Raw genomic sequence first — 143106 nt, forward strand, 5'->3', positions numbered from 1 at the left:
ATATAAATTATATATTAATAGTTTACTATTTACAGCCCATGCCTGGTGGCTCATGCCTATAATCCTAGCACTCTGGGAAGCTGAGGTGGGAGGACTGCTTGAGGTCAGGAGTTTGAGACCAGCCTGAGCAAGAACAGGACCCCATCTCTACTAAAAATAGAAAGAAACTAGCCAAACAACTAAAAATATATAGAAAAAATTAGCCAGGCATGGTGGCGCATGCCTGTAGTCCCAGCTCCTCAGGAGTCTGAGGCAAAAGGATCACTTGAGGCAAAAGGATCGCTTGAGCACAGGAGTTTGAGGTTGCTGTGAGCTAGGCTGACACCCCGGCACTCTAGCCTGGGCAACAGAGAGAGCCTCTGTCTCAAAAAAAAAAAAAAAAAAAAAAAAAAAAAGGACAAAAATTAGCCAAGCAACTAATAATAGAAAAAATTAGCCAGGCATGGTGGCACGCACCTAAAGTCCCTGCTGCTCTGGAGACTGAGACAGGAGGATGGCCTGAGGGATCCCTGTGAGCTAGGCTGATGCCAGCGGCACTCTAGCCCGGGCAAAATAGCTAGACTTTGTCTCAAAAAAAAAAAAATCGTTTACTATTTATACTTCTGAAAGTACAATGTGCTATACACATTGTCTTCACTTTTTAAAAGTTAAGGTTTTTTTTTTTTTTTTCCTTTGAAACAGTCTATCTCTATACTTTAGCAAGAGTTCAGTGGTATGAACATTGCTCACTGCAACTTCAAACTCCTGGGCTCAAGTAATCCTCCTGCCTCAGCCTCCTGAGTAGCTGGGACTATAGGCACATGCCACCAGGCCTGGCTTATTTTTCTATTTTTTATAGAGACAGGGTTTCCTTACATTGCCCAGGCTGGTCTCAAACTTTTGGCCTCAAGTGATTCTCTTGTTTCAGTCTCCCAAACTTCTGGGATTATAAGCATGAGCCACCCTGCCTGGCCTGGAACATTACTTTTATTTTATTTTTATTTTTATTTTTATTTTTTTGAGACAGAGTCTCGCTTTGTTGCCCTGGCTAGAGTGAGTGCCGTGGTGTCAGCCTAGCTCACAGCAACCTCAGACTCCTGGGCTCAAGCAATCCTCCTGCCTCAGCCTCCCAAGTAGCTGGGACTACAGGCATGAGCCACCATGCCTGGCTAATTTTTTCTATATATATTAGTTGGCCAATTAATATCTTTCTATTTATAGTAGAGATGGGGTCTCACTCTTGGTCAGGCTGGTTTCGAACTCCTGACCTTGAGTAATCCGCCCGCCTCAGCCTCCCAGAGTGCGAGAATTATAGGCGTGAGCCACCGCACCCGGCCTGGAACATTACTTTTAACTAGACTACACACACTATTCAGTTCTCTGCCATTTTTTATCCTACATTTGAGTACGGATATGTTTGTAAATAGTTCTATATAATCTTATCTCATGGATTGGATTTGTGTAACCATCATCGAAATATACTTAATATATTTAATGTTGTTTTTTTTGAGACAGAGTCTCAGTCTCTTGCGTGGGCTAGAGTGCTGTGTCATCAGCCTTGCTCAGAGCAACCTCAAACTCCTGGGCTCAAGTGATCCTCCTGCCTCAGCCTCCTGAGTAGCTGGGACTACAGGCATGCGCCACCATGCCTAGCTAATTTTTTCTAAATATTTTTAGTTGACCAATTACTTTCTTTCTATTTTTTAGTAGAGACTGGGGGTCTCACTCTTGTTCAGGCTGGTTTTGAACTCCTGACCTTTAGAGATTCACTCACCTTGGTCTCCCAGAGTGCTAGGATTACAGGTGGTGAGCCACTGCACCCGGCCCAGAGATTTTATCTAAATAGAAGATACAGGGCTGGGTAAGGTGGCTCACCACCTGTAATCCTAGCACTTATGTTTTTTGTTGTTATTGTTGTTGTTTTTAAGACAGAGGCTCACTCTGTTGCCTGGGCTAGAGTGCCATGGCATCAGCCTAGCTCACAGCAACCTCAAACTCCTGGGCTCAAGCAATCCTACTGCCTCAGCCTCCCAAGTAGCTACAACTACAGGCACATACCATTGCACCCAGATAATTTTTTATATTTTTAGTTGTTTGGCTAATTTCTTTGTATTTATAGTAGAGACAGGGTCTTGCTCTTGCTCAGACTGGTCTCGAACTCCTGAGCTCAAGCAATCCTCCTGCCCCGGCCTCCCAAAGTGCTAGGATTACAGGCGTGAGCCACCGCACCTGGCCAACTTATTTATTTATTTTTTTTTGGTTATTCAAAATGTAATGAGTCAACCTAATTGTTCATCAATAGAGTATCCTAAATGAAATATGGTAGCTTATACTATGGAAATATTGTGCAAAGGTTGAAAACAATCAGGCAGATTTTTATGTGCTGATATGGAAAGATGCCTACGACTTATTACTAAATGAAAAAAAAGTAGTTGCTGAAAGGTAGTCTTATTAATAACCTATCTAACAAAGGAAGATAAACTATCAAACAGAAAGAAAGGGAAAAAACAATACAACTACCCTTTGTTTAATTAAACACCTGTGGCCTAGCTTGTTATCTCTAAGAGTTATTTCTCAGTCTTGAAGAGCCCTACGAGAACAGTAGGGGTGGATCTCCCTGCTCCAGCTGTCTCAGTTCCTGCCAGAAGAACAGATTTCAAGGACTCAGGTAACCCAATTTCACAGAGAAAGGAAAAGAAATAAAGAACTCCCTGACATCTCGCAGTCGCTTCCGTTACCAGTGTGCTGAAGCAGAGAAAAAAAAAGCCATTCATTCGTTCATTTATTTATTTTGAGACAGAGTCTCACTCTGTTGCCTGGGCTAGAGGGCAGTGGCTTCAGCCTAGCTCACAGCAACCTCAAACTCCTGGGCTCAAGTGATCCTCCTGCCTCAGCCTCCTGAGTAGCTGGGACTACAGGCATGCACCACCATGACCGGCTAATTTATATATAAATATATATCTCTATATATCTATACAGAGATATATTTTTTACTTGTCCAGCTAATTTCTTTCTATTTTTTTTAGTAGAGACAGGGTCTCGCTCTTGCTCAGGCTGGTCTCAAACTCCTGAGCTCAAACGAACCGCCCGCCTCAGCATCCCAGAGTGCTAAGATTAGGGCGTGAGCCACCATGCCTGGCCAAAAAAGCCATTTTTACTGCTCAAAAGAACCAAGTGAGTTTCCTCAGCTGTCTGGCACTTCTTCCTACCTTTTCTTCAGTGTCGTGGCCTCTCTCTCTTCCTCTTTCTTGAGAAAGTACAATAAAGTTTCTTTCCTAAAACTATTTTACTCCTGCTGTGAGAATTCTTTCTCCAACCCACCGTGAGCACCTAGTAAGTTCCACCCGAACAGTTGCACAACATAGAATAGTATATAAAATGTGATCCTGTTTGATAAATCCGCACACACACCAACTGACACACACACACACACACACACACACACACCCTACACACAATCTGAACAGATATCTACCAAGTTGACAAGAGTGGCTTCCTCTAGGTGGAACTGGATGGGAATCCAGAGGAGCCTGTGACTTACTTATATCGTGTATGTTTTTTTAAGAATAAGAATGAATTCCTATATTACTTGGTTGATTGAAAGTAAATTTCAGAAAACAAATGAGTGGACTAAAAATGGCTTAAGTTAGCCTTTAGCACTGAATGTTTGAAATGTCTGTCTGGTGTTTGAATTTGAACCATGGCATAGTATAACAGCTTACCTTTGTGTTTTGCTTTAAGCTTTGGTCTGTATCCTTTGGTTTTTATCTTCATGACTGGATGGGATGGATAGGGTTGGTAACATTGTTGTTTACAGTTAGTGTTTTTTAATGGTAAAATGATGAATTCTCTGCTGTAATTTTATTTTATTTTATTTTATTTTATTTTATTTTTTGAGACGGAGTCTCGCTTTGTTGCCTAGGCTAGAGTGAGTGCCGTGGCATCAGCCTAGCTCACAGCAACCTCAAACTCCTGGCTCAAGCGATCCTCCTGCCTCAGCCTCCCAAGTAGCTGGGACTACAGGCATTCGCCACCATGCCCGGCTAATTTTTTGTATATATATTAGTTGGCCAATTAATTTCCTTCTATTTTATAGTAGAGACGGGGTCTCGCTCTTGCTCAGGCTGGTTTCGAACTCCTGACCTCGAGCAATCCTCCCGCCTCGGCCTCCCAGAGAGCTAGGTGTAATTTTATTTTATTACTTTACTTTTTATTATTTATTTATTTATTTTTTGAGACAGAGTCTCACTTTGTTGCCTAGGCTAGAGTGAGTGCCATGGCGTCAGCCTAGCTCACAACAACCTCAAACTCCTGGGCTCAAGCGATCCTCCTGCCTCAGCCTCCCAAGTAGCTGGGACTACAGACATGTGCCACCATGCCCGGCTAATTTTTGCTATATATATTAGTTGGCTAATTAATTTATTTCTATTTATAGTAGAGACGGGGTCTCGCTCTTGCTCAGGCTGGTTTCGAACTCCTGACCAGGAGCAATCCACCAGCCTCAGCCTCCCAGAGTGCTAGGATTACAGGCGTGAGCCACCACACCTGGCCTATTTTACTTTTTAGAGACAAGGTCTTGGTCTGTCACCCAGGCTAGAGTATGGTGTTGTGATCATAGCTCACTGCAGCCTCCTACTCCTGGGCTCAAGTGATCCTCCCACCTTAGCCTCCCAAGTAACTGGGAATACAGACATCAGCCACCATGCCCAGCTAATTAAAAAATTTTTTTTTGTAGAGACTATGTTGCCAAGGCTGGTATCGAACTCTTGGTCTCAAGCAATCCTCCTGCCTCAGCCTCCCAAAGTGCTGGGATTACAGGCATAAGCCACCATGCCCCACCTATATTGGTTTCTATTTATGTTATTGCTATATTTACTTATCACCTTGTTTACAATTTGACTGTTTCATATTAGACACTAATGTTTGCACAGGCTGTGAATTTCCACAGTCACATGTGTACTACCATTTCAAAGTATTTTCTCTTCTGTATTCCTGCTTATATTAAAAAAAAAAAAAAACAAAAAAAAAACAAAGTATTTTCTCTCCTAAACTGTGTGCCAAATAGATAAAGTCATCTTATAGTTGAAGTCCTTGTTTTTTCCCTTTCATCTTGTTCTTCCTCTTCCTAATCTTTCTTTCCTTCTGGATATGCCATTTTTCTTTCTGGTATAGTCTGCTCTCATTTACCTGTCACATTTCTTTCCTAAATATAGATAAATAATAACTTAAAATATTATTTTTCTCAGGGGCATGTACATTTTAATTAGGATCTCTTGAGAATAGCCTCCAAATTCAAAGAGTAAGGGTGTTGGCCTAGATGATCTCTGAGACTCTGAGCTCTAATCATTCATGAAAAAACAAAACAAGCTGGGCGTGGTGTTGTGTTCTATAGTACCAGCTCCTCTGGAGGCTGAGGTGGGAGGATCATCTTGAGTTCAGGTGTTTGAGGCTGCAGTGCACTATAATCGTGCTTGTGAATATCCATTGCACTCCAGCCCAGGCAACATAGAGAGAGCCATCCTTTAAAAAATAAAAACCAAAACATTTATTACATTTTAGGCAGTATGCCCAGTGGTGAATAAAATGGGGTTCTCTGCCCTCAGGGAGTATTATTTTTTGATTTTGAGTAAATTTTCACCATTCAGTTAACATCTGTGATTCAACATGTCTATAACCAGCCTGAGTGAGAGCGAGACCCCATCTCTACTAAAAATAGAAATAAATTAGCCAAGCCACTAAAAATAGAAAAAATAAATTAGCCAGGCGTGGTGTTGCATGCCTGTAGTCCCAGCTACTTGGGAGTCTGAGGCAGGAGGATCACTTGAGTCCAGGAGTCTGAGGTTGCTGTGAGCTAGGCTGACGCCACGACACTCTAGCCAGGGCAACAGAGCAGGACTCTGTCTCAAAAAAAAAAAAAAAAAGTTCTGAGTTTTGTCTCTGCTCTGAGATTCTGAGGCAGTGCAGTTTATTGGAGAGTATGGAGTTGGGAGTCTGAAGAACTGAGCTCTAATTGAGGTCTAGCATGAATTTTGTAACTGTGGACCAGTGATTTCATATTCCTCTCTGTTAGAGAAGGCTGAGAGGCTTGAGTGTTGTAGTGGAAAGAAAAGGTCTTTGGACAGCGTTCACTGTTTATTCATCTTATTCATTTAAAAAACAAGAAACAAATGTTTATTACATTCTAGGCAGTATGCCAGGATACTGTCAGTGATACAGTGGAGTTCTCTGCCCTCAAGGAGTACTATTTATGGATTTTGAGCAAATTTTCACCTCTTGACTTTACTCTCCCATATGTGAAAGGTAGTGAGAATAATACCTATTCCATATTCTGCAAGAATCACTGTTGAAATGACCCATTGTAGCAGGAGTGTTGAATTCCTTGTGTGTGCTGAATGGAAAAAAACATTGAAAACTGCTTATTTTAGCCAGGTATGGTGGCACACACCTGTAGTTCCCACAACTTGGGAGGCTGAGGCAGTAGGATCCTTTGAGCCCAGGAGTTCCAGGCTGCAGTGTCCTATGATAGGGTCACTGCCCTCTAGTCTGGGTGACAGAGTGAGATCCCATGTTTTTAAAAACAACAAAACAAACACCCATCCCCCCATCTAGTTAAAGTTCTTCATTTGCAGGTGACAGAATAGGAGCTCAGAATGGTTGACCATCCCAGTTCTCTTTTCACTCACTATATATAATGCTGTTTCCTCAAGATCTTTTTGCAACTCTGGGGGCCTTTCCTTACCCTCCTCCCTGGTCTGTGTACTCTAGCCCCTTCACACTTGGTATTCCAGAGCCCACTGTGAACTTATTCCTTTTGCTCAGGCTGGGTTCTTTCTTAGCAGTCCATGAATGCCATCTCTCATCTTGAAACCCAGCCATCGAATAACTCCCAAATGTCACCTCCTCCATAAGGTCATGGCCCCTCAATTTGAGGAGGCCACTTTCTCTTGGATTCTCATAGCACTTTGTACCTTAGCTTATTAAGATCCTTAAGCTGGAAGGGAGGGGGGCAAGGGTAATATGCATAACCTTAACATTTGTACCCCCATAATATACTGAAAAAAAAATCCTTAAGCTGTGGGAGTTTCCCTTCACCCTAGATGGTAAATTGTATGTATACTCTTGCTTTTTTTTTATCCCCCTGGTGCTGTGGGCAATGCATTGTAACAGAGCTAATAAATAACTTTTTTTTTTTGAGACAGAATCTCATTCTGTTGCCCAGGCTAGAGTGCCATGGCTTCAGCCTAGCTCATAGCAACCTCAAACTCCTGGGCTCAAGCAATCCTCCTGCCTCAGCCTCCCAAGTAGCTGGGACTACAGGCATGCGCCACCATGCCCGGCTAATTTTTTCTATATAGTTTTAGTTGGCCAATTAATTTCTATCTATTTTTAGTAGAGATGGGCATCTCACTCTTGCTCAGGCTAGTCTCGAACTCCCGAGCTTAAATGATCCGCCCACCTTTGTCTCCCAGAGTGCTAGGATTACAGGAATGAGCCACTGCACCTGGCTGACTTTTAATTGAATTCTTCAATCAGTTGAATGGGCACATGATAGCAATAACACCTGACCAGCCTACCAGAGAATACGATGTAGTAATAAAATGAGGCAATAAATATGAAGCAAATTCTGACAATTTTTAAAGGGGACACGTTAGAGAAAGCAGTCTGGGAGCTGATTCACATTTGAAATATTTGGGAAATATTTGATTATTAATACTTTTTTCCCTGGAGACTCCCAGTGTTAGAGGAAATAATCTTTGTTTTCAGTTTTGTGAAGAGCTATCAGGTGGAAAACATTCTGTATTGCTCCATGCAGCAAAAGTACTACCAATGGAAGGAAGTGAATTTCTGCTCAGCAGGAGGCAGAACTTTCTAATATTTAGAGCTGTCCAACAGTGGAGCAGGCCGCAATACTGTAGGTATTGAGCTCCCTGAAATTTAAACTGTTGAAATAAAAGATGACCATCTGGCTGAATGTACAAGAGGGAATTCCTGCCTGGGAGGGAGTTGCAATAATGACCTTTAAGATATCTTTCAAATTTAAGGTTGCTATGACTGTTCATCTCAGCTAACTGGACCTCTGAATATATGAGTTATTTTGTAAAAACAACAAAACAAAACAAAAACCCCAAAAGATAAATTGTTAATTTATTTAAAATAACTGTATGGTCAATCAAATTTACAATAAGTAAAATAAGAATTTACAATGGTAAAATAAGAAGTGGGAAACTAGGTTTAATACTGAAAATCCAGCTACATCCAAATCAATTAACAGAAAGGGCCGGGCGCAGTGGCTCACGCCTGTAATCCTAGCACTCTGGGAGGCCAAGGCAGCCGGATTGCTCGAGGTCAGGATTTCGAAACCAGCCTGAGTAAGAGCGAGACCCGTCTCTACTATAAATAGAAAGAAATTAATTCTACATATATATGTAGAAAAAATTAGCCGGGCATGGTGGCGCATGCCTATAGTCCCAGCTACTTTGGGAGGCTGAGGCAGGAGGATTGCTGGAGCCCAGGAGTTTGAGGTTACTGTGAGCTAGGCTGACGCCAAGGCACTCACTCTAGCCTGGGCAACAAAGTGAGACTCTGTCTCAAAAAAAAAAAAAAAAAAAAAACTCAGAAAGGGAGGGGAGGTTTGTGAGGCATGTGTTTGTGTGAGGCATTCGAATAACGTGTCCCAAGCAAGGGAGAATTTTTATAGAAAACCTAAGATGCTCTAAATTTTTACTTTACACATACTTGTTCAGGCGGACTTTCACATTCACCAGCACCTCTGTATGCAGAAGCGAGGGCCCAGGTTCCGTGGACAATTTCCGGGAAGGCAGTTCCGGATCCAGACACCGGCGACTGCTGCAGACAGCAGCTGACCCGGCCGCCCGCGGCGGAAGAGGGAGCCTCGGGCCGCCCAGACCGAACTACCGGTCCCAGGGTCCCCCGCGGCGCCGCGCACGCGCGCTGGAGTGGCGGCAGCGCCGCTGCAGGACGCAGGGAAGCCAACTAGCGAGTGGCGAAGGTGGCTGTGGCGGCGGCGGCGGCGGCGGCGGTGGTAGTTTGCGGCGAGGGCGAGGGCGACGGCTTGGAGGCCGAGTGGCAGTCTGGAGAAATCCTTCGTGTCGTCGCCCGCATGAGCCCCTTGGTGAGTGTGCTTCCCAGGTTAACCCGCGCGGAGCGCGCGGCTGCCTGCCTAGGGGCCCGACTGCTCTGGCCTAGGGCCGCAGCCTGCGCCTGACGGCCGGGTCGCCGGGTCCAACTGACCCCTGGGCCTTGGGCCCATCCCATGAGTGTCGGGCGAGCGGGGGTGGGAGGACACACGGTTAGGCCCAGGGGAGAGACGTGGCGGTGCGCTGGAGCTAGGGCGGCCTGGGGCTGACAAGAGGGAGGGACGCGTGGGGGATGGGGTGGGAAGAGACTGGAGGACCGTGGGGCGGCTTCGCGTTGAAGCTAGAGGCCAGCACCCAGCAGGTAGGGAACTAAGTATAGGAGGTGAGAGGAGATGGAATGTCTTCTGAATGCCGCTGGTGAAGATGTCGTGCTTCCGGGAAGCTCGGCAAGCTGGACACGGGTCTGGGGGCAGCCCACCTACTGTAAACACACACACTGTACTTGGCATCCTTCCACTTGCTGTTGGAGGTCTGGAAGTGAGGGACTGTTGGTTGTTTCCATCCCTTTTCCTTCAACTTCAGCTTTTACTGCCTGGCACAATTGTGATTGCTGTTAGCTAGACAAACCACAGAAATACACACTAGGTTCAGTGTGTATATGTCTGCATGAAAACGGAGACAGGGTGGTATATTCAGATGAGAGCTAGATCAAAGGAGGAATCAGTGTTGTTATTTTTAAATTTATCACGCACAAAAAAGTTTGAGCAGGGCTTTGAACTAGAGAGGATTTTTAACCTGGAGTTCACCGTTGGACAGAATGTGTATAGAATTCAAGGGGTCCTTTAACTAGAATGGGGATAAAATGACATTATTTTTATTAAACATGAACTGAAATTATTTCCTTAATTATGAACGTAGGCATCAAACAACAGTAGAGTTTTAGAAGTAGAAATCTGTGACTTCGTCATCTATAAAAATTACGGATTTTGTGTGTGTGTGTGTGTGAGAGAGAGAGACAAGGTCTCACTGTGTCACCCAGGCTGATGCACAGTGGCATCATCATTGCTCACTGCAGCCTCCAACTCCTGGGCTCAAGTGATCCTCCTGCCTCAGCCTCCTAAGTAGCTGGGACTACAGCTGGTGCCACCACACCCAGCTAATATTTAAAATTTTTTAGAGATGGGGGGTCTTACTATTGCCCAGGCTGGTCTTGAATTCCTGGCCTCAAGCAATCCTCCTGCCTTGGCTTCCCAAAGTGCCAGGATTACAGGTGTGAGACACTCATCTGACCAGAAATTATGGATGTTTTTGTGTCAGGTTTATAGTTTATAGTTGTTTCAGATAGCTCAAAATATCACATATGCTTATCACTTCTTTGAATTTATGGTGTTACTAGATATGCTGTTAGATCTTGTTATTTAATAATAAAGCTGCACATATATTACCATATCAGCTTTTTTTATTGTTTGCTAGAATTTCAGTGTAATGGGTTTCTTTTGTAATCTCATATATTTAATTATGCCTTTAGAAGCAATCTGAGAAGGAGACCATAGGCTTCACTAGACTGCCAAAGAGGTATATGACACAAAAAGATTAAGAACTCCTACAATAGAAATGTCTTTTTGGATCTATAAGTCTGTTGGAAGACTATGTGAATCATTAGGTAAGAAAGAAGACAAGGCAGACAGGATGATGGTATAGATGAAAGGGAATTTTATAATCAGAAAGGTAAAAGATTTGGATGGGATCAGAGTTGTAGGTTTGAAAGATAGAATAGACCACAAATATTTAATTCAGCATACAGGAATCAACAAAATTTGATAATCTGAGGAAGAAAAGAAAAGGAAGTCAGTATGTTGGCCTTTAGATTTATGTATTAAGGCACCTCCCTAGTTCCAAGTGATTGAAGCTCTTTGTAAGTTTGTGAAAGGAAATTTTAGTGTTTGCTGATTTTCTTTAAATGGTTTGGTTTTAAACAGAGCTATCCTAATTTTCCTCTTTAAGTGAAGAACACCAGGCTCTCTCTTTAAATATATTTTCCTATTATCCTTTTACATATGATAGAAAGTAAACATACAGATTATAGAGTTGGAGAGTTAGGTCATTTTCTTGAAACTCCATTTCAAATTCTTATAGTTCAGTTTCATTCTGGCATTAGTCTTCTCACTGACAAATCAGTTAACTTTTGTTTCAGAATATGTGTAGCTTGAAATTTGCACCTGTTTGTAAAGGACCTGTCAACATCTTGTGTGAGATGTTTTCCCTGCCTCTGAAAGAATAGCAATAGGCTGGGTGCTGTGGCTCACACTCCCCTGTCCCTTTATTTTCTTTATAGCATGTTTCTATCTGGTGTTATGTTACTTGTATGTATATTTATTGTTTTAGTCTTTTTGTTTCCTACTTGAATGTCAGGTCCATGACAATAGGGACTGTCTTTACCACTGTGCCAGAATAGGGGCTGGCACATAATGGGTGCTCAGTAAATGCTTGCTGAATTAATAAATGAGTGAGTTAATTTATAGGAGCTAGGTTTTTTATTTCTAGCAACAAAGTATACCCATTTATTTTATTTTACTTTTTTATGTTCTAGAGGAAGTGGAATGGGATATTACCCATGAGTGGAGAAAGAATAAGCATACCCATTTTTTAAAATCTTGCAAATAGTATTATGTACTCTGAGTTGAATTTCATCTTACCTTTATTTTATTTTTTTGTGACATGGTCTCGCTCTGTTGCCCAGCCTGGAGTGCAGTGGTGTGATCATAGCTAACTGCAACCTCAAACTTCTGGGCTCAAGCAATCTTCCTGCCTCAGCCTCCTGAGTAGGTGGGACTGCACCACACCCAGCTAATTGCCACTGTGCCTGGCCTTTTTTTTTTTTTAACAGGCAGGGTCTCGCTCTGTTGCCCAGGCTGGAGTGCAGTGATGTGATCATAGCTCACTGTAGCCTTGAGCTCTTGGGCTCATCATCTTATATTTTTTAAAAGATAGGAAGTTATTTCCCAAACATTCTGTAGTGCTTTTGTGGGCATTTGGTTTCATATGGGGACTAATTATAGTACATGCTGCCATGTAGGTTTTGATTATACTTAACTTTTTTTTTTTTGAGACAGAGTCTTGCTCTGTCATGTAGGCTAAAGTGTCTTGGTGTCAGCCTCAACAGCAACCTCAAACTCCTGGGCTCAAGTGATCCTCTTGCCTCAGTCTCCTAAGTAGCTGGGACTACAGGCACGAACCACTGTGCCTGACTAATTTTTCAATTTTTAGTAGAGGATCTTGCTCAGGCTGGTCTCAACCTCCTGACCTCAAGCAGTGCTTCTGTCTCAGCCTTCCAGAGTGCGAGGATTTAGGCATGAGCCAACGTGCCCGGCCTATACTTAACTTTCCATAATGATGTAATAAAGGGGAAAGGTCTGTAGGTGAAGTTCTTCTTTTGCTGGAGTTCTTTAACTATGTGATCCTAGGTTGATTGTTTTATTTCTTAGTTACTCTCTTATTCAGTATGTTGAGGGCCACAGATTTGCTTCTGTCAAAAAGAAAAACAAATAGCTCTAGAAGGGACACTTATGCTAGTATTAGTATTGATTTATAATCAATGTAATTGATTAGTAATCAAGGAAATACAAGTTAAAATAAGTTGATACAGCATTTTTCACATCAGATTGATAACAAATTTTGATGTCACAATATCAAATATTTGGTGAAGGTATGGCAAAAATGGTAATTGTAGAAACTGCTGGTGGAGTGTAAATTTGTACAGCTATTTTTGGAGAAAGTATTTGCAATACTTAGTAAAGTTGAAAATAGGTATAACCTACCCCATAATTTTACATCTGTAAGGGAATAAGAATAGGGGGTGGTAGCAGAGGTGATTTTGTTTTTTAAAGGCTAGATGCAGTTATAACAGTGTGAACTGTTAATTCTGGGAGGCAGAATACAAGTGCTAAATTATCTCTTGTGCCTTTCCCTTTCCCTGTTTTCTGCTGTGGTTTTGTTTTGTTCTTTTTTTCAATCTATAACTTTTAAATGGTTTGTTTTAACTTAAAAAAGGGTTGTTTCCCAACCCTTTGAAAAATTGTAAGCCTACAGAAGTCCTGTTCAATAAACACCCATTTATCCTTTACCTAGATTCGGTAATTGTTAACATTTTGCCATGTTTACACATAGAAGACACACATTTTTTACTGAACCATTTGCGAGTTAGGTATGGATACTGTCAGGGCTCTTTAACCCCAAAATTTTTAGCATGCATTTCCCAAGAACAAAAACATGGACTTACAGCTCCGTTGTTACACTCAAGATATTTAAAATGGATATATTATCATTATTTAATGCATGGTCCATTTCCTTACTTGTCCCAATGCTGTCCTTAGTTTTGTTTTTAATTACTGTTTTCATCCAGGATCCTGTTAAGGATCTTGCATTAAATTTAGTTGTCTCCTTGATTCTGGAACTTTTTCCAGCCTTAAGTGGTTTTCTTATGACAGTAACATTTGTAAAGCATTTAGACCAATTGTTTTGTAGAATGCCCCTGTATTTGATTTGTTTGAACATTCCTTCTTGGTTAGATTCAGATTAAGCATTTTGGCTGGAATGCTACATAGGGTGATTTTAGGCCCTCTCAAGATATCAGGTATCACATCAGAGGGACATGATGCCAGTTTTATGATCAATGTAAATTTGATCATTTGGTAATATCCACTAGATTTCTACTGTAAAGTTTCCTTTTTCCTTTTTAATTAATACATAATATGTGGAGTGATAATCTATTTTCTTAAAAGTCATGATTTCTTAATAGAGGTACCTGTATAAAGAGTCAAGAAAATATAGATTGGCTATATTGCTTCTAAACAGGAGTGTGGAGGGGAGTGTCAAGGAATGCTATGTGGAGGAGATGGCATTTGAACTGGGCCTTGAATCACAGATGTATTTTGGTTATAGGGATATTGGAAGGCTCCAAGTGGTGAGAACAAGTTGAACAAAGACAAGGACAGAGGAATTTGTAAATAGAATGGGAGAACATCCAGGTCTTTTGGGGGCGCTAATATGTTACATCTGTGAAAAGGGAAAATGGGAGAAAAGATTGTAAAGGTACTTTGGAATGAAAAAAGCCTGAATGGTCATGGTGGCATGTGCCTGTAGTCCCAGCTACTCAGGAGGCTGAGGCAGAAGGATTGCTTTGAGCCCAGGAATTCAAAAGAAAAAAAGGTTGAAAAATGTGGGCTACTCAGCTGCTTTCTCCATTATAACCAGCAGTTCATTGTGGAACGATGTAAGATGGCTTATTTGCCTCATTTTTGGATCATCACTCTTCCATTACAGTAAGTTGCCCACATGGAACCTAAAGTCAGTATCCTTCAGAAGACCCAGAGAAGCAGAGTATGGGCTCTGGAATCAAACAAATCTAAGTTTGAATCCCTTCTCTGCTGCATAATAGCTGAATAATCAGGCAGTAAGTTATTTGGCTTTTCTGAACCTTTCCCTTCATCTGTAAAATGGAGGTGATAACTAGGCACAGTGGGATGTGGCTATTATTCCCAGCTACTTGGGAGGCTGAGGCAGGAAGATGGCTTGAGCTCTGAGAGTTTAAGTCTAGCCTGCGTGACAGAGTGAAACCTTTGTTTCTTAAAAAAAAAAAAAAAAAAAAAGGAAGTGATAAATATCTATCATTTTCATTTTTATTAAAAACTTTTTTTTTTACATACTCGGTCTCACTCTCTTGCCCAGGCTGGCGTGCAGAGACATGATCATAGCTTATTGCATCCTTGAACTCCTGGGTTCAAGCAATCCTTCTGCCCCAGCTGCCTGAGTAGCTGAGACTACAGGTGGGCTACCATGCCTGGGTAGTTTTTAAAAATTTTTTGAGGCTGGTCTCAAACTCCTGGCCTCAAGCATTTCTCCTCCCTCACCCTCACAAGTAGCTGGGATTACAGGTGTGAACCACTTTGTCTGGCCCTGTCATCTGGGATTAACCCTAATGATAACATAGGGAAAGCATCAGGAACATGGCTTCCACTCATTAATTGATAGTCATCTTTTGGTGCCCCACCTCTCAATCTTTCACTCTTTCCCACCTTGGTACCACATCCCAGACTTTAAAATAAGCTCTATTCTTCTGGTGCCTTTTTGGCGTCTCACAATGCTGTTACCTCCCACTTCATGCAGCTGGCTCCATTGCAGGTTTCTGAGCTGCTCCCCAGTGATGGCACATAGCACTTACCACTTTACAAGGTGATACTGCCTGATAATGGCATTCTGGAAATTGTGACATTATGTAATAACTTTTTGTTGGTACAACTAACAGTACAAAATTTACTATTCTTTAAATGTGATGTGCTTCAGATTAATTAATTTGGAAAAATTACCCCTAATGTTTGCAGAAAGTTTAAAAGGAAAAGTAGATACATTCTACTGGTAAGACATTTACTTTATTCTTTTTCTTTTCTCTTTTTTTTCCCTTAGGAGTGAGTGTATCGGGGAGAGCTGGTTACACATTGTAGGAATTTCAAAGGTAAAGTATAATTTTTTTTTCCCCAAAGCCTGAGATAAGTGGTGGAATCCCTCCTACTTGCTTTGGAAAGACATTGGTACTTAGAAAAAAATTCTCAAATGGTTAACTAAATATTTTTTTCCCTTCAACTTTGTGGAGCCTTTCTCTTTTTACTACACATATTTCATTTTTTGGAATTAATTTTTACTTAGGCAAGAAGGATTTGAGTTACATATTTTTTACATTTGAATTGCCTAAACTTGTGTTTGCATAGAATTGTTTGTAACTTTAGCTCCTTAAGTAATCCTTTTCAAGATGTTTTAATTCGTAAAAAAACTAGGTTAGGACCGGTAATTTCTGTATTGTATACACATTTTAGAAGTTTTAGGCATCGAGCTGTTTGATTTCTATTTCATAAGATTATAGGTAATTAAAATTTCCTTCTTTATTCTTACCTATATTTTGTAATCTTTCTGGATATGTTTCAATATGTATTGTGAATTTGTAAAAGTATCTTCGGAAAGGCAGTTCTTTTTTGTTACTAAGCTGAAACTCTGCAATGTAATGGTCAGAGGAAGTGGTAAATATCTGTTGATCCTTTAATTTCTCATATTTAATGTATATAAATAAATGGTTGAGTGAATATTTGAAGGAAGAAAGACTTTATAGGAATCTCTAATTTTTTTTAGTTTGAAGATGAACTAGATATCTGATAAGTACTTATATTTGAAAGAAAAGTATAATTTAATATGGCAAATTGTTTTTATATACCTTTTTTGTAAGTCATTTAAAAAATACAAGGCTTTAAGCTTATTCTTGTAGGAGTGAACACAGGCACGCTGTATGTCTGCAGGTTAATCTAAGATGTCTGTCCGAAAAGGTGCTTGCTGGGTCTTGCTCCCAAATAATGCCAGCCCACCCACACTGGAGACTAGTGGAAAGCATGTTGTCAAACGTGTTCAGTTCTTTTTCTTTCTTGCTAATTTATAGTTTGTTAGTTATTTTCTGTGAATCTTTGAAAGGGTTAAACCATAGTTTTTCGATTGGAAAATTTAAAAAACAAAAATATTACTCAAAGTATTTCAGCCTTTTTCCTTTTTCAGGAGTAGAATCAAATATTGCCCTCCAAAGCAATCTTAATTTTGACCAAATACTTGTATTTTTTTGTTTTTAGAACTTAGGCTAAATTCATCTATTTTCAACCTACTCTGAAGTGTCTCCTTTCACTTTCTAATGCTGAACTCTGGTCAATTCCTTGATTTTACTTCCTTTGTAAAACTTGACTACCTTATAAAACTACAGTAGGTCTAAAAGTCATAGCACTTAAGGCTGAATTGCCAAATGTTTACAAATATAGGTTTCTGTACCAGGAAAACTTAAGAAAGAATAGATGAATCCTTTCTGCAGAAATTATTACCTCTTTGGTACCTCCTTTATAATCCAAGGAATCTACATTTGAGTCCTCTAAAACAGAGTGCCTTTTATTATTTATTTATTTATTGAGATAGAGTCTCACTCTGTTGCCCTGACTAGAGCGCCATGGTGTCAGCCTAGCTCACAGCAACCTCAAACTCCTGGGTTTGATCCTCCTGCCTCAGCCTCCTGGGGAGCTGGGACTACAGGCATGGGCCACCATGCCTGGCTAATTTTTTCTATATATTTTTAGTTGACCAATTAATTTCTTTCTATTTTTAGTAGAGACCGGGTCTCGCTCTTGCTCAGGCTGGTTTTGAACTCCTGACCTTGAGCGATCCTCCCGCCTTGGCCTCCCAGAGTGCTAGGATTACAGGCTGAGCCACCACGCCCAGCCCAGAGTGCCTTTTAATATCTAACTCTTCAAGGTTGTGATGGGCCAACTTGGATTCTGACAGAGAGTGACTTATTAAGCCTCTGTGTGAATAAGTTTCTGTTCTATCATTTCAGAACATTATCATAATAATAGGAATGGTAATAGCTAACATTTATTGGCTTCTTTCTCTTTTTCTTAGACACTATATAAACTATTTGAAATTACAAATTTCATAATTCTATTGAGACATCTTAATGGTTGATTTCTTTTTGAAAAACTACTTTAGCTAGATGATATTTTATTGTGGTCTAGGAGGTTTCTTTGGGGTAGAGCAAAGTTAATGGTAGTAATGTTCAAAGTTTGATAATGAATATTTATAATTTTTATGAAATACCATTCTGGTTAATGTGATGAAATATACATCCCAGTCTGCTGTTTATGTGCTTTCTTTAATTTTGAGGGTGGACTCTTGGATCTTAAAACAGGCTTTACCAGTATTACAGCTCAGCAAAAATGCAGCTGAAGCTCAGAGTTCTCTTTTTGCTCCTTCATTTGGTTGTTTTGCACACCCACTGTTTTTATGGAAGAAGCTAAATTTATCTAGGGGACCAGAGCTTCCTCAAAACATGTGGGTGGTGAAATCTTCCTCTCAAGTTTGCAGAAGGTTCTAAGGATTTTAGATTGTTCTTAGTTACTTGATTTATCTTCATCTTGAGATTTATACGAGGTATATATCTAATAGAGTTGTCATTAGAGATTGCTGAATTGGAGGAAATTAGATTTTATTTCAGACTAATAAAATTAATGGAGGTTTATTTGATACCTATTTCTAGATTGGGTGGATATTTTTGTGTCATTTGTTTCCTCTAGGAAATAAAGGGATATCATTTTAATGCCATTGTAGTTTGCTTATTGGTGTATAGCCTGTTATTGTTGAACTGTGTCTTATTTAGAAATTAAGTATGTCCTTTTGCTGCTTGAAAATTTTCACATTTTTATTATTTGTCTGGTCCTGAGTGTTTCAGTAATTGTACTAGCAGATCTTCAGCAGGAAAGATCTTAGTGCCAAATTTTTGTTATTTTTTCTTTCTTTTTTAAATTATTAAAGTAATACATGTTCTTTGTTTAAAAAAACCAAAAATAATGACAAAAATGAAAGTTTTTCTTCTCCACATATACATGCACAAACTGTTTGATTTGAATGTTTACCCTAAATTATAGTTAACATTATGTGTGCTTGCTAATGCTTTGTACATTTTCACTCATTTAACTATTATAATCCTGTGAACATACCCTATGAAGTAAGTTCTTTTATATCCATTTGCAGATGAAGAAACTGAGACATAGAGCAGTAAAGTAGCCGAAGATTGCACAGCTAGTGAATGGCAAAGTTGAGACTTGAGCCCAGGTAGTCTTGCTGCAAAGTTTGTGTTTTAACCCCAGTACTGCCTCCAGGATCTTACTATGCGTGTTGTTCTACAGTTTGCTTTTTTCACTTAATGATGTGTAATGGACATCTTTCTATGTAATTCTGTCTCCTTAATAACTATGGAGTATAACGTGGTTTGGATATACCATAACTTGTTTAACTTAATGCCTTTCTTTTTTTTTTGAGACAGAGTCTCATTCTTGTTGCCCCGGGTAGAGTGCCGTGGCATCAGCCTAGCTCACAGCAACCTCAAACTCCTGGGCTCAAGTGATCCTCCTGCCTCAACCTCCTGAGTAGCTGGGACTACAGGCATGTGCCACCATGCCTGGCTAATTTTTTCTATATATTTTTAGTTGGCCAATTAATTTCTTTCTATTTTTAGTAAAGATGGGGTCTTGCTCTTGCTCAGGCTGGTCTTAAACTTCTGAGCTCAAACGATCCACCTGCCTTGGCCTCCCAGAGTGATAGGATTACAGGAGTGAGCCATTGCGTCTGGCCAAACTTAATGCCTTTCAAACTTAATCTTTTATTTTTATTTATTTATTTTTTGTTTGTTTTTAAATCTTTAGCCAAACAAGTTACAGAATATATTTTTAGTTTTGAGCAGAATCTCTCTCTGTTGCCCCAGGTAGAGTCCAGTGATGTGATCATAGCTCACTGCAACCTCAAACTCCTGGGCTCAAGTGATCCTTCCGCCTCAGCCTCCCAAGTAGCTGGGGCTACAGGTGCATGCCACACCGCCCAGCTAAATTTTCTATTTTTAGTAGAGACGGAGTCTCACTCTTGCTTAGGCTGGTCTCAAACTCCTGAGCTCAAGGAATCATCCTACCTTGGCTTCCCAGAGTGCTAAGACTACAGGTGTGAGCCACCACACCCAGCCCCCTTATTCTTGTTTAATATTACCAATCCCAGTAGTAATGATTTCAAATAATATAAAAAGTCAAGATTTTTGAATTGGAATAGTGAGGAAACATTTGTATTTTCTAAGTAACTAAGTAATGCGTATTAGCTGTTCACATGTTTTGATATTGTCTCAGTTCAGCTGTTTGATAAAATCTGAGCTTAACCCACAAACTATTATGAATGAGTTTCTTTTTCTTTTTTATTGAGACAGAGTCTTGCTCTGTTGCTCCGGGTAGAGTGCATTGATGTCATCATAGCTCACTGCAACCTCTAACCTCTGAACTCAAGAAATCCTTCTGTCTCAGTGTCCCAACTAGCTGGGACTATAGGCACATGCCATGACATCCAGCTAATTTTTCCATTTTTAGTAGAGATGGGTCTGGCTCTTTATTCAGGCTGGTCTTGAACTCCTGAGCTCAAGCAGTCCGCCTCCCTTGGCCTCGCAGAGTGCTAGGATCACAGGTGTGAGCCACTGCGCCTGGCTCAAGTTCCATTATTTTTGTGGTTAGTCTGTCTTCTTTAGCTCTGGAAAATTAATGTAATGGGGGTAAAATCAGTGATCTGTTTGGAAATTGTTTTCTTCTAGTATGGTCTGGATTTCCTGTGTCATCACAAGCAGTGTGTTGTAGTATTAATTTGAATTCTAAATACTATCTGGCATTATGTTACTTGTATCTGCAAAGTAATGTGCCTTTCAATTCCTTGTACTTGTGCCAGGTGGGAATAGTTGGTACTAAGTTCATTCTTTTTACCGCAGTGTTTTACTGTTATATTTGTTATATTTCAAATATACCAATTAAAGAAAGAAATTAAAGTATCACGTGCTTCAATTTTTTTCCTCAGTAATGTTCATTTCTCAATTGTGAAGAACTGTCTTTTCTGGCACATTAATAATTCTTTCAGATATGCTCGTTAGAAAGTTAGAAGTTATTTTCAATTTAAAGTTAGTTACTGTTTTTTAATCATTTTGGAACTGAGCAGCAGCTTGGCTGATTCCTAACTGGAGCATTGCTCTTCATCATTCAGTCACTTTTGGTTAATTTTTTACAAATTAAAATATTTATTCAGCATCTGCTAAGTACCAGTCACTATGCTAAGTAATGGGGATGCTAAGATGGCTATGTCCCTGCTGCAGGGAACTTGGAGTTTTGTTGCAAAAACAGCATTTTGTTGCATACAATATAAGATGCTATGAGAGAGATGAGCCCGAATGAGGAAGTATCTGAATCAAGGGACTGGTCTGTAAAGGCTTGTTGGTTTGCGCCTGATGCTGAATTGTGATTAACTGGCCAATGAAAGGAATGGGGGAAGGATTCTAAATAAAGAGTGGGCTGGGCACAGTGGCTCACACCTGTAATCCTAGTACTCTGGGAGGCTGAGACAGGAGGTTGATTCAGGCCAAGAGTTTGAGACCAGCCTGAGCAATAAGTGAGACCCCTGTCTCCACAAAAACTATAAAAATACTAGCCAGGCATGGTGGTGCATGCCTGTAGTCCCAGATACTCGGGAGGCTGAGGCAGAAGGATTGCTTGAGCCCAGGAGTTGGAGGCTGCAGTGAGCTATGATGATAATACTGCACTTTAGACCCAGCCACAGAGAGAGACTCTGTCTCCAAATAAATAAATAAACATACCTAGAAATACATGTAAGGAGGTGAAAAAAAAAATAAACCAGAGAGTATTTAGAAGTCTGGTGTATGAAAACTAGTAGAAATTGTCATCAAAATGTCATGTTTCCCTAAGTCCTAAGGGAATGTGGGCCTCTCAAGAGCAGACTAGGATAATAGGTATTTAATAATATATTAAATAATCGTTAAAATATTAAATAATCGTTGAATGAATGAAGGAATTATGATAAATACAGCTTACTGTGCTTTTCTGTCCATGTTTTGGAAGGAGAATGAACTCATTATATTTCATTATATTAATATCTAGCAATTTTTAGATCATGTAATTAGCAAAACAATATAAAATGAGTAAGAAACTGTTCTTGCACTGAGGAGATAAGTCTTGTAAGGGGAAACAAATGGAGACAAATCATTGTACTTCAGCATATATTTATAACAAATATTTGTAAGGGACATCATCTCTTATATTGATTGGTTAGATCCCTGAAAAGTGGTGGGAATTAGAATGCTCACATTGAAATTATTTGATTGACAGCATATAAGAGAAAACATAGTAGGTCATTAAGAAATGGCAGTCATGTCCTTTTTGCTCTATCACATGGATATTATATAAATACTGTGAAGAAAAGTGTGTGCTTAATAAACAAAAAAGTAAATGGCAGTTCTGTCAAGGTGTAGGCATCAGTATATAAAAATCTTTCGTACATGTAATCTTTGAATAACATCATGATTTTCCCCAAATCTCTATACTACTTGAAATTGTTATTTATTTAAGGGTTTTTTTAGGGAACAGGCTTTTATATATATGTGTGTGTGTGTGTGTGTGTATATATATATATATATTTTTTTTTTTTTTTTGAGACAGAGTCTCACTCTGTTGCCCAGGCTAGAGTGTGTGTGTGTGTGTGTGTGTATATATATATATATTTTTTTTTTTTGAGACAGAGTCTCACTCTGTTGCCCAGGCTAGAGAGTGCCATGGTGTCAGCCTAGTTCACAGCAACCTTAAACTCTTGGGCTCAGGTGATCCTCCTGCCTCAGCCTCCCAAGTAGCTGGTACTACAGGCATGTGCCACCATGCCCGGCTAATTTTCTTTCTATATATTTTTAGTTAGCCAATTAATTTCTTTCTATTTTTAACAGAGGCAGGGGTCTCGCTCTTGCTCAGGCTGGTTTTGAACTCCTGACCTTGAGGGATCCTCCTGCCTCGGCCTTCCAGAGTGCTAGGATTACAGGTGTGAGCCACCATGCCGGGCCCTAAAAAATATTATTAAAGAAGCTTTATGTTATTAATGTAATGGAAGGCTAGCATCACATACCCTTAAATAGAAGGCAATTTAAATATCAAAACAAAGCAATGTTATTGAAACCTAGCTAGCTATTGTTTGCAGAAGGTGCTGAGTTTGAGGACTATTATCCTTTATTAAAAAGAGACCTTAGCAAATGTTAGAGAAGTGCTGTAAACAAATAAGTGCCTTACATGGATTTCCTCCATGATATGAGTAGGACTGAAAGAGACTTGAAAATGGAGTAACTTTCCCACTAAGTGTTGTTTAGTGTCATAAGGAAGGAGGGGATGTACTCTGTTGGCAGGAGTAGTCTCCCAAGAGCTTCACACAGGGAAGAGATTTGGGAGCTGGGCCTTAAAAGATAAGTCTGAGTTCACTGGAAGATATGGACCTTCCAGGCATATATAGTAGCATTTGCAAATGTTGGAGACTTTAGGATATAGTATGGCAGTGACACCTGATTTAGAGAAATGGAGAAACAGTGGGAGATAAGGTAGGAGATGTAAAAGAGGGACCTCACAGTTGAAGGCTTGATGCTGTGTAGTAGATCACAGGTGTTATCTTGTAGGCAGTGGAGAACAGTGTGGCAAGATTTGTGCCTTGGGAAAATTGTTCAGCAACAGCAAGGAGAGACCAGAAAGGAGACTATTGCGGTGGTAAGGACCTTAACTAAATAGTGTGGGACTGACTGGGAGGAAGATGATAATCCTGAGTATTCCCTAACCTTTCCAATAGAGAACTATTTTAATCCTTTGCTCTCAAATTGGAAGAAGGCATATGATATACTACTGACAATGATGATACTGGTTACTATTTTACTATCGGGGCTCACCTGCCCACAGAAAATCCCAATTAGCTGCAGAGAGAAAAAGGTGACCAAGATATTCTGGAACCATTTGGGGAGTCTGGGTCTATATAGAGAATCATGGAATGTTCGTGGTTTTTTTTTTTTTTTTTTTTTTTTTTTTGAGACAGTCTCACTCTGTTGCCTGGGATATAGTGCAGTGGCATGAATAAAGCTCACTGCAACCAGCAATTCCTGGCCTCACGAGACCCTCCTGCCTCAGCCTCCTGAGTACCTGGGACTACAGGCACACCCAGCTAATTTTTAAATGTTTTGTAGAGATGGAGTCTCCCTGTGTTGCCTAGGCTGCTCTTGAGCTCCTGTCCTTAAGTGTTGCTCCTGCCTTGACCTCCCAAAGTGCTGGGATTACAGACATGAGCCACCACTCCCAGCCTAGACTTTTTTAGAACAGTTTTAGATTTACAGAAAAACTGAGACAATAGTACAGAGTTCCTATAGACCCAGCACCAAATTCCCCTATTAACATTTGTTGCAATGAGTGAACCGATATTGATACGTTATTATTAACTACATTTCATACTTTAATCAGATTTCCTCAGTTTTTACCAATTTTTTTCGACTCAGGATTCTATTCAGCATACTACATTATATTTACTTGTAATTGTGTAATTTTTAATTGGATTATCTTAGCCACATCAATATATTAGCAAATGATACTTTATTTTCAAATTTCAAAGCTATACTGTGTGTGTGGTGAGGCATATTATGATACTAATAATATTCTTAGATTAAAGATAGTTGGCCTTTAATTTTATTTTTAGTAAATCTTTTGGGAGTATAGGTTCCATAATGTTAGAAAGTACTCTGTCTTACCTCTTTAGTTATGACTCTGATATTTCCCACTTACTTTTATGAAAAGGTTCATTTTGGCCAATGCTGTCATGTGGTAGACATGGAGTCTGTCACATTGTTATCATTTTACCTAGTGAAATGATAAAAAATTATAATTGATAAGAATAATGATGTCCTACATCGTGCAGTCATTTCCACTTTGCAGTCATCACACCACTTACCATGTGAGGTTGATAAGGATATTATCCCAATTTTGAAGATGAAGAAACAGAAACTTGGGTGAAATAACAAGGCACAGGTTGTGTTGCCAGTAGGTGTCAGAGCTCAGTCTTAGACCCCTCAGATCTCCTGGCTCCAGTTTTATTATCCTTTCCACTATGTTAATTAAAGTAGTCCCTGTATAAAATAAGAAAGTGGGAAGTGGTTTTCTCTTACTGACTTTTACGATGTTATTTCTGAGTTTATTAGGTTAATAAAAAGATTAGTTTGTTTATTTGAACTCTAGCTGTTAACTTAGAGTTTAGGACTGTTGGATACATATCATTAACTCAGGATGCCTTTAATAAGAAATTCTTAACAGTGAGAACTTGGACAGTGATGTTTATCCCATAAAAAATTTGAAATAGGCCGGGCGCGGTGGCTCACGCCTGTAATCCTAGCACTCTGGGAGGCCGAGATGGGAGGATTGCTTGAGCTCAGGAGTTCAAGACCAGCCTGAGCAAGAACAAGACCCCATCTCTACTATAAATAGAAAGAAATTAGCCAAACAACTAAAAATAGAAAAACTTAGCCAGGCATGGTGGCATACCTGTAGTCCCAGATACCTGGGAGGCTGAGGCAGAAGGATCACTTGAGCCCAGGAGTTTGAGGTGGTTGCTGTGAGCTAGGCTGATGCCATGGTACTCTAGTCCAGGCAAGAGAGTGAGACTGTGTCTCAGGGAAAAAAAAAAGTTTGAAATAATTTTTTCCTACTTTAGAGACCTTCTCTTGAGTCATAGGTGTTCATTAGGTTTAGTTATTAACATTTGTAATATGTGTCTCTTCTTTTGTACTTTTAATGTGTAGTCATGCATTGTTTAATGACAGGAATATGGTCTGAGAAATGTGTCATTAGGTGATTGCATCATTGCGCAAACATTATAGAGTGTACTTAACCTAAATGATATAGCCTCCTATACTCCTAGGCTATGTGGGATAGCCTGTTGCTCCTAGGCGACAAACCTGTACAGCATGTTACTGTATTGAACACTGTAGGTAATTGTAACCCAATGGTGAGTATTTGTGTATCTAAACATAGTTAAACATAAAAAAGGTACAGTCAAAATATAGTATAAAAGCTTCCTTATAATCTTATGGGATCACCAGTAGTTGCACTGTAATTGGCTGAAATGTTGTTATGTGGCACATGACTGTATGTTATAATTCACAAATTTTATGTTATCAGGCTGTGCTTCCTCTGCATGCTCTGTGTTAGGGTAGATGTGCTTGCTTATCAGGGGTTGGCAGACTTTTTCTGTAAAGGGCCAGATAGTAAACATTTCAGGCTTGTGGGCCATGTGAACTATGAAAGACTGTGGCAATTATTCAGCTCTGCCAATTGTGGCATGAAAGTAGCCATAGATAATGTATAAACAAATGAGCATGGCTGTGTTCCAATAAAACTTTATTTATACAAACAGTAGGCTAAATTTGTCCTAAAAGCCATATTTTGCTAGCCCCTACTCTGTACCACTGGAAAGATATAGAAATCCAGTGTGCTTCACCCCTGCCACCTAAAATCTCCTTATTGGGCTCTTAGTGATCAGTGTTAATAACACGAGTTGAAAAGCTGAAACTTATTCCTCAAAATCTGATTTAATATGCATGGGCATAACCTATTTTATTTTTATAGAAATGTGGTAAGCAGTACAGAGCTTAGTATTATAGATTTTCAAAGTCTAGTTTTTGATCACTTCAAAAAGAAATTATCGGCTGGGCGTGGTGGCTTACACCTGTAATCCTAGCACTCTGGGAGGCCGAGGTTGAGGTTGAGGTTGCTGTTGCCCAGGTTGGTCTCGAACTCCTGTCCTTAAGTGATACTGCCTTGGCCTCCCAAAATGTTAGGATTACAGGTGTGAGCCACCTCGCCAGGCTCTAATATTTCATTTCTAAATACATACTTGAACACACATCTCTTAAAAGTAAGATATTCTCCCATGTTAACCACAATGCCAGTATCATACCTAATAAAAATTTCAAAACTTTTCTAATAGCATCTGATGTCCAGTCCATATTTCAGTTTCTCTAGTTGTCTCTAAAGTGGCTTTTGTCTATCCCCCTCCCACGCTAGTCAGGAGTCAGTCAAGACGCATGCATTGCCTTTGGGTATATTGCTTTAGTCACATTTAATCTAGAACAGTCTCTCTTATGTTTTTCTTCCATTATAGCAATATAACTACAACACTGCTTGTCTTGTAGAAAAATCCACATTAGAATTTGTCAGGTTACTTTAAAAATTCACTAACACCTGTAATCCTAGGACTCTGGGAGGCTGAGGAGGATCGCTCAAGGTCAGGAGTTCGAGATCAGCCTGAACAAGAGTGAGATTCCCATCTCTACTAAAAATAGAAAGAAATTAATTAGCCAACTAAAAATACATAGAAAAAATTAGCTGGGCATGATGGTACATGCCTGTAGTCCCAGCTACTCAGGAGGCTGAGGCACAAGGATTGCTTGAGGCCAGGAGTTTGAGGTTGCTGTGAGCTAGGCTGACACCATGCCACTCTAGCCGGGGAACAGAATGAGACTCTGCCTCAAAAAAAAAAAAAAAAAAAAAATTAATAATTTTGTGCAAAAAATACATACATTTTAGCAATTTTTTTTTTTTTTTGAGACAGAGTCTTGCTTTGTTGCCCAGGCTAGAGTGAGTGCCGTGGCGTCAGCCTAGCTCACAGCAACCTTAAACTCTTGGGCTCAAGCCATCCTACTGCCTCAGCCTCCCAAGTAGCTGGGACTACAGGCATGTGCCACCATGCCCGGCTAAATTTTTTTTCTATATATATTAGTTGGCCAATTAATTTCTTCCTATTTATAGTAGAGACGGGGTCTCACTCTTGCTCAGGTTAGTTTCGAACTCCTGGACTCAAACAATCCGCCCGCCTCGGCCTCCCAGAGAGATAGGATTACAGGCATGAGCCACCGTGCCCGGCCCATTTTAGCAATTATTTGTTGATTTTCTACATTAAAAAAAATCTTTGTAGCAATGAGGATTGTTATGAAAATACATGTAAACATGTGTGTAAAACTCGAAAGCAGAGACTCTGACTTTTTTGAGATGTAACAAATTTCCTTAATATGTTATGACAATGTAAATCAATTTAAACTTATTTGGAGCATTTTACTTTGTAAAGAATATTGTAGCCGAGTGTAGTGGCTCATGCCTGTAATCCCAGCAGTTTGGGAGGCTGAGGCAGGAGGATCTCTTGAGGTCCAGAGTTTGAGACCATCTTGGACAACATAATGAGACCCTGTCTCTTAAAATAAATGCAAAAAAAGTAGGCTGCTTGGGAGATTGAGGTGGAAGGACTGCCTGAGCCCAGGAGTTTAAGGCTACAGTGAGCTTTGATCGCCATTGCTCTCTAGCCTGGGCCGCAGAGCAAAACCCTGTCCCTTTAAAGAAAAAAATACAGGGGTGGGTGGTGCAGTGCACAGTGGTTCACACTTATAATCCTAGCACTTTGGGAGCCTTCAGCAAGAGGATTTCTTGAGGTGAGGAGTTTGAGACCAGTCTGGGCAACACAGCAAGACAAGACCTCATCTCTAAAAAATACAAAAAGTCTTGCTCCTTTGCACAGGCTGTAGTGCAGTGGCATCATCATAGCTTGCTGCAACCTCAAACTCCTGGATTCAGGTGATCCTCCTGCCTCAGCTTCCCAAGTAGTTGGGACTACAGGCATACACAACCACACCTGGCTAATTTTTCTATTTTTTGTAGAGATGAGGTCTTGCTTTTGCTCAGGCTGGTCTCAAACTTCTGGCCTCAAGTGATTCTCTTGCTTTGGCCTCCCAAAATGCTCGGATTACAGGCATGACCCACCATGCCTGGCCCCAAGTTTCTTAATTCTTTTTTTGTTTTTTGAGACAGAGTCTCACCCTATTGCCCAGGCTAGAATGCCGTGGCATCAGCCTAGCTCACAGCAACCTCAAACTCCTGGGCTCAAGCGATCCTCCTGCCTCAGCCTCCCGAGTAGCTGGGACTAGAGGCATGCGCCACCATGCCCGGCTTATTTTTTTTTCTATATATTTTTAGTTGACTAATTAATTTCTATCTATTTTTAGTAGAGATGGGGTCTTGTTCTTGCTCAGGCTGGTTTTGAACTTCTGAGCTCAAACGATCCACCCGCCTCAGCCTCCCAGAGTGCTAGGATTACAGGCGTGAGCCACTGCTCGGCCCAAGTTTCTTAATTCTGACCTCTGTGTACCTTCTGTCTCTGTAGCCTTATCTCTCATATTGCACTTTCTCCTCTCCCCCCATCATCACTCTTAACACATAGAAACATACATGTCCCTAAACTGTAGCAAGCCTTGTATTGGTGTCTAAATATACTTTTCCCCCTTCTCTCTTTTTTCTTTTTGTTTTCCTTCCCAATAATTGCATTATCTAAATATACTTTATATGCCTTTGGTTGGTTGATTTCTTCTATCTGGAATTCTGCCCCTACCTGTGTGGCAAATACTGGTCTTTTTTTTCTTTTTCTTCTTTTTTTTTTTATTTTTATTTTATTTTATTTTTTTTTACAGGAACAAGAGCTGTATCTTTTTCTTCTTTTCTTTCTTGGAAATACTTGTTTTTAAGTCTAGGTTTCGGAATTTACCTCCCAACATTCCTCCTCTTCTATTTTATGTTGTACAGACTGCTAGCATGATACCTGTAAGATTTTTGGGCAACCATTTGTTTGCATGCCTGCCTCATTCTACTAGTTAAGAAAATTCTTGATGGCCGAGACTAGGTTTTCTCCTTTTTTGTTTTCCTAGTACCTAATATGCTTGTACGAGGCAGAAAATAAATGCAGAAGTTTTGTCCATATTTTATGTATAAAAAAACTGAGATCCAGAGAATATAATTATATGCACAGGGTAACAGAACTAGTTAATGAAGCATATAGTTTTTGTTTTATTTGGTCTTTGAGACAGGGTCTTGCTCTGTCATCCAGGCTGGAGTGCAATGGCCTGATCATAGCTCACTGCAGCCTCAGACTCCTGGGTTTAAGTGATCCTCATGCCTCAGCCTCCTGCCCAGTTAATTTTTAATTTTTTTGTAGGGACAGGGTCTCACTGTGTTGCCCAAGCTGGCCTCAAACTCCTAGCCTCAAGTGATCCTCCCACCTCAGATTCCTGAAGTGCTAGGATTACAGATGTGAGCCACTGTGCCTGGCTGAACAGTTTTTTCACAGCTGATTTCAGTACTGTTTTCATTAACTGTGATACTTCTCTTAAACCATAGTTAACCTGTCACTGTTATGAGATACTTCTTTATGGTTATAACCATTAGAACAATGATTCTGTTCTTAGCCTGTGGGCTTAGAGCCCCCTAGAGTTTCTACATGGAATCTACAAAGTCATATGTTCATTTTTCCGTAGACTCAGTTAATAAGAATATTATATGTATATATGCCACTAATTTTTTTAAGGTTCACGAATGCTTTTGTGACTAATTGAACAGAGAATTATCTTGATGAAGTAGAGTTACTGATATCTTTTCAGAGGAAAGCCATGTGAGGACTTAGTGCTGGAGATTTAGAATAGTAGCTTTGCATAGTTTGCTGGGGAATCGATAAAGTACAGGAATGCGTTTTGAAAGCAATTAAATTCAGACTATGTGGTGATATCTGAAATTTTCCTAGTTATCAGTAGGTCATTACCATAAGAAAATATAAAAATTGCTGAAATTGAAGTTTAAAATTGATAAATTTATTTCTTTAAATAAAGATGGCTTTAAGTATATTTCCACCTGCTGCCATAATATTTAATTCTTTTTTGTGGGGGTGGGGGGGCAGTCTCACTCTGTTGCCTGGGCTAGAGTGCCGTGGCATCAGCCTAGCTCACAGCAACCTCAAACTCCTGGGCTCAAGCAATCCTCCTGCCTCAGCCTTCTGAGTAGCTGGGAGTACAGGCAAGCATCACCATGGGCAGCTAATTTTTTCTATTTTTAGTAGACACGGGGTCTTCCTATTGCTCAGCCTGGTCTCACATTCCTGACCTAAAACAATTCTCTTGCCTCAGCCTCCAGAGTAGCTGGGACTGCAGGCATGTACCACCACACCCAGGTAATATTTCTATTTTTTGCAGAGACAAAGTCTCATTATGTTGATCAGGCTGGTTTCCAACTCCTGGCCTCTTGTAGTCCTCCTGCCTCAGCCTCCCAAAGTGCTATGATTACGGATGTGAGCTGCTGCACCTGGCCTGAGAAATCTTTTTTTTTTTTTTTTTTGAGACTAAGTCTGTTGCCCGGGCTAGAGTGTGGTGGCATCATTAGGCGTGAGCCACTGTGACCAGCCAAGAAATCTTGTTCTGGTTAACTTAATGACTGTTTGCTGTCTGGACACACAGTATTGTGTTCTGTTATCTGTGTGACAGGTGTTTCTATTATTTGTATTTCATTTGTGGTCTGGCAGGCATTCTAGGTTCAAGGGTATTGCTTAAATAATAATGCTTTAAAATATGTATGCTAGTTGTAGGCCGGGTGCGCGGTGGCTCACCCTGCCTGTAATCCCAGCTCTCTGGGAGGCCGAGGTGGGCGGATTGCCCCAGCTCAGGAGTTCAAAACCAGCCTGAGCAAGAGCGAGACCCCGTCTCTACTATAAATAGAAAGAAATTAATTGGCCAACTAATATATATAGAAAAAATTAGCCGGGCATGGTGGCACATGCCTGTAGTCCCAGCTACTCGGGAGGCTGAGGCAGTAGGATGGCTTGAGCCCAGGAGTTTGAGGTTGCTGTGAGCTAGGCTGACGCCACGGCACTCACTCTAGCCTGGACAACAAAGCAAGACTCTGTCTCAAAAAAAATAAATAAATGAATAAAAATAAAATAAAATATGTATGCTAGTTGTATCTGTCTATTTAGCTACTAGATAAACAAGAATAGTGTGAGTTCATTCATTTCTTTTGCAAATATTTATTCAGTTCCTGCTTTGAACTAGGCCCTCTCCTAGCCCCTGAGATTACAGTTCTGAGTAAACAGAACAGACAAGGCTTGGCTCTGGTGGCATTTACCTTTTAGTGGGGAAGGCATACAGTAAGTATGATTATCATGGAAGTAGATATTTGTAATGTAATGCTAGATAGGGGCAAGTGCTTTTTAAAAAGTCTGAAAGAGGGAGTAAGAAGTGATATTTTCTATTTTAGAAAGAGGTGTCTGAGAAGGCCTTTCTAAATAGACATTTAAGTGGAGAGACCTGAATGGAGTGAGAGCACTAGCCTTGCAGCTAGCCTGTCTGGAGGAATAGCCTTCCAGACAGAGGGATCCCCAAATGCAGAAGCTCTGAGAAAGGAATGTACTTGCCTGTTTGTTTAAGTGATAGCAAGGAGGAGGCATGTGTGTCTGGAGCTTTTGAACTAGGGTAGGATGGTAGGAAATGATATTGGAGAAGTAGCCAGGGGTAGATCATGTAGAACCTTCAGATTTCATTCTATTATAAAATAAAGCCTTTGAGTGGTTTCTAGAGGGTAATAAAGTGATCTGACTTAAGTGTAAAGATTTCCTCTACGCTGTGTAGAGAACAGACTCTGGAAGTACAAGAAAAGAAGCAGAAAGATCAGCTAGGAGGTGGTGGTTATAGACCTCCTGGTGAGAGATGATGGTTAGTTAGTGATGGAGGTAGAGAGAAGCAGTTAGATTTGAGATTTATTGTTTTATTTATTTATTTAGAGACCAAAGTCTTGCTCTGTTGCCTTGGCTGGAGTGCAGTAGCGTCATCATAGCTCACAGCAACCTCAAACTCCAGGGCTCAAGAGATTTTCCTGCCTCAGCCTCCCAAGTAGCTGGGACTACAGGCATGTGTCATCATGCCTGTCTAATTTTTTTTTTTTTTCCTATAGAAATGGAATCTCACTCTTGCTCAGGCTGGTTTTGAACTCCTGGCCTCAATCCTCACACCTTCACCTCTCAGAGTGCTAGGATTACAGATGTGAGCCACTATGCATGGCCCAAGATTTATTTTGAGGGTAGAATCAACAATAAATGAGCGCATTGGCTCATGCCTATAATCTACTCACTTTTTGGGGAGTCAGGGTGGGAGGATCGCTTGAGGCCAGGAGTTCGAGACCAGCCCGGGCAACATCGTCAGACCCCATCTCTTAAAAAAACAAAAAACTTTTTTAATAAAGCAGGCGTGGTAATGCATACCTGTAGTCCTAGCTACTTGGAAGGCTGAAACGGGAGGCTCACTTGAGCCCTGGAGTTTGAGGTGATAATGAGCTATGATTGGGACAGTGTGTTCCAGCCCAGGTGACAGAGCAAGATACTGTCTCTATAAAAAGCAGAAATTAAAAATAAATAGACACTGAACTTGAAGGACATATACTGTTTTTACAGTGGCTATCTCTTAGCAGTGGCCTTATTAGAACTAAAGTTTTTTTATATGTTTTGCTTATCTGTATTTACCAATTTTCTATACTAAACCTGTAATGTTCTGCAATAAAAAACATACAGATTAATTTAAAATTAGCGTTAACAGTAGTACTCAATGTAACCTAATTCTTAATGTGTTCTCCTACCCATTTTGATTTTAGAAAACAATTTAAGTTTCAGATGTCTTGAAGGATTGAAAAGAAAATAATTTAAGTGACACAAACTTTTAAATTTTGTCTTTTTACTCTTAGTGATCAGCCTTTGTTCCTTTTCCACATTTGAAGATGGTGAAGCTGGATATTCATACTCTGGCTCATCACCTGAAGCAGGAACGCTTGTACGTAAACTCTGAGAAGCAGCTCATTCAGAGGCTCAATGCAGATGTACTCAAGACAGCTGAGAAGTTGTATCGTACAGCATGGATTGCAAAGCAGCAGAGAATAAATTTGGATCGGCTTATCATAACCAGGTAAAGAAAAGATTTTCAGATCTTAAAGTTTGTGAACCACTGTGATTCTGGGCTAAGTGTAAATAAAATCTATTTCAGTACCACGCACGGTTTAAGATGGTTTAAGTCAATATTAAGGTGAGTCTTTGCTTATAAAACATACATAATTTATTTTGTTTATTAATTAACTTAGGCACTAATATAGAAAATTATAACTTAAGTGTTAATATTTTATACCACACCAATTAGTTTTATGTCTTTGTATATATAAAATTTTATTGTTATAGAGAATAAATTATCCTGTGTTCTATTTCCTCCTAGTATTATTTAATATGTACATTTCCATGTTTTGTTATTGTCTGGCTACATTTCAGGTTTAGAAACCACATATTTTGTTAATTCCTCATTGTTCTATTATTCTGAGAGGAACAATTTTTAGCTGTAAGAATAGTGCTGAGGAATAATGTTGAGAAAAGAAGCCAGACACAAAAGAATACATACTGTATGGTTCTGTCTGTAAGAATTTCAGAAAGAGGCAGGGCTGATCTTTGATGATAGAAATCAAAGTAATGGTTACTTTGGGGCTTTGGAGGGTGGGATTGATTGGGAAAGGGCGTCCGGAAATGTCCTTTTGTGGTAGTTAAAATGTCCTACATCTTCATCTGAGTCGTGGTTACATGGTTCCAGAGCTGTGTAAAAAATGATCAGACTGAACACTTGGGATTTGTACACTTTGCTGTGTCTTACCTCAGTAAAAGTAAGTTGAACAAAAAAAGAATAGTGCTGCTGTCAACATTGTTATAGTTTTTTTCTGCCATCTTTTGGTATTATTTTATTTTTATTTATTTATTTATTTATTTTCAGATAGTCTTGCTCTGTCGCCTGGGCTAGAGTGCAGTGGTATCATCATGGCTCACTGCAACCACAAATTTCTGGACTCAAGTGGTCCTCCTGCCTCAGCTTCCCAAGTAGCTGGTACTACAGGCCTGTGCTACCAGGCCTGGCTAAGTTTTTCTATTTTTAGTAGAGACAGGGTCTTGCCTGTTGCTCAGGCTGGTCTCAGATTCCTGAGAACAAGCAGGTCCTCCCACCTCAGCCTCAGAGTGCTAGGATCATCAGCATGAGTCACCACCTAGCCTTTGGGGGCTTATTTTATTAGAATTTGTTTCCAGAAGTAGAAATCCTGGTTGAAGGATGTGATTCTACATCTCATTACATACCGGCATGTTGCTGTTATGAAAGGTTCGACAATATACCTGATGTGAACTTAGTTTTGATTAGTTTTTAGTACTGAATATTCGTAGACTTTCTTGTGTCCATAAATAAGTTTAACTGTAGCTAATTTTTTTTTTTTTTTTTTTTTTTTTGAGGCAGAGTCTCACTTTGTTGCCTGGGCTAGAGTGCCGTGGTGTCAGCCTAGCTCACAGCAACCTCAAACTCCTGGGCTAAAGCAATCCTCCTGCCGAGGCCTCCTGAGTAGCTGGGACTACAGGCATGTGCCACCATGCCCGACTAATTTTTTTTTTTTTTTTTTGAGACAGAGTCTCGCTTTGTTGCCCAGGCTAGAGTGAGTGCCGTGGCATCAGCCTAGCTCACAACAACCTCAAATTCCTGGGCTCAGGCAATCCTCCTGCCTCAGCCTCCCGAGTAGCTGGGACTACAGGCATGCACCACCATGCCCGGCTAATTTTTTCTATATATATTAGTTGGCCAATTAATTTCCTTCTATTTATATAGTAGAGACAGGGTCTCGCTCTTGCTCAGACTGGTTTCGAACTCCTGACCTCGAGCAATCCGCCCGCCTCGACCTCCCAGAGTGCTAGGATTACAGGCGTGAACCATAATTTGTTTTTTATATATATATTTTTAGTTGACTGATTAATTTCTTTCTATTTTTAGTAGAGATGGGGTCTCGCTCTTGCTCAGGCTGGTTTTGAACTCCTGACCTTGAGCAATCCGCCCGCCTCGGCCTCCCAAAGTGCTAGGATTACAGGCTGGAGCCACCGTGTCGGCCTGCATCTAATTTTTAATTTAATCAATGAGAGTGCAGCTCTGAGCAATAGCTCCCAGAACCTACAAATTAACACTTTACATTGAACCTGATTTACTATGAAGAAATTGTCCTCCTTTGTATCCTTTATCTTTGTCTTCCTTTACTCATTCAGATACTGTTAGTCTAAAAGGCTTTAGCAATGTAGAGTAGAGTGATCTCATTATTGGGACTAAATCAACTCACATTCCATGTTTCAATGTAGTATATGTGTTATATTATTATTACCATTAATGTTATTTTGCTTGTTTGCTCATTTTTTTAGTGCTGAAGCTTCCCCTGCTGAATGTTGCCAACATGCCAAGGTTTTGGAAGATACACAGTTCGTTGATGGATATAAGCAGTTGGGATTTCAGGAGACTGCTTATGGAGAATTCTTGAGTCGATTAAGGGAAAATCCTCGTCTTATTGCCTCTTCTTTGGTTGCTGGAGAGAAACTTAATCAGGAGAACACACAAAGTGTTATTTATACAGTTTTTACCTCCCTGTATGGCAACTGCATTATGCAAGAAGATGAAAGCTACCTCCTTCAGGTTTTGCGATACTTGATTGAATTTGAACTTAAAGAAAGTGACAACCCCAGGCGACTTTTGAGGAGAGGAACTTGTGCCTTCAGTATCTTATTTAAACTTTTTTCTGAAGGACTGTTTTCTGCCAAACTTTTCCTCACAGCTACTTTACATGAGCCAATCATGCAACTGCTTGTTGAAGATGAAGATCACTTGGAAACAGATCCAAACAAGCTAATTGAGAGATTTTCCCCATCTCAACAGGAAAAACTCTTTGGGGAGAAAGGCTCAGATAGATTTAAGCAAAAGGTTCAAGAGATGGTAGAGTCCAATGAAGCCAAACTAGTGGCTTTGGTGAACAAATTTATTGGTTATCTCAAGCAGAACACATATTGCTTTCCACATAGTTTGAGGTGGATCGTGTCACAGATGTACAAAACCCTGTCCTGTGTAGATAGACTGGAAGTTGGGGAGGTCAGGGCAATGTGTACTGATCTCCTGTTGGCCTGCTTCATTTGTCCCGCAGTGGTCAATCCAGAGCAGTATGGAATAATTTCTGATGCTCCTATTAATGAAGTGGCACGATTTAATCTGATGCAGGTATGTTTTGCTATTATTATTAATGTGACATTCACTTTAAAATCAATTGATTGGGCTCTTGGGGTGGGAAAAATATATGGTGACAGTATTCATATATTGTTACCATTCTTTTTCTTTTTCTCACACTTACAACTCTGACTCTATCTTAACCATTTTTTTTTCTCAAACTGTCCTAAATATTTGCTGCTTATGAAATAAAAGCATTCATATTGGGATTTTAAATTATTGTAGTCATAAAACATTTTCTGTTAGTTTTTACATGGAATTATCACTCATTTGAATGTATAGTTGATTAGATTGTCTAGAACAAGTCCACCATCCCTTTTCTATAATTTCAACATCCAAAATGATTAAAAATTGAATGTGTCTTCTGTGTTTCATTTGGTAGCAAAACCTAAGCCGAACTAACATGAAGCTATTTATTCATTGTTATTCCATTTAGTGTTAGTGAATATTCATGTTTTGTTGCAGAAATGTTAATGCACCACTCTATGTACTAGACATGTTGCATATATGCACTAAATTACCTTAATTACTTAATATTAACTTGAAGTAGTTTAATGAGTCAGCTTTTACAATTAATTTAAACATTTCTAAATACATGAAAAGTACAATATCAGAAACAAATGTATTATACTTTATTTCCTAATCTTAATATCATATGTGTTAAAGAGAAATCAAAGTAAAACTTTCTACCTCCACTCTATAATACTTAACTTAAAAATAACAAAAGGTGACATAAACAAGATTCACATTTTATCAGGCACCCACTTTTGTATGCTCAGTCAAGTGGTGTGAATATGAATATGAAACAGATTTTTAGGATAGAATGTAAGTGCTTTCATAGAAAGGAATTTGTGAGTCTCTATAGCCCATGTCTCCCTACCACTACTTTGGGTTGCAGGTTGGCCGCCTTTTGCAGCAGTTAGCAATGACTGGATCTGAAGAGGGAGACCCTCGAACAAAGAGCAGCCTTGGAAAATTTGACAAAGTAAGAATGAATACAATACTATGTGAAATACTGTTTATAGAAAATTCTGCCATAGTATTAGTGAACATAACTATTGGCTATAAATCTTGTCCTTAGATGATTAAATTTAGTGTTCTTTTAATTAGTTAGAATGTTGGATCAGCACAATTTAAAGAAAGGTGTCACTAAAGATTATTAATCCTCACAGAAGTATTAAGGAGATGCTATTATAATGAGAATCAAAGAGCTATTAAGATTTTTATTTTATTTTTTGAGACAGTTTTGCTCTGTTACCCTGGGTGGAGTGCAGTGGCATCATCATAGCTCGCTGCAACCTCAAATTCCTGGGCTAAAGTGATCCACTTGCCTCAGCCTCCTGAGTAGCTGGGACTACAGGCACACGCCAAGACTCCTGGCTAATTTTGGCTAATTTTTCTATTTTTAGTAGAGGTGGGGTCTCACTCTTGCTCAGGCTGGTCTTGAACTCCTGAGATCAAGCAGTCTTCCTGCCTCTACATCCCAGAGTGGTGCTAGGATTACAGTCCTGAGTCACCTGGCCAAGATTATTTTATTTTAAAAACTTTGCTCTTAAAAGATTGTCACTAAATCAAATCTACAGATATGTGAATCAGCAATAATTGTATAATTTTAAGTGTATTCCATAAGCTAACATTTATAACATTATTCAGTTAATTTAAATAAAATTTTAATCTGTCATATTTTGAATAGGCTTTACATTCAATCTGGTTTAAAATTCAAGGATTATACTGTGAAATTTCCCTTTCACCTCTCATCTCTAGCCTTTATTTCCTCTCCAAAAGGGTCTTGATGTTATGTCTTTTGTGTTTCCTTCTAGAGGTCTTGTATGTACACAAGAAATTCCTAAATGTCATGTTCTACCACCCACCCAACCCCTCCCTTTTCAGAATGGGAACATAGTGTATATACTGTTCTGTGTCATGTTTGTTTTGCTTACCAGAATATCTTGGAGATTATTTTGTATCATTATGTAAAGAGTTTACTTTTTAACAATGTTTGATAAAATACAATTTTTGAGACATTAAATTTTTTGTGTGCTAGTCCACCTTAATCAGAAATTTTGTAGCACTCTGGGAAGCCAAGGTGGGAGGATCACTTAAGGGCAGGAGTTTGAAACCAGCCTGAGTAAGAGCAAGACCCTGTCTCTACTAAAAATAGAAATAAATTAATTGGCCAATTAAAAATATATAGAAAATATTAGCCAGGCATGGTGGTGCATGCCTGTAGTCCCAGCTACTCGGGATGCTGAGGCAGGAGGATCACTTGAGCCCAAGAGTTTGAGGTTGCTGTGAGCTAGGCTGACGCCACAGCACTCTAGCCCAGGCAGCAGAGTGAGACTCTGTCTCAAAAAAAATAAAATAAAAAGAAAGAAATTTTGTTCTGGTATTTTAAAGGGGATGTATTTCACTGTGATCGTTTCCTGTTTTAACAGAGCTGTGTTGCTGCTTTCCTTGATGTTGTGATTGGGGGCCGGGCAGTGGAGACCCCTCCAATGTCGTCTGTTAATCTCCTGGAAGGGTTGAGCAGAACTGTGGTTTATATAACCTACAGTCAGCTTATTACTCTGGTAATGCCTTTATTGTTTAATAGGATTTTCTCAAAAGCCTTGTAGCTAAGCATAAGCAGAGACATAGATGAGTATATTGTGTGAGAAATATAGATTGTGTTTGAAATATTGATTTCACTAGCTAATGTCCTGTATTTTTGTCAGGTGAATTTTATGAAGAGTGTGATGTCTGGAGATCAACTGAGAGAAGATAGAATGGCTCTTGACAATTTATTGGCAAATCTACCCCAGGCCAAGCCAGGAAAAAGCAGCAGTTTAGAAATGACTCCCTACAATACTCCTCAGCTATCTCCAGCAACCACTCCAGCAAATAAAAAGAACCGATTACCTATAGGTAAAGAGAATTTCTCATATTGGAGCTTTCCCTTAAATTTAACATTTCTTTGTTAACCTTTGTTATTGCTTAGTGTTTTGGAGTATAGTTTTAAATACCACGGAAAAGTGTTTCTTTTCATGTTTACTGATGGAATTTCAATTTCTAAAAATCATACCTAGTTAGTTAAGGTTTATCAGTAGGTTTTTAGCTTATCTAGATTTACTTTTCATAAGTAATTGAAATCATGTCACTCACAGTATACTTTGTTTAAATTTTCGTGTCTTGGCTGGGTGTGGTGGCTCATGCCTATAATCCCAGCACTTTGGAAGACCACGGTGGGAGGGTCGCCAGAGGCCAGCTGTTTGAGACCAGCCCAAGCAACCTAGCAAGACACTGTCTCTACCAAGAAAAAAAAAAGGATTATTTGGGTTGGTGGCATGCCTAAAGTCCAGCTACACAGGATGCTGAGTCAGGAGGATCTCTTGAACCCAGAAATTCGAAGTTACAGTAAACTATGATCGTGCCACTGCACTCTAGTCTGGGTGACAGAATGAGACCCTGTGTCTAAAAAAATAATTTCGTATCTTGGGAAAATTTTGAAAATGTTGTAGTCATTTTTTGAGTTATGTAGCCATCTCCTTTCTATAAAGTTTTAAATAATATAATAATATTATTTTAGAAGTTTCCATCAATAAAGTGGAAAATAATAGTTACCATTTTTTCATTATTTATTAATAATCAGTCTTTGTCAATTGAGCTAAGATATCTCAATGTTGTTATAAAGTAGAAGTTTCATTTATTTTGTTAAGTTTATTCATTTATTTAATAATTATGTTTAAGCAAGCTTTATTCACTTAGTAAACGTGTATTATCTATATATCTACCAAAAAATTAATTGAGCATATACTGTGTACCAGACATTGGATAAGCACTTTATAAATGTTTCATTTCATCCACATCAAAATCCTATGAGAGGCTGGGCGTGGTGGCTCACGCTTGTAATCCTAGCACTTTGGGAGGCCGAGGCAGGCGGATTGCTCAAGGTCAGGAGTTCGAAACCAGCCTGAGCGAGACCCCGTCTCTACCAAAAATAGAAATAAATTAATTGACCAACTAAAAATATATATACAAAAAATTAGCCGGGCATGGTGGCGCATGCCTGTAGTCCCAGCTACTCGGGAGGCTGAGGCAGTAGGATTGCTTGAGCCCAGGAGATTGAGGTTGCTGTGAGCCAGCCTGACGCCATGGCACTCACTCTAGCCTGAGCAACAAAGTGAGACTCTGTCTCAAAAAAAAAAAAAAATCCTATGAGAGTAGGTATAATCACCATCTTGCACACGAAGCACTGTGTTACACTGGCTATATAAAAAGCATTAGGATGTGCCCTTACTCTCAAGTGAGCTGCTCATAGTTTAGTTGAGGCAAACAAGAAAAGACCAGTACCTGTCAGCATACTAAGTGTTTGGATGGAGATGAGCTGCGCCCCTCCCCCTCAGTGGATCAGGGGACACTTAACTTAGGCACTTGATGGTGTTATCAGAAGATCTTATAGTGAAGCCTATACTTTCTTTTGAAGGATAAATGGGAGTTGGACAAAGTAAACAAAACAGGTCTATAGTCTTTAAGCCAGGGGAGCAGCAGTATTTTAGTGCCTGCCTAATTATAATGAGGAGCTCAGCCACACTTAGCGATGAATAGTTTTTTGTTTTTTTTTTAATACAGATAAGGTCTCACTCTGTCACCCAGGCTGGAGTGCAGTGGCATGATCATAGCTCAGTGCAACCTCAAACTCCTGGCTCAACCTCTTAAATAGCTGGGACTAAAGGCCTGTGCCACCACGTGCAGCTAATTTTTAAAAATTTTTTGTAGAAATGGGTCTGTTGGTCAGGCTGGTCTTTTTTTTTTTTTTTTTTTTTTTTGAGACAGAGTCTCACTTTGTCGCCCAGGCTAGAGTGAGTGCTGTGGCGTCAGCCTGGCTCACAGCAACCTCAAACTCCTGGGCTCAAGTGATCCTCCTGCCTCAGCCTCCCAAGTAGCTGGGACTACAGGCATGCGCCACCATGCCCGGCCAATTTCTTCTATGTATATTAGTTGGCCAATTAATTTCTTTCTATTTATAGTAGAGATGGGGTCTCGCTCTTGCTCAGGCTGGTTTCAAACTCCTGACCTTGAGCAATCCGCCTGCCTTGGCCTCCCAGAGTGCTAGGATTACAGGCGTGAGCCACCGCGCCCGGCCTATTTCATATTTTTAAAAATGTGTCTGTTGTTCAAAGGGTCAATTTTCTTTCTATTTAATGCTTTTGCAACCTAGGACAACAGTTAGTAGCCATCACTGCCTGGGATTCCTCAGCTACCAATCTTACTGCTCATATTATACTAGTAACCCTGTGTGTTGGGTAATAGGCTGTTCTTCCTCTTCTTATATAATTTTATTTAAGAAATCATTTATCAAAATGTGCTTCATGTGCATGTTGCTTTTGCTTTATGTAAATTGCTACATGAAATTTGATTATTTGCATTTTTATAAATTATAAAGTTTGTTACTTAAGATTCATAGCCCTGCTCTGAAATTGAATTTAAGTTCACAATTCAATAGGATAATGAGGGCTGGCAAATAAAGATGTGAGTGAACCTGTTTTAGTCTTTTGGAAATTGGTATATGCTCTGAATTTTCAGACTAAAAGTGTTTAATGAGCAGATCTATAGCATTGTGAAGAAACGGGATTGTTTATCTTTCTGCCTCTTTCTGTCAAGTAGGTTACCTTTCACTGAAAGTGAAATTGAAAGACTTTTGTTACTATAGAATGTTTTTGCTTTATGTCTGTACTTTTGATGATTTTTGCATTGAAGAGAATTTCTATTTAGTATTCCAGTTGTATTAAGAGTTGTTGCCCTCTGAAAGAAAATGGAAAATGTAGGCCGGGCGTGGTGGCTCACGCCTGTAATCCTAGCTCTCTGGGAGGCCGAGGCGGGTGGATTGCTCAAGGTCAGGAGTTCGAAACCAGCCTGAGCAAGAGCGAGACCCGTCTCTACTATAAATAGAAAGAAATCAATTGGCTAACTAATATATATAAAATTAGCCGGGCATGGTGGCGCATGCCTGTAGTCCCAGCTACTTGGGAGGCTGAGGCAGAAGGATTGCTTGAGCCAGGAGATTGAGGTTGCTGTGAGCTAGGCTGACGCCATGGCACTCACTCTAGCCTAGGCAACAAAGCGAGACTCTGTCTCAAAAAAAAAAAAAAGAAGGAAAATGGAAAACTCAGAGAAATTGTCACAAACTGGCTAAATCTTTCAATGTCCAAACGTTTTTAAAGATTTATAAGATAAATTATTTTAGAAAAAAGTATTACTTTTTTACTTTGGACAAAGGTATTACTTTAAATTGTTTCCATAAAACAGATAGGACCTTGTATTCAAACATAAGGAGATCTTCTCTCTTACATCTTTTGAAAGAGGTTAATACATTTCTGTGGAGAAAAATGTGCTTTGAAAAACTGATTCTTGTTTTGTCAAAGGTTGCCTAATTAAATTATATTACTTTAAATGGCTATCAAGTTTCCATTGGAAATGTTCTAATGCTTATTAAGTTCAATTATTAGTATGGGAGATCTGTGTCAGTTAAATCATTTTACAGAAAAAATAATAAAGATATCTTTAAAAAATAAGAAATAAGGTAATGCTTTTCTTATGACCCAAATCTGAAATTGATTGAGACATGTTTGCCGTTCTGCATGTGTGATTATATGTGGACTTAAATCAAATCACTGTCCTGGTTATCAGTTTGAAGGATAACCTGTACTAGTCGTTAATAGAGTAAGTAACTGGGAGGATCTAGTTCTTGATTTTGTTTTATTTTTTTCTTTCTTTTCTTTTTTTTTTTTTTTTGAGACAGAGTCTCACTTTGTTGTCCAGGCTAGAGTGAGTGCCGTGGCGTCAGCCTAGCTCACAGCAACCTCAAACTCCTGGGCTTGAGCGATCCTTCTGCCTCAGCCTCCCGGGTAGCTGGGACTACAGGCATGCGCCACCATGCCCGGCTAATTTTATATATATATATCAGTTGGCCAATTAATTTCTTTCTATTTATAGTAGAGACGGGGTCTCGCTCTTGCTCAGGCTGGTTTTGAACTCCTGACCTTGAGCAATCCGCCCGCCTCGGCCTCCCAAGAGCTAGGATTACAGGCGTGAGCCACAGCGCCCGGCCTATTTTTTTCTTATTTATATTTTCACTACTCTTTTTTTGTGCATGCGCAACTATTCTGCACTAATAGAATATATAGTTTCATATTTAGTGTGCCATTTTCTTAGTTTTGTGTTCCTCTAAATTGTTTTATTTGAAAATTTTTATTAGCATCTCGGAGCAGAAGCCGCACCAATATGCTAATGGACCTACATATGGACCATGAAGGATCATCTCAGGAAACCATCCCGGAGGTGCAACCAGAAGAGGTGCTGGTCATTTCCTTAGGGACAGGTCCCCAGCTTACTCCAGGGATGATGTCAGAAAATGAGGTATGAATGTACATGGTTGCTTGCCTCTATAAATCAGTATTGATGTCTTAGTCCATTTTGGCTGCTAAAATAAAATGCCAAAGGCTGATTGTCTTATCATAATGGAAATTTACTTCTTATAATTCAGAAGGCTGGGAAGTCCAAGATCAAGGCAGATATAGTGTCTACTGAGGTCCATTTCCTGGTTCATAGATGGTGCCTTCTTGCTGTGTCCTTGGGCCTATTTTATAAGGGCACTAATTCCACTCAGGAGGGCTCTGCCCTCATGACCTAATCACCTCCCCAAAGGCCTAGTCTCCATAAACCATCATCGCCTTGAGGGTTAGGATTTCAACATGCAAATTTTAGGGCAGTACAAACATTCAGACCATAGCAGTGAATTTAATTTGTGTTCTTCTTTATCTTCAGTGGGCCTACCATGACACACTATCATGTTATGCATTTGATGAGCATTTGTGGAGGCCCTTAACATTAATACATCTGTGGCACTGAAGTTGGTGAATAGGTCCAAGTTATCTTAAAAATACAAAATGAAAAATTTTTATGTCTATTTCATTTCAAGCAAATAGGAAAAATGTCTTGTTTTTAATTGACTTTTCTTAAAAGAGATGGGGTCTTGCTATGTTGCCCAGGCTGGCCTCGAACTCCTGGGCTCAAGTGATCTTCCCACTTCAGCCTTCTGAGTAGCTGGGAGTATAGGTGCCCACCACTGTGCTGGGCTTTAAATGACTTTTTAAAAGCATCATGTGTATAAATTTATAAAACCATTAAAAAACATTTATTCTTTTAAATTCAGGGTCAAAACAGCAACCTAGAGGATGTTTTTTTCTTTTTAAAAATTATTACATATATTTATTTATAGTGTACAACATGATATTTTAATATAGATATACATTGTGGAATGGCTAAGTCAAACTAATATATGCAGTATCTCACATACTTATTCTTTTGTTGTGGTGAGAACTGCTTTTTCTTTTGAAGTGAGGACACTGTTCTCTCCTTCATATTCCAGCAACAGCCAAGCGAGCCACTGAGTGTGAGTTCAAGTTCTGGATTCTTTTTTTTTTTTTTTTTTTTTTGAGACAGAGTTTTACTCTGTTGCCTGGGCTATAGTGAGTACCATGGCATCAGCCTAGCTCACAGCAACCTCAAACTCTTGGGCTCAAGTGAATCTCCTGCCTCAGCCTCTGTAGTAGCTGGGACTACAGGCACTTGCCACCATGTCTGCCTAATTTTTTTTTGTTTCTATTTTTAGTTGCCCAGCTAATTTTTTCTGTTTTTAGTAGAGATAGGGTCTTGCTCAGGCTGGTCTCAAACTCCTGACTTCAAGCAATCCTCCCGCTTCGGTCTCCCAGAATGCTAGGATTACAGGGGTGAGCCACTGTGCCCAGCCAGTTCTGGGTTCTTTTTTTTTTGAGACAGAGTCTCGCTTGTTGCCCAGGCTAGAGTGAGTGCCGTGGTATCAGTCTAGCTCACAACAACCTCAAACTCCTGGGCTCAAGCAATCCTTCTGCCTCAGCCTCCCGAGTAGCTGGAGCTACAGGCATGCGCCACCATGCCCGGCTAATTATATATATATATATATTAGTTGGCCAATTAATTTCTTTTTTTTTTTTTTTTTTTGGAGACAGAGTCTCGCTTTGTTGCCCAGGCTAGAGTGAGTGCCGTGGCGTCAGCCTAGCTCACAGCAACCTCAAACTCCTGGGCTCAAGCGATCCTTCTGTCTCAGCCTCCCAAGTAGCTGGGACTACAGGCATGTGCCACCATGCCCGGCTAATTTTTTCTATATATATTAGTTGGCCAATTAGTTTCTTCCTATTTATAGTAGAGACGGGGTCTCGCTCTTGCTCAGGCTGGTTTCGAACTCCCGACCTCGAGCAATCCGCCCGCCTCGGCCTCCCAGAGAGCTAGGATTACAGGCGTGAGCCACCGCGCCCAGCCCAGTTCTGGGTCTTAAACTATGCTATGTGACTTGCAATGTAGTACTCAATTCTTCATTAAGGTGGAGATACACCTTATGAGTTGAATTATGAGGCTTATACGGAGTTGTGAGAAGTAATTATGTTATTTGGAAATCATCCAGTAAATAGAAAGCATTATTAAAGGCCATCACCTCTAAGCTGGAGATGGCTGTGAAGTTATACTTTAGCTTCTGGCATGGACTTTTGTGGCCCTGTATGTGGTAATCAAGTAGCATTTAAACTAGTTTAAATTAAATTCTGGTGCCTGCAAGATATTAATAACATGATTACATCATCTTTTCTTCTGCTTGAATTCATTTATTAACTTTAAAAAATATATATACTGCAAATTCAATAGGTTATGTGCTGCACCAAATGCTTTATGCATATCTTTTTATTTAATCCTCAGCAATTCCATGGATATATGCTCTTAGTATCATTTTATAGATGAAGAAACTAAGGATTAGAGGGCTTAAATAACTTATCCAAAGTTATCATAGTTGACACATGGCAGCACAGGAAGGACCAGCCTGCTAACACCACAGCCCTCTGACTCCTCTACTCCTAATTCCTGCTCATCCGATGTCTGATTGCCTGTTCCGTCTCTGACACTGGTAGGGTAGTGGAGAGACATAGCTTCAGTTGTTTTAACTGATATACTTTTATTCCACAAGTATTTAAAAGTTAGACCTTATAAATGGGGTTTTAGTTAAAAATGATAATTTTATTTTATTTTTTTTTTTTTTTTTAATTTTAAAGAGATTTATTCTGAGCCAAATTTGAGGACCATGACCCGGAGCCACTGCCAAGAGGCCTTGGGCAAGTGGACTCCAAAAATGATAATTTTAGATTAAGAAAGGCTCAAATATGCATTTGTTGTGGTTTGTTTCCTTTTTTCTTTTTTTCTTTTTTTTTGAGACAGAGTCTCACTTTTTTGCTAAGGCTAGAATGAGTACTGTGGCGTCAGCCTAGCTTACAGCAACCTCAAACTCCTGGGCTCAAGCGATCCTCTTGCCTCAGCCTCCCGAGTAGCTGGGACTACAGGCATGTTTCACCATGCCTGGCTAATTTTTTCCATATATATTAGTTGGCCAATTAATTTCTTTCTATTTATAGTAGAGACAGGGCCTTGCTCTTGCTCAGGCTGGTTTCAAACTCCTGACCTCGAGCAATCTGCCTGCCTTGGCCTCCCAGAGTGTTAGGATTACAGGCGCGAGCCACCTCGCCTGGCCTGTTTTCTTATCAATATTCTTTCAGTTGTTAAACCAGAATTGGCATTTTATTTTTCAGGTCCTAAACATGCAGCTCTCGGATGGAGGACAAGGAGATGTCCCTGTTGATGAAAACAAACTCCACGGTAAACCTGATAAAACCTTGCGCTTTTCCCTCTGCAGTGATAATCTGGAAGGAATATCTGAAGGTGAAGGGTTACTTCATTCAAGGAGTTGTGTGATTCAAGTAATATTTTGTTTTGTGTTCTTTAAAGGAGCCTTATAAATTCTAATTATACCATCTGTGCTTCTCACTGAGGAGAGTAATGAAGATTTTCTCTAATGAGCTTGAGCAGTTGGCTGTAAAGATTGTTTCTTGAATAAAATTAAGATTATAAGATGCCTTCGGTCATACAGAATGGAGAAGATATAACTCTTCATTCAGACTTAAATAGGATAATAGCATGTTTTGTTTCTCCTGTGTAAATATATACCAAAGCTTATAGAGCTCCTTTAGAAGGATATGACGCATGTCTTAATGGGAAAAATGGACTTACTTGTATTTCAAGATGTTGTGTATACTCTTAGAGTTCTCTATTCCTTTATTCTGACACTTACATACACCTTTATGAAACAGGATACAGTGGAAATAGGAATGAAAAAGAAAATTAATAGCCAAGCCTGTGAAGTAAGAATGTCATTCCACATACTAGGACAAATTTTTAAATGAAAATAGTTCTAGTTTACTGACATTTAAAAAGAAACATAAAGTGTAGTAACTTTTCCTTTTTATCTAACTTTTCAAAAAATTTTATAAGTAATGTGTATTCATTTCAGAAAATGGAGGAAATAGAATCATCTGTAAGCTCACCATTCTGTTAATAGCAGTTAACATTTTGGTTTATATATAGCAAAATTAGGTTTATGCTGTTTTGTAACTTTTTTTGGTTTATAATATAGCATTACCATTTCCGTTTGTAATTTAACATTCTTAAATAAGAATTTTAATGGCTCTTTAACTTCAGATGAGCATATCATAATTTATTTCAACATTCTTCTATGATTAAATATATAGATTGCTTCCACTTTTCAGACATTGTAAGAAGCTCACAGCAAACAATCTTAGAATAATTTTTGATTGGTTTCTTAAATTCCTAGAAGCAGAATTGCTAGCTCAAAGGGCATGTATTTTTTTTAAGGTATAAATGCAGTATTAAAAGCACTTTAATCAGTCTTTTGTCTCTTACAAGGCATGAAAAATTGCATGGTGGTTCATAACTGTTTTAAAAGGATTGCTGACAAGATGAACATTTCTCTAGGTCCTTCAAATCGCTCCAATTCAGTGTCCTCTCTAGACTTGGAAGGGGAGTCTGTATCAGAACTTGGAGCAGGACCTTCTGGGAGTAATGGAGTTGAAGCTCTACAGCTCTTAGAACATGAGCAAGGTAAAATAAAGTTGAACACAGTTGTTTAAGTATCAAAGAATTTACCTGATTATAAGATAAACAATGTGTTTGTATGTAAGCTGGCAGTGTTCGGAAAGATAATAAATTTGTTGATTATATAAGTGACCATTAAACTTGCTTTTATTCATAGTATCTTCAGTTATTAAAAATGTGTTTAGTTGGTAAGTGGGTTGTTTAGGCTTAAATTACATATAATGATTAATATGAATTACCTTAAATTCTATAATATTTGTTATTTTAATTCTGTAATATTTAAGAGATATAGTGGTAAATACTCAGGGCTGAAGGAACTTAGAACAGGGAGAAAGGCTGGGCATGGTGGCTCACGCCTGTAATCCTAGCACTCTGGGAGGCTGAGACAGGCACATCATTTTAGCTCATGAGTTCGAGACCAGCCTGAGCAAGAGTGAGACCCCATCTCTATTAAAAATAGAAAGAAATTAATTGGCCAACTAAAAATATATAGAAAAAATTATCCGGGCATGGTGATGCATGCCTGTAGTCCCACCTACTCGGGAGGCTGAGGCAGGAGGATTGCCTGAGCCCAGGAGTTTGAGGTTGCTGTGAGCTAGGCTGACGCCATAGCACTCTAACCAGGGCAACAGAGTGAGACACTGTTTCAAAAAAAATAAAAAATAAAAAATAAATAAAAAAAGAACAGGGAGAGAATGATATACAGATGATTAAAAGTATCATCAAAGTCCTTTGACAGTTCTGAGTGAGAGATACCATGTGGTTGAAAGTATAGGGAAAAGAGGCCTGGCACAGTGGCTCATACCTGTAATCCTAGCACTCTGGGAGGCTGAGGTGGGAGGATCGACTGAAGTCAGGAGTTTAAGACCAGCCTGAGCAAGAGCAGGCCCCATCTCTACAGAAAATAGAAAACTTAGCTGGGCATGGTGGCATGCATCTGTCATCCTAGCTACATGGGAGGCTGAGGCAGGAGGATCACTTGAGCCCCGGAATTTGAGGTTACGGTGAGCTATGGTGACACCACTGCACTCAAGCCTGGCCAACAGAGTGAGACTCTGTCTCAAAAAAAAAAAAAAAAGTATGGGGAAAAGCTTATTGGAAGGAAATACTAGCTTTAAAGGCTGGCTGGCATTGCTTTGGCAGAAGTTGGAGATAAATCATTCTAAGTGAAGGATGAGTGTAAGCAAGTCAGAGAGGTGGGAAGCCATAGTATATACTCAGGTATCAATTAGGGAAATAGGATGAGGTAGGGATTGAAAAGTGGGTGGATCCCTATTGTGGAGAGAAAGAAGTCTATATTTTAGTAGTGAGCTGAAAGCCATTGAAAGCTTTTGATTAGATGAGGATAAGGGGGTGAGGAGCTTTAGGAAAAGATAAATTTGAAATGTTTTTTGGATGTGTTCATTTAAAGATAATGCCCTCAACTAGGTTTGAGACAGTGATTCTTAGACTTCACTGTGCATAAGAATTACCTGGAAACTTTTTAAAAGTTCAATTTCCCAAGTCTCACTTCTAGAATTTTTGCTTCTGTCCATTTTAGAAAGAAAAAGAGTATTGCCATTGGTGCGTGTATGGCTTGAAAAAAGTAATGCTCTATTTTTATTGATTTGGTTTATTAGTGTATCAATTAGGTCTAAATTTGCTTCAAATAACAGTGAAACCTAAAATAATACAGTAGTCCCTTTTTTTTTTTTTTTTTTTGAGACAGAGTCTCGCTTTGTTGCCCAGGCTAGAGTGAGTGCCGTGGCGTCAGCCTCGCTCACAGCAACCTCAAACTCCTGGCTCAAGCAATCCTACTGCCTCAGCCTCCCAAGTAGCTGGGACTACAGGCATTCGCCACCATGCCCGGCTAATTTTTTTTTTTGTATATATTAGTTGGCCAATTAATTTCTTTCTATTTATAGTAGAGACGGGGTCTCGCTCTTGCTCAGGCTGGTCTCAAACTCCTGACCTTGAGCAATCCGCCCGCCTCGGCCTCCCAGAGAGCTAGGATTACAGGCGTGAGCCACCGCGCCCGGCCTAGTAGTCCCTTTTTAATGTATGTTTTTGCCTTCTACAGTTTCAGTTACCCATGGCCCAAAAATATTTAATGGAAAATTCTAGAAATAAACAATTCATAAGTTTTAAATTGTGGGCCATCCCATCCAGGTCATGAATCATTCCTCTGTCCAGCATATCCACACTGTATACACTACCTTCTTATTAGTCACTTAGTAGCTGTCGTGGTAATCAGATTGAAGAAAACATAGAATATGTAGGGTTCAGTATTATTTGCAGTTTCAGTCATCCACTGGAGGTCTTGGAATGTATCCCCCTTGGATAAGGGGGCACTGCTGTATTAGAATATCACCTATATAATAAGCCTTCTGGGTGATTCTGATATAGGTGGCTTGGCAGTCTACATTTTGTGAAATGTAACGTTAAGAAGTGAATTGAGGGAAATTGGTCTAGGAAGGAGAGAAAACTGTATAAGGCAGAGGGTAGTTACCCAAGTCATGTGAAAAACATTTTTAGTAGTTAATTATTGCCACAATAATACCATACAACCACCCCAAAACATCAGTTTTGATCTCAAGTATGTAGGTCAGCATGTTCTTCTGATTTGGATGGGGCTTATTCATGCATCTATGGTCACTGGTGGTTGGGTAGGAAGCATTGCTCATCTTAGCTGGAGGTCGCTTGGTTAGCTGGCTGGTGTAGCTAGGTCTAGGATGATACTATATGCTTAGTAATGATAAATTATGTAATTTGAAGTTCAAAGACGTAAAAGTTCTTTAAAGTTGATTTAAAATTCATAGCTGTGCTACCATTTTTAAAGTGCTTAATTTTGTTTTTGATAGCTACAACACAAGATAATCTTGATGATAAGCTAAGAAAGTTTGAAATTCGTGACATGATGGGACTAACAGATGATAGGGACATATCGGAAACAGTGAGTGAGACTTGGAGTACAGATGTCTTGGGAAGTGACTTTGACCCTAACATTGATGAAGATCGCTTGCAAGAAATTGCAGGTAACTGCTGTTTAATGTCTCTGGAAGATTGCTGTTATTCATATCCACTGACCTTTCATGGGAAGGAACGATAGTGCTCTGGCAAACACTATGTGTGTTAGCACCAACTGGGAAACTGATACCTGTGGGGAACAAGTCACATGGATACGTTTTTCTTTACCTAATGTTTTACCTTTCTACATTAATCCCACCTCCCCACCCTCCAAACAATAGAACATCTAGTCTTTTGAATTACCTTCTGGTCAAAACTTGTTTGCAGGGCATAATATATGTTCTTTGTCTGTTCCTGATGATTATATTCTCCTTTTGAGACTAAACACCTTACCTTAAGATGAAAATTCTTATAGTTATAGCCATAAAATTTTCAGATTAATATGATACTGATGTTGCCTCAAAAAATGAGTTCACCTCTGGAAAGACTCAGTTCCAAAGGGTAGCCAGGTTTTTTTTTTTTTTTTTAATTTGAGATTTATTGAGGTGCAATTTACATACATTAAAACCCTTTTTTGGATACTATTTTAGGAGTTCTGAAAGATTCATATAATCTTGGCCAGGCGCGGTGGCTCACGCCTGTAATCCTAGCACTCTGGGAGGCCGAGGTGGGCGGATTGTTTGAGTTCAGGAGTTTGAGACCAGCCTGAGCAAGAGCAAGACCCCATCTCTACTATAAATAGAAATTAATTGGCCAACTAATATATATAGAAAAAATTAGCTGGGCATGGTGGCGTGTGCCTGTAGTCCCAGCTACTCGGGAGGCTGAGGCAGGAGCTTGAGCCCAGGAGTTTGAGGTTGCTGTGAGCGAGGCTGATGCCACAGCACTCACTGTAGTCTGGGCAACAAAGTGAGACTCTGTCTCAAAAAAAAAAAAAAAATATATATATATATATATAAATATATATAATAGATTCATACAGTCTTGTAACAGCCATCCTCATTTTCTTTTTAAATCATGGAAAATTTCAAACAAATAATCAAGTGAGAATGGTATCCAGTGTAGCCATCACTCAGCTTCAACAGTTAGACACACATGGCCAGTTTTGTTTCACCTGTTCTCCCACCCACTACCTTCTACTCCCTTCACCCCAGTATGTTTAGGTGAGTTCCAGATATTATTTTATTTGTAAATATTTTATGATATATCTTTAAAACATAACTTTTAGTGGTAATTTTTTCCAATTTTTTTTCGTGCACGGAAGTAAAATTTTTCTTTTATTAGACTTAAAAGTAGTGGAGCATTCTGAACTTAAGTATTAACACAGGCATACGATAATATTTAAAACTTTGTATTTTTAATCAGGGTAAATAGATTTATTAATTGGTTTTACATTACTTTGTTCCAAACTCCAAACTAGTATTGTTCCTGGCAATAAGTTGTATTTGAGCAATAAACTGTATTTGTGGTTGAATGAGTGCTATGAAGGAGGTATGTACTTTCCTGCAAATATGTTTTATTGCTCTGAATATGTGGCTAATGTGCTAGGAGAAAGCATATTTGGCCAGTATAACTTTCTGTTTTTAAACCTCTCGGAGTGTTTTTAATCCTTGTAAGACTATAAATTTTAGATATTAAGGATACATGTAAAATTTGCTGAAAAACCAAAGTAAAAACTAGTTGAAATGACTTGATCTAATTTGCTGAAAAACCAAAGTAAAAACTAGTTGAAATGACTTGACCTAATGATGTGTATTTTCTCTATAGAGTGTCAAAGGTGGATAGGAGGAAACTGATAAATAGGAGGTTGTGTTGTTGTCAAGTGGGAACTTTGTGCTCTAGTGCTGTGCTTGATTAAACTCTTTCTTACCTTGACTTCTTTCTTGTGGTTGGAGAGATTTTGTTAGCTTAGTGTTTGGCTTTTCTCCACTATGACTGTTCTTTCCATCAGGATCTTTGTTAACCCTTTGTTCCCCACCGGTTATACAGGTGCAGCAGCAGAGAACATGTTAGGCAGTTTGCTGTGCCTCCCAGGTTCGGGATCAGTGCTTCTTGAGCCCTGTACTGGTTCTACAATATCGGAGACAACAAGCGAAGCTTGGAGTGTAGAGGTGTTGCCAAGTGACTCAGGTTAGTACTCTGTCATCATTTGTTTTTCATTTACACGGAAGTTTTAAATATAAGGTATCCTAATTTCTGTATTATGTATATTTTGCCAAATAGACATTTCACAAGTTTAAGGTAATCACATTTTTTTTTTTTTTTTTTTTTTTGAGACAGAGTCTCACTTTGTTGCCCAGGCTAGAGTGAGTGCCGTGGCGTCAGCCTAGCTCACAGCAACCTCAAACTCCTGGGCTCAAGCGATCCTCCTGCCTCAGCCTCCCGAGTAGCTGGGACTACAGGCATGCGCCACCATGCCCGGCTAATTTTTTATATATATATCAGTTGGCCAATTAATTTCTTTCTATTTATAGTAGAGACGGGGTCTCGCTCTTGCTCAGGCTGGTTTTGAACTCCTGACCTTGAGCAATCCGCCCGCCTCGGCCTCCCAAGAGCTAGGATTACAGGCGTGAGCCACAGCGCCCGGCCAGGTAATCACATTTGCTAAGAATTTCAAATGGAAAATTAGTGTAGGGCATATTCTGTCCATTAAGAAAAAATGGAAGGCCAGTCGCGGTGGCTCATGCCTATAATCCTAGCACTGGGAGGCTGAGGCGGGCAGATAGCTTAAGATCAGGAGTCTGAGACCAGCCTGAACAAGAGCAAGACCCCATCTCTACTAAAAATAGAAAGAAATTAGCTGAATAACTAAAAATATACATAGAAAAAATTAGCTGGGCATGGTTGGGCATGCCTGTAGTCCCAGCTACTCAGGAGGCTGAGACAAGGAGGATCACTTGAGTCCACGAGTTTGAGGTTGCTGTGAGCTAGGCTGATGCCACGACACTCTAGCCTGGGCAACAGAGTGAGACTCTGTCTCAAAAAAAAGAAAAAATTCAGTGTTAGATAGCATAGGTTAAGATGACAGGTGCTTTCTAACTCTGTGCTCAGTTATTTTGGAAGCAATTATCAATATTTGTAACTTATCAGGGTTCTTTGTGGGTCATTGGGTTCAGTATCTTCTACTATTAATAACTCATCACAGGCCGGGCACGGTGGCTCATGCCTGTAATCCTAGCACTCTGGGAGGCCGAAGAGGGTGGATTGCTCAAGGTCAGGAGTTCAAAATCAGCCTGAGCAAGAGCAAGACCCGGTCTCTACTATAAATAAAAAGAAATTAATTGGCCAACTAACATATGTATATATATATATATACACATATATATATACATATATATACACACATATATATACATATATGTATGTATATATATATATATATATATATATATATAATTAGCTGGGCATGGTGGCACATGCCTGTAGTCCCAGCTACTTGGGAGGCTGAGGCAGCAGGATTGCTTGAACCCAGGAGTTTGAGGTTGCTGTGAGCTAGGCTGACGCCACAGCACTCACTCTAGCCTGGGCAACAAAGCAAGACTCTGTCTCAAATAAAAAAAACTCATCACAGAATGAGAGTAACAACACAGATCAAACCCTGAGTGGTTGATGCTTGGTAAGCATATTTAGATTTATCACAAGGAAGAACTTGACCCTTTAAAAGATATGTAATGTGTTTTTGAAATACGTTAAAATTGAGGCTCTGTAGTCCTGAGAATACTTTCGTGCAGGGTTATTATAAATATTAATATATATATATAAAGCGTTTTGTATGTACTCTATTTCTTTTTCGCATCATTAAGACATGTCTTTGCCTTCAACTAAATGTCAACTACCAGAATGCAAATATAAGTAACTATATCTGTATTACATTTTATCTGATTTATTTGGCTCAAGACTAATTCAGTAATTCTGACATGTATTTTATTTATGTTAAAGCATTCAGACATGTTAGCCTGGAGACAAGCTATTCCATACTCTCTTGTCAAGTTTACATGTTAATAAACAGCATAGTCAATGAGATTAGTGATCTAGAAACCAGAGTTTTCATGTGTGGACAGTGAACTGGCCTATGTTGGGATGAAAATCACAATCTTGACTACTTCATCTAACTTTGCTTACTGGCCCAGACTTAGTAATCTGTTTCTACTGATTTCATATATGGCCCTGGTAGCTTTGTTTCTCTGAGTCACAAAAGCTAAAATTATATCTGCTAACAGGATCACTAATATAATGCCCCTTGTCTTCTATTCAGAGGCCCCAGACCTAAAGCAGGAGGAGCGCCTACAAGAGTTGGAGAGCTGTTCTGGACTGGGTAGCACATCTGATGATACAGATGTCAGGGAGGTCAGTTCCCGCCCCAGCACACCAGGCCTCAGTGTTGTGTCGGGTATGTCTGTCTTGTTTTAAGGAATAGGAATTTGAAAGTGTTCCTCTCATCTACCCTCATTCATGAAGTTGATACAAAGATATGTTTTATTTAAGAGATTGAGTGTTTTCCAGGAAACAAAAATATTTCTGTGGCACTTTAAATCTTTGAAAACTTAATGTATGGCTCTATAGAGCCTGTTGAAGTAATAGGCAAATAGTCCCTTTACAATTCTTTTTAGTCTTAGTAGCGTCTGCTACTTTATTCAGATATCACATAATAATTCCATGTTGTATAAAGCAAGGTAAGTATATTTAAGCAATAGTGTGATAAAGAATGTAATACTAAACAACTCATATGTATAGAAGTGGGACACAAACAATTTGTTAATGTTTTCCAAATTTCATATACTTTTTGTGTGGTTATTTTGTTCTTCTTGCTGTTTATTTTATTATTTTTTATTTAGGTAAATTTTTTCTTTTTTAATTTTTTTTCTTTTTTTCACATCACAAGAGCAATTAAAGGCTAAATTGCTGTTTATTTTTTACTATTTTTTTTAAAGGCATAAGTGCAACCTCTGAGGATATTCCCAATAAGATCGAAGACCTGAGATCTGAGTGCAGCTCTGATTTTGGGGGTAAAGATTCTGTTACTAGTCCAGACATGGATGAAATAACTCATGGTAAGAAAAGGAATTGAGAATGACTTAAAAGTAATCATGTTCGTAGTTGAAACTGGCATTTTTACCCATTGTTTTTGATGATATCAGTTGGTATAGCACTTTGGGGCATAATTTATCAATACATATTTAAGGCCTTAAATGTTCACATTCTAAATTTGGTCCAGTTAGTTCCACTTCTAGAAATCAGTCATAAAGAAATAATTCCATGTATAGAGAAAAGTCTTATGCACAAAGATATTCTTTAGTAACATTTATGCTGGCAGAAAATTGGAAACAAGAGTTGAAAGTGGAATAGCTAAATAAATTTTGATGTAACCATTTATTAGAATTTATGAAGCTATTTTTTTTTTTTGAGACAGTCTCACTTTTGTTGCCCAGGCTAGAGTGAATGCCATGGCATCAGTGTAGCTCACAGCAACCTCAAACTCCTGGACTCAAGCAATCTTCCTGCCTCAGCCTCCCAAGTAGCTGGGACTACAGGTGTGCACCACCATGCCCGGCTAATTTTTTGTATATATATTTTTAGTTGGTCAATTAATTTCTTTCTATTTTTAGTAGAGACGGGGTCTTGCTCAGGCTGGTTTTTTTTTTTTTTTTTTTTGAGACAGAGTCTCACTTTGTTGCCCAGGCTAGAGTGAGTGCCGTGGCGTCAGCCTAGCTCACAGCAACCTCAAACTCCTGGGCTCAAGTGATCCTTCTGCCTCAGCCTCCCGGGTAGCTGGGACTACAGGCATGCGCCACCATGCCCGGCTAATTTTTTATATATATATCAGTTGGCCAATTAATTTCTTTCTATTTATAGTAGAGACGGGGTCTCGCTCTTGCTCAGGCTGGTTTCGAACTCCTGACCTTGAGCAATCCGCCCGCCTCAGCCTCCCAAGAGCTAGGATTACAGGCGTGAGCCACAGCGCCCGGCCTCAGGCTGGTTTTGAACTCCTGACCTCCAGCAATCTGCCCGCCTCGGCCTCCCAGAGTGCTAGGATTACAGGCGTGAGCCACCATGCCTGGCTGATGTAGCTATTTTTTATTTACTTTTTATTTTTTTTTTTGAGACAGAGTCTCACTCTGTTGCCCCGGGTCTGTTGCCCCGGCTAGAGTGCCGTGGTGTCATCCTAGCTCATAGCAACCTCAAGCTCCTGGGCTCAAGCGATCCTTCTGCCTCAGCCTCCCAAGTAGCTGGGACTACAGGCATGTACCATCATGCCTGGCTAATTTTTCTATATATTTTTAGTTGGCCAATTAATTTCTTTCTATTTTTAGTAGAGATGGGGTCTTGCTCAGGCTGGTTTCGAACTCCTGACCTTTAGCAATCCTCCCACCTCGGCCTCTCAGAGTGCTAGGATTACAGGCTTGAGCCACTGCGCCGGGCCTGTAGCTATTTTTTAAATGCTTTAAAGAGTATGAAATAACTTGTAGAAATACCTAGAACACAATATTGCATGGAAAATCTATTTGATAGAATTTTACATGCAAGATAAAACATTAAAAAACTTATGCATTGACAAAGAACAGGAAAGAAATACCAAAAGGCCAGCAGTGGTTTTATATGTTGGGCAGTGGGTTTTGAGGTATCTTTTCTTTTTAACAGTTTTTGTTGTTGATGTTCTAAACCAGGGTTTGTTAACCTCAATAATATTGACATTTTGGGCTGGGTAATTCTTTGTTGCCAGAGTCTGTCCTATGAGATGTAGAATGTTTAGTGGTATCCCTGGCCTCTACCAGTAGCATATACTTACCTGCTGGGCTTGTGACAACCAAAAATGTTCCAGACATTGCCAAATGATCCTTTGGGGGACCAAATAGCTGCCATTTGAGAACCACTGTTCTAAACCAGCAGTCTCAGTGTAGTCTCCATGGACCACTGACAGTCCTTAACAGCCTTTTGGCAGGCCGGGGGTGGTAGTGGTGGAATATGAGGTCAAGACTATTTTCATAATAAACGTTATTATCCATTTTCGTTGTGTTGACATTGAAAGTGTACCAATGATGTGTACTAATGATGCACTAGCAAAGGTGGATAAAATTTACCAGAGCCTTAGCTTGGTCAAGGGTACTAAACCATACAAGTAGTCACTGTATTCTTTACTCACAGTTTAAAAAAAAACTTTTACTTATGAATGCTTTTGATGAAGTAGTAAAAATTATTTAATTACATCTCAACCCTTGATTATACATCTTTTTATTATTCTGTGTGAAGAAATAGGAAGTTCCTCAGTGCATTTCTGCTGCATTCTGAGATACAGTCAGATGTCTCAAGAAAAAGTGCTCATATGTTTACTTGAGCTGTTAGCGTAACTAGCTAGGTTTTTTTTTGTTTTTTTTTACTTGTTAATTTGTTTTTCATGAAATACCATTTTTACTTGAAAAAAATGACAAACTAGTGTGTGTGAATACATACTTTGGTATTTGGCAGACATTTTCTTAAAAATGAACAAAGTGAGCCTGTTACTTAAGAAAAACAACTGACAGAGTAGAGTTTGTTGCCAATAATCAAAATTTCAGTCTGGGCATGGTGGCTCATGCCTGTAATCCTGACGCTCTGGAGGAGGCCAAGGCAAGAGGATTGCTTCAGGCCAGGAGTTTGAGACCAGCCCGAGCAAGAGCCAGACCTGGTCTCTACTAAATACAAGAAATCATGAGCCAGGCCTGTTGGCGTTAGCCTGTGGTGCTAGCTACTTGGGAGCCTGACACAAGAGGATTGCTTGAGCCCATGAGTTGGAGGCCACAGTGAGCTATGATGATGCCACTGCGCTCCAGCCTGGTTGACAGAATGAGACCCCATCTCTTAAAAAATAAATAAATAAAAATTAGAATTTTAAAAACTTGTATTCACCTCCATGAGCTTGACAGCTTCCTATTAGTTAAAGACTTTTCTGGTGAGACTGGTGTTTATATCAAGAATGTGATTTTTTATATTATATGATGAAATGTATCAGCATTTGGAAGATCTGCATATCTGATTGAAACAGTATTTTCTAAATGATTAATACACAGTGTTACAAAATCATGCATGAGTAAAAGATCCTTTCAAAGTGCAAGATATACCAATTAATTTTAATGTAACAGAGTACAAAATTTCATTGATTTGGTTTCAAATTCTACCTTGTAGCTAATCTGTAAAAAACTACTACTTGTCAGGATTTGGTAGAGTATCAAAGAAGAATATACACAATTTTCTGAAAAGGTTATTAAAATATTGTTCCTTTTTGCCTGGGCGAGGTGGCTCACGCCTATAATCCTACCACTCTGGGAGGCCAAGGCGGGCGTATTGCTCGAGGTCAGGAGTTCGAAATCTCAACTTCTAATAGATCAAACAAGGAAAACTATCAGAGAGCACTTAGAACCCTTTGCACTGTTTGGTAATTCTGTCTGGCTCAGTCTCACAATTTGCCCTCTTGTTTCAGGCGCCCACCAGCTGACCTCTCCTCCTTCTCAGTCAGAGTCTCTGCTGGCCATGTTTGATCCACTATCTTCACATGAAGGTAAACTAATGAAAGGAACTTTTTGACCTTTGTTATAGACAGAGCAAAGAAACCAAAACCCTTTGTTAATGCTTTGTTGGATTAGTTATTTTTGTTGGATTTGTTAATGCCTTTGTTGTATCTCAGTTACAAAACCTTTTTTTTTTTCCTGTTTTGCAGGAGCTTCTGCTGTGGTTAGGCCAAAGGTTCACTATGCTAGGCCATCACATCCACCACCAGATCCCCCAATCCTGGAAGGAGCTGTGGGAGGAAATGAGGCCAGGTTGCCAAACTTTGGTTCCCATGTTTTAACTCCAGCCGAAATGGAGGCATTCAAGCAAAGGCATTCTTACCCTGAGAGATTAGTTCGAAGCAGGAGCTCTGATATAGTATCTTCTGTCCGGCGACCCATGAGTGATCCCAGCTGGAACCGACGTCCTGGGAATGAAGAGCGAGAACTCCCTCCGGCTGCAGCCATTGGTGCTACTTCTTTAGTGGCTGCACCTCACTCATCATCTTCATCCCCGAGTAAGGACTCCTCAAGAGGAGAGGTATGGGACACAGGCCATGTAAAAAAATTTGCTAATTGTGGTTAGCTTTAGTGTTCTATCTGCCTGATTCTGTTGATATCTTGAATTAACATGGAATGTATAGATATAAGATTACGGATGCACAGTAGTCATGATTAAAGATGATTTGTTGGCTGGGCACAGTGGCTCATACCTGTAATCCCAGCACTTTTGGGAGATGGAGGTGGGAGGACCACTTGAGGCCAGGAGTTCAAGATCAGCCTGGGCAATAGTGAGACCTGGTCTCTACAAAAAATAAAAAAATAAATTAGCCAGGCATGGTCATGCACATTGGTGGTCCTAGATACTCAGGAGGCTGAGGCAGGAGGATTGCTTGAGCCCAGGAGTTGGAGGCTATAGTAAGCTATGATGATGCCACTGTACTCTAGCCCAGGCAACAGGGCGAGACCCCGTCTCTAAGGGGAGAGAAAGAGAGAGAGACAGACAGACAGACAGACAGACAGTCTAATATGCCCACAACCATAGGAAATCTATACAACTTTGGTTTTGTATTAATACTAATACTGTCTTGCATTTTATGACACTTTTAACTTTTCTCCAAGCAATTTTGTATCTGATGATTTTGTAACCATCTGAGATGGTTAGATGAGGTATCATTTTTTATCTTGAAACAATCATGAAGTTACAAAAAATTTGGAAGTATAGTAAAAGAATACTTCCTCCCTACTTGAGAGCAAGTTGCCAACCTGATACTCCATCACCTCTGAATATGAATACTTTAGTGTAAGTTTCCCACAGACAGGCACATTCTCCTGCACATCATAGTACAACCATCAGCATCAACAAACGAACACTGATATATCACTACCATCTAATTTTCACACCCCATGCACTTGTGTTGCAGTTGTTCCCATAGCATTCTTTATAGTAAAGGATCCCATCCAGAAGCACAGGCTGCTTTTAGTTGTCATGTCTTTTTAGATTCTTTCAGTCTGGGACAGTTCCTCAGTTTATATGACCTTGACACTCTTGAAATTTACAGACCAGTAATTTTCTAGAATGTCCCTCAATTTTGGTTTGTTTGATGTTTTCTCTTGATTAAATTCAGGTTATTCATCTTTGGCAGAGTATAACTGAAACGACACTGTTCTTTTCATTGCATCCTGTCAGGTAGCACACAATTTTAATTTGTCCCATTACTCTATGGTCTTCATCTGGATGAAGGTGGTGTCTTCTAGGCTTTACCACTATAAAGTTACTTTTTTCCCCCTCTATAATTTATAGGTATTTTGTGGGGGGGATAATTTGAAAATATGTAACTATCCTGTTCTTCATCATATTTTAAACTTATCTACTTATTAATTATATCTGTTGTCTCATGGTTTTCTCTTTTAGTCAATGGGCTTATCACTCGATCATTTATTTTGAAGCCCAGTTATCCCTAATTTGGCCAATGGGATCCCCTTCAAGCTGCTTCTGAGTTCATTTGACATATCGCTATTATTCTTTGAGAATTTCTTTGCTTTCTGGCACAAGATGTTACAAGCTTACGTTGTACTTTGTCTGCCCTAGTCCTAGAATTAGCCATTTCTCTAAGGAGCCCTTGTTCCTTTTAGTGAAAAATGGTTTTTAGAAATTGAGATCTGGATACAGTGTTCATTGCTGTAGGGCTGTTGCTATTTCCAGGACTTGTCAGTGGACAGAGCTAGGGAGTATGTGTGTGTGTTTATACACACACATTTACCAGTGTATTATTTCTATATCTGTCTTTTTCTATAAATAGAAACGTGAGCTCATACTGACACTTTCAATTCTAGTCCAGAAACAACAGAATTTGTTTCATTTTTCTTCCTTTCCATATTTGTAACTCCCTTCTCCAACAGTGAGAAACCTGCTTTCATTATGTTTTGTGTATGTACTTATTTGATCAGTCCCCCTGTATGTAATCAAGTTCTCATCCCCACTGCCAACTCCTCCCTAGCATAGATGCCAGGCCTCATCTCTCTGCTAGGGTTCTGATACCTCATTCACATGGATGCCCTTAAAGAGGGTGTTTTTAATCTGGTATTTTTAATGGTTTTGTAAATGAAAAAAATGTAAATTAAGTGATTTGTTCATGATCATTTGATAGGCTAGTAAAGGAATTACTGTCTTTGCCCTTTGACATTTCTTAGTGATAATTCAGTATAATTGGTGATCAAGAAATGATCTAAGTTTAAGTCTCAGCTGTGTCACATACAGGCTGTGTAACTTTGAGGAAAATGGGAGATTACTTTTTTTAGTCTCATATTTCTCATCTATAAAAAGGGCTTAACAATAGGACCTATCTCCTAAGGCTTCTGTGATGATGAAATGAGATAATATTATGTATATTCTTATGCTTAGTATTTGGCATATAGTACATACTTGCTTTGTTATTATTAAATACTACTATTACCATCTCTACTACTCCTCTGGAGTTTATTTGCACTGCATTTATTTATTCCATAAGTATTTATTGAGTGCCTACTGTACACCAGTCTCTGTATTAAGCTTTTGGTTTACTAACATAATGAGATAGTGCCTGCTCTCAAGCAGATGATAGTCTGGTGCTTAAAATGTATACTTTCATGTTCCAGAAGTCGCCTACATGGCAATAAGAACAGCTTTGTTTTAAGGCAGACAAGACTGGTTTTTGTATTTCGCAGACTTCTGAAATCCTTTTCATAGTAATTCATCCTGCTGCCAAACTCCAAATAAAGCATCCAACTTTTTCTACAGACTGAAGAACGCAAAGATAGCGATGATGAGAAATCAGACAGGAACAGACCTTGGTGGAGAAAACGTTTTGTTTCAGCCATGCCTAAAGGTAATTTTATAAAATACTAGAATGCTGTAATTATTAGCAACAAGAAGCAAAGCCATAAAATCTCTTTCAGAGAGCCAGTATATCAGCTCCTCTTTGAGACTTGCTGGGCCTAAGTTTCTAGCTGTTTTGAAGATATAGAAAATGGTTTCACTCATGAATGTTAAGCCAGAGCTTTAGAAATGTTCTTGTTCTTTGCAGGAAGTGGTAGTGATTTCATAAATGGAAGTCATGCTGGTCAACTATTGTTTAAGTATCATCATATACTATTGAAGTTAAACCTGGGACTTTTGACATATGTATTGCTATTAATTACTACATGAAAATGGGATACCATTGGTAATTAAACATTCCCCTGGATTGTTAATGTCCTGGAATAAATTTAAGCTTTCTATGTCTATATTCGTTGAGAATGTTTATGTTCTAAATATTAGTGAGTGTTTATTTTGGAAGGTAGTTGTATAAAATTGTTTGCTTTTTTGGTGAATAGCCTGGCATCATTTGAATTGGCAGAAGCCTCTCTTCCTGAAAGGAGAGATCATCCAGGAGTAAAGCTGGGGACTTGGTCCAAAGGCCTCTTCTCAGCCCTGTGGCGCTTAGGAACTGAGGAGAGCTGCTTTCATGCCATACTCAGGCCCACTTGAGGAGGAGAGAATGAGCCGAGGAGTTTTCACTGTGTTGTCTTTGAGCAGAGGTGAAGAGGCAGTGGTTTTGATTTAGTCCCAATGGATTCCTGTGAAATCATTCTTCCTATAGCAGATGACTCCAAAGCAGATTCTGAAAGCTCCTTTTAAGAAACTTCAATGCTATTTTAAGAACGATTATCAGCTGACACTTGGGATTTCTTAGCTTTTAAACTTTTCAACTTCCTTTCACTTGGAAATGTTGGCACACCAGTTAACTTCCAAGTAGTGCAGTATGTTATATGTCACACTACTGACTTTATTTAATTTCCAGCTCCTATACCATTTAGAAAGAAAGAAAAACAAGAAAAAGACAAAGATGATCTGGGGCCTGACAGATTCTCAACACTCACAGGTTTGTAGACCCATGGACTTCCTGGCTCCTTCATTCCCAGAGCACATATTTCATAACACTTTTTCTTGGGTGCCATAAGCGTTGCCTTTTTAGAAGAGTGTGTCTGTGTGTGTATAGTGGGGAGTATGTTCTTCATAGCTCTGTGGTTTCCAGTTGGCAGCCACAGTGAATCTCAGTGTGCTCTTCCTGCAGACTGCCACCACCATCATCATCCTCATTATCATAACTTCTGTTTATGATGAGGCCCTGATGCTGAGCCTCTAGGCATACCCTACAACTTGACATCTAGTGGGATGATGACACACAGTGCCTTTTAGGAGAGTGTGGTGACGGTTTTAGTGCTATGCATGCCATATCTTTGGATCGTTGATTGAATAGTTTTCTCTAACATTAATTGTAGACTTCTAAATTTATTTTCATCTAGAGTTCTTGATTATTCAGGATCACAATGAAATTGTTTTACCTAATCATTTCCTTTTTTGTGTCTGTTCAAACAGTATCATAAATGCCAACCATTATAATAAAAGTTTTAAAAACTTTACTAATTTTTTACAGCTTGAACCATTTTAACATTGCTGTCTAACTCATGGAAAATAAAACTAGGGGTTGAGTTCTTCCCTTATTCAGTATTTGTATTTCTGCAGCTTCTTTCTGGCACATTATGAAGGAGCACCCTAACAGGAGAGTTTAAGAGGTAGTGTTAATGACACAACCTTGGGTTTGATAGCTGTGTATTGCTTCCAGTGGCTATAGAGTATCTAGAGGGAAGTCCATTTCTTACCTTTCCTCTTTTTTTCTTATCTTGATTTTAAATTATGTTATCCTACTAAGTGAAAATAAAGATTTTGTTATTAAAAAGTGAGGTAGGTTTCGAAAACATCCTCCTCAAAGAATTCAGCATAGTAGACTGGGCGTGGTGGCTCACGCCTGTAATCCTAGCACTCTGGGAGGCTGAGGCGGGCTGATCGCTCAAGGTCAGGAGTTCAAAACCAGCCTGAGCAAGAGTGAGACCTGTCTCTACTATAAATAGAAAGAAATTAATTGGCCAACTAAAATATGTAGAAAAAATTAGCTGGGCATGTTGGTGCATGCCTGTAGTCCCAGCTACTCGAGAGGCTGAGGCAGCAGGATTGCTTGAGCCCAGGAGTTTGAGGTTGCTGTGAGCGAGGCTGACACCATGGCACTCTAGCCTGGGCAACAGAGTGAGACTCTGTCTCAAAAAAAAAAAAGAATTCAGCATAGTATAGGTAGAATCCCATTTTAATGCATATCATTTTAATGTCTAGTTAAATATATATATTATCTTTATACACATAAATATATATTTAGGTATATTTCTATGTCCTAGCATATACTTCCTTGACTTATTTGATATTGTGACTTCCCTGGTATAAAGGGTTTTGAATAACAGTGCTTACAGGCTATGGTTTCCTGCTGAGAGCAGCCAGGCCTGTCCTGTTTAATCGGCAAATATTTGTTGACCATCTGACTCATGCCAGGCACAGTGCTAAGTGTTGTGGATATTAAGTCAAATCACACATGGCCTCTGTCTTATTGGGAAGAGTTGGAATGACATTGTCCTTTTGGCAAGGTATTTATGTATCCTTCCCACATGTTTCTAATGTTAGAAGAACACTAAAGTTTTACTTGCACCTTTGGACAATACATTTCTCTTGGTTCTTGGTGCTGGGATGAGAAGCTAAATAGAGTAGAATAAGTTTTTTTCTTAAAATAATTCATTTTCTTTGGGTATGATTTAAGCAGGTTAGCTTCCCTACTGGTCCAGAAATTTCTACTAAGTCCTAATTAATGACCTGTTGAAAAGTTATCATGAGATCAATTTTAAAATGATATAAAAGGAAATTTCTTAACAGTCCATAATCCTGCCACCTTATTTTTTTCATGTTCTCTTCCAGTCTTTTTCCATATTTATATGTGTTTTTTCTTGATTAGATTAGATTATGCATTTGCCTTTGTATTCTTTTACCGCATGTGATTTTATAGACCCTCTCCCAGTTTCCATTAGACATAGTTGGGTTTTTAATAATTTTTATTGGCTATAAAAGAATATATCATATGATTCTACTACAGTGTAAATGTACTCTTACTAGTGGATATTTAAATAGTTTACCAATTTTTTATTATGAAAACAGTGCTCATAGCTTTGTAACGTATATAGCACTTTTTGTTTAATTATTTTCCTGAGGTAAAATTTTTAAGAATGATGTTAACAGACAGAAATAAAGGTTATAAACATTATGGCTCTCATTATTTTTAGCCAGCACTCAAAAGCATTAACCAAAAAGTACTCCCCTCCTGCAAAATAAGATTCTGTAATGATAAAGGTTTTACCAGTTTACATTTGGAAAAGAACAGATTAGATTAGGAATGTCTTATCATGAATTCAAATGCCATTGTAGCAGAAATACTAAATTTACTTTGGAAACGCTCTTTTTATATAGTCGTTGCTTGGTATACATGGGGGATTGGTTCTAGGACACCCCTCCCCTGTCCTCCAGGTATACCCAGATTTCTGCATACTCAAGTCCTACAGTTGGCCCTGTGGAACTCAGAAAAAGTCAGCCCCCTGCATACTCAGGTTTTGCATGTCAGGAATACAGTATTTTTGATCTGCTTTGGGTTGAAAAAAATCGATGTATAAGCAGAGCTGTGCAGCTCAAACCCATGCTGTTCGTGGGTCACCTGTAGTTTCCTACAGTTTTATAGAAACATAAATACCAAATATTTATCTCATGGAAACAGCAGAAGAGCTTGTGAGCCTGCTGCCTAACTTCTGTGTGCCTTGATTTCCTCTTCTGTAAGTTGGGGTGATGTCATTGATGATTAATTGAGAGAGTTCATATAAGGTCCTTAGCACAGTTCCTGGCATGTGGTAAGTGCTCAATAAATGTTAGCTGTTGTTAATATTAGCTGCTATGGACACACACACCCACCCATGATCTAATGATTTTGATGTGTTTTTAGATTTTTTTTAAAAATGGGATTTTACCAGACTGTGAACATTTATGGTTACCTACTTGGCCTAGATCTATCCCAGCTATTTGTGTTTCACTATGGAATTTTATTTTGTTCTGTAGCTCTATAGCAGTTCTTTGCTTTAACAACCCAGTTAATTAATGACTACCATTTTAGACTCTAGGGTAACATTTTTGATGTGCTGATTTTGTTGACAGGGTAACGGTCCTGTCAGTAAACAGTACTGCATTTGTGATTGTGATAAGCTTTTTCTCTGTGCATCCCAGGTACAATTCCAGCACTCCCTGAGAATGTTTAGATTCTCTAGGAGTGCCTCCTACACCATTGCATGCACAAAATGCTCTATTCCAGCAGCTGCACTGTCATGGTGAGATCTAGTGAGATATGAATACCTATAGTTTTCAAATGTGGTGTAGAAAGAAATCATGGAGGAAGGAAGAATGGAGGTAGACCTGTTTTATTATTGAAAAGGGTTTAAGTCTAAGTTTGAATAGTTCTTTTTTTCCTCCTTCAGCATGGAGATGTCGAAATAAATGAAGTCTGCACATAAAAATGCATTGTTCGAACTTCTGTTAGCATGAATTGCTAATAACAGTGATTTGAGTGTAAGCACTTTAAAAATCCGTCATCCATTCAGTCTGCACTGAACTTTGACACTGTCATGCAGAATTCTGGTGATGATGAGAAAGTGGAGCTACTCCTCCCAATTTCCTGCTTTGACAAGGATCTCAGACTTAGAAATGGGATGAGTAGGCAGCTGCATGGTGCCTCTTAACTTTGAGATATGTGCTCTTTTAAGTCTTACCTCCTAATCTGCCTTTGGGATTATGCTACTGGTGTCATACTAACATCAGAGTTAGTACAAACCAAAGGAGCTAATTCTCACTCTCCTTTCCCTGCAGATGATCCCAGCCCTAGACTCAGTGCACAGGCTCAGGTTGCTGAGGACATTCTGGACAAATACAGGAATGCCATTAAACGGACCAGCCCCAGCGAGGGAGCAATGGCAAACTATGAAAGTGCAGGTGATAATCACGATAAAGATTTGAATAGTAACTTTTAGATCACAGTGATAAAGGAAATCTGAATTTAAATAGCCTTTAAAAGAAAGAGTAGCTAGGGGAACCATTTTATTACCTCAAAATTACAGACTTTATAACCAAATCAGATTAAATTGATGTCCCTCTCCATACTCTCCTACTAAGTGTGGGTACCTCTGATGTTCACAAGCCTTAGAGTTGTCATCCTCTGAGTCTGGGGCGACTGGCCCAGAGGGAATTGGGGCATGCTTTAATAGGAAGAGATTCATTTTTACTGTCTTCAGTACTGTAATTTTATCTGGTTATGCACTTAGTATAGCTGTGGGAACAGCCTCTTAGGACAGGTTATCCATTGTTACTTCGTACTTATTTTTTAAAGGATTCTGTTTTTCTTATAGTGGAATGCTAACTAGCTGTCAGAAAAATGTGGTACAGTCCCTAAGATAAATTAAGGGGGAAAAGTATATAAAAGCATAAACAGTTTACTGCAGATACTTATGCTTGTATATGAATAGAATATCTTTGGAAGAATCTCCAACAAACTGGTAACATGAGTTGACTCTGAGGAGGACTCCTGGGGAGGCTGAAAGGGACAGTGAGGAGAGAGGAGAACTTCTCACTTTTTTTTATTTTGAAAAGTTTTAAAATAACGTAAAAGTTAGAAGAATAGTACAGTGAAGGTTCATATACCTAGACTTACCAATTGTTAACATTTTGCCACATTTCCTCTCTATGTTTTTTCCTTTTTTTCTTGAAGCATTTGAAATTATCTCCTAAGAATAAGGATACCTTCCAACATAAACACAATATCTTTTTTTACATTCAGGAACTTTTTATTCCTTTTGATTTTGTACATGTATTATCTATTCTTAATTGATTAAAAACATAAAAATAACTGTGGGAACTTTAGATCTGACCTGGCTGCATTTGTGGATTGGTTCCCTGACTCATTCTTGGGTGTGGTGAGAGAAGCTCCAGTGGGCAGAAGCAGGATGCCTGAGCCCTTGGTCCACCTTGGCATTGGGCAAGGGATTTAGAGTAGGCCATTCTCTGACTGGGCAGGAGTCCATGCCTATAAAATGAGGGTATTGTATAAATGATTTTTGAGGCCTCTTCTAGTTTTATGGTTCAGTGATTCTGGTTACAGGATACTAACTTTTATTAAGTTAATACAGGCTTTCATTGTTTTGCATCTGGATTGGGAAAAGAGGTAAAACCATTCTCTTCCCAACAACTACTGTCTTGATTCATTATTGTTGGTGTTGATAACTTGGTTAAGTGTTTGAGGTTTTTTTCTTTTTTTCCAAATAACTCTTATTGTGAGTCAATGCTAATTTATGGTTGAGTTGCTCTGAATACCAGCTAGTGCCAGAATATTTCAAATTAACCTGGTTTGTCCTTTTCTGGGGTGGGGTGGGTTTTGTTTAGAGGTCATGGGTGATGGTGAAAGTGCACATGATTCTCCGCGGGATGAAACGCTGCAGAACATCTCGGCTGATGATCTCCCCGACTCTGCAAGCCAAGCAGCCCACCCTCAGGACTCAGCTTTCTCTTACAGGTATTTCTTTTATAGGATTTGGGACTTTCGGGTTTGGACTTTGCATCACCATTGCAGTCACTTCAAGTCAAGTGATTTATTGAGTCACTTAATAAATGTATACAGCAGAGAAATAAGAATGAAATGCTGTTTACTAAGAAGACTTTGCTTCAGTTGGGGATGTCATATATGAAGCTCAGGGATTAAAAAAAGCTCATATGCCCATAGAAACTGTGTGAATAATTGAAATGAAACAGGTTGCAGTGCCCTTGCCCATGCAAAGCTGCCAGCCCATATGAGGAAGGGCAGGAGCTGGGATCGGCTACAGGGTGTTGGATAACCCACTGTCTCCAGTAGAACCACTGGAGCCCTGTCAGTTTGTCTTCCTTCTCATCCCCTGGGTGGGTCTTTTTTTTTTTTTCCTTGGAGACAGGGTCTCCCTTTTTGCCCAGACATGAGGACAATAGCCAGTAGTATGATCATAGCTCACTGTAACCTCAAACTCCTGGGCTCAAGTGATCCTCTTGCCTCAGCCTCTCAAGTAGCTGGGACTACTACAGATATTCACCACCACACCCAGCTAATTTTTCTATTTTTTGTAGAGACAGGGTCTTGCTATGTTGCTCAGGCTAATCTCAAACTCCTGACCTCAAGCGATCCTCCTGCCTTGGCCTCGCAAAGGCCTAGGATTACCAGCATGAGCCACTGTGCCCAGCCTCTTTCTCTTTTTAATGGGGCTTCAGAAAGAACATGACTTTAGGATTCTGCAATTTTTCCATTTGCTTAATAAGGAATCTGTGTTTCCCTCAGACAAGGAGCATCACTTTTAAGGCATCATTATCTCTTGTGGACTTAAGAAGTTCTCTCTCTCTCAACTTTTTATTCTAGAAATTTTCAAACCTGTACAAAAATAAGAATACATCAATATACTCATTACCCAGATTCAACAGTTACATATGACTGATATTGTTTCATATTTACTGTTCCCTAATTATTTTAAAGCAGAATCTAAATAGCATATTATTTTATTTATAAATATTGTGATGCTTTACAGTTTTTTTTTCCTACAGTAAGATTGGGGGTAGAGGCAGACAAAATTTTTATTTCTTGCTATGACTTATTTTGCTAAATTCATCAGGTTACTTTACCATTATGGATGAATATTGTATTTGATCAGTTTGATTTCTGAATCACTCATTTTATATGAAGAAAAATGATGGGGAAAGATTCAGAGCTAGTCAGATGAGTTGTGCAGGGGTAACCCTACAGAGGGAGGCACACACTCTGGCCTGTTCTCTAAGGTGTTTAGACTCCTTCTTTGGATGGCAGGTTTGAACATTCTCAAGAAGTTCTGGTTCATGCCCCATAGAACCAGAAAGCGCCACAGGCACCAGCAGATAAAATAAACTTGATGGTATCTGTCAGTATGAAAAGCTGCATTGTTGGGGAGGGCGACACCTTACTGAAGAGTGTTCTACCATCAGGTGGTTCTGTAGTTGGAAGTTAAAAGGAAGCAGATTTTGGCTCAACATGAAAAACTTTCTAGCAGTAGAGCGATAGGGCTTCTTGTCAAGTAATGAGCTTGTTTTGTGGCAGAATCAGCATTTCTCAAGAGACATGGAAAAGGACATTCTAAATTTGGGTGGTTCCGATGACTTCTGTAGTCCACCCACTCTGGCATAATATACTCTCCTCATTCTCCTCATGGTGCCTATCGTAGAACTCAGCATGTGATAAAAGGTCAAAAAGGATTTGTTGTTTGGCTAGTTCTGGTGACTTTACAGAACGGTCCTTGTCCAGAGCACTTTTATACCTTGCTTCTCAGGTGACTAGAAAGCCTGTTTTTTTAAGTGGGGTGTCAGTAACTTAAAAATTGTCTTTTTTTTAAAAATGACCATTTGAAACATTTGAATTCTATAGTAAAATATTAATTTATATAGTAAGTAATCATAAAATGTGACCATATTTGGATAAAGAAATTAGCATGTTTTTACTTGTTCTTCAGAGATGCGAAAAAGAAACTGAGGCTTGCTCTTTGCTCTGCCGACTCTGTTGCCTTCCCAGTGCTAACCCATTCAACAAGGAACGGTTTACCAGACCATACAGACCCAGAAGGTACGTTGCTGCAGGATGTCTTATTTGTTCTTATATTTGTAGGTTGAACCATATGAAATTGCCAATATTCAGCTTTTTAAGCTATACAGCAATTCCATATGGTTCAACTGAATACATTTGTATTAGTGTCACTTAAGGGCATTTTGATTACTCATGGTTTATTAAAGTATTTTCTAATTGGGAGTGGCAATACAGCTTAGTTCTAATGATACATGATAAAGCAGAATTGACATCCCAGATGCTGAGATGTTATGTACAGCTTATGTAATTAAGCCCCTGGAAATTCTCAATAATAACAGAATTCTTATTTTTTTTATTTAGACAATGAAATTGTATGCTTCTTAAAAGTTCAAATAGCTGAAGCAATTAATTTACAAGATAAGAACTTAATGGCTCAACTTCAAGAAACAATGCGTTGTGTATGCCGTTTTGATAATAGGACTTGTAGAAAACTCCTGGCATCTATTGCTGAGGACTACAGGTAATATACCCAGCCTGTTCAGCTTGTACACCTCATTTTTATCTGCAAGTGTTTTCTTTTTTTTTTTTTGAGACAGAGTCTCTGCCCTGGCTAGAGTGCCATGGTGTTAGCCTAGCTCACAGCAACCTCAGACTCCTGGGCTCAAGCAATTATACTTCCTCAGCCTCCCGAGTAGTGGGGACTACAGGCATGTGCCACCATGCCTGGCTAATTTTTCCTTTATGTTTTTAATTAGCCAATTAATTTCTTTCTATTTTCAGTAGAGATGAGGTCTCGTTCTTTCTCAGGCTGGTTTTGAACTCCTGACCTTGAGCGATCCTCCTGCCTCAGCCTCCCAAAGTGCTAGGATTATAGATGTGAGCCACTGTGCCCAGCCTCACAAGTGTTTTCTTTTAGGTCCTTATTTCAGAAATGAATCTAGGTTTACTACAAAGTGCTTGGCTATATTTACTTAGATATAGATTTCTAAGCAATGCATTTGGTTATTGGAATCGTAGTTATAAATTAGCAGGTCTAATAGAGCAGTACAGTTTATTTCAGCTTTACACAAAATCAGGTAAAGAGATGTGCTTACATCGTGACGCCAGGGTAACTAGGATATCATTTTCTTTTTTTTAGAAGTAATAGGAAAGATGATTATCCTGGACCAAAGGAGTGGGAGTAGCCTTAGGAATTGCTATGCTTTTCTGCTCCTAGTCCCCTGCTATTGACTGTGGAGGAAAATTTAACTGAAATGTTTAGGAAGTGAGGAGGCTTCAAGGCTTAGGGAATAGGTACTCTAATGATTGTTACATTTAGACTCAAAGCAGATAATTGGTGGAGGACTTTTTTTTTTTTTGAAACAGGGTCTTGCTGTGTTGCCCCTGCTAGAGTACAGTAGCATCATCATAGCTCATAGCAACCTTAAACTCCTGGGCTCAAGGGATCTTCCTGCCTCAGCCACCCGAGTAGCTGGGACTACAGATTCGTGCCACCATGTCCAACTAATTTTTCTATTTTTTGTAGAGACAGGGTCTTGCTCTTGCTCAGGCTGGTCTCAAACTTCTGGTCTCAAGCATTCCTCCTGCCTCTGCCTCCCAGGGTGCTAGGATTATAGGCATGAGCCACCGGGCCTGGCCTGGTAGAGGATGTGGTATATAACCTTTATTTTGTTGTTACTTTTCACCTCTTACCAATGTGGAGACTGTGCTGCCATATGTAATAGACCAAGTGTGCAAAGGGACTTAGTAACTTTTAGTGAGTTAGATATCTAAGTGTTGATGATATTCTTCCCAGACATGATAAATGGGTCTATTTCTTGAGCTGGCCGCATGATTAGTCCCCATGATTAGTTGTCTGTAGCCTGACATGCCAATTTTTAAAACCAAAGTCTGTGCAGTAATTTTTTGTTTTCTAAAGAAAAATTGGGAATCTTGGCCAGGTGGGTGGCTCATGCCTTTGATCCCAGCACTTTGGGAAGCTGAGGCAGGAGTATCACTTGAGGCCAGGAGTTTGAGGCCAGCCTGGGCAACATGGCAAGACCCCACCACTCCACAAAAATTAAAAAATAGTGGGATGTTGTGAGGATCACTTGAGCCCAAGAGTTTGAGACTACAGTGAGCTATGATCACACCACTCTACTCCAGCCTAAGTGACAGAGTGAGAGACCGTGTATCTAAAAAATAAAAAAGAAGAAAAGAAAGAAAAATTAGGAACCTATGTAGACCCGATGTCCTGCAAAGTATTTTTCCTTTTAGGAAAAGAGCCCCATATATTGCTTACCTCACTCGCTGTCGACAAGGACTGCAGACCACACAGGCTCACCTGGAAAGGCTGTTACAAAGGGTTTTGCGGGACAAAGAGGTGGCCAATCGATACTTTACCACTGTCTGTGTGAGGTTACTGCTTGAGAGCAAAGAAAAGAAGATCAGGGAATTCATTCAAGGTAACTCCATACCTTTAGATTAAGCATCTCTTCAGCCGTATGCTCTTGGGAAGATTTGGAAATTTTATTTTGTTTGCTAGTTTGTTCAAGTACCTGCATGCCTCAAATACTTATTTTATGGATTCCTAATAATTAAACTTTGATGTTGAACCAATAAATTACATTTTTCTCCTGGATTGAATATCTATAGTTTATTTTAAAAATTGGGGAAATTGGTAAATTTTTGGATCCACATGAGTTTTCTCTTTTTTTAAAACCAAACATGTCATTTTTATAACAAACGCCCTTGTACTTAAACTTTCACATATTTCTTCCTTTTTCCTAATTTTAATGATTTGGCTACATATTTTCCTAGAATAAACCACACTCAAACACTTTTGGCTTTAAGATTATAATGTCTGCATAACTAGTGATTAAAATGATTTCTATAATTTCCTTTTAAAAATTATTTACGTAGTTTTTATTAAACCATTTAAAAAGTTATTATTTTGCATTGGAGACTTTCAGAAGCTCACAGCCGCTGATGATAAAACTGCTCAGGTAGAAGATTTTCTACAGTTTCTTTATGGTGCGATGGCCCAGGATGTCATATGGCAAAACGCAAGTGAAGAGCAGCTTCAGGATGCGCAGCTGGCCATTGAGCGAAGCGTGATGAACCGGATTTTCAAGCTCGCTTTCTACCCTAATCAGGATGGCGACATACTTCGTGACCAGTGAGTGCTTCTGTGCTGAGTGCCTGTGTTGGACTGTGTAGGGATCTATCAGGTGGTTTCATATTTTAGGCAGGCTGTGCATGTGACTTAGTATCTGGTAGTAAACAGAAACATATCAGTTACTATTTTTCACCTGTCAGTTACATGATCAAAAAGAATGATAATACCCAGTTTCAGGGATGTGGGCAATCAGGCTGGAAGGAGTATAAATTGGTATGGCCTTTTTGGAAAGCACTTGCTGTTTACTCTGCCTCAGATATTCTTCCTTTCCTTCATGTGATCAATTAACTCTTACTTACCTTAGATCTTGACTGAAGTATCACTTCCCTGGGGTGACCTCTCCTGAGGAGGTTACCTTTCCTGTTAGGGCTCTCTCAGGTCCATGTGCCTTCCATTTGTCATGGTTGCCATTTGACATTCGTTTGAGTCATGGTTTCTCAACCAGCACACTGAGATTTGGGGCCAGATTGTTCTTTGATGTGGGAGGCTGTTTATCAGCATCCCTGGCCTCTCCACACTAGATGCCAGCAGTATCCCACCAGGTGTGATAACCAGAGTGTCTCCATATGCTGCCAGATGTCCCTTGGGGGGTAAATTCCCTGTTCGTTCCTTCCTTCCTTCCCTCCTTTCTTCCTTTCCTTCCTTCCTTTTTTGAGACAGAGTCTCACTCTGTTGCCTGGGCTAGAGTGCCATGGCGTCAGCCTAGCTCACGGGAACCTCAAACTCCTGGGCTTAAGTAATTCTCCTGCCTCAGCCTCCTAAGTAGCTGGGATTACAGGCACCTGCCACCACGCCCAGCTAATTTTTTCTGTTTTTAGTAGAAATGGGGTCTCACTCTTGCTCAGGCTTTTGTACTTCATATGCCAAGTGGGGCCTGTGTTCTCTCCAGAGCACCAATTTTTGGCTTCAGGCATAGGATGAGGAGTAGGGACATTCAAACTCTACTACAGAGAGCAGCTTTGAAGCAGATTTTTTCTATTCCCTCCTCCATGGCACTTCTGCAGGTTTTGTACAGTGTGGAGAGCTACCTCAGTGCTTGGAAAGAACGCTACCCGCAGGAAGCTGGGTGTAGCCCTTGACACTGACCCCTGTGTGGCCTTAGGCAAATCCTTCACCTTTTCCAGCCTAATTATCTCCCTTCTCCATGTAAGATCTGTGATCTTTGATTTCTGGCTTTTGATCCCTCTACCTCCTCTCACTTTTCTTTTTCTTACTCCCTTTTCCTCTACTTTACTAAATAATGTGTCCTAGCAGCTCTTGGGTTAGGGGCTTTCTCCACTGGAATGCTGTCCTAGTCCAGGAAAGAAGGATTTCCCTACTATCCCTGCATGCCCTCAGCTGCCTCAGCATGTCTAAACAGATCCTAAATATGTGCCTTTTTTGACAAAGAATACTTACAGCTAAGAGATAGTCTCAACTATAATTGTAATCTATATCTAGAAATAAGTTAAAAATGTTTTAAAAGTTTTGAAAAAAATCAGTGTAACTATGTATTACCTTGTTTTATGCATGATATTTACATGTGTATTTGGGGGGGCGTTTTCAGGGTTCTTCATGAGCACATCCAGAGATTGTCTAAAGTAGTGACTGCAAATCACAGAGCTCTTCAGATACCAGAGGTAATAATGTTTATGTGGCATGGGTGAGATGTACTAAATGCTGCGTGGTGTACCATGTAATGCAACCACTTTTTCAAGGCTAGATATAATTTAGTCTAACTATAAAGTTCCCTGGTACAGAAAAGAACCTCAGCAGTGGGGAGGAAGGAGTGAGGCAGCAGGGAAAATCCCCTCCCTGAAGCCCCTGGGTGCACAGGCAGGGCTTCTCCACCCAGCCCTTCCGAGCAGCACTTTCCATCCTTGCTTTATAGTCAGCTTTCTGCAGAGACGACCCATTTGACTAGGGGGCTGGGAGCACTCCAGAGAGTGTGGTACCTGCTGTTCCAGTAGAGATAATTGAATTTGAATGTGACCTCATAGTACCTTCTAGTTATTGATACCAGCATTTTTGCCTGTCTGACACATCTCTTACAAAATAAGAAAACAGGACAATTTCAGGGTTTTTGAGCTTTCTGGTTGTTTTTGTTGAAACCTCAACAATGGAACCCTAATTAGTATTAATATAAAATTTTAAATTGTCTTTGATTTTTTTGAATCTGTTATTTCTAGAACTTAGAACTACTGCAATGAGGGTACATATTAACTTTTAAATTACCTTCTGTTAGTAACTCGTTTACATTTTGGGGGGCAGCTACTAAATGTAGGGAAGTTCCATCCTAGCTATTTAAGAAAATAATTGTTTGAAATTTTATGAGTTCTAGGTTCTGTGTTAATTGTATGCCCCTTTTGTATTAATGGATGTCTAGATTGCTCTATTTTAAAATGCAAAACAAATTATTATTTAAAGTTAAATTTAAGTTAAGCTTTGGCCAGGCACAATGGCTCACATCTATAATCCTAGCACTCTGAGAAGCTGAAGAGAGTGGATTGCCTGTGCTCAGGAGTTTAAGACCAGCTGAGCGCGTGGTGGCTCACGCCTGTAATCCTAGCTCTCTGGGAGGCCGAGGCGGGCGGATTGCTCAAGGTCAGGAGTTCAAAACCAGCCTGAGCAAGAGCGAGACCCCATCTCTACTGTAAATAGAAAGAAATTAATTGGCCAACTGATATGTGTATATAAAAAATTAGCCGGGCATGGTGGCGCATGCCTGTAGTCCCAGCTACTCAGGAGGCTGAGGCAGAAGGATCGCTCGAGCCCAGGAGTTTGAGGTTGCTGTGAGCTAGCCTGACGCCACGGCACTCACTCTAGCCTAGACAACAAAGCGAGACTCTGTCTCAAAAAAAAAGACCAGCTGAGCAAGAGCAAGACTCTGTCTCTATTTCAAATAGAAAAATTAGCCAGGGGCCGAGTGTAGTGGCTTACACCTGTAATCCTAACACTTTGGGAGGCCAAGGCAGGAGGATTGCTTGAGCTAAGGAGTTCAAGACCAGCGTGGGCAAGAGTGAGAGACCCCATCTCTTTAAAAAGAAAAGAAAAAGTAAACAATAATAAAAATAAGTGAAAAAAGTAAAAATTAGCTAGGATGTCATGGTGCATGCCTATAGTGCCAGCTACTTGGAAGGCTGAGGCAGGAGAATCGCTTCAGTGCAGAAGTTTGAGGTAGCAGTGAGCTGTGATGATGCCGTGACATTCTAGCCAGGGTGACAGAGTGAAACTCTGTCTCAAAAAAAAAAAAAAAAGTTAAACTTCAATCTTGGGTAGAGAGGGAAGGAACCTCAATTTGGTTTTACTGGAGAGAGGAAAAAAGCAACCACCTATGCCTCTGGACATGGTGGTTGGGATGGTCATTGCTGGGGTTGCCGTTGGATTTAGAACTGTACATTGTCTGTGGTCTCACTTAGGTTTATCTTCGAGAAGCACCGTGGCCATCAGCACAATCAGAAATCAGGACAATAAGTGCTTACAAAACCCCCCGGGACAAAGTGCAGTGCATCCTGAGAATGTGCTCTACGATTATGAACCTCCTGAGCCTGGCCAACGAGGACTCAGTCCCCGGAGCAGATGACTTTGTCCCTGTGTTGGTGTTTGTGTTGATAAAGGTAGGCCCCTTACTGCTCTCAGTTAAGGAGTTGTGTCATTCTGAGCCGGGTGGCACGGGGCTTCACTTGATGTTTCAAGGTCTTGGCTCTTTTCCAAGTCTCAAGCTTTGTGTCACCCAGAAAGAAAGTGTCTAATGTCAAGATTTGTTCTTTCCAGAAGTTAGGGATTTCAAAAGAAAGGATGAGGGGGACTAGATTCCTAGATGAATGTTTTCAGCTTTCAAAGCAGTGCCAGAAACTCTTGGTTGGGGCTGAGTATGTAATTACTGAGTGAATAGATGAGGGCAGGTTCTCTCTATTGTGCTTTTACCACCCCCTTTCACACTGAACTCTTTGCAGTATCTGTCACATAGACCACCAAATTTACTAGTCATCTCTCCCCTCTTTTAGCCTCTTGTCTTATAGTATAAAAGTACCGCCATCTCTTGCCCTTCTTTGACTTTTAAAATTAAAATTTCATCACTTAAATGGTTTAATTTGAACATTTTTGGGGCAACCATGCAGTTTGGGTGTACACAGCCACTATGTGACTGCATCACTTGTGTGTTCCAGTCAGCCCAGCCCAGCTATTGCCATCTGAAGTGTGTTTGACACATTTCTCATTAATTCTTAGTGTTTGCAACATTTTTGCAGCCTGGACTCTCAACTCTGAGTCAGAAACCCATAGGATCGGCCACCACAGCTCCTCCTTTTGTTCACTGCTCTTCTCTCTTCTACACGTGATCTGTCTAGTCCTTATGCAGAGCCGGTTTAAGCTAGTTTTAAGGAAAAGGCCTTAGCTTGTCCTCCTAGCTGTTGCACAACCTGTGTCTTTTCTTTCCATGTGAAGAAGGTAAAAAAAACCAGATGTCTTGTGTTACCTTTTGCAGCAGAGGGCATATTATCTTTTTAGTTTGTTCTAAATTGATCCGCCAGACTTACCAGATGTAGCTCTATTTGTCTACAGCATTTATTTCCTTATTAACATTCTGGAATCCTGGGATATTAAGACCACTGGGATTAGTTCAGCCTCCACAGGGACTAATGAGGTTAAGTAACTTGCAAGGATAGAAAGTTCTAGATAGTTCAGTTAGGACTAGAACCTGGGCTGCCTTTCCAGTATACTGTTGCTACTCATAGTAGCTAAAGTTTACAGATTACTTCCAAAAAATGTAATTTGGGAATTATTTTCAAAAGGACTGATATTTCTTTCACAGAAAAACATTTGAAGAACTCTTAAATGATTGGCAAAGCTGTACATCTGAGTAATTGACTCTTTTTTATTTTTTACCTTTCTAGGCAAATCCACCCTGCTTGCTGTCCACTGTTCAGTATATCAGTAGCTTTTATGCCAGCTGTCTGTCTGGAGAGGAGTCCTATTGGTGGATGCAGTTCACAGCAGCAGTGGAATTCATTAAAACCATTGATGACCGAAAGTGACCAAGACCAAGGCCACCAAGGCAGCAGACTGTTAGTTGGGCATAGAGATCTCTAAAAAAATGTACCAGCTGCTTTGAAGGCTGAAGAAGATTGTTTTTGTATAATATTGTACAGCATTCAGACATTTTAAAACAGATCTTTACTAAACAGATTAATGAGCTAACAAGCAGGTTCTCTTTTCTTTGGGCTCTTTCCTTTCTGAGTTGCATATTTTATTTTCTTGTCCCCAAGTAGAGAATAGTACTGCAAAAAGGGACCACATTTTTCAGGTATTTTTAAATATTAAAAGAAAACAGAACAGAATCTCTTAGAAAATTCCTAGGCCTCCATTCATAGATACCCATTCTTTCTTTTTATTTTAAAAAAGAACAGTACCCGTCTTTTAAGATGCTGTCTTGTCTTATATGCATCTAATGGAAGGAAAATATCAGTTGCACTGAGGATTATAATAGTGGTGTATTAGAGGCATTATCTATAAATACACTCAACCAAAATTGAAAAGCTAAGAAGGAAATGTAAATATAATATATATTTATATTTGATGTAATATGGACATCTTCAGATTCTAATAAACAAGGACTATTGCTGATAATAGGTTGTCACATACCCTCTTGTGAAATGGTTTCCTTGACAAAATTTAAGCTGAGCTTAAAGGCAAAACACAAAAAATACACAAATATTTATTAAAGTGTAATACAGTTTATCGAACTGTCTAGGTGTGGAGTTTGATGCGCAGGGCTGCCTTTGATGAGGAGTATAAAAATCACTTATGAGGCTGCATAAAGGAGATAACTCTTTAATTATCATATATTACATAAAATGAACAGTAGATACCTAATACTTTATTGTGGTACTTCTTATCTGACATAGTAAATATACTGTAGAAACCCCAGACAAAGCTCCTTACAAACCTTTAATTGTAATATATTTTTGATGATTATTCACATTGAATGCACAGACCAGGAATTCAGTGAATGTCATTTTTTTTAAAAACTAATTTGTATTGTCTGCTCTAGTGATACAAGTTTTACTAGTGATAAACTATTTTAATCAACCATACTATTCTTACGGAAAAAAAATCTATTTTGGCAGGTTTCTGTGCCTTTATTTCCCTCTTCTGAAAAAAAATTTGTGTTTTAGTAGTTTTGTTTGCATTGTATATTGATGATTAATCAGGAATGGGTTTTGGTGCCTGAGAAACTGGCCAGGGAGGCACACCAAAGCATCAAGCACAAGTCTCATACATAGGCCATCACTGACTGATTTCACTTTGTATGTTTCCTAAACTTGCTGAGCTGCTTTTATAACAAACTCAGTCCCACACTTTGAGTTCCTCGTTGCAGGAACATTTCCTGGTGTTTGTTAAGGAAACCATGGCAAACAACCTTGAGCAGATGAATACAGAGGCTATCTGCTCCCTGTCTCCAAGATCTGTCTCAGAATGCCTAAAGAAACTGGATTTTCTTTATGTCTCCAACTCTTCTCATTGACTTATTTTAAAATAAAACAACAGGTTGTGTAGGAGTGTGGGATGTGGTTTCTGCCCTCAAGGGAGAGATCAAAATTAAACTAGTTCTATGAAATGTCCTTTCAAATGTTAGGTCAAGAAATCTGTGTACAGAGTCATGTGCTTCATGGGCTGTAACTGTCAAACTTGCCTAGAATTAGAAGTCAAATCCCATCGTAAATGCATTATAGGACAAGCTGTGTGACGTGATTTCTGAGACCTATGTAGGAGTCCATTTACTTCAGCGTTTGACTCAATAAACATTAAGTCAACAGAAGACTCCGAATAGTTGGAATTCATTGTTATGGGATTTAACCCATAAATCAATGAGAGTTTTTTTTTTTTTCTTCACAATATTTGCTAAATCTATTCCATGTTATCACTATAGAAATAAATACGAAGATGTGGACATTCACCAGGGCTCTTTTCTGTGGAGGAGAACGTGGTGTTTGGGGAGCACAGGCTACACTGGAGGCAGGAAGTAGGGTTCTATGGTGCTTGAGCCAGCGGTGAGGGTGGAAGCCCTGAAATTTGGTGTCAGTGAAGCCTAGGAGATTCGGGTGCTAACGACTCAGGTGCTGTAGAAAAGCACAGCCCAGCTGTTGTAGGGGCAGCTAAGTTTCCCTCGTAATCCTATCAGGAGCAAGTCCACTTCAGCATTAACCATCACTAGCTTTATTTCATGACATGATTTCTTACAGTATTGACTTCTGCATTTAGGAATTTATTCACTATCTGTATGGCAGTAGTAGTATGAGAAATAGGGAATGATTCTCTTGATTTTTCAGGAAAAAGTTCTTCATGTTTCTTTTCCTTTCTTTTTTTGAGACAGGGTCTCTGTTTGCCAGGCTGAAGTGCAGTGGCATCATCATAGCTCACTGGAGCCTTGAACTCCTGGGCTCAAGTGATCCTCCCATCTCAGCCTCCTCAGTAGCTAGGATGACAAATGTGTGTCATGCCTGGCTAATTTTTGTATTTTTTGTAGAGGATCTCTCTGTATTGCTCAGGCTGGTCTTGAACTCCTGGCCTCTAGCGCTCCTTCTGCCTTGGCCTCTAAGGTGCTATGTGTGAACCACCGTTCCCAACCTTCAAATGCTTCTTACTACACTGCCTTCCCTTACTTGTTTTTACATGAAGGATTAGTGCAAAAGTACAAAACTTCCCCTGGGAAACATTTGGTAGCCACAAATTATTGCCTGAAATTTACAAAGTTAATGGATGTTAAATGAGGATATAGTGACTCAGCTCACTGAAATCTTATAGAATTAACTTCTGTGAGGAAATGAAAAGTCAGTTTGTGTTTTACATTATTATTCTGCGTCTGGAAGTAATAGAAATAACCGATTGAAGATTGTCTTTCCTCATAAAAGTATTTTTTTTAAACCTGGTAAATATTTCATTTTCTTTCTCCACTTTAGGTAAAATCTCAGCCACCCTAATTGCTTCTTTCTGCTTTTTCTTCATAAAAACCTGCTTATAAAGCTTTTTCATACAGATAGTTAAATTGCTGTAGTAAGAGAATTTAGGCTTTCTGAGGGATTGAAAACAGATGTAATACAGGGTTTTTCTTTTTCTGTTGTGTCCTGGAAGCCTTTGTTTAAAGTGGACTTTACAGATTCATGTTCCTGAGGTGCATAAGCAAGAGAACAAAACCCCAACCCAGGCCGGGTGCAGTGGCTCACGCCTGTAATCCTAGCACTCTGGGAGGCCGAGGCGGGCGGATTGCTCAAGGTCAGGAGTTCGAAACCAGCCTGAGCAAGAGCGAGACCCCATCTCTGCTATAAATAGAAAGAAATTAATTGGCCAACTAATATATATAGAAAAAAATTAGCTGGGCATGGCAGCACATGCCTGTAGTCCCAGCTACTCGGGAGGCTGAGGCAGTAGGATCGCTTGAGCCCAGGAATGTGATGTTACTGTGAGCTAGGCTGATGCCATAGCACTCACTCTAGCCTGGGCAACAAAGCGAGACTCTGTCTCAAAAGAAAAAACAAAAAAAAAAACCCAACCCAGCCAGTAAGGAGGCTGTGTTCTTACCGCAAGAATCTGTAGCTGACTGTGTGTGTGAGCCAGGCACCATTTTCCTCTTCCTTGCTATGAAAAATTCCAATGAGGTGTTTTAAATGTGTGCGGTTTAAACATTTCTTTCTCTGATGTGATTGGGTGTAAGGAGGGAAAGTAGGAAGACACTTGCTCAAAATTATTGGTGGGTTGCATAGAAGTACAGAGATGTAGTGGAGTTGGCCTCACTGGATGCGTCCCAGGCTTTCTCTTCTTGTCTCTTTATGCTTGCCTTGTTTCTTTAAAGAAATGTCTGTTTTCTCTCTTTCTTGTTCTTTTAAGTCTAGTGGGTTTATTCTGCATGTAATTGGTATAATTTGGGAGTAGAATTCAGACAGTCTTCTTGAAGCTCAAAGAATTTTAAGTAAGTGGATGAACAGCGATGAGATCTTTGAGAGATTTTGAATGCCAAAATGCTTGAGAACTTTGCCAGATTAATAATTACTTAATAGATTTTAGAATGTAGGTTACCTAGGAAGTAATAGCTTTATTACTCTTGAGTACACTTGAAGAAATGAAGATACAGTTTGCTCCAGAGTTAAAGGTTGTGGTTGAACTGTGGAGTCACTGTGGAGCTGCCACGTCCCGCAGGCCTGAGCTCAGCGAAGGTAAGTTCAAGAGAGGAAGTCTTCGCTTGGGTAACGGCAGGCTGTGGGCAGGGGCCACACCCTGTCAGAACTCATCTCTGCTGCGTTACTGTTCTGTCCTATCCACCGTGTTCCTCTTGTGCTTCCCCATGTTAAAAAGCTTTGTACTGCCTCTTCTCTTGAAACTGATACAACCTTTATTAAGTCTCAGTAATGAGCTTGCACAATCTTGTATATGTACAGGGAATTCGTCCTGTCTCCTAATGTGATTAGAAATGTAAAATACCATTCTGTAAAGCTGATTAAAAAGGGAGAGCAGTTTGATTCACTGGGTTTTATGTTTCCACCACCTACTTTATATTCAGAAGCATTTCTGAAAATTTATTTGACTTCCAAATGTTACTGATGCTCTCTATGAATTCACACTTGTCTCTTTCATCTGAACATGTAAGGTATTTGCTAAGTGTGGTGCAGGAGGGAACTAGAATGACCCAGAAGTAACTGACAAGTTGGAGAATGTCAGTTTTAACAAGTTTCTATCTGACCCCTGTATTTGGGAGCTATTTATCAGCCTTAGTTCTGAAAACAAAAGCGTTACCATCTAATCACGATATTCACCAAAGCCTTTATTAAATCTCTTCAGCAGAGAGAAGGAGCCCTAGCTCCTTTAGGCTTCCCTTGCTGGTGGAAAGGTGCTTTTCCTATATTGATCACACTTCATTTAGCAGGAGGCAGTTAGAAACTTGCTTAGGCCTCAGTTTTCATTCACTCTGTTCAGTATTAAAACGAGTGCTGTGACTTGCCTAGGAACTGAAAATAGCATTCAACTTTTCTTGCCAACTTGGAATTACCTATGTCACTTGGACTCCTGTTATGTTTGTTCCCACTCAGCCCTTCCTCCAAGCACATGGCTCTGTAGCTTCTCCCCAAAGGACGCTGAGCTGATGGCAGTGTTTCGCTGGCTGGCTGCAGTGCCGCTGCAAAACCGTCATGATCCTGGACAGTGAAGACAGGTGCTAAGCTCTGCTTAGCTGTAAATGTGTCAGAGTTGAAGTATTCAGTGAAGAGCTTTTGCTTCAGTCACTTCATTCCATGAGAATCCTTTCCATCTGCTTCAAGTAGCAAACTGTAGCCCATAACGTTTTTAAAAAATTGACCAAAGAGCCACAGTGGCTGGAAAATCTCTGGTTGTGGGGATCCAGAAAACATCTTCTGAGTCTTGTGCTAAAATGGAAATAGCGCTCAGTTCCAGGTCATTGGGCCTGTTGCAGACAATGTGAAAACCATGGATGGCTGGGCGATGGCTCACGCCTGTAATCCTAGCTCTCTGGGAGGCCAAGGTGGGAGGATCGCTCGAGGTCAGGAGTTCAAAACCAGCCTGAGCAAGTGTGAGACCCCGTCTACTAAAAATAGAAATTAATTGGCCAACTAAAAATATATAGAAAAAATTAGCCAGGCGTGGTGGCGCATGCCTGTAGTCCCAGCTACTCAGGAGGCTGAGGCAGAAGAATTGCTTGAGGCTAAGAGTTTGAGGTTGCTGTGAGCTAGGCTGACACCACGGCACTCACTCTAGCCCAGGCAACACAGTGAGACTCTGTTTCAAAAAAAACCATGGTGATCTTATTTCTGTTAACTATCTAGAAATTCAGCATATTGCTGGCCAAAAGCATGAAATTTTATGCTCTTGTGTAAAGAGTATCCAATGTGGTTTTAAAAACAGGGCATTTCACTTCAGCTTTCTTTAGCCCTCTTCATTCGCAGTTCTGACAAACCTGTAACCAGGGCTTGGAGAGACGTAGGTGGTGCTGATGGTTCTTACCGCTGATTTGTGGTTAATTCAGTCAAGGGATCGATCTAATCTGACCCACCTTGACCAAATGGATTATAATATTTGGGGATAGGGCCCAGAAATTGGTCCATTTTTAAGTGTCCTAGGGAGTACTAGAAACTATCGTCTCCCGAACTTCGCTGTTGAGAATCCGTTTGCTCCCCACGTGCGGCCTCGCCTGCCCCTGCCCCAAGGGGGAGCGTCTGGGTGCACTCTGCTCCCCACAGCCCTGTGTGGACCCGCTTGGTTTCCTCACCGCCCGCCGCCTTACACCTTGACCACTGACAGCCCTGTTTTCCTCCCCTGGTGGCTGTGACGGGGCAGTGAGGCTGCGCCTGCCGCTCACTGAGGGCAGCCTGCTGTGGGAGAGGGCCAGGGGAGGCCGAGGGGCAGATGATGGGAAGGCGCTAAGGGCCATCCCGCCAGCGCGGCGTCCTCAGTGGTGCCGCCCAGCCAGCCCTCCTCCTGCGTCACTCCTGCCACTTACTGCAGAGCCGCAGGTTTTGAGTGGTGTGTGGTCGGAGTGCCAGTTTCAGGAACCTTAGGAAGGTTCCCATCTGAGCCCTGACACTAGCCAGACAACTCCGAAGGGCGTTTCCTGATTTGGGCTACGTCACCTCATCCCTCTCTCACAGTCTCTAGTTTTGCCGTCTGTGTGAAATCTGGGACTGTTCTGTGCGGGCATTTAGCCGGGGCTGTGGGCGCCGGCGCTAGGCGGGGCGCTGTGAAGGCTGCCAGCCGCGTGGCGCGGGGCTCTGGAGCCCTGAAGGAGAGAGAGGCTGCCCGCCGTGCTGCTCAAGGGGGGACGTGAGCCTCTCTGTGAACACAAGCTTATGCCACAGCCTCCTTCCAACCGCTATTCCCTGGGCGAGGAGATGGCCAGCGCCTCCCTGAGGGGCGCTGCTGTGTGTTCACCCCGGGGAGCAAGAGAATCATCCACCGTGTGCAGAGCGATGACCCCCAGAGCCCATTTTTTTTTTTTGAGACAGAGTCTCACTTTGTTGCCCAGGCTAGAGTGAGTGCCATGGCGTCAGCCTCGCTCACAGCAACCTCAAACTCCTGGGCTCAAGCGATCCTCCTGCCTCAGCCTCCCGAGTAGCTGGGACTACAGGCATGCGCCACCATGCCCGGCCAATTTTTTGTATATATATTTTTAGTTGGTCAATTAATTTCTTTCTATTTTTGGTAGAGACGGGGTCTCGCTCAGGCTGGTTTCGAACTCCTGACCTTGAGCTATCCGCCCGCCTCGGCCTCCTAAAGGGCTAGGATTACAGGCGTGAGCCACCGTGCCCGGCCTACCAGAGCCCATTTTTAACTAAAAGGCTCAGTCGTGAGCTCAAGCTCCATTCTGCTGTGGCCGTGTGTAATAACTGCGGCGAAACACTGAAACTGTCCACCCTTCTGGATCGGACACTTTCGTCCCCACGTGCCCCGTCCCACCCACCTCAGCATCCCGCTGCCCCAGTCCCTGGGCCGCCCAAACCTCCTAATGAGTCCTCAGCAAACCTCTCTTAGATCCGTCCCCACTGCCTCAGCAGTTCCCCACCTCAGTTGTTGCAGCTGCTCCTGACTAGTTTCCACGCGCCCCCTCTTGCCCCTTCTAGGTGCCCTTAGAATGAATCAAGTCTGATCACATTCCTCTCCTGCCTAATCCTGTCTGGGTGACGGCCTGCCTTTTCAGCCACAGGTCTCTGTCCCTGCTCCTTCCCCTCCAGCTGCACTCCAGCCCCTCAGAACCATCAGGGGCACCTTTACCCCAGAGCGCTGCCTGCCTTAGCCTGCGCCTTGCCCATCCCTGATCTGACAGCCCCACCCGCCCTGCCCTCCTTCAAACTCTATCCCTCCACACAGCAGGGACCTCCCTGGGCCCGTGCTCTTTTTGGGGACAGCAAGCTCCCAAATGGCAGGTGTCCCTGAATGTTTGCAGATGGGGTGGATGAGGTGCAGATAGTAGCCCCTCGGGCTGGGGAGATGATTCCCAGCAGGGGCTCCACTGTTTTTTCCTCCCAAATGCAGCCCTTGATGGGACAGGAACTCCCCCCTCCCATGGTCCAGGGCCGGGTAGTTCCGCCCATTCCCCGGGCAGAGCGCACCCCAGGCCCCCCATCTCGCTGGGTAGATGTGGGTGGGCTGGTGGCACCTCTGAAGCCCTGGCCCTGCGCCTCCTGTGGCCCCGGCCACCCTCCCCAGGCCTGAGCAGTAGAGGGACAGAGAAGGAGCCGGCACCAAGTCCAGTCCGTGAGAAGCTTCTGCGAGTCAGGGCCCTCCTGCCCCTCGTTGTCCTTCTAGGCCCGGGTGCCAGACAGCTGCCACTGAAGAGTTGGTATGGGTCCTGCTGGGCCACATGGGACCGAACATGGAGCCTAGGGCCAACCCGGGGGGGCAGAGGCTATGCCACACCCTGGCCTCTCCTGCGTCACTCCCACCCACAAGGCACAGGGCAGGGTGGAGGGTGCCGGGCACCCAGCTCAGCACCTGCGGGCTGCAGCCCTGACCACACCAAAGTGTGCTTGTCTGGCTGGCGCTGTTTAACCCTACTCTGGGGAGTAGGGATTCTTGTCCCTATTTGCTTATTATGTATTATTTTATTATTTATTATATTCAGTTGGCATCTACAAACCTGCGTCCTCTGGGGCAATAACGCCATGTTCTGTTGGAAATCCTGGGACTTGGACCCCTGCAGGGTGCGGCCCTTTGCGCTCCTCCGCCTGGAATCTGCCGTCCCAGGGTTGACTTCTGGGCTGGCCAGTTTCCGCCCAGGCCCCTGCTTTGCTGTTCCTTGGGTGACATCTTGTGGACAAGGACAGGTACAAACCACTGGCTGAAAAGGCTGCGGAGCGAAAGCAGCCCGGCCCTCTCTTGGGGAGCGTCGGGGCTCCTGGTCGGGATGGCGGAGGGCAGGGGGGTCGTGACCTGGAATCAGCTCCGAGTGGCCCTTCACCAGGACAGCTCTGGCTGGGACCCAGAACTCGTCCGGGTCCCTCCATTAGATGCAAAGATACACCAGGCTCCTCTGGGCCTGCCCTGCGTTGTGGCAAATGATTATTCCCAATGTATAAAGCTTTTCTCTAGCAACCCAGTAACAAGGTTAATATTCCAATGTCACAGATGAGGCAACTGCCCCGAGTCACACAGCCAGTGACTTGAGCCCAGCTCTGAGGGGGCCAACGCTAAAGGGCCCCTCTGGACAAGGTCCCCGCGGGAGCCTCCTGTCCCCTTGTCCGGGAGGTGCTGCGGGTTAGTCACACTCCTGCCCTGAGTTCCCGGACCCTCTCCCTGTGCCGGGCGCAGGGCGGAGTGCTTCACACGCTCCAGAACCCCCGCCCGCGGGCGGGCATCACTCGAGCCCCACCCCACACGAGGGTGCTGAGGCTCAGAAATGTGAGGTGCTTATTCAAAGCCACACGGAAAATACAAGCCAGAGCCTGGATCCGAATCCAGATCTACAAGATGCCCAAATCCGCATTTTTAGCAACTAAGGGATCCCGCCTGCCTTTCTGCAAAGCCAGCCTCGCAGGACTGTGGGGCATTGTGGCAGATGGGGAGCCGAAGGAGCTTTCCAAACTGTAGAGGACGGTGCCCACGACTCTCCCGATCCCTGTGTGCACTCCCCTTGTGCATGTGAGTCCCTCCCGCCCCCAGCATGGAGCCTGGGCCCGCAGGCGTCAGCAGACCAGACTGAATTGGCGTCTCTGGAGCAGGGAAGAGCCACTGTCCCATGCACGGCCCTGGTCGTCTTCCCAGGGCCAAGGCCACGGCAAGGACAGACCGACGGTCTCCACCTCCTCAATTGCCTCCTCTGTCCAGCGGGCGGGCAGGGCCCAGAGGGAGAGGGCGGGGTTGCTGAGGACCCTGGCAGACCGGGGAGCGGCAGGGCAGGCGGGTCACAATCGGCCAGTGGAGGCAGAGGAACAGATGAGAGGAAGCCTCCGGGCGGCTGCGAGGAGAGGCCCCACCGGGCCGCCGCCTCCCCGCGCACAGATTGGGCCGGTGATGAAGATGAATGGAAACCCCTTTGCTGGAAAGTGTGGGGGCAATCAGGACGGTCACCTGTGCCGAGGCGCCCTCCCTCCAGCCCCGAGCAGGGCAATACCAGGATTTGGGATTTCGGCAGCGGCCACGCGGTTAGCACAGAAAGCTGGGCAAACCTGACAAGCCGCCCCAATTACAGGATAAATGATACCGGCCGCCCGGTAGCTTGGCAGGAGTCGGAGGACTCAAGCAGCGGCGCACAGACGACAGCTTGCACGAAAGAGAGGCGGCCCAGACTGGTGGAGACCCCTGGCCCAGCCTCGGGCCCCTCAGTGAGGCGGCGTTAACGACCAAGAGTCTTTCCTGCCAGTGGCTGTGGGATTTTTAAAGGCTGGTTCGGGAGGAAGACGGGAGACCGTCAGCATTTGCTGATGAAAACAGACCAAATGTGCAGCATCCAAATCCCACGCTGGGACGAAGGACTGATGAGGACACTGTGTCTTCATCTTTCCGGACCAAAAAATCCCAATTTTTCTCAATATGTCCACTGAGGAGCAATCTGTGATTATTCGGTCACATGCACGGTGGACCAGGAAGAAAGGTTTGCTGAGTGAATTAATATTGTCGGCAAGATTGCAGGGGGCATGTTTAACTCACTTCAGGTGCTCTAGAAGCATTCGCACAATGGATAAGCTAATTGCAAATCATGCCTATTTATTCATTAAACAGGGCCTGGGGGAAATTCAAAGAGGCAACACTGTCTTAACTTCATTCAATTTGCAGTCTGTGATTAAACGGAACACAGCTGCAAGACTCCAGAAACGTTGCCAATTTCTGCCGTTTCCCCAGTTCAGACTGACCCCTTCTCTGGGGGCCACACCTGTCCTGCAGGGTCTTGTCATCCTTCTTCAGCCCTTCAGCCACCCACTGGCTGCTCAGGACTCCGGGCGAGACCCTTCACCAGTCCTCGCCTCAGTCTGCTCATCTGTAAAGTGGACCCGTGACCCCTGGCTGTCAGGGTTCCCGAGAGGAGTAAGGGAGGCGTGCGTGCCCAGCGTGTCCTCCAGGAGGGCCAGTGGCTGTGCGGGGACGCCTCCTTCTTTGTCTTCCTCCTCCGCCTTTGTACACACACCAGCTGTCACTAAGACGGAGGCCTCAGGGTCCCCAGACAGCGCATGACAAAGGAAAGCTGCTGCTCCCCTGGGGGCCAGCACAGAGCCTGGCCTGGGGGGGCTGGATCAACGTCTCCTCCCATCCAGGACCCTGGGCGTCCAGGCTCCCCTCTCAGACAGGTGACCGGACACCTCAGTTTGCCCGGGATTGAGGGGTTTCCCTGGACGTGGGATTATTCAGGACTAAAACCTGGACGGGCAAACCAGGACAGTTGGTCACCCCGCTACTGGCGCCCTGTGAGACTCTTTGCATCCAACTTCCCTAACATAAACTCAAAAATAGAGCTCACTTTACCTTCAATCCTTGGGAAAACCTGGGAGGCCCAGGGGTTATTTATTATCATCAATAAATTATAAGAACCAAACAGCCAACATTTGCTTAGCGGTTTCCGATCCATGAAGTGCTTTTAATTTATGAGCTGAGTGTTTTGGATCTTCCTTTCCATTTACTCGGCACCCACTGACTGAGCCCTGCTGCTGTGGGGAGTGAGTTCAGACCACGGCACAGCACAGGGCTCTGTCCCTTGTCCCCTGATCCTCGGCTCAGAGAATAATTCCTGTCCCTTGATTCTTTTTTTGATAGAGGCTCCCCTATATAGAAAGGGTCCCCAGCCAGGAAGTAAAATATTAGCTTGAACCATATGAAATTTCATTTTTTGTGGACTCCAGTCAAACATGGGAAATTTCACAGGGTTCAACCTGATATGATAGAGGTGGAGTTCAGGCCAAGGTGCAAATTGAAGCAAGCTAATTTCTCTGAGCTTGTTTCTTATCTAAAAAATGAGGATCTTACTAGTTTCTACTCCCCAGTGTTGCCCATGGAATTGGGATAATCCGTGCTGGCATTTCGGCGGTGGCTGGCGCGCAGTAGGTGCTCTGGATGAGCTGCTACTCCGGTCTCGGATCTGTGTGCACCCTTCTCTCCGAGTTAACTGGTCAGGCTGGATGGAGGACTGGAAGGAAATGCATTGTCCCCCTCCTGCTGGTGTTTCCCAAATGACCTTGAGCTCAGATAGGGGCTCTTCCCCGCCCCCCTTCCCTTGGAGGGCTCTCCGTGAAACACCCCGCTTCCCTGTGGCTCCCCGTGGGGGGCCCGATGGGTTTCCAGACATGTTTCCTTCCCCCCCATGGTTTCTAAAACATACAAATCATTCTGGCTGCACTTCTGTGTTTCATTACTAGGAATGCACATTTGAAAACAACAGAGGGTGAGGTTTAAAAGCAACATGCAATTTTTATTACATATATCTCCAAATCTGCCGTTAGGCCCGTCCCCGCGGTGTTATTGACCTTGATTCTTTCTCATTTGCATCCTGCATTTTTCATCCTTTGGAATATGGTGTTTTGGGACTTCTCCATCATTAAGTGGATTTACAGCAATTTCCCTGTGTGTTTTCTCCAAGGGATTCTGTTATGAGATGCACATTAAATCTCCATTAATACCTCATTATCCGACTGATAAGATTACCATGATAATGAGGCAGAAATTCTAATTGTTTCACTTCTTATTGTGCCTTCCATTTAATCCTTTACTCTACCTGGAAGTTTGTCACGAGCTGGTGAGCACCGGGCTGAGAAAGACCGTCCAGTTGGAGGACCAGGGGCTGGATTCTTGTGATCAATAGTGGTTGGGGAAAGAGAGGAGGGGGAATGGGGTTTAAAGGCATTTCCTGGGCAAAGAGTCAGGGAGTGGAAAGCCATCTGGGGTGGGCCTCGTTGGATTTAGAGAGCTCCTCTGCTCGATCCGAGCTCACACACATGCACATAGACACACACACAAGACACACACGCACCCACACTTCAAGTTCAGGAGAGCCCAGACTCTCTTCACCTCATGCTCTACTTTCCTACTGGCTTAGACCCCCTTCTAGAACATTCCTAGCTCCAGAGTGCTCCATGAACCTGCTTTCCAGACTATGAACTCATCTGACAGGGAGTCAGAGGCACGGAGCCAGAAGACCGTGGGTGGAGAGGGAGGGATGGGGACGGCGTGGGGGGGCCTCTCCTGGGAAGCCGCTGCCAGGCCCTGTGTGGGGCTGGTCCCCCTGGGCCCCCAGCTGTGCTCGGCTGCTGCAGGTCAGCCCCTCCATCTGATGGAGGACCATCCTGAGAATGGTCCTGGGAACGACAGCCACCTCCCCGCTTAAGGCTCAGGGTGCGTGAGCTTTGCACGAGTCACCCGAAGTTCCCCGGAGTGGGGTTACATGGACGGTAGGAGACACGGGCGCCCCTCAGCCTTGATCCCCCCTCTTCTGCCTGGAGAGGCCTCCCATGCCCACCTGAGGCAGAAAGAGCATTTTCAAAGCCTCTGCAGGGCTCAGTTACCCAGCAGGCGGTGGCACTGCAGCAGGGGGCTGTGGCTTGGAGAAACAGAGGGGCCAAGTTCCTCAGGCGTCCGGGGACTGGGCCAGCTTGGAAGGCAGGAAGCTGTGTCCAGTTCCACAGAGTGGCAGGGTGGCACCGCTGCTGGCCAGGGGAGGAGCTAAGCGGTGCCCAGACATTAAAAACATCGTTATCATAATGCAGTCTTTCCCCATTATCTTTGATTTATATAAGGCAGGAAAGCTGGTTTTCCAGACAGCTTCTGTGTCAGTATGCTAGGGCTGCCATAACAGGGTTCCACAAACTGAAATTTATTCTTTCACCATTCTGGAGCCTAGAAGGCCGAAATCAAGGCGTCCGCAGAGCCCCATTCCCTGTGAGACTCTGGGCAGGATATTTCCTTGCCTCTTAGCTTCTGGTCGTGGCCGTCAATCCTGCTGTTCCTCGGCTTGCTTCACTCCAATCTCTGCCTCCATTGTCACATTGTCACACGGCCCTCTTCTCCCTCTGTGTCACTCTCTCTTTTCTTTCTTTTTTTAAGAGAGAAGTTCTCGCTCTGTCACCCAAGCCGGAAGCGGTGGCACAATCATAGCTCAGTGTAAGCTTGAACTCCTGGGCTCGAGTGATCCTCCTTTCTCAGCCTCCCCAGTAGCTAGGTACACCCCCATGCCTGGCTACTTTTTTGTATTTTTGGTAGGGACAGGGTGTCACTTTTGGCCAGGCCATTCTCGAATTGCTGAGCTCAAGCGATCCTCCCAGAGTGCTCGGATTACAGGCACGAGCCACCGCGCCCAGCCATTCTCCAGATTGTCTTTTCACGTTCTTGATAATTTCCCTTGGTGCACACATGGTTTTAATTTTGATAAAGTCCATTTTATGTATATTTCTTTTGTTACCTTCACTTTTTTTATTTTTTATTTTTTTTTGAGACAGTGTCTCACTCTGTTGCCCAGGCTAGAGTGCCGTGGCAGCATCATAGCTCACAGCAACCTCAAACTCCTGGGCTCAAGTGATCCTCCTGCCTCAGCCTCCCAAGTAGCTGGGACTACAGGCGTGTGCTGCCGTGCCTGACTAATTATTTCTATTTTTAGTTGCCTGGCTAATTTTTTCTATTTTTAGTAGAGATGGGGGACTTGCTCTTGCTCAGGCTGCTCTCAAACTCCTGAGCTCAAGTGATGATCAATCATCTCACCTGTCCTCACTTTCTTCATGGTACCTTCTGAATAGCAGAAGTCATTAATTTTCTTTATATTTTTCTTCTTTTTTTTTGAGGCAGGGGCTCGCTCTTGTTGCCTAGGCTAGAGTGCAATAGCATCATAGCTCACAGCAGCCTCAAAATCCTGGGCTCAAGCAATCCTCCTCCCTCAGTCTCCTCAGTAGCTAGGACTACAGGCACCTGCCACAACGTCCAGCTAATTTTTATTTTTTGTAAAGACAGGATCTTGCCGTGCTGCTCAGGATGATCTCAAACTCCTAACCTTAATCCATCCTCCCATCTAGGCCTCCCAGAAGGTGTGTAAGTCACCTCACCTTGCCAGAAGTTCTTAATTTTCATGAAGTCCAATTTATCAGTTTTTTCTTTTGTGCATTTGATGTATCAAAGAAACTCGGCTGGGCGCGGTGGCTCACGCCTGTAATCCTAGCACTCTGGGAGGCCGAGGCGGGCGGATTGCTCAAGGTCAGGAGTTTGAAACCAGCCTGAGCAAGAGCGCGACCCCGTCTCTACTATAAATAGAAATAAATTAATTGGCCAACTAGTATATATAGAAAAAATTGGCTGGGCATGGTGGCACATGCCTGTAGTCCCAGCTACTCGGGAGGCTGAGGCAGCAGGATTGCTTGAGCCCAGGAGTTTGAGGTTGCTGTGAACTAGGCTGATGCCATGGCACTCTAGCCTGGGCAACAAAGTGAGTCTCTGTCTCAAAAAAAAAAAAAGAAAAAAGAAACTCAAGGTCACAAAAATTTTCTCCTCTGATGTTTTCTTCTAGAAATTTTATAGTTTTAGGTTTTACATTTAGGTCTATGAGTTTCTTGGCTCTGTTGTTTGGGTCTTTCATTAATTTTGGAAAATTCATGGCATTTTTTATTTCAAATATTTCTTCTATCCTATTCTTTTCTTCTAGCATTCCAATTGCACTTTTTTTTTTTTTTAGACAGTCTCGCTCTATTGCACTACTGAGTACAGTGGTGTCATCATAGTTCACGGTAACCTCAAACTCCTGGGCTGAAGTGATTCTCCTGCCTCAGCCTCCTCAGTAGCTGGGACAACAGGTGCACTCCACGACACCGGGCTAATTATTTCTATTTTTAGTAGAGATGGCGTCTCGCTGTTGCTCAGGCTAGTCTAGAACTCCTGACCTCAAGTGAGCCTCCTGCCTCGGCCTCCCAGAGTGCTAGGATTACAGGCGTGAGCCACTGTGCCCGGCCCCAGTTATACATTTTACAAGACTGTTTGATATTGTCTCTTAGCTCTTGGATGATCTGTTCTGTTTCTGTGGGTTATTCCCCACTATTTTTTCTTTTTGAGTTTCAGTTTGGCAGTTTCTATTGACCTATGTTCAGGTTCATCAATTCTTTTTCCAGCTGTGTTGAGTCTCCTGATCAGCCTGTCAAAATCATTCTCTTTTACTGTGTTTTTCACTTCTAGCATTTTCATTTATTATCTTATACATATTCTCTTCAGTGAAATTTCCCAACTGTTCGTGCATGTTGTTCAACTTTTTCCCCAGAGCCTTTAACATACTAATCATAGTTATCTAAAATTCCCTGATAGTTCCAACATCTGAGTCATATCTGAGTCTGATTCTGTTGACTGCTTTGTCTGTTGACAATTTTTTTTTTCTTGCTTCTTTGTGTATCTCATAATTTTTGGTTGAAAGCTGGATATCTTGTGTAGGATAGTAGAGACTGAGGTAAATGGTATGCATACTTGGAAATGGGCACACTGCTTCTTTTTCCAGGCCTTTCATCTGGGGGGTTGAGTTGATCTACCTGGTAATTGAGCCAGGTTTGGGTTTTGTTGTTACTATGGTTGCCCTCAGTTCTTCATGGTCCTCTAGCATTGTGTTGCTTGATTAATAATATTGAGCATCTTTTCATGTACTGGTAAGTACAAGTATGGCCATAATACCTTGTCTTTGACGAAGTGTCTTATTCCAATCTTTTGCCCACTTTTTATTAGGTTGCTTGACATGCCCTGGCATTACCATGTGTTTAGTGTGGGCCTGACTTGCCAGAGGGTCTTTCCCAATGTCTGCCCCTCCCTCATCTTCAGGCCTTCCCATGGCACTTGCTCCTCAGAGAGGCCTCTTTCCGTGTTCTTGCTGCCCCTTGCTCCAGTTTTAGGCAGGGGCTGGGTCCTAGTGCTCCTGCCCCTCCCCCAGCAGCAGGTGAAATCTAGTGATCTGGGCCCCGGGTGTGTTTCTTCCCCTCCCCTAAGGTTAAGAGGGTGTTTCTGCTTGATTTTCTCACCTGCAACGAGTGCCCTGCCCCACTGCTCAAGGCTTCCCTCCACAGAGGAGAGGGTGGAAACGGACATGGTGAGTGAGGCTTTGTGCTTTCTCAACGGACTGCAGGAGGCTTTCTCTGGTGCTGGAGGGGCAGGGGCGCCTGATTTTTTTGTTTGTTTGCTTTTGTGGCTTTTTTTTTTTGGTAGGGGGGCCTGTTATCCCATAGCAGACACTGCAGCCACCACGTGCAGCCCCGTTATGGTTTTCTTAATAACATTTTCTTTTTCTAACTTACTCTCTTGTAAGAATATTGTCTATAATCCATACAACATACAAAATATGTGTTAATTGACTGTTTATGTTATTGGTAAGGCTTCTGCTCAACAGTAGGCTATTGATAGTTAAGTTTTGCAGGAGTCAAAAGTTCTGCGTGGATTTTTCGCTGTGTGGGGTGTCTGTCCCCGAGCCCCGCATTCTTTGAGAGCACAGTCATATGGAAACAAGGAGGAAGTGCTAGTAACTACTGCAGTCCTGTTTCTGCAAAAGGTCACATGGGCAGGGCTGTACTCATTCCTTTTTCCATTACCCACATTGCCCATTTCCTTTTTCCTTTCCTTTCTTTAGTTTTTTAGAGACAGGGTCTCCCCCTATATTGCCCCGGCGTGAACTCCTGGCCTCATGTGATCCTCCCGCTCAGCCTCCCCAGTAGCTGGGACTGCGGGTACCACTGTACCCAGCTCCCATCACCCACTTCATGTTGCCTTTGTCTCATCAAGGGCCCAGCTGGTTGTGGTTCCTGGCCTGGAAAGGTGACTCAAGCCTTCATTCCTAATTGGTCTCTGTCGTTAATGTTCTTGCCTAAATTGGGTTGTTGTAATTTCCGTTCCAAATATGCTAATCAGGACTAATCGCCCCCTTTTTTGCTGTTGGTCCCGTGGTATAAAGGACCCATTGTGGCCAGATGGCAGTCCCAGCTTCCAGTTTGGTCCAGCTATTGTTGGGTCCCTGGTGGGACCATTCCTCCTCTGTGAACTCATCTTTGCCGGAATGGGAGACAAACACTTTGCTAGTGGGTCACCATCGCTAGGGCAATAGAGAAGAGCCGCTTCCGTTGCTGTCCTTGGACGCCTGCAGCCATGAATCCGGCTGTGGGAGAAGCAGCGCCATGCGCTGGGTGCTGACTCAGAGAGCACACCCCATCTGGGGGACCCTGCCCCAGGCCTGCGGGGTCTTGCGCCCTGGCTGGTGCCTAACTGTGTCTTCGAAAGGCCACTGCACCAGTCTGTAAACCCAGCTGTCTCAGGGGGCGGAGATCAGTGAATCCCGTGACACCAGTGAATTCCACGAGCCCAGTGCACACTTAATTTGCTGCCAAATGAGTTCCCTGGTCAGAAGCAGGGCTGTGTGGAATGCCGTGACAGGGGACAGGGCACTCTGTAGGTCCATGGCGCTTTGACAGAAAAGCAAGTCCATGTTCAGAATGAGGGTCTATGGCAATGATACAAAGCGCTGCCCCTTGTGTGATGGAAGTGGTCACTGTCATCGACCTGGTGTCTGTTTGGTCTCCCTGGGAATGGTGTCACGTAGGGGCTCAGCGGACTGGTGTGATGTTCTGTGGAAGAGAGGCAGCAGGGTCCCCGTGGTCTAGAATCAAGGGTCCTCAAACTTTTTAAACAGGGGGCCAGTTCGCTGTCCCTCAGACCGTTGGAGGGCTGTTGGAGAGCGCGGCGCACATTCCACACATGCGCACTGCGGGCCCGGGACAGTGGGCTGCTCAGCAGGACAGGCAGCGGCCGCAAAAATACCTGTCGGGCCGGATAAATGTCCTCGGCAGCTGCAGGTGGCCTGCAGGCCATAGTTTGAGAACCCTGTGGTCTAGATTATGAAAGAGGGCCGGAGAGTTGATATAACCTTGAAGTGGGCTAGGGAAGGTATATTGCCTGCCCTGCCAGCTGAAAGTAAACAGCTTCTGATAAGAGAAAAGGTACCAGATATGCTGACCGGCTCCAGCGAAGAAACCACATCTGGAATGGTAGCTACAATCAGAATCGCCACCTGACTGAGTTTATGACACTCTGCTGCCATTCACTGGTACCCACCTGTCTCCTGTACGGGCCCAGTGGGTGAGTGAACGGGGTTGGGGTGGTAACCTCTGCTCCTGCATCTGTGGCTCCCATCTCCGCAGTCCCGCCAGGGGTGTGGGGAATCTGCTTTGCTTCTGGTTTACTATCCTGGTAGGGGCTTGCAGGTGGCCTTTTCTGCCATAATAGATCTCATCCCACTGGTCAGGGAACTGCCAGCTGCTGAGTCTGATCGTTCCAACCTGAGCTGTTGTGTTCAGGGACTCAGTGGGTTCATGTGAGCTGGACCTGAGCAAAACTCTCCAGGAAATTACCTGATCTCCTGCCGTATTATGAAAACATGGCACATACACTTTGACATTTCTCCCATTAAGATGTAGGGGTCTATGTCCCTGTCTCTTGAATCTGGGTGAGTTTATGACTGCTGTGACCAAGAGAGTATAACAGAAACGATGCCATGTGGTTTCTGAGGCCAAGTCATGCAAGGGATGCATTTTCTACCTCGTTTGCCAGTACACTTGCTCATGGAACCCTGAGTCACTACATAAGAAGTCTCACCACTCACATACCACCGTGCTAGGCACTCCAGTCAACAGTCCCAGCTGAACCCAGCCTTCCAGCCACCCCTCTCAAGGCACCAGATAAGTGAGAGAAGTTGTCTTGGACCCTCCAGAGCAGCTATCACCAGCTGAGTACCATTGAGTGATCTCAGTTGACACCACGAGGAACAGGAGAATCTCTTGCTGAGCCCTGCCTGAGCTCTAGGCCCCTGCGATAATGGGACATAAGGAAATGTCCATGGTTTGCTGAGCAGCAATGGATATCCAGAACACCTCCAGAAGCCCTTACTTGGACTGGACCTCTGTGGCATTTTGGGTCTCCTGAAAGTAGTGTCAGCTCAGAGCTTCCCCCCAATGATCCCTAAAATATCTGGTTATTTCCTCTTTTCCAATGTATGGTCACTCTGGCAAATGGTCTCAGGTCCCTTTGGGGGAAAGTAGGAGGAAGATTTATAACATACACTCTTGGGTGACCTTCCTCGAGGGGATCCAGCCTCCCCTGTCACTCAAGGGGCTCTGAGTTTATAAACTCTCAGTCTGGGATGGGTGGAGGGGCTCGTAATGGTCTCTGTTAAGTTGCTTCAGTTCAGATTTCTATTTGCCAGACCTAGAATGTTTCTGTTTATACAAACCAAGATTGTATTAGGTTGCCCACTTATTTTGTTCTTCAAGTCCTCATGACTGACTGATCAATTAATTAACTAATCAATTCCATTTCCCTGCACCTTGCCCCCAAACAGGGACATAGTGAGGGGTTTGGTGAACAAATCTTAAATTATAAGTCTACTCCAACATTATAATCTCTTTAATCTTTTCAATACTTTCTTCTACTCTATACCAAGGGAATTTTGGCATCTCAGCTTCACTCCGTGTAGACCAACTTCTGGGTCTAAGCTTCAGTGAACCAACTGAGCAAACCCTTAGAGCCCTTCCTAGCTGTTTGAGCAAACACAACGAATCGAGAATCTCTGGTTAGTGCACTCCATACGTCCATGAAATTGGCTGGATCCAACATGTTATTCCCTCCATCCCGATGCGAGCCCTATAGGGTCCACTGCTGCCGTAGCACCCGTTGGTGTAAGCCAGCAACATCTGCCATTCTTTTGTTGCATGTGATGCCTCCTCGTGGCTCCCACTTTGTACCTGATCCCCCAGGCTTGTCTTGAGTCTGGTTCTGGAAGCAATGAGAGGTGGGGGCCCCTCAGGAGGAGCCACTCACTAGAGGGTCTCCAGGCACAGGGAGAATGTCTGGCCCTTCACTCAGAACTTGATCTGGGAATTCAAAGCCCTGAGCTGAATTTCTCTCTCTCATTTTCCAGGGCACTTAGAAGCAACCCAGCAACCCCACAGTCCTCACGCCTTTGTTTCCACTGACATTCTGTGCCAGTAGCTTCTTGGTCACCCAGAGCCTTCAGTAGGCCTTGACTCCAGGGGTTGAAGTAATAGTGTCACTATTGCGTGCCATGGGCCCCCAGTGTCCCCTGCCCCTGGCAGCAGGGCTATTAATGCTCTAAATCTACTCGGATTAGAGAACCAATGCCAGATTCCTGTCCTTGAAACTCTCTTCCCTGCCGGGCGTGGTGGCTCACCCCTATAATCCTAGCACTCTGGGAGGCCAAGGTGGGGCTGGGTCGGGGGTCGCTTGAGTTTAGGAGTTTGAGACCAGCTTGAGTAAAAGTGAGACCTCATCTCTACTAAAAATAGAGCTCCTGTAGTCCTAACTACTTGGGAGGCTGAGGCAGGAGGATCGCTTGAGCCCAGGAGTTTGAGGTTGCTGTGAGCTAGGCTGATGCCATGGCACTCTACTCAGGCAACAGAGCAAGACTGTCTCTCAAAAAAAAGCATAAGAAAAAGAGATTCTTGGCCGGGTGTGATGGCTCACGCCTGTAATCCTAGCACTCTGGGAGGCCGAGGTGGGGGGATTGCTCAAGGTCAGGAGTTCGAAACCAGCCTGAGCAAGAGCAAGACCTCGTCTCTACTATAAATAAAAAAGAAATTAGTTGGCCAACTAATATACATAGAAAAAATTAGCCGGGCATGGTGGTGCATGCCTGTAGTCCCAGCTACTCGGGAGGCTGAGGCAGGAGGATGGCTTGAGCCCAGCAGTTTGAGGTTGCTGTGAGCTAGGCTGACGCCATGGCACTCACTCTAGCCTGGACAACAAAGCGAGACTCTGTCTCAAAAAAAAAAAAAAAAAAAAAAAAAAGAAAATGAGAGTAATTTGAGCAGCATATATTTCTTCTCTTCTCTTCTCTTCTCTTCTCTTCTCTTCTCTTCTCTTCTCTTCTCTTCTCTTCTCTTCTCTTCTCTTCTCCTCTCCTCTCCTCTCCTCTCCTCTCCTCTCCTCTCCTCTCCTCTCCTCTCCTCTCTTCTCCTCTCCTCTCCTCTCCTCTCCTCTCCTCTCCTCTCCTCTCCTCTCCTCTCCTCTTTTCTTTTCTTTTCTTTTCTTGACAAGCTCTTGCTCTGTTTCCCTGGCTGGAGTGCAGTGGCATCATCCTAGCTCACTACAGCCTCAAACTCCTGGGCTCAAGCAATCCTCCTGCCTCAGCCTCCCAAGTAGGTGGGGCTACAGGCATGCGCCACCATGCCTGGCCAATTTTTTTTTTGTAGAGACAGGGTCTCACTATTACCCAGGCTGGTCTCAAACTCCTGGCCTTAAGCAATCCTTCTGTCTTGGCCTCCCAGAGTGCTAAATAATCACAAGTGTGAGCGACCTCACCCGGCCCATATATCAAAATTTTAAATGTGCAGCACTGATTCAGCAGTCCTGTGTGCGAGATCTATCTGATAGACACACTCACAGAAATTCATAATGATAAATATTTAAGAATGTGTATTGCAGTGTTTATTTGTAAGGACAAAAAATTGGAAACAATACAGATGTTCACCAAAACAACCATCAAGAGTGGTTAAATAAGTTATGGCACGTCCACACGGTGAGGTTGCTGTGAGCTAGGCTGACGCCCTGGCACTCACGCTAGCCTGGCAACAAAGTGAGACTCTGTCTCAAAAAAAAAAAAAAGAAAAGAAAAAGAGATTCTCTTCCTCTGGAGGTGTCGCTGGTAGCAACCACCATGTCAGTCCGTGTTGGCAGGGAAGCAGAGCCGCTGTGGGAATTATGGGGTATAGATTTATTATGGAGATCGGGCCTAGCATGACTGTGGAGGAGCCGGGAGGGTAGGGTCCAGACGGGACATTGCCATCAGAGAAAGCACCTGCACCAGGACATCAGAGAAGCCAGACACTTCCAGCTGCTAAAAGGGACACCAGGGGCACCCAGGGTCCCCGGGAGCTGTCACCTCTGCGGCCTCTGTGGGTTCTCGGTGGAGCCCCCAGAGGTGGGCCTGGGGCCGCCGCGGGTCACCACATGTGAAGACTGTGACCCTCAGGAGTAAAGGTCACTGCTTCACTTCCAATTCCAAAAGCTCATAAGCGGGAGCCACACCGGGAGGCATTCTGGAAACAGACCCCCAGCTTCACCAGGCTGTCGGCACCACCAACGTACCCCTGCCTGCATCGCCCCCTGCTGCTCCCCACCGCTGGGTCGGGGCCCCCCAGCACCTCCCCACGCAGGCCTGACGCCTCCCGGCTGGCCGTGAGCCCCTGCTGCTGGGCTGGGCCCGTCTGTTCAGCTCGGCCCAGAGCGGCACGCAGTGTGGCTGGCGCGTGGATGAGTGGGTGGATGAAGGGCTCATGCCCACTTGGTGCCAGCCCCTGTGCTGGAGACAGGAGCACAGAGAGAAAGTCACCCAGAGAGGAGGCTCGACCCGCCACAGTTGTGGAGCCCTCGTTCTCTGCTGGGCGCTGGGCTAAAGGCTGGGGCTGCGGGAGGCAGAGATGAACGGCCCCTGGACAGCTGTGACGGGACTGGGTGAGCACGTCAGGGCCCCTGGACAGACCCGGGGAGAGACTTGGCTGGCAGCTCAGGTGAAGGGAGGCCACTGCTGGCAGGTGACTTTCTTTCTTTCTTTTCTTTTTTTTCCCTCCCTCCCTCCCTCCCTCCCTCCCTCCCTTCCTTCCTTCCTTCCTTCCTTCCTTCCTTCCTTCCTTCCTTCCTTCCTTCCTTCCTTCCTGACAGAGTCTCACTCTGTTGCCCGGGCTACAGTGCCATGGCGTCAGCCTAGCTCACAGCAACCTCAAACTCCTGGGCTCAAGGGATCCTCCTGCCTCAGCCTCTTGGGTAGCTGGGATTACAGGCACGTGCCACCATGCCTGGCTAACGTTTCTGCTTTCTGTAGAGATGGATGGGGTCTCACTCTTGCTCAGGCTGGTCTTGAACTCCTGGCCTCAAGTAATCCTCCCGCCTCAATGCCCCAAAGTGCTGGATTGATTACAGGCGTGAGCCACCGTGCCTGGCCAGGCTGGTGACTTTCAAAGGCCTTCATGCAGCAGGCTGTGTGGGGAAGGCTGGAGCGAGTGGGGCTGTGGTGGGGCAAGTGCTTCCCAGGCCAAGGGTGTGATGGTTTGAACGTACCTGTCACTGCTAAATTCAAATGCTGGAACTTAGACGCCAGGGTTTACGGTATTAAGAGGTGGGGCCTTTGGGGAGGTGATGAAGTCGGGAGGGCCGGCCCTTGTGGATGAGGTGAATGATCTCGTAAAAGAGGCCTCCAGAGAGCTGCCTGGTCTTTCTGTCTCTCCTGCCACGCGCGGACACAGCACTGGTCCTTTTAGCCGCACCCGCCATGCGAGGAAGCACACCTTGGAAGCAGAGAGCAGCCAGATCTGCGGGCACCTTGATCTTGGACTTCCCAGCCTCCAGGACTGTGAGAAAGTGATTTCTGTTCTTTATAAATTACCCAGTCTCAGGTATTTTCTTGTGGCAGCAAAACGCACTAAGGCAGGAGGCGTGGCTCGTGCCCACGCAGGAGGCGGGCGGCGCAGGCACACATCTGAAGTGGCGAGCTTTTTATTTTGCTCCAACTTCAGGCTGTGGGCTCTCCCAGGCTTTGATTTCTAGAGATGATTCCTACTATTAAGGAGGATGGTCTCATTCAGGTTTAGCAATGATTAGTCTTCATGGTGGAAACCAAAGGGGTAAACAGGTAGAACCAGGAGGTACGAACAGAAATGCAGGTCCCGAGTTCACTCCTGATCCCAGGCGCAGCCTCTCTGGTCCACACTCTACATGGTGGCAGAGGGATAGCTCTAAATCCCTCTATGGCTCCCCATTGCCCTCGGGATATGGTCCAGCCTCCATAAGATCCCCCCCTCACCTCCTGGCCTTCCCACATGCGGCTCCCTCTGGAGCACGCCTCACTCCTTTAGCTGCTGCCCCTTCCAAGCAGCCTCCCTTGCCCCTCCGCTGGGTCAAGGCCCTCCCACCCCGTGCTCACCTGGCTTTGCTGGGTCAGGGGGGGTCGTCACTGCTGCCCGCTAAGCCCTGCTCAGCAGGTGGAGGTCTTTGCCCTGCGTGCGTGCGTGTGTACGTGTGCGCGTGTGTGTGCGTGCATGCATGTGCACGCGTGTGTGCACACGTGTGGGTGTGCGTGTGTGTGCGTGTGTGTGTTGGGGGCTGGGGGGAAGCACAGCTACTCATAGCCGCCGGGGAAGGTCGGTGACACCTCCCAGGTCACTGCTGTTGTGGGGATTTCCTTGGCTCCGCTCTGGGGACAGTGTCCGTGTGACAGACCCAGTTTAGAGCTGGCAAGTGAGGACGGCGGCGGCCATCAGCAGGCCCCGTCTCGCGTCCCCGGCAGGGAGGGCAGGGGAGGCACCGTGCCCGCCGTCGCAGAGCCTGCCGGGCGCCCGCAGCTGCCTTTGCGAGCGGCAACGTGCAGCAGAGGGCTTAAAAACCACCCTCCCTTGGACCCCGCAACCCCACAGCTAGACTTCCGGCCCTGGAAACCATCTGACGCGTGCACACAGCCGTGCACGGGGCGTTCACGTGGGGTGGAGGCTGGCTGAACTGGAAGCTGCCACAGTGACCAAAAACAGGATTAGAAGGAGTGAAGGGCACACGGTCGGGGCTCGAGAAATACTCGGGTAAATGCCCGAAACTGTGCTGTCACTTAATTTCAGCCTTGTGCTGTCCTCGTGGCCTTTCCCCGGAAGGAACACAGGCCCGGAGCAGCCGGAGCTGCTGGGCAGGAACTGGCACTGCTGACCCCGGGCCCGTGGACGGAGGGAGCCAGTCTGAGCGGAGGCCGGGAAGGACACGCCTGTGGCCACGCAGCTTTTGATGGTCTCTATTAAGCGCGGAAGCCCTCACCCCAGGCCGTGCTCAGTGCTCACAACCGAGGCCACCGTGCCGCTACTTTTTTACTTTTCCTGAAAGGAAAGAGAGCAGGGGTGCCAGGGCCCGGCCCGGCTGCCACAGCGCAGTCTGAGGGCCCCTCCGCGGCAGCCTCTGTCCTCTGCAGCCGGACGGCGGCCGTGAAGGCGACTCTGGAGCCACCGCGCCTGCTGGGCTCAGACCCAGCTCCCCCACTCGCTGGCGCTGGGACCTTGGGCAAGTGACTTAACCTCTCGTGGCCTCCGTTTCCCCATCTGTAAAATGGGGATAATAATAATACCTACCTCACAGGGTTGTCGTGAGAGTTAAATAAATTAATAGTTGTAAAGAACATAACAATAATGCCTGGCACATGGTAAGCCCAGCAGCGGCATTTGTTTAAAAAAAATGCACACACACCCCCAACACATGCATGTATAATTATTAGAAAATGAGGCTGGGCGCGGTGGCTCACGCCTGTAATCCTAGCTCTCTGGGAGGCCGAGGCGGGCGGATTGCTCAAGGTCAGGAATTCAAAACCAGCCTGAGCAAGAGCGAGACCCCGTCTCTACTATAAATAGAAAGAAATTAATTGGCCAACTGATATATATATATATAAAAATTAGCTGGGCATGGTGGCGCATGCCTGTAGTCCCAGCTACTTGGGAGGCTGAGGCAGGAGGATCGCTTGAGCCCAGGAGTTTGAGGTTGCTGTGAGCTAGGCTGACGCCACGGCACTCACTCTAGCCTGGACAACAAAGCGAGACTCTGTCTCAAAAAAAAAAAAAAAAAAAAAAGAAAATGAGAGTAATTTGAGCAGCATATATCTCTTTTCTTTTCTCTTTTCTTTTCTTTTCTTTTCTTTTCTTTTCTTTTCTTTTCTTTTCTTTTTTCTTTTCTTTTCTTTCTTTTCTTTTCTTGACAAGCTCTTGCTCTGTTTCCCTGGCTGGAGTGCAGTGGCATCATCCTAGCTCACTACAGCCTCAAACTCCTGGGCTCAAGCAATCCTCCTGCCTCAGCCTCCCAAGTAGGTGGGGCTACAGGCATGCGCCACCATGCCTGGCCAATTTTTTTTTTTGTAGAGACAGGGTCTCACTATTACCCAGGCTGGTCTCAAACTCCTGGCCTCAAGCAATCCTTCTGTCTTGGCCTCCCAGAGTGCTAAATAATCACAGGTGTGAGCGACCTCACCCGGCCCATATATCAAAATTTTAAATGTGCAGCACTGATTCAGCAGTCCTGTGTGCGAGATCTATCTGATAGACACACTCACAGAAATTCATAATGATAAATATTTAAGAATGTGTATTGCAGTGTTTATTTGTAAGGACAAAAAATTGGAAACAATACAGATGTTCACCAAAACAACCATCAAGAGTGGTTAAATAAGTTATGGCACGTCCACACGGTGAAATACTATCCGGGGGTGAAAAGAATGAGTTATGTGTTTTAGGCTGAATCATCTGAAATTGCTAAGGGGTGACTATTTTTGACTTACAGAATGGCAATTGTGGGCAATTCAGTCTAATGCTATGCGCTAGTGTGAGAGTAGATTGCGCTGTGGCGATAAATAGCCCCAAGTACTCGCCGGGATTAAACACGGCGGAGGTTTATTTGTTGCGGCTGTAACCTCCGCGGAGACGGGCTGCGACAGAGGCAGGCTGCGACAGAGGCAGGCTGCGACAGGCTGCGACAGAGGCAGGGCGGGACTCTCTTGCGCCCAGGCGGATGGAGGGCCTGCATCTCCGGCGCGTCTTTCCAAGGCTGAGGGGCTTAACTCTGTCCCCGCCAGCGGCGGGTCCCTGTGCACGTGGCACGGTCCCTGGCCCACGGCGCATGCTCAATCAGTATCAGTGTGGCAGCTACTGACTGCACGCCCATCCACGACATCTCTCCTCCCTTCTGTCCCAACAGAGTCTCCCCTTTGCATGCACCCATGGGGAAACTGGGCGGTAAGTTTCGATTAATCTAAATCACTTTGGGTGGCCCCATTCTCTTGCCAGCGATTGGCTTCTGCATGGGAAACTGTCAGCGCCCGCCCTGTCCACTCCTGCCTGGAGGGACACGTGGCCCTGGCTTCCTCTCTCTGCACCCGAGGGCTTTCTCCGGCCGTGGAGCCGCCCTGTGAGCGTGTGTCCTGCAGGCTGGAAGTGACTCAAGGCCCAGAGACTCAAGAGAGTCTAACTTATAAGTTAATTTTAATAGTTAATTAATAACTATTATTAATTAATATAAGTTACAGAGACTCAAGGCCCAGCCCTGCTGCGCCCCCAACCCAAGTATCTGTCTCGCTCTCCTCTGCGGAGGGGTAGCCTGAGCGGAGTGCTACTTGGTGTGATCGAGCTGCGGTGGCCCACAGGGGACGCCACCGGTAACTGCGACAGGCTGCATTTCCCCACACGCTCTGGTCCCAGCGGACCATTGACATTCCCCATCCTGGAGCCTGAGCAGACCTTCGCAACCGGTGGCAGGAGTGCTTCTGCAGGACTTCTGAGGCTGGGCACTGGGGCAACAGGGCTTCCACCTGGGTTCTCTCTGTCTGTCTGTCTGTCTGTCTCTCTGCATGCTTGCCCTTGGAACCCAACCTCCACGCTGAGGAGCCAGGACACCAGGGGCAGGGACTCAGCAGACGGCCCCAGCGAGGCGCCCGGAGGACAGCCGCCATCACTGCCAGGCGTGCCCCAGGCTGCGTGCTCCAGCGGGGCCCAGACGTCGGGAGGCAGGACAACTGGTCCTCGCTGTCTGCATTCCCGAGTCATAGGAATCGTGAGAAGTGACAAGGAATTATTGTTTCGATTTGGGGTTCATTTGTTACGCAGCAGTAAATAACCGATATGGCCATGCGCCCCTATTCCTTGCTTCCCTTCCTTGCCCCATTTCCTGCTCCCCTTCTCGTTTCTCCTCCCTAATCACCGGCTGCACTCCGGTTCTTATCCACGGTCCGCCTCTGGGGGACCCTGCTGAGCCACACGCCATTTGGAAAAGACACACGTAGGAAAAGGACACACAGCAAATTATGAAGTGCTTCTTGGGGAGGGCGTTCAGGAACCAGAAACTTGACATTGTAGTCAATATATGTCTGGGTGAAACAGTTCTTCATTATAATTAATGTAATTGTAATATGTTTATTAAATATAAACTATAAAAAATTATATAAATGTAAAAACTAACAAATATATTTTTATATTTAGCATAAAAATGAAATGTAAATATAAATATACATTTATTTAATTTAAATATAAAATGCATTCATATATAAAATTTAAAAATTGTATATACATTTTATATAAAAATATATATAAAATATAAATGTTATAAATATAAAAAATTTCCATAAAACCTCGAGTCAGGTTTATTAGGCCCAATGCTAAGCTCTGAGTTTTTTGTCCCCAGCGGGCAGCTGAGCCGGAGTTACGCAATGGTTTTTTTTTTTAATGTTTTAAATAAATGTAAAAAGATTGTGGTAAAGTATACATACCATAAAATTTACCATTTTCACCATTGTACGTGTGCAGTTCAGCGACGTTAGGCAGGTTCACGTCACTGTGCAGCCACCTCCACTCCCCACCTCCAGCACTTTGTCCTCACCTGGGGCTGAAACTCCCCGGGAGGCGGCAGCTCCCCACTCCTCCCCCAGCCCCTGGCGGCCTCCGCTCTGCTTTCTGTCTGTCTGAATCTGGCTGCTGCAGGGACCTCGCCAAAGTGGAATCAGGCGACAGTGTTTGTCCTTTCTTGTCTGGCTTATTTCACTCAGTGCGGTGGTTTCTTAAGTGGCCCCAGGACCACGCTCGTGGTCACTGCCCCTGTGGCCGCGCTCCCTGGCCCGAGACCTGGCCCGGCCCGCACAGGTGCGGCTGGTGGCCGAGGTGGCCGGCAGGGCGGGCGGGCGGCCGTGGCAGCCCAGACACTCCGTTCCCGACCAGCTCTCGGCGCCTCCCCTTCCCCAGTCCCGAGCAGAATCGCTGGGCGAGGGTTAATCAACATTCAGTCATGTTTCCAAGTTTAAATGGAGCATTTGTTTAATTATGTGTAAGTAGCAATACATTGTGGCCATTATCTAAATCACTATTTTATTTCCTGGATGTGGTTTCATAATGCAGGGTTTCTGCTCCAGCCTAGCGTCATTAACAGAGAGGAGTTAATGAATATAAAAGCGTAAAGGCTAATTACACTTTAATTTACAATCATGGTCTCATTTTGGGACCACATGAAATCTGTTTTGAAAACAATTAAAAAAAAAAAAAGCCCACTCTTGCCCTGGTAAGTGGAGGGACCCCGGCCAGGAGCCTGGCTCTGGCTGCCACGTCCTATGGCAGCGCGGCATTGGCTGGCCCGGCCCCGCCCTGGCGCCACGGCCGGAGGCTGGCGAGGCCGAGCTCGGCGCCCTGTGACTCTGCCTCTTGTTTCCAGCAATTTCCTCTTGCCTTCAGCGCCTGCTCTTGTGGCTGCCGGGGAGAGCTGGGAGCCTGTTTGGAGGCCTGATCGCGCCACGTGGCTGTCACGCGGCCCCATACGGAGGAAAGCCCGGTGGAGTCACGGGTGTCTGCAAGGGCTGGGGGGCATGGGGGCGGGTGGGGCTCCCGCTGTGGCCGGGCTCTCCCCTGCGCGCTTGTCCCTGTTGTCATGCCTCACAGCTGCCTGTGATCCGCCACTGGTCTCCGCAGAATTTGAATTAGTCCCGCTGAAATGTTTAATGGAACCATGAAATCATTATTAATTTTCTTAGGTATAATAATGGCATGTGTAGAAGAATGTCCTTATTCTTAGGAGGTGAAGAAAAGTTTGGAGATAAAAGGTCATGATGTCTACCGCTTACTTCCAAATGGCCCAGGGGGAGAAAAAAGACTATATATATATATATATATATATATATATATATATATATATATATATATGAGACATATATATATGAGAGAAAGAGAGAATATATATATAGAATGTATATATATACACACATATATAGAGAGAGAGAGAGTAAAAAAATAAAGATAAAAATTTAAAAAAATGGGCGCGGTGGCTCACGCCTGTAATCCTAGCTCTCTGGGAGACCGAGGCGGGTGGATTGCTCAAGGTCAGGAGTTCAAAACCAGCCTGAGCAAGAGCCAGACCCCGTCTCTACTATAAATAGAAAGAAATTAATTAGTCAACTAATATATATAGAAAAAATTAGCCGGGCGTGGTGGTGGTGGTGCATGCCTGTAGTCCCAACTACTCGGGAGGCTGAGGCAGGAGGATCGCTTGAGCCCAGGAGTTTGAGGTTGCTGTGAGCGAGGCTGATGCCACGGCACTCACTCTAGCCTGGGCAACAAAGCGAGACTCTGTCTCAAAAAAAAAAAAAAAAAAAAAGAGCCCAGGAGTCTGAGACTGCAGTGAGCTATGATGACACCACTGCACGCCAGCCTGGGTAACAGAGAGAGACCCTGTCTCAAGAAAAAAAGAAAAAGAAAAAAGAAAAGAAATCTCAGGCTCAGTCTGTGACTCAGGGAGCTGTCAGGGGCCACGTCCTGCCTTGTGGGCAGAGGAGCTGGGGTGCAGGGAGCGGACGCGCACACATATGCACACGCGCACACATATGCACACGCGCACACATATGCACACGCGCACACATATGCACACGCGCACACATATGCACACACACGCACACGCATACACTTGTAGAGAGAGAGAGAAATGGTATATATAAAAAAAAAAAAGATAAATGGACCAAGTGTGGATCGTTGTTGGTTCTAGGTAGAGGGCACACAGGTGTTCATGTGCAATTCTTTCGACTTCTCCATGTTTTGAAAAGTCTTACAATAAAAACTGGGAAGAAAAAAATATCCTCCCAACTTCCCCTTCTTGTTAAATAAATTCCTCTTCCCCCCATCAAGAAAAGGCCCACTTAATCAAGCCTAGACTTTGTCTGTACGATGGTGTCATAGATTACTAGAATCTGGAGTAAGAATTAATCAGATAATGAATTAGTCAAATAATAATCAAGTAAATGTGCAAAATGCAAAAAGGAAAACTAAAGTGACATTTGGTCACCGTGCCTCTGTCTTGTGTCTGCGGATGGAGACTGGGGGTGTGAGTGGCGGGGCGGGCCGCTGGCTCCGTCGGGGCACACGTCGCTTGCAAAGAGCAGCCTGGGAGCGAGCCGGGCGGGGTGCTGCCCCGCAGGCGGCGGGCGGCGGGAAAGGGCGCAGGTGCAGTCCCGGAATTCATCCTTGGGAAACATCCGGGCGCGGCGCTTGCTGCTGCTAGGTCTATGATGCTAAAAATATATAACCAGGGACAACCAAAATTAACAAGGTTTTTTTTTTTTTTTTGAGACAGAGTCTCGCTTTGTTGCCCAGGCTAGAGTGAGTGCCGTGGCGTCAGCCTAGCTCACAACAACCTCAAACTCCTGGGCTCAAGCGATCCTCCTGCCTCAGCCTCCCGAGTAGCTGGGACTACAGGCATGCGCCACCATGCCCGGCTAATTTTTTCTATATATTTTTAGTTGGCCAATTAATTATTTTCTATTTTTAGGTTGAGACGGGGTCTTGCTCTTGCTCAGGCTGGTCTCAAACTCCTGGCCTTGAGTGATCCTCCTGCCTAGGCCTCCCAGTGTGCTAGGATTACAGGCGTGAGCCACCGCGCCCAGCCAAAATTAACAAATTTTTGATGAGATAAGAAAACAACTGTGATAGAAGGATGACCGATAGAGCGGATGAAAACTGTGTGTGGGGCATGATCTCAACAGCGTGAGAGAAACAGATGTGCACAGGCCATCTGACAGAAACATGGGACATTTTTCTTACAATTCAAACCCTAATGTGTATTTTAATACTTCTGCATTCCTGTACAGATTTTGGAGGGTGTGCCCAGCTCACAGGTCCAGGGGCTGTGCTCACCCCCCATGGAGGCAGAGGGCTCTGCTCACCGCCCCCCTCCACTCCCCAGCGGATTGCATTGGAACCGGCTCTGGTACCCAAGCCTGGCCAATCAGAGTGCTTTCCCCGGGAATCTGGAAAAATGTCTAGGAATTCCCAGACTCCGGCCGGGTGCGATGACTCATGCCTGTAATCCTAGCACTTCGCTAGGCCTAGGGGGGAGGATTGTTTTAGGCCAGAAGTTAAAGATCAGACTGGACAACACAGCAAGACCCCATCTCTAAAAAGAAAAAAGAAAAATTAAGCAGTGTGGTGGTGCACACCTGTAGTCCCAGCCACTTGGGAGGCTGAGACAGGGGGATCCCTTGAACCCAGGAGTTTGAAGCTGCAGTGAGTTATGATGACACCACTGCACGTCAGCCTGGGTGATAGAGAGTGACCCTGTCTCCTAAATAAACCAATCAATCAATCCCAGACTCAGTCTGTGACTGGCGGAGCTGTCAGGGGCCACATTCTGCCCCGTGGGCGGAGGAGCTGGGTGCAGGGAGCAGACACACACAGGAGCAGGAGACAGTGAGAGCCCTGGAGGGACCCGTAGCCTCTCCTGGTCCTGCTTCCAGCCACGGTCCTGCCCTTGGCTTTCACGAGACTCCTGCATACTGTTTTATTAAATTCCCCTTTTTGCTCTCTGGCTAGAGTACGTTTCCTTCACAACCAAAATAGTCCTGACTGGGGAGTGGAGAGGAAAAAAAATAGTCCTAACTAATACAGTGAGCATGTGCTGTTTTAATAATGCAAAGGAAAAAGGGCCAGTTACTGACTGGGCCCCACGCCGTGCTGCCCCGGGCTGTGCAAACGCCCTCGGACGCGCCCGGTCCTCCCCGCCCTGCAGCCGAGTGTCTTCTGGGGCAGACAGGAGGGGGGGGGGCTGGGGAATTTCTGCCCCCTGCTGTGCCAGGAGCAGCCTTTGCAGTGGCTGCACCTGTTTGGAGCCCGCTCCCCTCCGGTCGCCCTCCTGGACTCCAGCTCCCCCGGGCAGCCCCTGCAAACCCCAACTCCTCCTTGGGCCCCCAGGGGAGAGTAGCTTCCCGCTATGAAAATCTTTGGGTCACTGCCCATCCTGTTTGGCCTCTCAGTTCTTCTGGCACTTGTGCTGTTAATCCCCTGTATCAAATTCCTCCTGTTTGCGTACTGTTTCCCTGGTTGGATGCTGACTGATACACTCTTTCTTTTTTTTTTTTATTCAGTCCCCGTAGGGCCATCAAAAATTGCCAGCGCCAACTGTATTGCAAGGAGTCGTGGTGGGGTATTGGGAAAAGTTTTCAATTAGCAATAATTGCGCCTCGGATAAACCTCATTGACTGTGATACTGCCACTGTGCAAAGTGACACACATGTTATCTAATTTCATCCTTGAAACGCCCCTCGGGGAGAGGCATCAGGATCCCCACTTTGCAGATGAGGACAGCGATGCTCAGAGAAGCTAAGTGGTGTACCCCAAAGTCACCAGCTTGTCACAAAGCTCTGAAGCCGAGCTCTTATCGCTGTATCTCACTGTACTGCTTTTTTTTTTTTTTTTTTTTTTTTTTTTTGAGACAGAGTCTCACTTGTTGCCCAGGCTAGAGTGAGTGCCGTGGCATCAGCCTAGCTCACAGCAACCTCAAACTCCTGGGCTCAAGCAATCCTCCTGCCTCAGCCTCCCGAGTAGCTGGGACTACAGACATGCTCTACCATGCCTGGCTACTTTTTTTTCTATATATATTAGTTGGCCAATTAATTTCTTTCTATTTATAGTAGAGACGGGGTCTCGCTCTTGATCGGGCTGGTTTTGAACTCCTGACTTTGAGCAATCCTCCCGCCTCGGCCTCCGAGAGTGCTAGGATTACAGGCGTGAGCCACGGCGCCCGGCCCATCACTGTACTGCTTTTTACAATCACTTCTATAGTGAGAAAGGAAAAAAGTTACTAGCAAACAACACCAACACCAGGACATCCCGACCTCCAAGCTCTTCCTGCCCGGCCCCGCCGGCCGAGTGCCGGATGGACTAGAAGTCTCGGGGGGCCTGCCTGGCCTGGGAAGCTTCCTAAGGCGAGTCTTGCCTCTCCGAGGCTGGGACAGTGCAGGGACAGGTCCTCAAAGCCCACGCCTCCCTTTCCTGGCTGTGCGACTGTAGGCATGTGTCCTCCCTCTCTGAGCCGCGGGTCTCTCCTCTCTCAGGAGAGAAGTCACAGCTAGATGGTGGGCTCCTCCTGGCGTCCCAGGCAGGTCTTTTGCCAGAGGCCCGGGGCTCAGGCCCCGCAGCCGTCTGTGCACAGGTGGAGGAGGGGGGAGTGGTGCTGCACCGAGCCTCACCCCCCTCGGGCCCTCCGAGATCTGTGACCGGCTTCACCCACTCCACTCACTCGCTTAGGATTTTTCTTGCTTTAGCCTGTAATATCCATGAAATGTTGGACTTGAAGGGCTGGTTATATTTTTTCCTGACTTACATGAAATTAATGTATAACTACCAAAGTAAAAACTGCTCCCGAGGCTGGGCATGGTGGCTCATGCCTGTAATTCTAGCACTTTGGGAGGCCAAGGCAGTAGGATCACTTGAGACCAGGAGTTTGAGACCAGCCTGGACAACATAGCAAGATCCTGTCTCTTCAAACAAATAAGAAAAATTAGCTGGACGTCGTAGTGCGTGCCTGTAGTCCCAGCTACTTGGGAGGCTGAGGCAGGAGGATCACTTGAGCTCAAGAGTTCGAGCTTGCAGTGAGCTATGACGATGATGCCACTGCACTCCAGCCTAAGCAACAGAGGGAGACCTTGTCTCAAAACAAATCAACAAACAAACAAAACACTTCTGGGAGACCCTGGGAAACCATCCAAGCCACCCAGTGGTTAACAGTGTGGGCATGCGGGAGGGTCCACCTGGTCTCAAGTTGTGACTCCCCCTCTGTTAGCTGGGTGACTCTGGGCAAGTGGCTTCCCTTCTGCAAGCCTCAGTTTTCTTACCTGTAAAATGGGAACACCTCGTGCCTATCTCAGGGGTCATTGCTGGGTCCTGCAGCTAATTCAGAGGCCCAGAGAATGAGACAAGAGGCTGCAGTCATTGGTATTGTTTTCGTTTTATTATTATCATCAGAACAGCCTGGAGGGTGTGGCCATGGATTGAGGGCCAGGGGTCCCAGGTGCCCTGCAGACCGGGCACTGGGGGAGGCAGGCTCTGTTCCCTGCCCCTGGGGCTGCAGCTAGGGCCAGAACTTCTCACCCACTGCCCCCAGAGGAGATGCGGATTTTTTTTTTTTTGAAAAAAAAAAAGAGTCTCACTTTGTTGCCCAGGTTAGAGTGAGTGCCGAGGTGTCAGCCTAGCTCACAGCAACCTCAAACTGCTGGGCTCAAGCGATCCTCTTGCCTCAGCCTCCCAAGTAGTTGGGAATACAGGTATGTGCCACTATGCCCATCTAATTTTTTCTATATATTTTCAGTTGGCCAATTAATTTCTTTCTATTTATAGTAGAGATGGGGTCTCGCTCTTGCTCAGGCTGGTCCTGAACTCCTGACCTCCAGCAATCCTCCTGCCTCGGCCTCCCAGAGTGCTAGGATTATAGGCATGAGCCACCACGCCCGAGATGTGGATTTATGCGGGAGATGCGGATTTATGCGCCTGCAGAGGAGCTTGCTGACAGCCCAGTGGCACTTGGCTGCGGAGGTTGGGAGGTTCTGACCTTCCTGGCTCCCCTCTCCCCCCACACTGGCAGCCCTCTGGCCAGGCCTGACCCGCTTTGTGCATCCAAAGCACATTTCCCCTTCTGGGCCCCTGGGAACTGGCTTGAGCCTGTGTTTTGGCATCAGAGGGACCTGGGTGCCAATCCCGTCCCACCACGTGGAAGCACGCTGTGCATGCTGCGTAACCCCTCTGAGCCTCAGCCGCTGCGGGGGAGGTGGCGATGAGGATACCTGCCCCTGGGGCTCGGCCACAGCGAGTCCTCACCGAGCCCCTCCCTGGGCCATGGAGGGGGTGGGAGGGGCAGCGAGGCTGGGGTGCAGCAGGAGCAGACGGCACCCCTGAGCCCTCGCCACGGGCAAGGTAGCGCTGAGTGCTGGAGGCGGGTGACCGTCCCACCCCCAGCAGGCACTCGTGGTTGGGCACTGCGATTGTCCCTCATCGAGGCTCAGTGCTGCGTGGCCCAGCTGGGACCCGAACCTGCCGGGCTTGGCGGCCTCCGAGCCTGTGTACATCGTCCCCGTGACGCCTGCCGCTGCCTCAGTGCCTCCGCTGTGGCCCGTGGCGGGGTTGGGTGGGGATTCATGGGGTGCAGTGGCTGGTGCGCCACTAGCCCAGAGTTGGTGTCTGCACCTCTTCAGGGTTGTAGTCCAAACTGATACTTCTGAAAGTTCTGAATCCACGCTGTTTGGGGATGGGACACATCCGATGTTGTCCTTGGGGGCAGCCCCCTCCCAACCCTCGGCTGCAGGAGGCCCTCTCATCCATCTCAGTCCTTCTCGAGGCTGGTGGGGTGAGCAGCTCCTTGCCCCTTTTGGCTTGGTTCTCCTAGAGCTGCAGAGCACAGTTATCCAAGTTGTGCACTGCACAATCCTAGGGGCACCGTTCATACCGTAGACACGGCAGATTTTCCAAAGTTAGAACAATTTCCTTAAAGATGGGAGTAAAGTGGAAGTGAGGGGGCCTTTTCCTAACACTCGCTGAGATGCCACAGGAATCAGAATAATGTCTTCTTTAGGAGAATGAGACCTTAAATCCAGTGAACTCTCATTCGTCTTTCGAAGTCCAGCTCCCAGGGTCCCTGCCTGCGAGGCCTCTGTCCTCTGTGCCAGAGTCACCGCCCACTGCCCCACCCAGGGCTCCCTCAGCCCCTTCATGCCTCTGCCAGGCTGCGAGCTCCTGGGGGCAGTGGTGGCTGCCCTGGGTGAGGGGTCCCCCCACCCCTTGGCCTGAGCCTTTGCCCAGGAAGAGTTCACGGCCATCCCAGAAGGCCCAGCCTGGGGCGAACCACGAGGCCGTGTGGGATTTCACAGGCAGCTGGAGCTGGGAGGCCTGGTCACATTCCTCCCGCGCCCATTTTACAGACAGGAACACCAGGGCCCGGAGCAGGGAAGGACTTCCCCGGGGCCCCTCAGTGAGTCAGGAGCCCCAGCCTCCTGCCCCCCACTGCACGGTGGGGCAGCAGCCAGGGGATGCAGAGGGGCTGGCGTTGGGGACAAGGGGGTGGACATGCCCGGGTCGCCTCTCCCCTGCCTGTGCCCTGCAAGTCATCACCACCAGAAGCGGCTTTGCAGGTGAGTCCCGACAGAGCCAGGATGCCCAGCTCCCTGGGGACTGGTTCCTGGCAGAAGCGGGGGCTGTGCAGGCTCGGGGCCTGGGGGCCGCGGTGGAGGCCCCGCCGTGGCTGCCTGGACCCGAAGGGAGCCCCGGCCCCCCACCCCTGCCTGCTCGCCCCCCCAGCCCCCGCCGCCTCCGACGAGCCGCTGCATCCTTCCGAGATTTATTCCCGGCCGCAGAGCCTGCAAATAATTTGCTGACAAAGCCCCGTCCCCGCCGGTGCTTTAATTGGTTTCGTGGGAGCGGCCTGTGAGGAAGGAAATAGAAATGCCGGCCGTGCGCCGTCCTGTCTCTGTGACCTGTCTCTGTGACGGGACTCGGAGTGTCGGGGGTGGGGAGGCAGCCGCCGTGAGGACAGCGGAGGCCTGGTGGCAGGAGGCCCTGGTCCCTCCTCTGGGGCGAGGGTGGTGGGCCGGGCTGTCCGAGGCAGGGCTGTGAAGAGGGCCGCAGGCCAGGGTGGCTCCTCATCCTCACAGGGCTGAGGGTGACAGAAGGCCGTGGGTCTGAGGGGACCAGGGCAGGGACAGGGCTGGCATTAGAGCTCCTGGTCCCAGCCACCGTCCTTCTCAAGGAGGCCCCAGCTCCCTCTAAACACAAAGCAGCCAGTCACTGCATGGCTCCGGCCCCTTCCATGGCTCTCGTTGTCCCCATAATGAAGCCAAGCTCCTCACTTGTCATTCCAGGTCCTCGTGGTCTGACCTCTGGTGACCTCCCCAGCCACACTGCCCCCTCCCTACCGACAGTCTTCAGTGTTCCCCGATGGGCTCCTGTGTGTCCCATCCTACGCTAACCCTGCAATTGCCCCGTGACTGAGGGGAGCACTGTGGCCCCATTTTACAGATGAGGAAACGAAAGGCTCAAAAAGGTTATGTCACCTGCTGGAAGCAAGGCCAGGACTTGAACCCAGGCCTGTCTAGTACACAGGTCCACACTCCTATCAATTTACAGATGGAACTAGCCAAGCTTCCCCTAAGCTGCATGCCTTCCCTTGAACCACCCCCTTCCTGCATTTTTCAACGGGCGAACTCCTATTCATCCTTCAAAGCCCACTTTATATCACTTGCTTGGGAATCTTTTCCTAACTGACCTCTCCCACCTCTAATCTCTCCTCTGGGCTTCCCCAAGCCCCAGCCAAGCCTTTCATCTGAGCTGTGATTTCTGGGTCTGTCATTGTCTGTGTCAGTGTCTGTCCCTTCCACTTCCCCCTCCCCCCCAGAGTGGGAGCTCCAGCTGAATTGTTGATCCTACAGGACGAGGAGTGCAGCCCTGGAGGCTCAGATAGGTCCAAGATCCTGGGACCTGGACTCCTGTCTTACCTGCGGATGGAGCAGCCTAGACCATAGCTGCTCTGTGTGACCCTGAGCAAGGCCCTGTGTCTCTGTGGACTCAGTTTGCCCATCTGTAAAACGGGAGGGTCAGCCTAGAGGCACCTGACACTATAGGACTCTGAGGGCCAGACGGGCTGGAGCCTCACACCATGTGGCCCACGTGATTGTGACTCACGTGATGCATGTGTGAGTAGGTGGTCACCCCCCACGCCAGGGTGGGTCACGTCACAGTGCCACTGCTGATGCCCAGCCCAGCCCGGTCCCAGGTGTTGGCTGTGGACTGGGCTGGGAGGCCCTGGCAGAGAGCAGAAGAGTCACCAATCCGGGCTGGTCTCTCCACTCGGCCACCCCGCTCCTGCCGTGTGTGAGCCCGGGCAAGCCTGGTGCCTCGTCCCGCCTCGGCTTCACCTGTGGAAGGCGGGAGCAATAGCACAGCCACGCCCACGTAACAGTGTTTCAGTCAACAGGGCTCCACATGTAAGACAGGGGTCCCATGGGATTGTCACACCGTGTTTTTACTGTGCCTTTCCTATGTTCAGACACACAAGTGCTCACCAGTGTTTACAAGAGCCTGCTGCGCCCCGCTGCACTGTGGGTGACAGGCTGTGCCCGCAGGGCTGACTGGCTGAGGGTCACAGGAGGGACATGCAGGGCTGGCCCGGAGCAAGCGCTCCCGCGTGCTGACGGTTGTCATCTGCACAAACGTTGGGCGCGGTGTCTCTGCTGGGCCTAGAAGGGGACGGGCCGTGGCTGAAGGATCTCAGTGCGGCCCCAGAGCCCAGGCCAGGGCACGCGCCGCCGGGGCCTCGGTTTCCAGTCCCCAGTGGGGAGTGAGGCTGGGTCTCCAAGGGTCTTTCTCCTGCGTGATTTTCCTAAGAAGCCGGGGTACTGTTAAACGGGGTGCAGGGGGGTGCTCAGAGGAGGCCTGGGGGCTGGGCCGGAGAAGGAGGCAGGGGTGAGGAGGGTGGGGCGAGGAGGACATCTGCAGGGTCACTGGCCTGCAGGTGGGCCCAGGAGGTGGCAAGCCAGGTCCCTCGGGTGGCGGTGGCTGTGCCCCCTGGCCCCGGGACAGCGCGAACGCCCGCCTCCCCCTCCACGGGGACGGGGACGCGCAGGCAGTCTGCCGCAGGGCGGCGCCGGATTGGGGTGGGCAGCGGCCCTCCCGGCAGGGCAGCCGGGGGCAGGAAGCGACAGGGACGCCGAGCCCACCGCGCGCCCCGGGCCGGGAGCCAGTCCTGCGGCATCCGGACCGTAGGTGGCGCCACGAGGCTGCAGTTGGGCTCCCTTGCGCGGGCCGAGGGTGGCGGCGCCGCTGCGGTGTGTGCCCGCCGCCATCGGCCCGTGGGTCCGTGGGGACCCCGTGTGTGTTTGGGGCGCCAGGGTTCGCGCCCCGGCCTAGGCCAGGGCCCCAAGGGACGCGCGGGCGGGCGTGGGGCGGCGACGCTCTCCCCTCCCGCGCACCGCCCGCCGCACGGCCTCGACCGCGAAGGCTCCAGAAACGGCCCCGCGCCTCGGGCCTTCCGGGCTCCGCGTGGCCGCGGGCGCGCGGGAGTCGGCGCCGGTGCGGCAGCTGCTGCGGTCCACCCGCGTCGGGTGGCGGGAGGTGGCCGCGGGCGGGGACGGGGCCGCGCCCCGCCGTGTGCCGTGGGGGACCGCGTGCGAGGGCTGGGGACCGCGCCTTTGTTCCCGCCGCCTCCCCGCGGGCCGAGACCCAGGCTGGGCGCTGCGGCGCGGGGACAGCCGGTGGCCAGAGCCGTGCGGGCGTCCCCTGCCCCCATGTCCCGCCCGCGGGCCCGGGCGCCCTCCACAGGGCGCAGCCGCGGCCGCTGTCCCCGTTTGAAGGCGCGGAGCCGCGTGCGCGGGTGGCTTTGTCGGTGTGGCGCCTCCTGAGCCCCGCTGGGCCTGGAGAAAGCCTTCGCTCCCTCCCTGTCCTGGACGCGGAACCTGCTGTCACCAGTTGGGAAGCGGCGCCTGAGCCCGCGGGGCGCCCGGCTGCAGGCCCGGTGGAGAGGGGCTCACCGGGAGGGCCGGAGGTGGGGAGCTGCCTGCACTCCGGCCAGCCCGGGGCCTGCGGGGCCTTCCCGGCCCGAGGGCTCCGGATCCACTCATACACAGCAGCTGCCGCCACCCGGGCCGGCCTGGGGCTCAGATGAGCAGGGCCACCCCCGCCAGGGCCATCCGTGCGGTACATGGGGGAGGGATGCTCGCGGGGGAGGGGCAGGGGCCAGAGACACAGACCCGTGAAATGTGGACTGTGTCCCACAGGGACGGACACACACACACACACACACACACACACACACGTGCGCTGTGACCTGGGAGCGTTGCTTGCCCTCTCTGAGCCCCATGCGAAACAGGCCTCAAGGTAACCATCGCAGGGTAGGGAAGGGCCTCTTCCCTTCTATAGTAGTAGCAGGGAAGGGGGCGTGGCCCACGCCAGGCCTATTGGTGTCTCCATCCTGGGGTGCTAATTGGTTCAGGGATGGGCATGTGACCTGTGGGGCCCCTGTAGCCTGGGCCAGAGGCGGAGGCAGAGTGGGTGGGGCAAGGAGCCCTGACTCTGGAGTCTGGCCTCCCCATATACTGACTCTGTGTTAGGCACCTGGGCCTCTCTGAACCTCAGTCTCCTCATCTGGAAAATGGGAATAATGACAATCCCCACCCCCTCACAGGGTCCTTGGGAAGATAATTTTAATCTAATTTTAAGATAACATGCGTATATGGGGTACTTGGCACAGTGCACTTAAATTCTAACTATCTTTACTATTATTTTAACTATTATTATTAATATTGTAGATTCCGTATGCACCAGTAAGTGCTCTACCTTCAGACCTTTGCAAATGCTGTTTCCTCCACTCCCAATGTCCTGGTCCAGTTGGTGTCCTCTTCCTTATTCTCAGTGCCTAGGTCTGGGGTCTTCTCTTGGTGGCACCCCGAAGCCACCCCTGCACCGAGCCTGTGCCTGTGTGCCCTCTTCTCAGCAGTTGCCCGCACCCCCACCCCCAGCTGGCCCCTGGGGCGCTGGGTCTGGGCTTTCCCTGTGTCTCCGGGGCCTGGCGGCGAGTGTGGGGTGCCCTATGGCTTGGGGGGCTGAGCCTGGGCTAGGTGAGGTGTGAGGGAGGACAGCAAGGTGGGCCAAGGCCCTTGTCGTGGAGGCGGATGGGAGTTGAACCCACATGGGAGAGGCAGCCCAGGCCATCCCTGAGCACAAGTACAGGTGACAAGGAAGCAAGAAACATGGGGCCATTGTCAGGGGCCAAGGCCCAGGGAGGCGGTGGCTTAGGCCCGTGGGCAGGGCAGTCCAGCTCGGCCCTCGACTCCGCTGGCCCTGGGCGTGGCCAGGCCTAGGCCGCTCTCCTCAGCCCCAGCGGGGGACCCGGTGGTCTGGCCTGGGGTTCCGAGTGGAGAGGAGCGATTTTATGGCATTCGGGAGGGGAGGTGGCAGACAGGCAGGGGGTAGATGGCTTTCCCGGAATCCCAGGTCTCACTTTAATAATTTGTTTTAGAATTAATGTCCATTCATGCCGTCTTCCCTGTTCCAGCTCATTGGAAGATTAAATAACCCCCACCCACCCGCCCCACGGGGGGAGCGGCCCGTTGGCTCTGGCCGGGCTGCTGCCTGGAGCCCGAGCAGGAAATAAATCTCCTGGAGAAAACCGCTTTGCTCACACGATTTCAATCCAACAGGGCACAGTGGCCCCAGTCACGTCTTGTTTTATTTAGTTGATAATCTTTTATCGGATCAGGAGACCCTCGCAGAAGCACCGTGTCTTCCTTCCAGGCTGTCGCGTCCCCAAACAGCAAGCAGGTCGCCCAGGCCCGGCTCCCGGGCTCGCCCTGCTCTCCCGCTCCCCGGCGTCTCCCCTGCTGCAGGCGCTGCGCCCAGAGAGGCGGGTTCTTGGTGCCAGGGTGCGGGGAAGGGACAGGCATGGGCCGCCCGGCTCCAGTGCGCAGCCAGGCCCCTGTGGCACTCCACCTGCCTCTGGATGCCCGGCCTGGGGCACCCAACCCCAAAGGCTCATCAGCCAGTGAGGCCGACAGAGTTGGCCTCATCCATTCACTTCATTCATTCATTCGCTCAACACACATTTACTGTCTGCCTTCTCTCTGCCGCACTCTGGCAATAAGGGGATCGGGGACAGGCGGGTCCCCTCTTCTGGGAGTCCCAGCCCCGCGGGCTGCTGCCTTGGTTTCCTGCACCTCCCGGTTAACGTTCCTGCTCCCGTACCATTGGCTCTGATGCGGGCATATCCCTTTTTCCATTTGGTTTCATTTCATTTGGATTATCAAGTACAGAAGCCAAGATATTAATTAATAACACTTAGAAATATTGGAAGCTGATCGAGTATTCTAAAAATAAGTCAAAACAGATTTTCACATCAAAGACTCCCATGATTGGATAATGATCATGAACTCCCCTGGTCTCAGGGTCAGGAGGGAAATTGCACGGGCGCTAAGGAACTGGGTCAGCACTTCACCTAGTAGTTATTAGTTTTTGTCTTATTATCTTTTCAGTGAACCTCTTTATACTACTATCAAACTTCTTATATATTAACTTTCCCACACAGAATATGTTCTGTGAGTTTATAATCATATTTATCTTTCATAGTTCACCTGGTCCAGTAGAGGGTTTTGTATTCTCACTGGAGTTTAATAAATGTTATGTAAATAAAGATTTGGTTCTGATTTCTTAAATATATTTGTAGTTTTTAAGTTAAAAAAAAAGCCTTTCTATTTTGAAGTAATTATAAACTTTCAGGAACCTGCAAAAATAGTATGGAAAATCCTGGGTACTCTTCCCCCCGAGGTAACATTTTGCACGACTCTGGCACAATATGGAAGCCAGGAAGTTGACATTGGTACGATACTGTCAACGGCCTGATTCAGATTTCACCAGGTTTTACCCGCTTTCATTTCTGTGGCTGTGGCTTTGTGCATTTTAATACTATGTGTGGGTTCGTGTGATTCAGATGTACTTAACAATTATTTTTATTTCTCCTAACTTTTGAATTTTGGGGGTATAACTGTCCTCGTGTAAGGTCCAGCTCTTAAGTGCAGAGCTCAATGAATTCTGTCACAGGCGCGACCACTGCCCAGATGGGACGGCGGCCCTGGCGTCTGGCACCACGGAGCAGTCTCGCCTGTTCCTGCACCTTGTGGAACGGTTCGTGCTCCCCCGAGCCTGGCTTCTTCTGGAGTGTGAATTCAGGGAGGTCCCCATGGGCGCCTTTTGTCAGGGGTGTAATGTGCTTCTTTACTGCTGGCACTCAGCACAGTGAGTGAGAGTGATTCTGTGCTGATTGCACACATTCAACAAATGTTACGCATGTTTAAAAAATGGGCCCTGTTTCGGGCAGTGTTCCAAGCACTGGGGGCAGGAGGCCGAGCTGGCCAGACCCAGTCCCTGCCCCAACTGAGCTCAGAGCCCGGCGGGGAAACGGCAGGACAGTGGGGTAGTTTGATGGGGGGCAACGCTCTTAGGAAACACGTAAACATGGTCTGTGCGAAGATATTTTTGATGTGATCCCAAAAGCACAGGCAACAGAAGCAAAAATGGACAAATGGGATGGCATCGAACTAAAGCCTTCCGCACAGCAAAGGAAACAAGCGGCAGAGACAACCCCCACAGCGAGAGGAAATATTTGCAAATCATACATCAGATAAAGGGTTAATATCCAAATATATTAGGGACTCCAACAACTCAGTAGCAAGGAAATAACCCGATTTAAAAAATGGGCAAAGGGGCCGGGCAAGGTGGCTCATGCCTGTAGTCCCAGCACTTTGGGAGGCTGAGTCGGGTGGGTTGCTTGAGGCCAGGAGTTAGAGACCAGCCTGGGCAACATAGCGAGACCCCGTTTCTACAAAACTATACAAAATAAGAACAATTAGCCGGCCATGGTGGTGCTTGCATGCCTATAGTTACAGCTACGTGGGAGGCTGAGGCGGGAGGACTGCTCGAGCCCAGGAGTTCGAGGCTGCAGTGAGCTAGAGCAACAGAGTGAGACCTTGTCTATAAAAAAAAAAGAAGAATAAAAAAGATCTATTGTCCGACATGGTAACTACAGTCAATAACAATATGCTATATACAGGAATCTTGCCGTGGTCCTGGGCACATGTTATGTTACATTAGAAATCCAATAATGATCATTTCTAGAGATTCTACAGACGAAATGTCCCAAAACACAATGCGGCCCAATGGCTCGATCCCTGCGTTCGTGGTGGAGTCTCCAGAGCCTCAGGGGTGAGTGGGGAGTGGGTGCTTTACCCTCACTGCAAACCGGGGCGCTTGGGAGTCTAATCATCGTCACTGACGGCTCGATTTTTACGAGGGTAATTTCCTCAGGAGAGAAGACCGCTGTCCCTGTGTCACGTGGGAGGAAGCAGAGACTGGAGAGGCAGCTCGCCAGGGCCACGCGGCTCAGCCCTAAGGCGGCTCTGGCCGCCTCCGTCCTCCTCTGTCAGATGCAAACTGGCGCGACGGCAGGGGGTGCACGGGCGACAGTGCGTCCCTCGTCCTCCCAGCCTGGATGGGCCTGGGGCTCCGCCCGGGCGAGATGCACAGCGTGTTGGGGCCAGGGGTGCCCTGGGCCGTGCCAGGCCAGTCGCCATCGGGCTCAGCCCTTCCCCGGCTCCTTGCCCTGCTCCGCCCACCCTCCCGCAGGGGCCTCCCGCGGCTCTGCTGGGCGTGGGTGGAGCCGCTGCTTTGCCTAGTGACCGAGCGGGGCCTCCTGTCAGGCTCGCCCCGCTGGGGGTCGGGTTGGGGGGACGTCTGTCTTTCCTGGGGCCCCTCTGCCTAGAGGCAGGCGTGGTGGGAGGTGGTGGTGGCTAGAAAATGCCCCCGGGATTTGCTCTAATGGATTGAGAGGGCCGGGGCACAGGCCAGGAGTGCTACCTGCCCCCAAGGCGCGGGGCAGTCCCAGAGCCCGTCAGCACCGTGTTTGCACAGGAGCACGGCGCAGGGTGGAGGAGCATTCGGACACTCCAGAGGGACACGTCTTAGTGAATTTGTCCGGTCTCGTCCTGCCTCAGGCACCTTGCAGCTGAGGACACGGCCAGGGTGGCGATGGGAAGTGCTGAGATCAGGGGCCACGAAGTCGCCAGGCAGGGATTTGAACTCAGGTCTGTCTCCCTCTGGAGCGTCCGACTGTGACCTGCTCTCCCAGAAAACCCTCCGGGATGGCAGGGCAGGAGGGCCCGGGCCTCTTCCTGCGGGAGGCTCCTGCCACGGCCTGTCCGGCTGTGAACCCTGTCGCCTGCCTTGGCTCGCGCGTGGCTGTTAGGCCGTGTGGTGTCCTGCGAAAGGGGTTCGTGTTGGCTGCACAGGTGCAGCTGGCTGACCTGGGTCCTGAGGGGACTGAGGCTTAACCAGTGGGGTGGGGGTGGAGGAGGAAGAGTCCTGAGACTGCTGGTAAACCCGGCACTGCACTGCCCCTGGTTGGCTGTGTGGCCTAGGGCTGCTACCGTGCCTCTCTGTGCCTCACGCCTCTTCTGTACCACTCGGCTGATCACACCTGCCCTGCAGAGCTGCTGGGGCCCCTCGGTGTTGCTACACACAGCGGCGAGTCAGGAGACAGCGTGGGTGGCACCTGACCTATGCGATGATTTATCGTGGGCCTCTCTGAGCTGATGACCCGAGCCCTAGAAACCGAAGGTGTCCCGACAGAACGGGCTGCCCTGCCGTGGGCCCCAGACTCTGGAGCTTTCCGGTGGGAGATGGTTAAATCCCCCTGTTATGGGCCGAATTGCATCCACCCCGGCACCCCCAAATTCTTATGTTGAAGCTCCAACCTCCACTACCTCAGAATGGGACTGTGTTTAGAGATAGGGCTTTTAGGGAAGTAATTAAGTTAAAATGAGGTCATTAGGGTGGGCCCTAATCCAGTCTGCCTGGTGTCCTTGAGAAGAGGAAATTAGGACACGGACACACACAGGGAAGATGACGTGAGGACACAGGGAGAAGATGGCCATCCCCCAAGCCAAGGACAGAGGCCTCAGGTGAAACCAGCGCCTCCGTGTGGGACTTCCAGCTTCCAGAACTGTGAGAAAATAAATTTCTTTTGTTTAAGCCACCTGGTCTTTGGGGCTTTGTTATGGCAGCCCTAGCAGGTGGATACGCCCCCAACATATTAATCTGCATTTGGAGGGGTGGGTGGGGCAGCCCTTAGGAGCTGATGCCACTGAAAATCCAAGACACCCAATTAATTTTAAATTTCAGACAAACAATGAGTGATTTTTTAGCATACATTGCATGGGACATCCTTATGCTGAGAAAAATGCATTGTGTGTCTGAAATTCTAATTTAATGGGAGCCCTGGATTTGCATTTGCTGCACGGGCCACCAGGCCTGAGCTGCAAGGCAGTGGCTCCCACCTCCACAGAGGTTCAAGGACACAAAGACCAGCCTGGAAGCCCAGAAGCAGGTAAGAGCCAGAGGCTGCTTCCCAGGCCCGAGCCACTCTCCCCAAACGATTCTCGTCTCCCGCACAAACATATTTATTGGGCTTGATGGCAAACAGATTATGCTTGTCCCGGGAAGGGCAGCTCGAAAGAGAAAACCTTGAAGTCCGGGAAATAATGATGAGGGGAGTTAAATTAAAGTGCATAAAACCCTCCCGAGAGATAACGTCAGGGTGAGTTACAGGCCCGATAAGGGACTGGGGGCTCGCACAGGGGGCTCAGAAAGGTCGCCCAGCAGCGCGCAGAGGACCAGGAATCATAAATATGGGGCAAGATGCCCAGCCGGGGTCGCCAGGGTGAAAATATTGGGGTCATTCCAAAAACAATTATCCTGCTTGGTTTGCTCTTCAGGTCTTGTAAATCTTTCACCTTTTATAAAAGATTTCTGGAGAAAGAAGCACTTTGGAAGTTTTAACTGATTTTTGTGGCTGCTTCTTGGTGGTTCTGCTAAAAGCAAACAAAAAGACAAAGGAGAAAAAGCAATTACCCAGCATTCTCAGGGGCACAGGGATGCGCTGACTGGTTTCCTCTCATTCCTTGGAGCATTTGGGCTGCCCTGGGTTTTGAGTCACCCTATTTGGCATCTTGACACGGTTCAATAATTCATTTGTTCTGTTGTGAATCCAGTTGCAGTGGGGCTCTTGCTACCCAGCAGGCCCTGCCTTGGGGCCCACGAGGCAGCCATCTTGGCTGCTGAGGCGGCCATCTTAGCAATGTGGCAGTCGTTCCCAAGGACGGTGTGGCCATCTTGACTGATGTGGTCGTTGCCTGGGCTGCCTGGACCCAGGCTCGCGTGCCCACACTGAGCTCCAGCGCTGGAGAGTGGGTCTAGGCTGCATCTGTCCCTGCTTTCCTACTGGCTGCCCAAGGGCACCCTGGGTCCAGCCCTCTGCTCTGTGGCCCTGTCTGTGTCCCAGGCTGGTTGGCTGCACCAGCAGGCGGTAACAATTTGTTCTGCAAATGTGTACTGAGCGCGTGTTACATGCCGGCCACGGTGCTGGGCCCTAGCGCCTCATCTTCGGCCTAGGGCTTCTGCTTCTAGGTCGCCATCTCCTAGGTTTCTCTGTCCCCCTCTGAACACACACAGACACAAAGTTGGCTCCACCTCAGACATCTCTCTCCCAACTACTCCCTCATTTACTTCTCACGACCCTGAAGAGGAGGGATTATTGGCCTGTTTTACAGAGGAGGAGACTGAGGCACAGAGAGGTGAAGCGACTGGCCTAGTGTCACACAGACGGGGTGGGGCAGAGCGTTTCCCAAACCACGTGGCCATGGAAGCCTTTTCTGGACCAGGTACACTTTAATGTTCCTCCCATTCATTTGAAAATATTTACTGAGCACGTAGTACATGCTGGGTGCTGACTGAGCAAAGGAGGCAAAGGAGGTCCCTGCCCTCGGGGAGTGGACAGTCTGTGTAGGCTGCTTCCTGGGGGTGTCACCCTAGGAGAGAGCCCTGGGGCAGGAAGGCAAGTGGAGGAGGCTGACGGCCACCCGCCGGAATGCTCCTGACTTCCTGTGGCAGACGACACGGCCCTGCACTGCAGCCCGGGCTCCTCGGCCCAGCCAGGGCTGTCTCTGCTGGGAGTCAGTGCTCAGGGTGGAGCAGTGACAGTCAGGGGCAGGCCCCAGGAGGCCTGGTGGTCTTCAGTCTGGTGGCCACGGGCATCCTCACCACCAGGGTGACAAGAAAGAGAGAAGGAGGGGTGACGGGCAACCCAGCCCTCAGAGAAGGGGAGTGTGGCTTGGCCCTGGACGGTCGGGCCAGCGGGTTCCTGTGGTGCCTTGACTAAGGTGATGAAGTCAGGGGTCAAAGCCACCCAGCTCTGGCAGGCCCTGCCCCAGGTGCCCGGAGACTGGGAGCTTCAGTTGGCAGCAGGTAGGGGCCCCAAGGGGCTGAGGTAGGCGTGCCAGCTTGGCGGCTTCCTGGAGGAGGAGGTCCTGCAGTCAGGCCAGTGGGGACAGCCCAGCTCAGGCATCTGTAGGGAGGCTGTGGATAGTGACAGTGACAAGCAAGCCTCGGGAGGACGGCCAGAGAGGCCAGTCAGGTCCTAGCTCCACACCGAGCAGCTGTGGGCTCAGGAAAACAGCAGGACTCCTCCGAGCCTTGATGTCCTCATCTGTAAAGTGGGGTCATGACAGGCCCTCGGGGGACCCTCCAGCCCAGGGCGGCCCAGAGGAAGACTCCCCTGGTGGCGGTGCTGGCCTGGGGACGGGGACAGAGGGCTGTTCACATTCTTTTCTCTTCTGAAGAACCAGAGACTCTGGAAAAAACTCCTTGACCTGAGAAAGCCCCGACTGGACGCTCCTGTGGGCCTGTCACAGGCACGACTGTGCAAATCAGATGTGACAGGGGAATGTGTGCCTGGGTGGTGGCAGCTGTTGGGCTGTGGGGGAGGGGCTGCTTAGGGACCCATGGCCTCCTCGGAGAGCGGACGCCTCAGCCCGGCCCCGCCAGGCGCGGGTGTGGGGGGCGGCGGGGGTTAAACTCACACGTGCACGCACGTGCACACGCACACACATGCATGTGCACGCACATTGAGTTTACAGACACGCGCACACATACTCATGCACTCAAACTCATGACATAGACACACACACTCGGGCAGACACAAAACACACGCATGTGTGGATGCATACACTCAGACACCTGCACACACTCACAGACACACACACAGGCACGTGCACACACTCGCAGACACACACACAGGCACGTGCACACACTCGCAGACACGCACACGCAGGCACGTGCATGTACTTGCAGAGACACGCGCACATACACACATTGCACACGCTCGCAGACGCAGGCAGGTGGCCGTGTGGGGACTGGAGTCACAGGCAGGTCTGGGTCCCACGAGAGCCCCTCTGCGCTGGGCCCAGCTCTGGCGGCCCGCGGGTCTGGTCGGAGCGGATGGTGCCGAGAGCCGGTGCCGGGGACTTTGGAGAAGGCATCCAGCACCGCCGGGTGCGCAGGGACTGCCGGCCAGGCCTGTCCTCCCGGCCCTCCCTGTGCAACTGCCCTTCCCTGAGCCCGCAGGCGCGCAGGGGCTGCCCATCACAGCTGCTCGTCCCCACAGGGACACTCCCAGGGACGGCATGTGTCCCCTGCCAGGCCAGTGGGGACCCGGCCTGGGACAGCGTGCGTGGTATTTGGGAGAAGCCGCCTGAGACTGTGGAGCCTGGAACTGTCCCGCGCCCCCTGCCCTTCTCAGGAGAGGCAAGGCCGGGACTCGGACGGTGCAGCGGAGGGTGGTCCAGGCGGTGCAGGGTGGCCCTGGGAGCTCCGGCTGTGGGTGACAGGCACGTCACCCACAGAGGAAAGGTGGGTCTCCGTGTCTCGGGGGCCACTCAGGGCCCCTCAAGCCTCCTAGGCAGTGACACACAAGTGCCTCCCGCTGAGCCAAAATCCTCCTTTCCTGACCCCAGGGGGGCTGCGGGGAGCCAGCGGGGGGCTGCGACTCGCAGGCCGATCGAGGGGCTTCACACAGACGCCCTGCGGTCCCTGCCCCGCCGGGCGGCTGAGGTGTCAGGAGCTGGCAGGGCTGCAGTCCGTCACACAAATGCTGGGCCAGTACCCGGCGAGGCTTCTCCGGCCCACAAGCTCAGACCGGGCGAGTTCCGCCGTCGAGAGCATTTGGGCTGTGTAGTGGGCACGGCAAACCCAGGCTCCAAGTCCAGCGGGGCAACTAACAGCACCGCTTAGATCCTGCCCGCGGGTCCGGCGGCCCTGGCCCCTCTGACACCTCCCATGTTAACCCGGTCCTGCCAGGCCCCCTCTCTGCCTCGCTGCCAGCCCTAGCGCTCACCTGTCACCACGGGCCCCCTTAGCAAGGCCGGCCGGCTCACCCTGGAGGTCGCCGCCTCCGTGGCGCTGACGACCTCCCCCTTTCCCGCGTGTTCACTCAAAGCATCACCTGTGCGTGAACCTTAACCTTGGTCCCATCTAGGGGCCAGGAAATTGGCTGATAAACACGACGGCATTGTCGCCCGCTGGTGTGTGGCGGAGCTAGGATCTGAACCCAGGCCATCTGTATGCAGGGCCCGTGGTCCCAGCCCCTGGGCCCTCCTGGGGCCTCCCAAGCCCGGCTGCTGTGACGAATCCTCCGGTCACCCAGGGAAGCCACCAAGCATAGCCACCTTTTCTAGTAGGGAAACCAAGATGTCTGACACTTCCCCAGGATTCCTGGGTTTGGCCAGAGGAGTAACTTCCGAAATGAGGTGGGCACAGAGGTTTGGGGTGATCTGGCTTCTGGAACTTTCTCTTCTAATTTACAGCCTCCCCCAGCCCTTTTCTCCAACGCACATCAGCTAAGCCCTTAAAATAGTCAAGGGCTTGAAGAACGCTAAAAATTTAATGTATGTTAAAAGGGTATTAAATTCTAAACTAAAATTTACATGGAAATATGACATTAAAATATTTTTAGCTTTCAGGAAGCTGGGGGCTGGAATGCTATAATGTAGACAAATTTTATCATTTTAAAAAGAATTAGCCTCACAGTATTTCTTCTGTATTCACAGAGTTGATGCATAAAGATGTGAGCCCTGCCTGGGGCTATGCGGCAAGGCTGCGGGGTGAGGAGGGGAGAGGCAGCTGGTGGGGCCCCGGGAGGGAGGGTGCAGGCCCCGCCTGGGCCCCCGGGCTTCCCTGGGGGCTGGGGCTGTCCTCGGGAGCCTGAGGTCCTGCCTTGGCCCGCGTGTCCCCAGTGAGTACAGGACCGGGAGACACAGCTCCGTGGCTGTCACCGATCCCTACTGCGTGCCAGGCCTGAGCACATTATCTTATTTACTCCTCAGGCAACCCCTGAGGAAGGAGGGACTCTGCCTCAGTGTGCAGGAGAGCAAGTGGCTCAGAGAGATTGAACCATGAGCCTGGGTCACACAGCATGGAGGTGGGTTTTCATTCCTTCTGCGGATTTGCACAGCAGGGTGGGGAGGTGGGCACTGTGTGAACAAACACGTGGTGATTTGGGAATGTTCAGGGCTGAGCTCAAGGGTCCTGGGAGAGGGTGAGGGGCCTAGAATGTAAGACGAAGTGGAGACTGTCCTTTGTGGTCCTACCGGGACCCCGCTAGTTAGCAGCCAGCTGCCTGGCCTGGCTCCGGGGTCAGGAATCTTCCTGAGTCTTCGTGAGCCCAGGGGTCCCTGACCCAGCTGTCCGCCCCCAGCCCACCTCTGCTCCAGGCACTGGCACAGAGCGGAGCTCGAGAGGCCCTGGGCTGAGACCCTGTGGCCAGCGGGTGACTATCCCATCTGCCAAGCCCAACTGCACCAGAGGTGGGGGGGGGAGGGCCTGGCACTTGGTGGTCGCAGCCAGGGGTGCTGATAGGACGGTCGCCCTAGTGGACCCAAGTGGGAGCTGAGCACAAGCCACACCACTGAGCCCTCACCACAGAGACGGGCCTGCTCACTCTCTCTGTTTTACAGATGGGGAAACTGAGGCTCAGAGCAATTAAAGAAGATATCCTGAGCACGCAGCTACAGGCCAGGGGCAGGGCCAGGATCCCTGCAGGCCCCGCGGGCAGCTCTGCCCCGCCCGCCGCACGTGCCGCTGGCGAGGAGGGGCTCGGCCGCGGCCGCATCCCAGGGGACCGGCCAGGCAGGCCGGCCGGCCGGGCGGAAATGACCACTTGCTGCCTGGCGGGCACCTCCCGGCCGCCGCACCTCCGGGAGGTCACTCATTGGCAGTTAAAAATCTATTGTGACTTGTCAGAAAAATGAATAAATGGGCACATTATTTTTTCATTCCAGACCTCAGCATCTGTTTGTCTAATCAGGAAGGAGAGCGGGACGGCGGCAAGGGCTGCCGCGCGCTCATGCAAGTTTTCCTCTGTCAGAGGAGTTTAAACGGGTAATGAACAGGCCGCGGCGATTTGAAATATAATCCCATTACGCTGACGAGATTACCGGGCCTCGAGACTTCACAAATCACTCCCAGGGCTTTTATCCAGAACACCGCCCTGGTGGGACCGTGCATTTAGGCAGAGGTGTTTGGTGAGAACACGACGTGACAGGTTAACCCTTCCCCTCTCCTTGGCTGCTTTCCAAGCAGCAGGGCCTCTGAGCGGGGCCTGCGCAGGGCCGTTGGCCTGTCTGTGCCATGTGGGCCGGCAAGGCCGGGGGACAGCTGGAGGAGGGGAGGGGGCTGGGAGGCCAGAGAGCAGACCTGGGGCCTTCTCTGCCACTTCCCGATTGCATGGCCCTGGGTGAGGGACTTTGTTTCTCTTGCCTCAGTTTCCTCATCTGTATAATTAGACTGATAAATGGTTAGTGAAATAGTAACATTAGGCGACAGCTGAATAGGAGGCAGGAGGCAGGCCCCGAGGAAAGCATAGAGACTGCTGTCTGTTAGGGTGTGGGGTGTGTAACATGGTCACACCCGTGATTTCCGGGGTGCCCGGATGGATGTACTTACTGTCCCGGGGGAGGAGGTTGGACTAAGTGACTTGCAGCCTTCTCAGCTCCTAGAACCCTTCAGAAGCAGAGAAGCTCCTGCTAGGCAAACAGAAACCACTGGAAGGCAGGCTGGGCTCCCCGTGATTCTGAGGCACGTACGACATCCCTAAAAGGGTCTACAGGGGTCATCTAAGGCGGCACCTTCACTTTCAGATCAGGAAACTGAGGACCCAAGAGGCGGTGACCAGCTCAGAGCCACGTGGCCACCAACTGTGGAGGGCAGAGCCCAGGTTAGGAGCAGGGCTGCCGGGTCTGCCAGTGCCCCACAGTGTGCCCGGGGCCAGTGTGGTGACCCTTCCAGCTCCGAGTGCTCACCTCCGGGACGGAGACACGGACGGGCCCTGCCAGGGCTGTCTGTGGGAGCCTGTGGCTGACACGCGGCCTGCTTGGTGCGCAGTGGCCCTCGGAAGACAGGGGCCATTCTCAGTGGCCAGCTGGGGCTGCAGGGACCCACTGCCCAGGCCTGTCAGGCTGCCCACACTTTGTCAAGTCCCCAGTGGAGTTCAGAAGCCGAGTCGTGAATCATCAACACTGTGACTCTGTGTCACATGGGGTGGGGTCTGCGTTGGTAGAAGGCGGCAGTGGGGCCCGTCAGTCACGTCAATGGGAAGGCGCGGAGCTCGTGCTTTGCCCAGGCCGGCACGGGGAAGGTTCGAGACGCCGAGGCGCTCCCTCCCGGTCTAGAACCCAGGGATGGGCTGGGATGGCAGCTGAGGAAAACGCCAATTTAGAGTCTTGATATTTGCTGGACCTGGGCAGTGCTGCCCTGTCCCCTTTAAATGACCCCTTAACCTGGACATGTGTGTTCTGTGTGAACTGAGCATGTCACATTTCACCGGAGAGAATGGCCTCAGTGCTGATTTTGTGACTGCAGGAGGTGATGACTCCAGCATCACCCTAGAGCGAACAGGCCACTCTGTCCTGAGCAGGACCACAGGGGCCCTGGCGCGCTTCGGGGATGCTGGGTCCAACTGCCAGCAAATGCCGACACCCCGAAGCCTCACTGCAGAGCCATTGTCTTCAGCAGCACCTACTCAAGATGCCAGGAATTAAAAGCAATATGCAAGAGAGGGTTTTATATGACTTTTATTTTAATATCATTTTAATATTGAATATGTCACAAGATTTAATGACCAAATTAGTCATTTACATTTTTTCAAAGATATCTAAATATAAAATTGCTAAAAATTCAAATACAGATAGCAAGCTACAAATAATATTTTTTTTTTGTTTCCAGGGTGGGTAGGAATGGAAGACATTAGAAAAGGGTGCTCCTGTTGGCTGAACAAAGATCAGAATGAAAGAGGAATTCATTAAAATGACCCCGTGTGCAAAGAAATACACTCGACTTTGAGATGCTGTTTTAGACACATCTCTTCCTGTACAACAATTTAAAAAACGTTTTAAATGCAGGTCCTCAGTGAAACATCTGGTCCTCGGCCCTGGCTGGGGACAGTATGAAAGGCTGTCACCGCTGGGTACACTGCAGAGGCTGTCGAGGACTGCAGAGGCATCTGGTGTGGCCAGAGGAGTGGTGTCGGGGCATCCGACCCCTCGCGGTTCCCACCCGGGGATGGGGGACAGGTCTCCCTGCGCCTCTCCCTGACACAGTGAGAACCAGCCGCTTCCGCCTGCTGCACAGGGGCAAGCGCTGTAAGAAGAGAAAGGGGAATGAGGCCCCTTGGAAGGCAGCGAAGCAGAGACTATTCCAATTCCAGGAAGATCCACATGCAGGTGGAACTGTCGGCTGAAACCTATGCTTGCTACTTAAGCAACGGAAAAGACCACTCCTGGCTGGGAGCACGCAGGACCTGAGGGCCGGCCATCGCCCCTTCTCCCAGCGCCCGAGGCTTCCACGGCTCTGGTCAGAGGGGCTGGGATGCGTGGAAGGGGAAGATGACATAGCTTTGGACATACAACACTAAGTCCCCATCCCCAACTTTTAGTAAGATGCTATCCTCAAAGCAAATGCATTCATTTAAACAAATGGCGTAGTTAGAGCTATTGACTAAGACCTAAACATTTCTTCTGAGAAATCGAACCATAGCTTTTCCAATCTGCCTGTTCAATATGGGAACAGATTTTAAAGAGAATAACATAATCAATCCTCCACCCCAAAGAATGGTCCATCATACCAACCATGATAAAGAGTACACCTGTTTATTAAAAGGAAAAACAGAAATGTACATTTTTGTTCTTTGTTTGCTTTACGAAATTTGATCAAGTTGCAAGGAAATGTCTGGGCATGGCTATGTACATCCTCGGCAGGTCGTCAGGCAGTGAAGATGACTGGGCAGCACGTGGCTCCTCTAGGGGGTGTGTGGCCCCGGGCATTGCTGATCAAAGCCATTGCCAAGCAGGCTTCGGTCCCCTGGCAAGGTCCCCAGCGCTCCCTCCTAGGGTGCCCCCTTGCATCTTCCCCAAGAGCCCACCAGCTCTGTGCCCATGAGCCAGGGGCTGGCCTCCCCCCAAGGACGGCAGGACACAGGGTGGACTCTCGGGCACCTGGCCCTGGCAGGCAGGCGCGGAGCTATGGCAGCAGGTTGAGGCTGGAGGTCAGTGTCATTGTTGCCCGGATTTCTTTTCCTTCTGGAAGCTGAAGCTCGTACGTCTATTCAGTTTTCTTTGTTTTTGAGCAAAATATTCAGCCCGGGCAGTGCTTGCTCGTGATTCCAGGATGTAGTTAACCTAGAAAGCAAGAGGATACAGCCCGGTCACTTGCCAGCTGGTCACTGCTCAGCCGAAGGCAAAGAAGGGGGAGGAAGGGAAGGCCCTAACCTGGGCCAGGTGCTCTCTTGAGGATGGAGTCCAGTCACCACAGCAACCTGGCAGGCAGGGCCCACAGACTCTGCTTTATGACGGGAAGACAGAGGCTTGGAGGAGATGAGGGGCCGGTATGAGCCTCTCAGTCAGTGAGTGGCGGTCTTTTCAGATTCCCGAATCTGCGTTCCCTCCTTGGCACAAGCTGCCCCCCAGATGGCTTGCACTGGCTGCCTGGTTCTGCTTCCAGCTTGCTTTGCAACCTGGGCTGCATGCACATGACCTCTCTGGGCCTCACTTTCCTCATCTGAAGATAGGAACATCACAGGCATCAAAACCAATCAAACAAGGCTCTCTCTTCAGCTTCCTACCAGCCAGGCATGGAGCTTCCCGCTGTGGTATTTCCGTCAGTGCTCACAAGCACCCCACCAACCAGGGCCTTTGGCAAAAAGGAGAGAGAGGCTCAGAGAGGAGGCCAAAGTAGCCTGGGGCACCCAGAAGTCAGGCTTGGAGCTGTGAGGGGGTCGTGCAAGTCCCGTGTGAAGAGTGGGCACAGCTTGGGCTGCCCCCCAGGCTCCTGCTCAGGCTTCTGCGGGCTGCTGCTTCCAGGCAAGCCCCTGGGATCTTTCCAGAGCCACACTCGTACAGCTACCACTGCACGCACACGGGCATTTCACCAGCTATTATAGCACTGAGTGAACGCCATGTCTAAGACCAGCCCCATGCTTGGTTCAGGGGACAAAGGGTCCCTGACCTCAGTTCAGGAGACAGACTTGGTCCGTGCCCTGAAGAGCTCACTGCCTAGTGAGTATCCAATGGCAGGACACGTGCCACGACAGGTACAGAAGCATAAAGGAACTGTCAGGGAGGTGTGGGGCAGGGAAAGCTTGCACAGAGAATGAATGAGCTGGGGTTTTGAGGGATACATAGGAGTTTCTGGGTGTACAAGGGGCAGGAGAGGATCAGCAAACGTCAAGGCACAGCAGTGGGGTGTCCATGAAGTGCAGAAGCTTGGCATGGCTTAGTGAAGCAGGGCGGAGCCAGGGACAGGTCTGCGATCAGACCTGCACCCCATGCAGAGGACGAGCTCCTGGCAGGGCAGTGGGGACAGTGGCACTGCAAGGTAAATGCTAACAGCCAGCACTGCTCGGAGTGCTTCTCGAGCATTAACTCATTTGATCTTCACGACAATCTTAACAGACAGATGCCATTATCATCTCCATTGCACAGGTGAGATAATCAAAGCACAGAAGGGTAATGTCGTTTGGTCAAGGTCACAAAGCTAGTAGGTGTCAGGCCCTTGACGACACCCTTCCAGCTCCCCAGCCCCCACCCCTCAGACACCACGCCTCCCCCCGCCAGCCAGGCATTCTTGTGAACAAACGTCATTTCTCTTCACCTGCAAATATCTGAAAGTTATGGCTAGAGACCTGGACGTTTCCGGCTAGAGAAGTCAGCCAACTCTACTCTAAGGGCCGAGTGTCCTTGCCTCTGCCGCCTCTGAGCAAGAGGCAGGGGGCTGCTGGAGGAGGCAGCACGGGGACGGGGCTGGGATGGGGCCGAGGCTCCGGCACGGTCCCTCCCAGCTCTCCGCTCTGATAGTGGCCAGCAGCAGGCGTTAAAGGCTGGTGTGAGAGTACAGAAGGCCCGACACGCTCGGCCCGCTGCCTCGCCAAGTTACCAGCTGAGAGCAATAAATCATGAGCACTGCAGGGCCAGGCTGACAATTTGGGACAATACAATGTATAGAAATAAGAGGTTTTTATCATTCTTAATAAAAGCAACCTTTGGATTATATTGTTTGTACACTCAGCCAACCTAGTGTTTTCAGTGTGTTTTGGCACATATAACTTGACAAAAGCATTTAAAAATGATCTTTAACAAGACTACTATTTCCTAAATTTATTATCTTCAGTGCTTTGTGATAATCACATAGATAATTTTAATGGAAGATTAATGTAATAATCAAATGATAAAACCGCCCTTTGGTCTGCCATTAGCTGGTTAATATGCTGTGGCTTAAAACTTGCACAATTTTATGCACTATAGAGTGTTTCACTTTCAATGCATTTTACAGCTTAAGGCATAAAAATATAGGGAGTTTTCATGGTCAATAAAGCCACAGCCTCCATCACTCGATCAAGAGAAGAACCCAATTTGAAGAGCCTGATGATTCCTCCGAGATTCATCTCAAAGCCTGAAGAATTAGGGACCACACATGGCTTAGCTCAATTACGTCTCGGGTAGGAAGGGGGCAGCTCTGGAACTACTCAGGGCCGGGATGAAGAAGAGGCTCCACCCCTATGTGCTCTGTGGTCTTGGGCCTCCATCTCCTCGTCTATAAAATGGGGACAATAATGTCTACACCCCGCAGGAAGATTAAGTGAGATAATGTACATAATGTCTTGCATGTGCTCAGTGCTCAATAAATGGGAGGCATTAATATTTCTACAAGCAGAAAAAGAAACATAAAATAACCTGATGGAAGGTTGCCTGTTCATGAGAGTTTCTTTGATACCAGCCCCTGGCTCTTATATTTCCTTCCTTGAATTTCCCTCTAAAGCTCTCATTTTATGTGAAATTCCTGGATTCCAGAACAACATATATTATTTGAGTCTAAGACTGACCTCTGAAGAGCCTTTGATATCAACATTTCTGCCAAACTCCATGACTTGAGGCTGGGGCCTCAGTCGCTTGGTGCTGGTGCAAAGCTCACAAAGACACATTCACAACACTACGGGCACGATGGACAAACCTAGGTATTTAAATTGCTATAAAAGTCAGAGATAGGGCCAGCCACGGTGGCTCACGCCTATAATTATAGCACTCTGGGAGGCCAAGACAGGAGGACCGCTTGAGTTTCAGACCAGCTTGAGTAAAAAGCAAGACCCTGTCTCTACTATAAATACAGGGGGAAAAAACCCAAAAAACAACTAGCCGGGTGTGGTGGTGTGCGCCTGTAGTCCCAGCTACTTGGAGGCTGAGGCAGGAGGATTGCTTGAGCCCAGGAGGATGAGGTTGCAGTGAGATACAATGATGCCACTGCACTCTACCCAGGGTGACAGAGCAAGAGTCTGCCTAAAAAGCAATACCAGAGATAGGCAAAGTGAAATGTAACCTCCCAGCAGGATCACGATCATCAGCACTCAGAGTAAATCAGGCTGGGGCATGCTACTCTCCTGGAGTCTCGTGCATGATGCAATATTTCTACAAATATTTTGATATAAAAATAGACATTTTAGGGGAGGCGACAGGCCTCAGGGATTTTGCAAAAAACCATCTGCTTCGAGGGAACATTTGGTCCTGTGAAATGATTTCTCTGCACTTGATCTTCCACAGTCTCGTACTGAAGTCATAAACCTGTGTTTCTGTCATCAATCTGCTGTTGTAAAAATTATTTTGATGTCAAACATAGGATTATAATTTTACTAGAATCCTTCTCAAGTCTTGAATATTTTAATGCTGGCTATAAAAAAAAAGTCCAGGCCCTGACGGAGTAATGGACTATTTCTTCACCTAGTCCCCGAACACTGTGCACAGACAAGTTGCTTGTGCGGTCCTGAGATGACCTGGCAAGTTGCTCTGAGCTCGCGGGCTGCAGGTCTGCTGGGCAGGCCCTCCATCCCCCCAGTCCAGGGGGCGCCATCACGGTGCCTGTGAACCCTCTGCCTTTCATCCAACTGGCCAGGCTACTCTACCTTGGCTCCAAGCTGTCCTTCCAGCAGCTTTGTCCTTTTAATTGTCACCTACTACATTTGAAAATCTTGCAGCCAGGGACTTTGTCTCAAAATGTTCCTGTAAAGCAACTCCATTTTGTTGAAATCCCCCACTCAACTCTTACAGCTGTGCACATCTGGGGAATCAGGAACATAAGTTCTGGAATCTGCCAAACCTGGGGTCAAGTTCTGCTTCTGCCAACTTACCAGAGTCATGATCCTGGCTAAGCTGCCTTTTTTCTAAGGCTGACTTTTCACCTGGGCACTGGGAACAATCTTGCATCCCTTCCTCACAGAGCTGTGAAGACGCGCTGTGCCGGGACATGTACGGTACGTGGCCCAGGTGCTGCACTCTGCAACCTCTCCGATATCTTAGCTACTTTTCGAATTATTACTCGATGATTTCAACTCCAGAGAAGAGGATGAAGACAACTTAGGTAGCTTTGCCATACCTCATTAGGCTTGCACTCTAGCAGCCCTCTGGTGGGTGGAGCAACATAGGTACCATGATCCCCACTTCACAAGGGGGGGTAAACTGAGGCCTAGAAAGGTGATGTGACTAGCCAGGGTCACATGCCTTAGGGTTGGGCGTCCCTCTCTGGTTCTAATCCCTGCTCTGCCTGAGCAGTTCTGTTTTTCCTGTCTGACCTATCTATGTAAGATGTGGCTTGATGAAAGGCTTCTCAGAAGCCTTCTCGGCAGTCTGAGAACCACCAGTCCAGGGCTACGCAGAGTGTGGCGCACAGAGCAGCAGCCTCGGCAGCACCTGCAGCTTCTTAGAAATGTACACTGTTGGGTCCTGACCCAGAGCTTCCGAGTTAACAAGACCCTAGGACACTCCCATACCAAGCAGAGCTCTCAGCCGGAGGCCGCTCTGCAAGGTCCCGCGTGGCCTGGCTCCTCCAGCCCACCCTGTCCCAGCGCCTCTGCAGGCCGTGTGTCTGATGGGCTCTCTCTCCTTACCTGGCACACATTTGTCCTTCAGGGTTCAGCACGTCTGGCCTCCCCGTCCTCACCCCAAGCCAGTGTACCCTCACACCTCCACCCTTTTGAGACCAGTCGGCAGTCTCTTTGTGATTCTCTGTTTTGTGCCCACCTCCTCTGGTAGAGGAAAGCCTCCCTGGGGGCAGGGACCGGGCCCGTCACTGTGGTACCTGGAGCACCGGCCGGGCGTGCAGACGGTGCTCAGTGAGTGCCGCGGAGGCTGGCAACGCGCAACTCTAGCACAGAGCTGGGGATGTTTAGAACAGGTTGCTAAAATCACCTTGAGTACAATTAAGGTGTCTTCAAAACAAAAATAATTTCCTCAGAGTCCGCTCCAGGAGCCTCAGGAGCTCCCGACAATGGCTGGAGCAAAGTGAACACAGGAAAAGCCAGGGTTACTGGGGCTGAGAGGAAGTGGAAGGGGTCCTGCTCTGGCTGAAGCAGGTGCAGAGCAGCGACCTGAGGCCGCTGCGGCCCTGGGGTGGCGCTCCCGCAGGGCAGCAGGACAGACCCGGCTGGGGAGGAGGAGGAGCTGCAGCCTGGCCTGGAGTGGTGCGAGTGGAAGCCGGACCTCCCCACCCAGGGTCCCAGGGTCGAGAAGGAACACTCACCTTGAGCACGATTTCATTGACGGTAGCAGCATCCGATTCAAAGTAGAGGTGTTTATAGTCATGATTGCTTAGATACGTGAGTTTAAATATTGCGTGACCTGCAGAGAGAGAGAAGGCCGTGCTGAGGGGTTCTGGCGAGCTACCTGTGGGGAATGCCTGCCCTCATCGCTCCAGTTTAAGCGAGAGCAAGCGGAGGCTGCACAGCCCACTCTGCGCAGGCGCAGTCCATTTTCTCATCACAGGCTGGGTGTAAAATGGACAGTAAAAGAAAGATCAAATGGCTAGTTAGGTCGCATTCCTCTCTGGAGTATACTCAGGGGGACGCCACAGTAGGAAGGCTTTATGGAACCACTTTTATATGATGATAATTACATGGAAAAGGATGGTTTTTGTTTGTTTTTTGAGAGAGGGTCTCACTCTGTTGCCCCGGCTGGAGTGCAGTAGCGTGATCAAGCTCAATGCAATCTCAAACTTCTGGGCTCACACCACCTTCCTGCCTCAGCCTCCTGAGTAGCTGGACTTTAGGTGCGTGCCACTATGCCTAGTTAATTTTTCTATTTTCTGTAGAGACGGGTCTCACTCTTGTTCCGGCTGGTTTAGAACTCCTGGCTGAAGGGATCCTCCCACCTTGGCCTTCCAGAGCGCTAGGATTATAGGTGTGAGCCACCGCGCCGGGCTGAAAA

The 143106-nt window shown here is 45.7% G+C and overlaps 2 protein-coding genes, 1 long non-coding RNA gene and 1 other non-coding gene across 9 annotated transcripts in view; 1 reads left to right on the forward strand and 3 right to left on the reverse strand.

Moving 5' to 3' along the window:
- The first annotated feature begins 8944 nt into the window (after positions 1 to 8944).
- GAPVD1 (GTPase activating protein and VPS9 domains 1) lies at positions 8945 to 82104 on the forward strand. Of its 6 annotated transcripts, none has more exons than XM_076009039.1 (27): positions 8945 to 9112; positions 15540 to 15588; positions 33122 to 33339; positions 35634 to 36477; positions 37382 to 37468; positions 38919 to 39053; positions 39198 to 39387; positions 43718 to 43878; positions 47130 to 47259; positions 48370 to 48495; positions 51330 to 51503; positions 53425 to 53565; positions 55691 to 55825; positions 56367 to 56486; positions 59891 to 59968; positions 60128 to 60498; positions 63238 to 63325; positions 64280 to 64360; positions 68260 to 68382; positions 69826 to 69955; positions 71940 to 72049; positions 72371 to 72530; positions 74267 to 74454; positions 74954 to 75167; positions 76714 to 76786; positions 78566 to 78763; positions 80042 to 82104. In XM_076009039.1, the coding sequence occupies exons 3-27, from the start codon at positions 33155 to 33157 to the stop codon at positions 80180 to 80182; spliced, it is 4383 nt and encodes a 1460-aa protein (XP_075865154.1). In that variant the 5' UTR covers positions 8945 to 9112; positions 15540 to 15588; positions 33122 to 33154; the 3' UTR covers positions 80183 to 82104. The 6 variants fall into 6 exon arrangements, with proteins under 6 accessions (XP_075865154.1, XP_075865155.1, XP_012627362.1 ...); XM_076009040.1 differs by having other exon boundaries at positions 47130 to 47196; XM_012771908.3 differs by having other exon boundaries at positions 33155 to 33339.
- A 31933-nt stretch (positions 82105 to 114037) lies between these two features.
- On the reverse strand, positions 114038 to 114176 carry LOC142874625 (U4 spliceosomal RNA). Its single transcript, XR_012922288.1, has one exon. It is a non-coding gene; the product is annotated as a U4 spliceosomal RNA (small nuclear RNA).
- Positions 114177 to 118320: 4144 nt separating this feature from the next.
- On the reverse strand, positions 118321 to 120637 carry LOC142874384 (uncharacterized). The gene is made up of 3 exons (XR_012922202.1): positions 119998 to 120637; positions 119431 to 119850; positions 118321 to 118592 (listed from the first exon to the last, which is right to left on the reverse strand). It is a non-coding gene; the product is annotated as an uncharacterized LOC142874384 (long non-coding RNA).
- Positions 120638 to 136496: 15859 nt separating this feature from the next.
- The window catches only part of MAPKAP1 (MAPK associated protein 1), a 221129-nt gene continuing 214519 nt past the window's right edge, over positions 136497 to 143106 (reverse strand). Inside the window, 2 exon segments of the mRNA XM_020289475.2 lie at positions 136497 to 137040; positions 142424 to 142521. Of these exon segments, the coding sequence (XP_020145064.2) occupies positions 136915 to 137040; positions 142424 to 142521 (224 nt within the window). The 3' untranslated portion in view covers positions 136497 to 136914.

The sequence above is a fragment of the Microcebus murinus genome, chromosome 12 (genome assembly GCF_040939455.1).
Source record: "Microcebus murinus isolate Inina chromosome 12, M.murinus_Inina_mat1.0, whole genome shotgun sequence".
Classification (NCBI taxonomy): domain Eukaryota; kingdom Metazoa; phylum Chordata; class Mammalia; order Primates; family Cheirogaleidae; genus Microcebus; species Microcebus murinus.

What these genes read in the sequence shown, in the direction of transcription:
- GAPVD1 (XM_076009039.1), top strand. Translation starts at nt 33,155, where the DNA reads ATGGTGAAGCTGGATATTCATACTCTGGCTCATCACCTGAAGCAGGAA. An exon ending in AAAGAACCGATTACCTATAG is followed by an intron (nt 39,388 to 43,717) that starts GTAAAGAGAATT and finishes AATTTTTATTAG; the next exon opens with CATCTCGGAGCAGAAGCCGC. An exon ending in AGACCATACAGACCCAGAAG is followed by an intron (nt 72,050 to 72,370) that starts GTACGTTGCTGC and finishes TTTTTTATTTAG; the next exon opens with ACAATGAAATTGTATGCTTC.